The sequence below is a fragment of the Oculina patagonica genome, chromosome 1, assembly GCF_052425735.1.
Source record: "Oculina patagonica isolate OP01 chromosome 1, crgOcupat, whole genome shotgun sequence".
In the NCBI taxonomy this organism is placed as follows: Eukaryota; Metazoa; Cnidaria; class Anthozoa; order Scleractinia; family Oculinidae; genus Oculina; species Oculina patagonica.
This window is the reverse complement of record NC_135758.1, coordinates 32863215-33002387: the sequence shown is the minus strand read 5'-3', so window position 1 is coordinate 33002387 and position 139173 is coordinate 32863215. Positions and strand designations below refer to the sequence as shown.

The window sequence follows — 139173 nt, the reverse complement described above, 5'->3', positions numbered from 1 at the left end:
AATAATATAAATTCTCTTTTAAGGAATTTTGGTATCTTTTAGGGGTTTAAAATAGCTTAAGCCACGCCCAGATTGGTCTCCTTTTGGGGTTCTTTTCAAAATTTCTGACGAGCATCCCCGTCCCTTTAAAATGGGAGTCCCCCCCCAAGGGTGGAAACACCAAATTGAAGTTTCGCTTGATCCCTATAAAGGACTGATACTAAGTTATCATTAACCATGAGACCACTCTTTATAAATATAACTGAAAACAAGGTTGTGTGAAAGCCTGTACTATTGAAGCCCTTGCACTTCTCCACAAAACAATACCATATTTTCTCAAATAAATGCCTTATCTCAAATACCGGTAAACACCAGGTTTCCAAGCATATACTTGAGTTACAAAAAGCTATAGTTGTAAAGGAAATAAATATTTATGTACAAAACCGTTGATTAATAAACTTCGGGCTCAAATAAACGCCGCATTCACCAGGCCAAGTTTAAAATAAATGCTGGAGGCATTTAATCAAGAAAATATGGCATAATACAAATTTTATTAACACTCCCCAACGGGGCTTTTCAGTGATACCGGTAACTACCTAACGTAGCTAGCGTGGCTGACGATTTTGTTGGGGTTTACACTTGTGCAAGCAAGCTGTGAAGCCACAACAGTGAGCGGCAATAGCCATGGCGAGGGGCCTAGGGAGGAGAAAGCAGGTTTTTCGGTTAATCCTCCCTTGACCCCTTGTGGCTTTGCCACTTGCTTGCACAGCTGTTACTAGCCCCAACAAAACCACCAGCTACAGGGGCTACAGTCAATGATCAAATTAACTTACGGTTTGTCAGCTCTGGTTGCCCTCTTAAGTTCATCATCCTGGGTATGGATGGTCCATAAATATCAGCATCAAGAAGTCCAACACATAGTGACTAAGGACAACAAGATAAATTTAGCAGTGTAGGCAAATGAAAGAATACAGATGCATTAATACAAAGTAAGGAATATCTGCATAGTATGCTGTATGAAGGGCAAGAATTCTCTTCAAAAGTGAGCCTTCTTTCACTTTTAATATATTAAACCTTACCCCACTCTCCCTCTCACCCCAAAAAGGTTCTAATCAGTCTTGGCCCTCAGAATGACTGATTTAATTTCCAGATGCACAAGAATATACTGAACAATATCCAAATCTCAGCATCTTAAGTAAGTTAGTTTATTTAAATTTAATCTTATGGAAGTTACTACACACCTGGTTGCTTGCTAGCATTCCTAAAGCCAAGTTCACTGCAAAAATCAACAACAACAAAAACACAATGTGAGATGATTCCGTTATAACTAAGCCAACATGTTTAAAAACCCCAGCTGGCAGGAGGCAGACAAGATGGCTATTTACAAGCGTAACCAAGGAGCTAAACCCAGGACTACCAGGAACAACACCAGCAACTGGTCAAAACAGGATTTGAACTCACGACCTCTGGATTTCAAGTCCATCGCTGTAACCACTTGGCCATACTGCCTCAATTATTATCAAATGTCTGAAAATTCTGGTAAGTAGGGAGAATTAAGTTGCTGACCTTTAAACTTACTATACCTGAAGTTGTAGACTTCCCCACCCCTCCCTTGCCAGAAGCTACTACTATCACGTGCTTTACACCATCTATGGGCCGCTTTTTTGGGAGACCACGAGCCATTTGTTGCTTTTGATGTTGTTCCAGTGATTTTCTCTTGCCAGCAGTGCCCTACAGAGTCACAAACAAGATAGACACTGAGACAATCAGCTTGTAAAGGGGTTATCACTAAGCATTTTATCCCCACAACAACAATTTTTAGGTGGATTGTTAGTGAAATTTGTCCTTACCTTCGCCTCGCACTAACTACTGGTCTAAACCTTGGCCACCCAGGGAGGGGGGGGGGGGACTCCCATATATAAGCTATATAGGTATGTGCCGCTGTGAAGGGTATGGCCATCAGCGAATGTGGCTGCTGTCATACATGTTTTTATAAATTCCCTGGAAAATACAATTTCATTGTTTGGTCCACCAACAAAGCCACACACCTCCGACAAGCACAAAATAAGGAAACCAAAATATAAATATGCTCAACAGGTTCACAGTCATTGCTCTCAATGATCGATTTCCAACGTACGGTATTGACCAGGAAGTGCGCAAGATTGAATGAATCCACATCCTATCAAACGCACAAAACAATCAACAAAAGATACTCAACTCACCAGTGGATCTTCATGAGTTGAAGCTAGTGCTACTCTCGTGTGAATCGTTGCTTTACGATTCGACACCTTTAGAAACGAGGAGCATATTGACCGCACAAAATAACTGCGCGTCACGGCCGCCATTGCTTCTTGTGTGCAAAGAGTATGTCATGTAAGCTACTCTAATTGTATCTTCAACCTGAAGTACTGTCCCCAGCTTTCGCGCGGATAATGAAAAGCACACCGGAAATTATTATTCGTGCCGTCTAGCAGACTTTGTTCTTTGATTCCGTCCTAATTTTTTGGAATGATTTTTCCATTTCCCGGGCCCTAAAAAATATAAAAAAAATTTTTTAATTCTCTTTTTTTTATTACGCCCCCCCGGGGAGGGAATAAAAAAAAAATTATAATTATAAAAAAAAACGGGGGGTTTAGGGGAAACTTTCCAATTTTCTTCTTTCCCTTCTTCTCTTGATACATTTCATGTTCCTTTTTTCCATAAGACCATATGGTTCCTTGGGGTGCTGCTCAGTTAGGGACTGGTACATACCACCTCAGCTGGTATGTTCCACTTTGGTTTGCTACACTCTTGACCCTCTTGCATTGTAAGTCAATATCTATGAATGGTATTTTGAAAATTTTCTTCTTACTAATAAGGCATCCTGCGTTTATTTCCCCTGCCTCCGTTGATTTTTTGACTCAGTAGCGGAAGAAAATTGGACTTCTGCATCGGCTCATGCTACCTTGTTTTCTTTTGATGCTACTTATATAATTAAAAATTCTCGAGAGTCATACTTGCCAGCCTGCATGTAAAAAAAGAAAACAAACGAACAAAAAAATTGAATTGTCAACAAAAACTCACATAATTATTTACAAAATTAATTGGCAGAGTTCTGCAAGAAGTCCAGCCCACACAAGTTTCACGCGCTGGACAAACAATAGCGCCCACGGGAGCTCCATTCTTCTTTCCCTTCGGAGACCCCTTCTCGCGAGCCTTACTCTTTAATCCCTACAATCCTACAGAATCAGCTCTTGAAAAATACTTGTAATGGTACAAACTATAAAATTCTTTTGGCAGAAGTCGATTATGTGGTTCAACTACCCCGCTGTTCCAAACATGTAAACATTCTTTTGACTTGCATTGCCATGGAAACAAAGCCATTAATGGGAATTGTGTACTCAGCCTTGATTTAGCAATTTCCCCCAATAATTGACTATGGCAATGTAGGTGATGCATCATTGTCCGGATCAATATACTTTGATTCTATCTCTAGAAATGTCGTTTTCCACTCTAAATGATGATGATGATGGCGATACACAGGGAATCGACCTTCTTGTTTTGTCGCTTGAAGAATTTTCCCGCACATCGGACGAGTCGGCAATAGCGAGTGATGTTTTGGGTTCAAACGAGCCCCAATTATCTGGTTGGATTGTAGACCGCACTGCTCAAAACGAAAATAAGCCTTCGTGTCGTCGATCCGCTCCCGTTCTAAAAGACTCAAAAGATCTCAGATCGAGCACTCCACGAAGGGCTGTTTCTCGTCAGTTTGCGAGAAATCGTGAGGATTTGGTTGAATTCAAACACTTCATACAACCGGGCAGATACATCGAGGAGTACAGAAACGAAAAGACTAGCCGACAAGAGGCTGCCCTGAGAGAGCTGGCAAACAAACACGACAGACGCAGAGCGTCTGATACTTGTGTGGATTTGAGAAAAAACTGCGATCACACGGAAAATGGAACGTCCAAAAACGTCCCTAGTGTTGTAAGCATGAAAGAAGTACAAACAGCCGAAGACGACAATGCGGCTAAGCCGTTCATTGTTGTTTCTTCAAAAGGATTGAGCAGACCAGCTAATTTGCCAATGCCGGGACAATTTCACGGAAGGAAGCTTCAGTGGCGACCGACAGTTAACAACAGAAAAATAACTAACGCAAAAGTATCCCAGTGGTAAGTCTTTATTGACATGAAATCGACATCCCCGTGTAACTTACAACATCCGCACGATACAATGTTGATCTTTGTATACACGCACGTAATTAACACTAAACAGCACTTTCGCACCGCTGTTTAATAAGAAAAGAATATTGATTATAAAATCGAGTAATTGGCTGTACTAATGTATTTGCAGCAGCTGATTCGCAAAGTATACTCCCGGTTAGGGAATAAATAGGTTGGGTTTTTAATTATGTTTTAATAGCTTTTAATCGAACATTGTGGATCGAATAAAATGCAGAATGTCAATATAGATGCAGTAATGACGTTACCAAGGTTAAATGTATCGAAAGATGTTACGTTATAGTTCTCAGGAGTCAGGGGTACTCGTTTTTGAGAAAAGATACGTAAAATGGCTGGTAGATTATTTAGCGTTTTAGTTTTATAGTAAAATATTTCTCGGTTATCACTAATTGTACGGTAGTCTAATTACGGTAGACCAATTATGTCAATTATGAATTTAGTAACGCAATCGACTCTGCAGCTGTACCGAGTCATGGACGCGCATCGAGTTCTTTTTCCAACCTTTTTTTAACAAAGCAGCTAGATACAGCATTTGAGCACCCTGGTAAGCTGAAGACTTTAGCCCCTCGGCGATTTGTTAAACTTTACTCGCCGCCAGCAAGCTCTGAGAGAGAAAGGAGGAAAGAAAGAAGCAATAAAAAGAAACCTGATTTAAAATCGGCTGATCCATAGCCCGCGAGCGAAGACCAATTCTGCAAGAAACAGGCGATCGTAAGCTACAGTCCTGGACAAAACTAGTTGAAACAAACGAATATCACACAGTTTTCGCGAATGTCTTGACTTGCAAGCGGGTAAAAAATATTTTATCTCCCTCTCCCCCTGCTTAGTATTGTATTGGGGTTTGCAACCCGGAAGTTTCATGGGTTTGCAAGTCACCAGGCTTAGTTTTCACAACACGACAAATTTTGACAACATGGGGTGGTTAAAAAAAATTGAGCTGTTATACCAAAATTAGCGGAAATTTGGCCTACTGTTTCAACAGTTGTGTCCACGATTGTAGCTAGGAATGGAGAGAGGTCTGATACAGCAGAGATTGATTGATTGATTGATTGTTTGCTTGTTTGTTTGTTTAGGAGCCAAGCGCACATAGATGTAACTCTTGAGATTACGTCACAGGGCACTGGTGAGGTCAGTCACTTGGTCCACTCCTGCAAACAGGTCAGTATCTATCGTTATATGATGTGAATGCCAGAACTAGATTTATTAAATGTAAACCTGCACGAGTAATCATCTGTAGCTGGCGTTATACCGTGTTAAGTTGCATACAGTACTGTTGAGAGCACAAGATTACACATGAACCGCTCCCTACCCCCTCGTGTACACCAACATGGAACAGTCTCCACCTCGAGATACTAATCTAACTATCGAACTGGGTTCACAGGATGGTTGCTTTCAATCCTAACGATTGGTCGGAATCTGCTTTCCCAAGGAAAAAACGACGGAGAGGGTTAAGGAAGGGTTAAGAAAGCCCATTTGTTTGCCGATAAGAGAACTAAGGAGGACCTAATCTGCGTACGACGACGCTCCGCCTCCGGCCGGTACCCATGATAATCATGCATGATAATGAAGCTTATCAAAGTGGACGAATTAAAAGAAAAAATACTATGAAGAGGAAAACTGAAACAGCCTGCCGGTTAGAATGAAGTTAACCGGGTTTTTTTCCTGCCTTTTTGATTTCTTATGTAAACCATCCTAATTTTGTTTTAGAACGAAGATTATAACCCATTACAAGAGAGACGGTCATCTGGTAACTTAGTGATCAAGAGAGCGGAATTGAGAGGCTCAGCGACGTCAACAAGTCTGCGAACTGACAGCAAAAGCCCGCCTCAAACGATTAGTGCCCAGTGTTCCCCCATAGAAAAGTGCGACGCGTGGGTAAAAAATCGAGACAATGATCTGGGAACTATCTCCGGCAAAGGGAAAGAACAACTCGGCGCAAAAGCGCGGAGTATGCGGGGATTTCACTCACCAACCGCACATCCATCGCAGTTATCTTTGCGTGGTAGCTCGCTAACTTCGCATCAGAAAGACTCGTGCAGTGCTCGAACAGCTGAAAGTTCAACGAGTGCTTCAGGGATGGACTACTCTAAGTATACAGATATGTTTAAGAACGTGCTGGAATTTTACGGAACGAGACGATTGAGACCGAAATCTCATTCGGCAGTCGAACAGTTGTTGTCCATGAAGACGTGAAAAATATCTGTATAGTGAAAGAATTAGGGGGCGGGAACTCGAGGACCGGAGTGAAAGGGGTAGGAAGACTACCGGAAGTTGTAAAGGAAAACGAGGAAACGAGATTCCTAAGGTGGCCGGAACTAAAGATGTAGGACCGTTGGGCGCGGAGGTGGCGGGGATGAAACATAACGTTATATTTTGCAAGGGAAATTATAAAGTATAAGGTCTATTAGGGTACGGGAGCACATGCAAGTAAGAGAAAGTAGAAAGTTCATACCTATCTACAATATGGCATGTGATATGGGCAATCTACTTGAAGATCTAAAGCTGAGATAATTTATAACAAAAAAAGGTTATTTTTGTACTGCGCTAAAATCCTCCTTAGTGTTGCTAGTGTTTTTTCTAGCTATATGCCAACGTATAGAATATATTTCCTATTTGATTAAGAGAATGGCTCGTAGCGACTATAGAATACTGCTTTTAGCCAATCAGAGCAATCATTTTTTACAGCCTAAAACACAGGTTGGCGTTTGCTATGTGCTATTTATAGTGGGTGGAAACTAGCGGTGCTCTATTGCTAATCAGTAAATTTGAATTGGCTACGCCGTTGTTAGCTATTAGCCGATCGAAAGCCACAATTTAGGAATAAAAAAAGCGACGCTTCATTTATGTAAAAAAAGACATACAGAAAATGGTTTTTATGTAACAGATCAAGAACCTTTATTTTAAAATAGTTAGTCAACTAGCCAAGGGCGGGTCGATCATTCGCTCTTAAAGGAACCCCAACTGAGTTCTGTTGAAACTCCGCGAATCTTATTGGTTCTCAAATTGTTTTCTAGTTGTTAAATAAAAAAAATCGACCTCTTATAGTCTAAAGGTTTATATAATATAAGCAACTCTATATAGTTGTACATATTCGTATCAAAATTTCCAAATTTGTACAAAAATATATTAAGCTTAGTAATATAGAATTCAGATTTTAGGATTTTAGAGAAAAAAATTACAGAGTCACCCTTGTAAATATTATGAGAATATTAGTTTGTAAGTTTACTACGTAGAAGCGAAAGAAAACTTGATTACATGTTATATATAAGTTCATTGCGGGGTCCATTGCTGATCCAATAAAACCGTTTTTGAACGACGATATACCGTGTCTCCTGTTTTGTAAAACTAATCTACTTATAATTTGCCATTTCATGGTTTAGGAGATTGGATGTTTTCTTCTCTGCTCTACTTACAGTTTCGTTCGTCACTCTAGCCTGCGTTGCAGACAAACTAAACCCTGGTATACCGACATTTTGTGACACATCCGGCTGCGAAGCAGGTTACGTCACTCCAGCCTTCCCCCGCCCTGTCGTAGTCCAGTCCCTGAACTCTCTCTTTCGCGTGCCCTACATATAGGGGCTGAACCCAGGCGCTAGGGCGCGCGAGAGAGAGTTCAGGGACTAGACCAGCCCTGTCGCCGCTCGTATATAGCTTCTGCTCGCATCCTCTATTTTGGCACTCGTCCCCACGGATTTTAGAGCAAGAGGGAGGCTGCTCGGAGTTTATCAAACAGTACAGAAAAAGAGTAAAAAACTCTCCATCTGCACAGCACCTAGACATGAGCACCAGTAATAACAACTTTATTAACGTGTCAAATCTGTAGTAGCTGAGGGGAAAAGTCCCCTCTACTAATTGTGGACACCTAACCTGCCTAACTAAATACGTAATTAATATATATATAATATATGATCAAAAATGATCAAAATCAAATATATGAGCGAGAAATGATCAAATACGACAGGGTAACCATCAAAACTCGAGCCCAGGATTCAAAAATATTTCTACGGCCGATTCTCGCATTATTCAAAACTGAGAACAGTTAATATGAATGGCCCACTTCATCTATATTAAGTTCCGGCTTTACGGAGCGTTTTGAAACTTTGTCGTGCCATTTTCTCTCTACTGGACAAATAAAAACTATCTTTTTCTGTCGAGATATCGAGCTCCCAGTTTCTTCAATCAATGGCAGACGGAGAACCATAATAACGCCTCAAATAGTGTTGTGATAAATTAATTAAAATTTCACAAATTTCAAACCTTTTTTCCACCCCTTTACAAAGTAATCATCGTGAACAGGTAAAGCGTGCTTTTCTTCAGTTTAATATTCAAACACTAACATTCTTCAAGTTCACGATCCTTGTCGTTTTTCTTGAAAGAATGTTTAATTATCAAAATATGTATTGCTTGACATCCAAGAACAGTTACTTCAAAAGTTGAATAAAGTTCACTACGAATTAACACTAGAAGCGCGAGTTTAGTCATCGCGTGAATTCAAAATCACATACCGAACGCAACATTCAACATAAGGCAAAATGCCTCCTAAAAGACAAAAAGCTACAAAAGCCACAACAGCAAAAGAAAACAACACCAAAGACACAATTAAAACAGTCAAACAGAACATCAAGAAGAATACCAAGAAGCGAGAAAGTAAAAGCAAGCCAAAGAAACCACACCGTGATTCATACGCCAGGTTCATACGCAAGGTGTTAAAACAAGTTCACCCTGACATGATTCGCACCAAGAAAGGAGCGTCAGCTTATCTTTCTCTCTCCAAGAAAGCTATGAACGTCATGAACTCGTTCGTGAACGATCTGTTTGAGAGGATAGCGACGGAGGCCGCGAAGCTTGTCAAGTACGCCAAGCGTCGTACGCTCACGTCACAAGACATACAAACTAGCGTTCGTTTGGTTGTTTCTGGTGAGCTGGCTGTGCACGCCGTGAGTGAAGGGGTTAAAGCTGTGGCTAAGTACACAGAGGAAATGAAACACCGAAGTAGGAAATAAATATGAACAACAACACGAAGGGGACAATGCCTTTACTTATACTCATGCAGTCGCCGGTTAGAGCTATGTAAGAGAAAGCCGCATTAGAAAAAAACCCCCCAAAAAACAAAAATTTCCCTTTCTTGCCTAAAATATAATATTTCTATATGCTTCTACAGTATCGAATGAAGTTCGACCCGTTCTAATGCGAGATCTGTATTTAGTTCTTTGGTTGTAAGTCAGAAATTAAAGAGAACTATCAACGTGTGCTACCAAAATAAACCCATGTGTACAACAGTATGGATAATTTTGCAAATAAACAAAAATTAAAATTTTGCCCAAGAATGGAAAATAATACCGTAGGTTCACTTTGATTGTGTGTACAAAAAAGAATGCTACATTTTTATTATATTCTTACGATGGTTTATTGTACTGAATCCTGAAACGTCGCACTCATTATTTTCGTGTTCGTACCCACGGATTTTAAAGCAAAAGAGAGAATGCTCGCAGTCTACGCGGGTTATTTGCTATTTCAACGCCAAAAAATAATCTAGAAGCAAATTCTCCAAATTTGATTTTAAAGGAGTGTATGAAGCCCAGTAAAGAGAGCTTAACAAACGATCCAACAATAGACGTAAAACTCCCCAACTACACAACACAACACTTTAGCCTCCTCCGCAGGCAGCCGCTGAGGTGGGAAGACTAGGAACAAGAAGTGAACGAGAAAGACTAAGAACGAAAGGGCGAGTTAAAAAAATGAATCATCTGGTGCAACCAAATGTACCACGTGATGCATTTTTTTAATCCCTGTAGAGACGGTCAAAAATCCTGGTTTTCGCAGTCTACTAACAAGAGCAGTAATTATTGACTGGATATGCTTCTATAAGATTGATCTGTTTATGTCTGGAAATCACGAATTAGGCCGGGGTGGGGGTAGGGTGGGAGGGGGGGGGGGGGCAACTCGAGACAAGAAAGCGGAAGAAAACGGGGGGGGAAGGGGGAGAAGGGGGGCCGCGTTACGGGAAAAAAAAAGATTGAATCGAAGTCATTCGGGGTGACTCAGGTGTGTGGTTCCGTGGAGAAATAAAAGAGAAACAAGGTAATAAAACGTTTCAGGTAACTTCATTATCTCTTTTTATTCAGGAATTTTTTTACACTTCGTTTTGTTTTACACTTTTCTGACACAAGGTTCGCTTTGCGTTGAACGTATGCATAGCGTTAAATATACATTTTTATAAAATAAATAAGATACTACGCGCGCTCTCATTGGTCGATAGGTGTGTTTAGATGAGAGTATGTAAACACGGTTGTGACGTCACGGTTTCTGTGTTTCCCGGCACAATTTAAAAACATTATAAAACTGCCAAAAAGACTTGTAAAGTAATGTCAAGTATAAATATTAAAGAAATGGAAAACAATACCAAATTTTGATATTTCTCTTACTACGTTAGCTCGAGGAAAAAAAGCAAAAGAAAGAAGAACCACAGCGCTTTACCTGCTTCGATGAACGTGAGCGCTAGACGAGCTCGTGAAGGGAGCTCAAGCGAACGACAAAATATCCAACAAAATGCGCAGTAAACATTTTTCAAATACATTTTTGCATTTAAGTACTACAATAAAATTCCCTATAAGACATTCTTTAGTAGAGAAAAATTATAGGTCAAAGGAAACGAAGCTATATGCTACAAATTAATCTTAAATTCAAACTTTGCACGGCCGATCGGTTGCCGTCTTTTTGCCGTCAAATCTGCTTAAAATGCGATTAAAATGACGCTTAAAATGTATTTTCTCTGAGACTTTCTCAGAGTAAAAATTCTACTGTTACATTGGAAATAATAGTCGTGAACTTCTTTCTTTCAAATGGGCTTGGGGAAGAGGAAAGAATGGAGATATTTGTCAGAAAACCCAAAGCAGAATTTGATGTCAATTTGAGGTTTATTCTACGCTTGAAGCACATTATGTACAAAGACGGAGGAAACGACAGTAGAAGAAACCGGACTCGTTTAGATCGCTATCTTAACAATTTACCGTACAATAAATGCATACCATTGCTACCGACCTCGCTAGATCTGCTGCTTGTGCTATGAATCCTAATTATCTTGCAAAACTTCACAAGGCATGATGAGACTTTTCAACCGTGTTATCGGTCAAAATCATTCAGGCAAGTTCACTTCACTTTCAAGAGCGATCAAGCACAGTGACATTCAATTCCAGCTTAAATAAACTTCTCATCTCGAAGTTCTTTTCTTTACAGAGCCGTATTTTTAGCATTTCTTTCAGTTTTTGCCAAACTTTCCGTATTTTTCTGCAAGATTTACGTGGAATCGCTTTCGTCGACACGGCGCCACTTGCTACAAATTTTAGTGAACTCTTATAACACGAATTTTGATTGGTTCATGTGTTGTCAAGTGCGCGTTTTGAGAAAATCTTTTTCAATCAGAGGGAAAAATAAACCTTATCCCCTTCATTTGCCGAATTATTTTTGAAAAAAATATTTTATAAAAGCAATAGAGGACTTTTTTCCGTGTTTACATAGCCTCATCTAAACACTCGGGTGGTTGGGAGAATTCTCGAAAGTTATGCAAACCCGAGACGCAGTCGAGGGTTTGCATAACTGTCTCGAATTCTCCCAACCCCCCTCGTGTTTAGATGAGGCTATGTAAACACGGAAAAAGACCTCTATTGCTTAAATGCTGACATGTCAACTGATAGCAAGGACTGGTTTTTATTTCCTAGGTGAGTAAGAACTTTCTTACTTAAAATTTCTTCCTAGAAGAAAAGTAGTCATTTCTACATGCATATCAGCTTATTGAGAACGAAAATGGCCGGTTCCTTTATTTATCGCATTGCACGATCGTATTGCACAAAAGTGCGATAAAAACAGTTTTACTTAAAATTGACGAAATTCAATTTCTATACAGCTTAATAAATAACACTTTGAGAATTTAAAGTAGTCATCGCACGACACGAATCCAAGAATTGACCTGTTAAGGTTACAAAAGCGAGATAAAATTTAAAATTAACGAAATTCAAATCATGACGATACAGCTTAAATAACACTTTGAGAATATAAAGTAGCCAATAAGCGCGAAAACTTCATTACAATGTAAAATGTTGTTTCGTCTGTGACAATATTATTACTAGTTAAGATAATTGAAAAATAAAACAACATTAAATAATCTCTAAGAATTTTCCAATGTGTGATACAAACGCCTTTATACATCTGATGTAATTTCGATTCTGAAAGTAATGAAAACAAGGGCCAGGGGTATCTAACTTGTTCGCCGTTACACAGTTTACAATTAAATATTTAAATATGTAAAACGCAATGAACTGTTTTAAAAATTTGATTAATTTCTCTCGCGCCCTCGATGCAGCATGCCCCGGGACGCTGTAAGCCGTTGTGATACACACCGGAAGTGCCCATTGAGTTTGTTGAAGGTGTTTTCCGGATGTGGGGCCCAGTTAACAGCGGTCATAGGATGACGCACACAGAACTCTGATCCTGAGACTTGGGTCCAACTGCTCGCCTGCGGTTGGCTGTTTTAAAACAAAAACTATGCTTAAGTACAAGCAGCAGATGACGGAAGTACATCAAATGATTAGAAGAGGATATTAAACTAGGGTCTCTCTCTCTCTGGGGTCAGGGAAAGTACTCTCTATAGTGGACTAAACGGGAAGGCTCCGCCCAAAAAGGGGACCTTTGTCAGGCTGTAGGTAGAGCAGTTTTCAATTGAGTGTCGTAAAACCAAAACCAAAGTTATTACTCCGGCCAACCACAAAGGACACAGACAAACCAGTGAACCAAACAAAACTCCAAGAAAATACATGTAGCCGGCACGAAGCGCGGGAAAACGTGCGCGAGCGAGTCACGATTGGTTTTGGTTTTAGTTTTGATTGGCTAAGAAAGTGGCGCGAGATTTTTAAGCCAATCACTATACTAAGCGTAGCAATACAAAACCAAAGCAAACGCAATTAACTTTCGACACTCAAGTGAAAACCGCTCTATATAAAAAGGGTAAGGATAGAGAAAACTACCATTAATTCTGGTATTTAAAAGGACTTATCAAACTATCTTAAACCGATTTGCTTAACAGTGAAAAATTAAGAAAAGAGATGCATGGTCAACTAGCTGGACTAAAGCATGATGGAAATATTCCAAGTCATCCTACCTTCTATATAAACATCTCTGATGTATTGGCCTCCAGTCAGAGGAATGCTGTCATGTGAAAATAAAATCACAGTTATTAAATTGGGTAAAACAGTGATACAGCGCACAAGCTGCCTAAACTGTAAACTGTTGTTCCTAGTTTTCGATCTGACTCTGGCAAAGAAATTTCAAAACGAGATTTGGAGGTAACTGAAATTTAACTTTCGCGTACAGTAAGCACTGACTGGCTGGTCTTCTCGTACAATTTTTGCGAGTATCCGTTGTTGTTGTTGTCATCTTTCCACTCATTCTCCAGTGTATGTTAGTTCGTTTCAATATCTCACCCAGCTAAACAAATGTTACATTCCGATTGGTTTAGACACATGAACATTTGTAAGTCATTAGAAACCATTCTAAGGTTTAGGGGAGTTTGCTTGTGCTTTTATATATTTTTACGTCGGAAGGTAAGGTCAGGGACTTACTTTTCCCGGCATGGATTGAGTTTGACTTGATAAATACCAAACACCGGCCTGAAAGAAAAAGAGAGTATCAGCATCATACTCGTGTACAGGCTTTTAGCCAGGATTAAAAAAGTGGGAGTCCAAAATTTTTATAAGGCCATTCTTTGTCCCCATAGGAGGGCCTGTTTTGGGGAGCATGCAAGGTGTTTTTCTGCAGTTATGAGTGCAAAAGTATTCAAAGATTTCCAAATTTGCTACAAATACCTTCTGTGTACAGTTATTCATATTAATTTTCTCTGAAAAGTGGCCGTCCCTAGGACTGCTAGCTGGACTCCCACCTGGATAAAAGCCTGCTCATGTAGTGAGTAGGTTCATTTACAAGAACAGAACCTGATCTTTCGAGTTAAAACTCGGAAGAGGCTTGGGGGAGATTTATAAGGCATCCTAGGGAGTAGAAGTAAGGCTGAATGAAGAGTGTGGGGGAGGGGTAGGGGTTTTCTTTTTCCTCCCCCACCCCGTCCTGGTTCTCTCGTCTGCACTCTGTACGTTTGCGATTCCAAGGCCAAATACGCTCGCCCATTGCATTGCTGGCTACTTACGAGTGGTTGCTGGAGACACATTAATTGGAGAAATGTTCGTGTTTCGTTTTATGACTTAAAGTAATACTATCGTCTAGTATATACAGTCCGACCTCTATTAAGCGGCCACCCTCCATTAAGCGGCCACTTTACCAAAGTCTCGATTTATTTGTCACTAAACTGCTGTATTTGATACCTCTGTTCAACGGCCACCTGTATTAAGCGGCCGTGGCCACCTTTTTGCTGTCGCAAGTGTATTATTTATTGGTTTTTTACCTCCATTAAGCGGCCAGCAAATTATCTTTCCAAGCGAAATGGTGACAGATGATATCGTCCGTGAAATATCTTGAGCTAAATTTTTTCACGTACTAACTGTTGACGCAAAAAGGCTAAAAAAACATTCAACGATGTTTTGCATATTTTTCTGTACATTATCAACCCGAAAAAATACTGTACATTTCAACTACGTGCCCTCTGTGTCAGAGCTATGGGCTGGAAATGCTCTTGATGTTTTGTTACAATGAATTTTGGATTTTTCTCCACATATGTTCACTTTTTAAAAGCATTTTGCCATATAGAGTCAATAAAATCACGTTTACTGCTTTTCCTTTCCAATTTATATTGTACCTCTATTAAGCGGCCACTTTTTAAAGTCCCGAGGGTGGCCGCTTAATAGAGGTCGGACTGTATATTGTAACGGTCCCTGCAACTACATGATAAAACCTCCTCCTGCTTCTTGCATCATAATGAGTGTAATGGACTCCCGTCATTGTCAAGTGCCGTCCCACAAATCTAAACAATTGTTGTTGGTGCGTGATTTCATGACAGCAGTGCCCCAATGATAGGGGTCGGGGAACGCAGGGTGTGTTAGGCATGGCTGTTGTTCTTACCTATGATCTGACGTCTTGACAGAAACACAACTGCTGTACATAACTGGTTGGATACTTGATGGATCTCTACTGCGGTAAAGAACACGGTCCTAGAAAATAACACAAGAAAAAGTACTTTCAGTTTTGGAGGCCACTATTAAACGTCGTTCATGGCAACGACACGCTGACTCTACCAAAATTCTGCCAACACCAATGCCCACAGTGGCCATGGGTTCAAATCCTGGTCAAGCTCGCCTTTTTTCAGGCTTTATTTTCTCAGCTGCTTAAGTTGCATGCATAACTGCGACAGTCAAAACAGTGCAATTGTCTCACATTTTACATGACGGCCGTGTGAAATGTAAAATAACTCACCGTCCAAGAAGGTGTCCTGTTTTTAGATGAGGAGTCATAGTTGTCACTCTGTATGTCGTGCTTGTAACTTGGCAAGAATTTGATTGGAGGTTCAGTGAATCCGACAAAAACCTTTTCTGTTGGATAATAACAAGCGAATGTTTAGGAATTATAAAACTGCTATGTGTATCCATGAATCACAGTGAGACATGCCTTCTGCGGTGATTAATGATAATGATAATGATAATGCATTTATATAGCGCATTTTCCATACGTTCAAATGCGCTTTACACACCAGACCACAACACCGGGAGCTTCGTGCCCTACTCTTTGCGAATAGTGTGTGGGTTCTTTAACGTCCCCTGTTACAAGACTGAAGATACAGGAGACGGGACCTACGGTTTATTAGCCAATGAAGCGGTTTTCAACCGATTTCTACTGTATATAATCCCTCTCCCCCCTCCCCCCCCCCCCCCCTGAAGAAAATAAGCCCACCCAAAGGGGAAGTTGGGCAAATCTCAGCCCAGGGCTTACCTCGTGTTAATTAAGGTATTTGAAATTAACGCGACTTAAATTAACGCGAATTGGAGGGAATCTTACTCCTGAATAAAGGAAATTAACGCGAAAGAGGATGTAATTTTCCAAAATTTGTGGTGAAAATAAGAAAACTTTTTATTTCAACATTGATTTTTTGGCCGAAATCATTAGAAGTTGATCTATCACTTAATTATTGTTGCGGAAATTAACGCCGACTTGGCTCTTGGTTCAAAACTCGTGTTAATTTCATGGAGCATTAATTTCCTATAATAAGGTATTTTTGAAATTTTACGGTTTTACGAAATGGAAAGGAAAAGCGAACATAGCAATCAGTGCCAATCAAACAAACACTCACCTTGTTCCATTAGATCTAGAAGTTGATCTTTCTCCAACAAATCCTGCAAAAAAAAAATAATTATCAGCGATCCACTATTTTAGACTGCAAGGAGATTTCTACTTTTACTAGAATAGAGTAAAGAGAAAAAAAGACTGCGATGATCACAGGTGTGGTCATCCATCTTAGCCCTCATATAAACGTATTTCAAGTTCAACAAAGTGAAACCCAACACAGTCCAGGTCAGGGAGAAGTAGTGAATTAAGCAGCCATATATTATTAAACCTAACACATTCTCTCAGTTAGTAGTTTGTTATTAAGTGTGATGGCTAATGGCTGATGTTTCAATCTGCTGAAGAGCCAAGTCAGAAGTGGTTGTCAGATGAAAGCCACTCAACGGTGGTTCCCAGGGGGAGTATTCGGGATTTCAATTGATGGGGAAGATTGAATGGGGGCAAAAATAAAGACCCAAAAAAATCCCAAGGGCTTCCAACATAACCCCAAAAAATCACTAGATCAAAAATTGACCCCTTAAAAATCAACAGCAACTTTATTCACAGAACTATGCAGCCAAGGCATTACCTCATAACTTCAAATTGTTTTAATTTTAATACCCCAAAACATCCCTACTTAAATAAAAAAAACATGCCAAATTTTGCTTCCCAAAAAATCCTAGAATCGAAAATTTTAAACCCAAAAAATCTTTTGATCATCCCCGTCACTTGAAATCCTGAGTACCCCCTCCCCCGGGGTGGTGGTGCATCTAGGGCCTAGGGCAGCAGCCCAGGGTTCCCCCTCCTGCATGCCCCCACCTCACTGATGAATATAAAGTCTGATCTGAAAGTCAAAAAAAATTTAGGGGCCTTCCTCTTGAGCACCTCCTAATCTGTCACTATGTGCTGATTGTCAGTTTAAACTAAAGAGTGATTGACCTATTGTCGTCAAATTTTAAGATCAAAGAAATAAACCTAAATATTTGGTTTAAGTGCTGCCTACTAACTTTACACTCTGGATTTTCCTGATCTTTATATTTCTCAAGCATTCCATCCACTTTTGATCTGTCCAGGCTAACCCTGAAGTTGAAATCGCCAAGCCAAAACACTCGGTCAAAATTGGCTGTCAAATCTAACTCTGCAAAAAAATACACAACAAACGTTTTTGTAACTGCTTACTCTTATACATCCTTAGACTTGCTCCAAGTCGCTCGTTAGATTCGCAGGAGACCGCTGGATACGGAAACGGAGGGCGCGCGCGGACATGAGAAACAAAATGGCGAAGGATCGTGGCAGAATGAGCGACTTGTCTCACCTGCAGCGCGCAGATTCTGAAATATGGCGTCACCGGTGGATTTTTCCACCGGTGACGCCATCGAGATTATGTCAATCATATATAATTTGTATTGCGCGCGAGTTTACTGAGCGCTGTGCCCGCCAACTTAGCGCGCGCTGCTCGCGAGACAAGCATGCGTTTAACTTTTTTACCTCTTGAGCAGACTTGTTCCCTTCTCACCACAGGGAGCCCAAACAAACTGTTTGTGTATGGACTGTGCACATTTACATTTTTATAGAGAATGTATGGAATTTACCGAATGGTTTGTAGAATTGCGTATAATGGTGCAAAACATTAACAAATTTGTGCTGAATAAATGTTAAGTTTCCCACCTTTTGTGTGGTGTCGTTCTTTTGGCTCGAAATGGCGAATTTGTGTCAATTGAAGGATATTTTACTTTCGCTGTTTACTATACATCTAATTATATGGAAAGGGTGGAAACTCCAACAGCTCCAAAGTAGAACACTTCCAGCGCCGAGCCGATTTTCGTCCTGATAATACCATATCTAGGGCTGTAAAATATTTTTTTCGTTGAAAAGTGAACCCTGTCTTTTATTTGAAGCTAGCTAGCTTTAAAAATGAAACTCATACCGACTAGATGTAGGTACTTACTCGTTTCTTAAGTCAGTATGAATATTTCATAATTACTTCGCCGCATACAAGTTACAATGACGATATTTAAATGATAATGCATCGCTTTCGGCATCGCTGTCGTAATTGCCATTTGCGCGAGGGTCCTAAGGTTGTGTCGCACCATTGGCATCACTCCCTATACTATTGAGTATTGGTTTTGCCTTTGCCTCCCTATCCACGAAACAAAATCTTGAACGACCATTGTTCAATTGTATCCAATCACAAAGAGGCTGGGGAATAGCGTTTCCCTTCGGCACCACAAATTGGTGCTACGCATTCGGACGGCTTAAACATTTGGGATACCCGTTTTCGTTTGAGGGCTTGTTCCTGACCGTTTGGATAAATTTTCGATCAAATGATACGAGAAGATTCGTCAAGCCTTCCTCTTTTCTGGTGCGTAGTTTGAAAGCTGTGCGATGGGATTATCAGGACGAAAATCGGCTCGGCGCTGGAAGTGTTCTACTTTGGAGCTGTTGGAGTTTCCACCCTTTCCATATAATTAGATGTATAATAAACAGCGAAAGTAAAATACCCTTCAATCGACTCAAATTCGCCATTTCGAGCCAAAAGAACGACACCACACAAAAGGTAGGAAACTTAACATTTATTCAGCACAAATTTGTTAATATTTTGCACCATCATACGCAATTCTACAAACCATTCGGTAAATTCCATACATTCTCTATAAAAATGTAAATGTGCACAGTCCATACACAAACAGTTTGTTTGGGCCCCCTGTGTTCTCACATCAGCAGTTAAACCAGTTTTAGAACAAACAACACAAATGTCTTCTTTTGTGCCTGTCCCTTTTAAATCTTTCAGAAATGAGAGCCATATAGGGCCTTAAGTATGATTTCCCACAAAAAAGGGAAGAAAAACGCAATTTTAACACACGCCACAGCGCGCGTCAGCTGCACACGACACACGAAACTGACGTCAATACGATAAAAGAAACCAATTCAGTGCACACAAGCATGACGCAATTTTTCGCGGCAATAAACGTCAGCCAGAATCGATTTCCTGCAAGTGACACAAGTCGCTCGTAACGAGCCGTCCTTCGGCAAGTGTCATTTGTTTTCCTTCGCGCGCGCGTTCACAGAAATGAATCGCGCGCGATTTCAAAGGCAATTTTACTCAAGTGGTTTTTTGCGCTTGATTTCAAAGCGATTTTATTTAAGTAACTATAGATGCAAAGAAAAACGAGCGACTTGGGGCAAGTCTAATACATCCTAAGCATGGAAACTTTAGCCCTTATCAAGTCCAATTATGTCAAAACCTCTGAAAAACAGACAATTTAAGTTGTGCAATGATCTGATGCAAGGAAGGAGTCAAGGTGCGATTTGAATCAATCTCCTATGGCAATTTTTCCATTCATGTTCTTTTGCACTTCGTGTTCAACACACTAAGAAAAAGACAGACTGCTTGTAGTCTTTATTTACAAGAAAACCAATTTTTGTATGCATTTATGAGCAGGCTATTGTGAACCGAACAATGCAAGCTATTGTAGAAAGGTGTATTTAATATGCTTATGGTGGCTTTAATTTTTGATTTTCCGAACAAGGATTTTGATTTCCATGGAACTGGCTGGGAGTTGGCGAGTTGGCAAGTGGGTTGCAAGGAAAGCTAGCAGTTGTATTAGATACTTTAATTCATTCAGGGGTATTTGCCTGGCTTGCTGTTTAATTCAGGAGTGAAATGACGTGGCCATGATCTTTACCAAAGTACAAAGACATACAAACATTGGTTTTATTCCTTAAATCTAGCTTCATAGGCCTGCAATGGGTGCAAAGAATTACACAGTAATGTACAAACCATTGTTTCTGTTAGGCTGATTTTCAGGTGATAATGACAGAGACTTGCAGATTGTCTTGTAGTCATTCACACGGTCCATAGCTTTGCCCTCATCAGCTGCAATACAAGACAAAAAAATGTACGTTTGTGAAGTAAGCCAACTAGCAAATGATAATACAGGTACCCGTATTGGCATTTGCTCCTGGTTATTCAAATTAAAAAAACTTACAAGTAAAGTGGGAATCAATAAAGAGGAATGATGTTCCAAATATGCTGAATGAAACAGCCAAAGCTCCCTGTAGTGACAGAAAAACAGTGTTAGTTCCTTGTCGGCTTAGTATCACCTTATTGGCATTTTTCCTTTAATACGGTCAACTCTCCCCTTGCGGACACTCCGCTATTACGGACACTCGCTATTATGGCCACTCGCTATTACAGACAAAATCCAGATCCCCGGTGAAAGCTATAGAGGTTTGACTAGAAATGACTCCCACTATTACGGACTCTTGCTATTACGGAATTACGGACACTTTCGTGGTACCAACATAACAGTTTTTATTGTTTTGCTCTCGATAAAGCGGACACCATGAACTTCTCACATAACATAATTACATAAGATTGCAGTCTGTTGTTCGGCAGTCTGTTGTTCGTTATTTGTCAAAACACACTTCAAAGGACTTCTGGAATGTTTGTTTTCACTTCAGCTTGGCCTTTTCCCTCCAGCCCCAAGCGTGTCTGCTATAACAAGAGCTGACTGTAGTTTATTTTTACAATATGCAGCTCCAGCAAATATCCATATCCAGCCCATGACAGATTATTGGAAATTCTGAGGGGGTGAGGAATCTAAAAAGCCAAAATGGGATTTAGCTGGAATTCCCACAGGGTTGGGGAGATTCAAACCTAAAAACCTTCCATGGGAGGGTTTGGATATTTTCTGGAACTTACAACACAATTTTATTAGTAAACTTATTTAATTCCAATTCATGTTTTCCATGATTTGATTAACATTTCGTCCACTGGAATAATAACCAAAGGTAACACAGAACTGTCATAATGTTATTTCTTTTCTTTACAACAGCAAACAAAAAAAAAACATAGATAACCTTATATTAATAGAAAAATACATGAAGCCAGAAAGAGACATAAACTTCTGTTTCAATATATTTTACCTTAGTTTTGATCATATGTCCCACTCTGGTGGATACACTATCTTCACTCACAGCTGTATTCAAAGAAGACAGGAAACTGTTTCATACATTGTAACTACCAAAGGTCTCACAAGGAGGTAATATTGGCAAAAACTAACTAAAGACCATTCCATCCGATATGTCATCAATCAAGAGAACAAGATTTCCACTGAGAATAAAGTGGCTTAATACAAAAATGTTGCTAATGCCAACTGATAAGATAATGCATTGACATGAAATCTTTCATTTTTAGAGCATTTTAAACTCTGTTCTAATGTTATAATTAGGGTTTTACAGACTAAACACTAAAGCACTGTGTTCCAACTGTTACAGCTAGTAGCAACCCTTGGATTTGACTACAAGTACAAAATGGAGTACGAGTGCGACCTTGGGATTTCGAGGCAATTGGTATCCCTCAAACTATAACTCTTTTCTGTTGCTGACTAACACATAAATAAATGTTACGGATAAGATTGGTGTGTGATAGGAAATTATATGAGGCACTCAAATTTGGTTTGAAAACTCATACTCATACTCAATTTGGTACTCATAGTCCAATCTAAAATGTCACTAGTTCCTTCATTTTCAACAAGACAAATCTTGTATATGCCAGACCGCCAGGACATTGAGTACTAATGTTTGGCCAAAACTTACCAGAACAAAACCAAACAAGTTCTCTCCTGATAAACACTGCCAAGTGCAACAATCCAAATGAACAGGAGTACATCAGCACATGAGATGGGCCAAGAGTTTCTTGAAGACGAACCTCCCACTCTTTTCTGTTGAGAGGATTTTGAGATGTTTTAAGGCTAATTTACATGTTATGATTTTTGGTCCACTGACAGGCTCAATAAATCGGGAAATGGGAGGTGCAGTGGCCTTATGGTTAGTGCACCAGAATCCGGATCGCACGGTCTGGGTCCCAGGGGGGGTACTCCGACTTGTTAATGACGGGGATGATCAAAGGATTTTTTTGGGTTTGAAATTTTCGATTCCGGGATTTTTTTGGGTTGGAAAATTTGGCAAGTATTTTTTTGGGTATCTTAATTTAGATGGGAGATTTTTTGGGTATTAAAAACAAACTAATGTGCCTTGGCGCGTCCTTGGCGTATTTATGGTATGATGAATAAACAAAACGAGCGTTCTTTGTGTTATTTTATTGCACCTCCTGGCAATTTAGGGGTAATTTGACAAGGGATTTTTTGGGGGGTTATTTTTGGTTCAGGGATTTTTTTGGGTAATGTCGGAAGACTAAGGGATTTTTTTGGGTCCTGAATTTTGCCTCCATTCGATCATCCCCGTCCTTTACAAGCCGGAGTACCCCCCCTGGGGTCTGGGTTCAAGCCCTAGCTGGTGTAATTAGGCAATTAGCACTCTCATAGTGCCTCTCTCCACCCAGGTGTATAATTGGATAGTGGTGAAATAATGCTTGGGGGGGGGGGGTACCCTGCAATGGACTAGCATCCCATTTAGAGGAGAGTAGCCACTTGCTATCGAAACCATGATAAACTCCACCAGTATGGACCATAATAAATTGGGAAGCAATTTAGCATATATGTTAAGTACAAGCATTGCACATGTATTTTTACAGCCAAAACTATTTTTTAAAACATTTTTTAAAACATTTTTTAAAACAAATTGATAGGAAATAGATTTGCGTCTCAGTTAAAGTACTTCAGATATAATTTATTTTGCATCAATTCTTTTCAGGTTGCATTTTTTGTTCATAAAATTGGGCCCAAACACACAAGCAGCTGTGAACCAGCCACAGATTTTTCGAAATTAGCCAACTTTTCAGATAGGAGTCCTTAATGTTTTTGATCACCGATTCAAAATCACCATTCGTAGCAGTAAACAGGATGCATGTCATATTTTTGCATGCCAAAATACTCCAAGTGAATCCACTGTGATTTTAGAGCCTGGGAGGTCTGGTAAGAAAGTTAGTTAAAGGGCTCTTGATATTGCTGGTTTTCACTGTCACGCAATCAAAAAATAAATTCGAAACCATTCAACTACAGAAGCAATGAATTTCAAATATTATAGATGATAAATAGATAAACAATTTCTCCAAGCTTCAGGTCTGTGCGGTGTACCGTTCGCAAGTTATTTTCCGAACTTTTCCACGCAAATTTATAAAGCTTAGTATGGAGCCGCCATCACTGTGTCCTGCCGAGGGACACAGTAATGGCCGCCGTGATGTCAGAGAAACCATCTGGAACTCAATTCTGTTTACAACAGCGGCCATCCTTGGCTTAAGAGCTAGTACACTTTTACATAAACACCACTTATTACATCTGAAATGTTCAATCTGCACAAAATGGAAAGGAAAGGCCTTTTTCAAACAAAACAGCTTTGTCACGGCACTCAGCTTGATGTCACATACAACGGAGAACTCAAATATTCAAAATGCTCTGTTTTAAAAACGAATGACACTATCGATCTGGAAATTTGCAAAAATATATATTTTTAGTTTATCTTTCGCCTAATGACAACGAAAATTTAGCAGGCCTAGTGAATTTGATTTCAGAATTTTATGACGTAACATGAAAACCAAGAATTAATATACTTTTATATCCCAAATCCTTAATAAATGATCTTTACTAGGTAAATGTAAAGTCTGCATACGAATCAAGTGGCAGAAGCTTTTTCCAGTTTCAGTAAGCTGCATGAAGCAACTAGAAGTATTCCTACTCCCCCCTTAATGGGATGCTAGTCCACTGCAGGGTTCTCTCCCAGCATAAAATTTGCCAGTACTCATTTCTACACCTGGGTGAAGAGAGGCACTGTGAGAGTAAAGTGTCTTGCCCAAGAACATATCAAGTGACCCTGGCCAGGGCTTGAAACCACACCACTCAGTCCAGAGTCCAGCATACTGACTATGAGGCCACCATGCCTCCAACATAACTTGATCCACACTAACTTGACTTTGACTTTTTTTTTTGGAAAATTATAAATATTTTGTAGACAATACTTACTTTTGAGATGTAGCTTCTTGCAAACCAATAACATAAAGATCTTGTAAGAAGTCAGTTGAATCTGGTATTAAAAAGTCCTCCAAGTAAAATGGAACTTCCTGTTAAGAAAGGGAATAAGAATTAATAAAAAAATTCAATTTTCTATTCTCTGGCTCTCACAAAGTGGCCAGACTTATGGTGATATACTGTATACCTGCCAACTCTCACGCCTTAGGCGCGAGTCTCACGCCTGCGAGTTGAAAAATTCGATCTCACGCTTACAAACCAATTTCTCATGCCTAGTCGAAAAATTTGATTTATTACAATCATAACCGACACACTTAACAAAAATATGTAAACTCAAACCAATGTGAGAAATGAAAACTTCATGTAAAATGATTAAATGACGATACTTTCCCCCGAAATCTCAGAGTTTTGACAAGAAAAGCATTGGGAACAAGGTCGTGTTTAGCAAAACACAGCCACGCACTGGGATCGGGATATCATCGTATTGTTTTCGGAATACTTCAGACATCTTCGGAAAACTTCGGACATGGTCGTATCGTCTTCGGAAATCCTGGCACTCTTAGGATAAAAATCTCACGCCTTTGACCCACAAAAAGTTGGCAGGTATAATACTGTTCACAACAAAATGAATCAAATGAACCATAATAATGCATGACATCGTGGTTTTTAAAAAGCATTCAGGAGAAGGCAGTATGAAGAGTGGTTTGGCCAAAAGAGTGTCGGACTTGAAATCTGGAGATCCTGGGTTTAACTCCTGTTCTATGCACTACCTTAAGTTGTTTCATGGTAGACTTGACTTCAACTCCAACACCACACCTGTAAATAGCTGACAGGTTTGCCTCCTGCTAGTAGCGATTTTTTACCTTGTTATGTTTAATTTATAGCATTTGTTTCTAACTATGTTTTAGCCCCATCAGCTCTTGAGCTAAGTCAGTTACCAAGGGACCGTAATCAAATGTTCCTATTAAATAAGCATTAAGACACCTATCTGACTAGGTTTTCCTTCAGCCCAAAAAACATAAAAGAAATGTAAAAATCCATTCACATAAAGGACTGATTGCCAGGGGGTTGTCTGTTTGTTTTTTTTTAAGCAAGTTTACCTTTTCCTCATGCATATTCCAGGTGGCAACAAATACGCCAATTTGTCGATCCGGGAAGTAGCGCTCCATTTCCTCCTTCAAAAAGTTGCCACTTCTTGTCCGTGCTCTTCTTGCAGACACACGTGGAAGCAAGGTCGAGGCAACTGAGTAATTTGATACCTGTCCTGTTGATCTGAAAGACATGTCTGTATCTGAGGCATATCTTTCATCGTCAGTAGCTACCTTTGCCAGTGCCTTACTGAGTTGCCTTAAATCAGTTGTCGAGTTATGCTGGAGATCATCCTGGTTTCCTTCATTCTGATAGATATGTTCATTTGGGTGAATACTCTCATACAAACCAGACGCATTTCTTACAACACTTTGGTCATTAAGTTGTCCAGGCGGCACTGACTGCAGATCATCTTGGTTTATTTCACTCGGATGCACAGTGTCATACAAACCAGATTCATTAGCTCCAAGAGTTCTGTCATTTAGTTGACCAGGCAGGGTAGGTAAAGTAGAATTAGGGTCCCTTCGGATGGCCATGTTTTTATCTTTAGTATCTGTATCACTGTTGCTTATTGAATTTTCTTCGCTGTCGCTCACACTTGTCAAACTGTCATTTGAAGACGACAGTGTAACTTCATCTTCTGCAGGGGGTTCATCATACAATACAGTTGATTTCTCACAGTTAGATTTAATGGGTGTTGATTCTGTCTGTGTGGAGATGTCTTCATTTGATTCAATTTGCTCCTGTTCTACTCTCAAAGGATGGACAATATTCTTTTTCAAGATCCTTTTACCCAAATCGTCACTTTTTGCACTATTCTGGTAAGATTTAAAGCTGTTTATAAGTTCCTTATCGGAACCGATACCTTTAAGAGGTTCAATTCCCCTAAGATTACGATTTACACTTTTATTCTTATCGCGAGGACTCCCTAAAGATTCACTGGAACCGATACTGTCTAAACTGCCAGTGCTACCGCTACGCTTCAAAGGTAACGGATCCAGCATCACGTTTACAACGTGTTTACGACTTCTTCTTTCATCTTCTGAACCAGATGGAGACGTCCTTGGCGACTCGTAACGAGTTCTTTTGACTCCTTTCGAATTTAACGCCGCCACACGCGGGTTCCCTTCCAGTGTTCCTGCAGAATTCGAACGAGGAGAAGACGGAGGATGTGGAACAAATTTCACGTTTTGAGTTTCTCCTTCTCTTACTAACAACGGTGCATCTTTTTTACTCCCAACAGCTTTACTTGACGACGAATCAAGTCTATTTTCCGGTGATTGCGACTGCCTTTGCTGAAGAAGCTTCGGCCGATCAAAGGATTGCTGCATGGCTGTCGTGCGAGGATTGTGGTTGAAAAACGAGTAATTTCCACCTTCAGCCATACTGATTGAATTTCATAAGCATCGTGTAATTCTTTTCGACGAATTATTTCAAAAAAGAAGAAAAAGAACACGAAGATTGTGTAATAATTAAAATCTGTTTTCATCCGCCATATTGTTTATTCGCTATGGTGATCATGGGCTAGCGTCCAAATATTTTTGTGGGAGGAGTATGTAGGGATAGAAGTTCGACAGATGTTTCCTCAAATCTTTTCACTAGAATTTTGTCTGGGTTTTGAAGATCAAACAAGACAGAGGCCTTTAATCACATATAATAAACTAATGACAATATGACATGATATAAAGACCTTATGGTGCGAGAAAGACTGCGAGAAATGGAAACGGATCACACATACTCCCTTGGGCTCCCTAATCTTCCCTAACACCACTCCTCCAAAATAAAATGTTTCCTTACCTCGGCATCGGGTCGAGGCAAAAACCAAGATGGCGGACGGAAAGGCTGTGAAAAAGTTCCTCAGTAAACATCCTCATTTTGAACTTTTCAAAGATGACCAGAACAGAGAAAAGGTTTGCAAAGTATTTAAGAATTAGGCATTTAACATTTTTCTAAAATTCTAAAAGAATTGCGATAGCGTTTGCATATTTCCTCGCGCGGTCGTGGGCAATCGGCGCGGCATGCGTTTGTTTGTAGCCAGGGTTTTCATTTACAATCAATACGAAAATGAATGGTGCATTGTAATGTATTCAACTATCACTACGCAGCATGTTGAAAGAATATGTAGCGGCTAAACTGCAGAATACCCGGTCACTTTGAAGCTAACCCCTACTATAAGATGGACACGCGGATACGGGGATGGGAAGAAAAGAGACCCTGGGAACGATGTTGGACGTATGAATATTCCACATTCTATAATACATGAGCCATTGTGTTTGCGCGTATCCACTCAGAAATATACTTACCTTATCTAAAGGGTGGGTTGCACCCAACTAAGTATATTGATTGTGTCGCCACGTATCCAGCTATCCAGCTCTTAAAAATCAGGGATAAAGCTTTGAAATGGCCGGATATTCTGCAAGTGCTCCCAGGGGGGCTACTCAAAAACGTTTTGTACGGGGAGGCTCCGCCCCGAGATCCAACCCCTCACCCTTTTATATACCATTTTGACGGAAAAGGCACCCCTTTCGTATACCTTTTACTGAAAAAAGGTACCCCTTTCATGTACCTAAAAGACAAGGCATAGGTCTAATACAGGAAGTCTTGATGCCATTTTTATGTAGCGTTTAATAAATTTAAATGATACAGCCATAAGGTGCGTCTGTTCGAAATATTTAAATTGAAGGCCCTTTTTATACCTAAATGGCCGATATCCCTACCCTTTCATATACCTAATCTTGTGAAATCCCTACCCTTTTATATACCTGAAGCATGAGCCTCCCCGTATAGGCCATTATAGGGAGTACCCCCCCCCCCCAGGCACAGAGGGACCTTTTTGACCTTTTAAACACAGAAAGGACCTGATTACATGATCTGACTTGGGTCGGCTTGCCCATAAATAACCAGAAATGGGTGACATGGAGGCCCAGGGGGGTACTCCGGCTTGTAAATGACGGGGATGATCAAAGGATTTTTTTGGATATGGAATTTTCGATTCCGGGATGTTTTTGGGTTGGAAAATTTGGCAAGTATTTTTTGGGGTGACTTGATTTAAATAGGGGATTTTTTGGGTATTAAAAACAAACTCAAGTGCCTTAGCGCAGCGTTGGCATATTTATGGTATGATGCATAAACAAACACGAGCGTTCAATTTTTTATGATTTTCTTTGTGTTATATTATTGCCCCTCCTGTCAATTTAGGGGTAATTTTGACAAGGGATTTTTTGGGGGGTTATTTTTGGTCCAGGGATTTTTTGAGGTAATGTCAGAATACTTAGGGATTTTTTGGAGTACTTTTTCCTCCATTTGATCATCCCGTCATGTACAAGCCGGAGTACCCCCCCTGTGGCATGCTGGACTCTGGATTGAGTGGTCCAGGTTCAAGCCCTTATCGGAGCCACAGCACTGTGTTCTTGGGTAAAATACTTCACTCAAATGGTGCCTTTCTCCACCATGAAGTATAAATGGGTACGGCCAATTTTGATGCAGGGGATAACCCTTGATGAACTAGCATATCATCCAGGGAGGAGTAGAAGTGCTCTTAGTTGCTTTGTGCTGCAAAAACTGCGATAAACTGGGATAAGTTGGTATGAGATACTTCGCCTGATACAGACTTTTCATGGGAAATGGAGCAGCTTGAATGACTCAAGAAATCACGTTCAAGACTTTTAATATCCCATACTATTTAAAAATATCTGTCAATCAATGAGTGTTGAGAAGTAAAGCTGCAGATAGCATTAGATCTTTGCACCAGGACCATGCCAATTATAACTTGCTATTTTGCTACTTGTAGATTTTACAATAATTTTTCGAATTTGCTCAACACATATGTTAGCTCTTGCTCTCTCTTGCTTCATTGTAAGGTTTATATTTTAATAAAGGCTCAGTCATTCACTCAGTCCTCTTCACAAGTTTATACAAGTTCTTCACAAGGAGCAGTCACTGAATTTGGTCTTAATGCCTTTCTTACCTCTGTTTTGAAAAAAAAAATAAGAAAAACAGGTTGACCTTTCTAAGCTCCTTTTATAGCAGTTCTTCGCCTGGTCACGTTTGGGTGACCATATTTCTTCTTGCAACCAACCAGGTGGAACTGTTTTAGGAAGTACCAATACAGACCACTCTGAAAAGTTAAGTCCTTCATAATGGAGGGGTTGTCATGTAATCTCAACTTATTATTCAGCTAACACTGTAATTCCCTTCCATTCCACAACAGGTCAAATGTAAGTTAACTGGACATGAGTTACCAGCAAGGCTGTCTGAACTTGAAAACTACATAAAGGGAAAAAAGTATCAAAGATTGATTAAAGAAGTTCCAGATAAGTCACCTGGCTATAAAGAGTATAAGGAATTCTTAGTGCCAAGTGAAAATAACAGGTACTGAACAACAACAAAAATTAATGTAAATTTTTTTGAAAATTGAACTCTTTACCATTGCATCAATATCGTTATTTGGTAATGCAACAGTTTTGAGCTTAACTATTTAACTGTCAACTTATAGACCTTTTTGTCTGACAGGAATCAGCTGTATTGCCAATTGACCAAGAAATACATTAACAATGCTCCCCATCATATTCAGAGACATATCACTGGAAAGCGCTTCACCAAAGCTCTGGAGAAATGTAAGGCATAACATTCGCTTTTGGCAAAAATTTCTGATTTTCAAAATGCTCAAACAATGCTGAACAATTTTTGTTTGTGTTAGATCGCGAGGAACAAAAGCTCGCAGCTGAGCAAGAGGATGCAGATGAAGATATGTGGGTTCCTTCTGACCTCGAATCAGAATCGGAAGTTGAGAAAGAAGAAGATGGTGCGAAAAAAATGGACGACGAGAATGATTCTGGAGGAGATTACTCATCGGAAGGTGCTAGCATAGACTCTTTGTGAATCCTGTCTAATAGTATTTCTCCCTTATACTTGGTTTCGTCTTTGCGCTTGCGATTTCATCGTCTAAGTGCCAAAGGCGTCAAAAGGGGGATTCCATACCTAGCCTTTACTTGTTACATTTTGTAGACATCGCTTTTCTACTGTTTTTTGTGAGTTCTTTCTTTTAATCATAACGAGAATAACCGATAGAGGCTTCTGTTGGGGCAGTCAATCTTGATATATCCCTATCCGGGACCATTTTATGAGGCGAGGACAGGGATAGTGGTTTGATTTTGTCGAACAGCGCTTGGCACATGACAAGGAAGCTTGAGGACTGGAGGAAAGTAGGGTGCAATATAGAAATCCTTTTTTTCTTTCATGTTTGGTTTCCTGGTCTACTATTTTCTTTGAAATTACACAAACCACATTTTGGAACATGAAATTTTCTCAATGAAATCCCTAAAGTTTAGGGGCATATGCTGGTTTCAGTTCAGTTTTGAACAAATTCCTGGGTATAAGGAGGCCATGACGAAACAGATTGCAACAGGTGTAAGTTGATTATGATATGGCAAGATCCGTCACACAGTGTTGCAGTCAGCAATTTGTGGCATTTCTTTGTTCTAATGACTGTTTTTTGTGTGATTAGATGAGGAGGTTCTGAAAAAGAAAGAAGATGGCTTAAAAAGAAAATTAAAGGTAAAGCATCATACAACTAAGCTTGCGATCAGGATAAGGTTTCAATTAGACGAGTTAGAGCAGTTTTCAATTGAGCGTCGTAAAACCAAAACCAAAGTAATTACTCTGGCCAATCACAAAGGACACTGACAATCCAGTGAACCAATCAAAACTCGAAGCAAATGCATGTAGCTGACACAAAGCGCGGGAAAACGTGCGCGAGCGAGTCACGATTGGTTTTGGTTTTAGTTCTGATTGGCTGAGAAAGTGGCGCGAATTTTTTAAGCCAATCACCAAGCGTAGCAATGCAAAACCAAAGCAAACGCAATTTACTTTCGACACTTAAGTGAAAACCGCTCTAAGGTAGTGCAGGTTCAGCCGTACTTCGATAACGCTCAATACAATCCTCAGATCAGATCGTTCTCTATAGAGTCATTTGGCGCTCTCTATTTTACTGAAACTTACGAAACACGAGGACAGTTGTAAACCGAGCCAGTGTATTTCGGAGGACATACCCCTTTTCCTCTTCCTCCAAGTAGGGTCTGATTTCTTTTTTTTGATTATTTAAGCAAGCGAGAAAAACATGACATGTACTGCTTAAATTTCTTCTAGAAGACATGGAACACAAGTATTTTGAGTAACGCTTGTGTGACCCTTCCGCCGCAGGTTACTCAAGTTCTTATACTCAGTCTCCTTTCAACCAAAGATTACATGCAAAGAAATAAAGACTGTTAAGGCCGGAATCTAGTACGCTCAGGCTGGTTTTTTTTTCTGCCCAAATATTTTAGTTTATTTTATGAAAGAGATTTTAAGTGTTTTCTGCTACATTTGTTGCCAACAGGAAACAGAAAAGAGTAAACCGACGAAAAAAATAAAAGCAGGTGGTGGAACAAAATTGGTAAAAGAAAAACACATCAAACAGCCAAAGGTTAAACAACACAAGAAAACCAAACCAAAGAAATCCAAGACATAGCCTGATAACGTCTAGAGCTCGATCTTTGTTCAAAGTTTGCCTCCTTTTGAAGAAAGACCGAGTTGTGTATCAATGATGTCGCGCTTAATACATCCGGGAGATTAACAACGATGGCGTCAACTCGAAAAAACACGACAGCGTTCTGTGTCATGCAAGCACCTCGTAATTTAGGACTGGATTCAGTTTTGTTGAGACAATGTGAAAAATAAACAGAATTACGAAACGCTCCTTACCAGATGACTACCATTCCATGTAGTTTCTTTTTGTAAAATCAGACTGCTTGTACTGTAAAAAACTTCATATACTGTTAAATTCCAAAAAAAAACCCATCTCGAATGTTAGTTCCCCTCTTCTCAGCCTTCTGAATATTAGCACATGGGCTTCTTTTAATTCCTAGCTTTTTAAGGAACATATAGCGTTTCCGACTATAAGTCCCAATAGTAAAGCTTGTTTTTTTAACGTTATTGGAGACTGCTGACAGACCTGTAATGATTGTTTTAGGACTGTACGACTTTTTGGGTTTTTTTTCGTTTTATACAATACCTAAGAGAATTCTCGCGTGCTCACTGGTCAAGAGCTATGGTCGATAAGAGTAGACCTTGAAAATGACTTAGCCTGAAACGCAACGTAAGGCAAATTTCGGAAAACGTGAGAAATGATCGCCACTTACCCAAAACAAAAATCCGGCAAGCTGTGAAATGCTGGAACATTCAGGGTCGACATTTCCCACACATTCGACGGCTTCAAGTGGAAAAATCGCGGTTTGATGAGCTGTCACGCGCACGCAACTTCACGCAGATTTTCCGGTAAATTAAATTTTCAATGCTATTGTACAAAACAAATCGACCACATTTTTCCATGGTCTACACTCTTTTATTAAAAACTAGCAATGGTATATTGCAATTACTGAGTTTTGATTGGTTAACAGGCAATGGTATATGAGCTCATATACCACAACCTCGTTCCCAGGGTCTCTCTCTCCTGCCCCCTAGAGCCTCTCTCCTGCCCCCTAGAGAGAGAGACCCTGGGAACGAGGTTGCATATACCATTGACCACAATCATGTAGCCGATACGCGTCAACGAAAACAGCTTGGGAGCTAAAATATTGCAATTCTTTAGGCGTTTTTAATAAAACAATGAGGCGCTACGCGCCTCGTTGGCTATCTACCATCTCATATCCAACGCGCGCTCGTGGAATAATTGTTTAAAAGACCATAGAAATAACGCCATAACATCTTCAAAACTATTCAGTGAAAAATATGGTCGATTTTTTAAATGTCGAGTTTTACCATGTGGTATTCTTGCATATATGCCCCCTTCACCGTCCCTCCTGCCGGAGACGTTAAGCAAATACGAGCAAGGGCTTATTTTCGGAAATTTACGGTGAATTTATACGGTAAATGACATTTGAGAATGCAGTGCGTGGAAGCTAACTGAGAAAATAAACAAAGAAACTTCTCTTGAACATGCTGTTTTACTTTTGTTCAATGTACATGTATTTACAGCAACATGAACGAGTAGAACTAAATATGAACGATTTCCACGGACAGCGAAAGGAATCAACTGCCCCTAATGAAGCTGTGAATGTTAGCTGAACAAGATAAATGTAAGAAAATAGGGACCTTCAGAGTAGGAGTACGACTTTCGAATTTGAACGCAGTTACGTTCCCAGAGCCCCCACGCCTTCCTGTTGCTGACCAATATTGAAAAGGGGACTACTGATACGAGGTTGATGTGAAATGTGATACTCCAAAGCATAAGCACTAGGTTTGAAAAGTCGTACTTGTACTCAATCTCGTCGTCGACTCGTACTCCAATATGAAGGTCCCTACTATTTGTCAGAAACATCCCTCAAACTATTCTACTTTCCATGTCTGTTTTCTTGGGGAAGCATGCTGCTTTTACAGTATATCTGTGTTGATCGATCGTGATCCTGAGTTTTTCTTTGCTCAGTTTTGAACTACAAATAAACATACAAGCATATCTTATACAACTTGGAATATTTGGCTAGCTAAAATATACTACAAGGGAGTCCCGTAAAAAATCCCGTCAGTAAAAATTGTCTTGCAAATAAAAGTTTGGGTTGAAATTTTTTTTTTATAACGCTGGAAGTTACTCCGCTGTTAACGGCATGTAAATACATCACCGTACATCATATACGAATATGAAGAAAAAATGTAAGCATATATGAATCGAGTTAAAAAACAGTAACTATATACAAAAGAATAAAACAACTTGTCTGAAATCATTAAAAGTCAATAAGAAATACAAAACTTTCGTTAAAAAATAAAACGAATTGTTCTGTTCTCATTCGTCGTGCCCAACCAGACCCAGTCTTCGCACGAGCAGTCTCACTGCTTCCAAAGGATCCTGGACCATGTCCAAACGTCGCTGCCATTTGAGCGAGTTGGGTTTCTTTCCCTTATAAGGCGTGTGCTTGCAAGGTGTGGGTGGGACTAACTGACAGACGGATTTGTCCTTGTTGGATTTGATCTTGCTCCGCTTCGCTTCCAGTCTGTGGTTTCGTTCAGCAATGTTGTGGACGCTTTTGATGTCATCCACGATTTTTGTCATGTTGAGTATGTCCTGCGCGATGGACGAGTCCCGGCATAACATGACGAGAAGGCAGCAAGTTTTGGTGAAGACAAAACTTTTGTCTCTGAAATTCGCCAATAGCTCAACCAAGGTTTCGACGGAATCAGGTTCCTCGTAAACAGCACGATAAACGGATTGGTACTAGGAAGAAGAAAAGAATGAAACAAATCTCTCGTTTAGTACTTAACCAAGATGAATGTCGGTCGTTTCTTCTGCGCGCTTTAGTCGGTACCTAAGAGTTAGTCAAAGATAAGTCTATTTAATGGAACTGGCAGACACAAGAAACTGAATATCGCTTTTATCTGTTCGCCGCCAATGGACATTCTCGTAATTGGACTCCAACTCGTAATCCTTGCATAATGTTTTGAGACCTGGACTCCCGTGAGCCGTTGTTTGGATACGTTTTGTTTTGTTTTCGAGTTTTGAGCCAGTCACTCGTATCAGCGCACAGTCAAGTCATCTTTTGTTGCATGTTCAGTACAATCTACACTAGATCTGAAATACCTCGAAATCGATTACCTTCTAAAGAAAGGTCAGCCGACTGTGTGTGTGAATGAAACAAATAAACATGCCTTGGGAAGACACACTCCCCCACCCCTCCCCCTTTCTTGCCGTTTTTTTATACATTTAATAAGTCATCACTTCTGAGGGGAAAAGTTCAATGTTGTCTTACTAAAACAGACTAAAAATGATTAAAATTAAGCATACATTCCCACTCACCTTTGCAACGTTAAAGAGTATCCAGATGGAGTACTTGATGACCTCCAAGTGCGGTAAACTGCGGTTACACTTCTTAATAACTTTGAAGATGACAGGCAGCGCACCATCTTTCACCACTTGTTGACAGCACACCTCTGACAGACGAGTGACAACCTCTGATGGGGACAAAAATATAGCAATTATACATTGATGATGATCTATTGCGCCTTAGTGATATATATCATTGCATAGTTTCTTACTAATACTAACTTTCAAACCTTACAACTCTTATTTTAAGAAATGCGTCGAGATTAAGACACTAAGGTTCTAGCGATGTGGTCTTCTGTAGAAAACAGCCAATTTACTGTTACTACTCGAATCAAACTGATCATCTTCTGCTATCATATCTGCTCAGTAAACCCACATAACACCATATAAAAACGTTATCCGAGCTTAAAAGGGTACCCGACAATGCCGAAACGTATTGTGGGTAGTGGCAGATTTCCATTCCTTGATTAAAGTTCACGGCGTTTCATCGCGAAGGAAAGAGAAATAATGAGAATTATACTAGGGCCGCCAAGCGGCCTGAAGTAATAATTCGGATTATATAAACGGACGAAGTGAGAAATATATGAGAAAACAAATGGTAGGAATTTCCCAGTTAGTGCTTCAAACCACTTTTTAACGCTAAAAATATAAGGGGTACCCCCTTAAAAGCAAAACAAGGGCCTGGGTCTACCCATAAGGCCCTGGTGCCTAGGTCCCGCGGACCCATGATCCTTCGCTGGCTTTTTGACGCCGTGAAATAGACAGGCAAAGCAACACCCTATAAATACACCAGGGAAGGGTGAAGGGTGGGAACCTCATATATTTCTCACTTCGTCCGTTTATATAATCCGAATTATTACTTCAGGCCGCTTGGCGGCCCTAGTATAATTCTCATTATATTTCACAGACTCCGTTCGAAATATATGAGAAAACAAATGGTAGTTTTTAACGCCACTTGTATAAGCAATTAAATAATCATAACACAGCCAGTTTCCAAGTAAACTTAAATGAGAGGAAAAACCTTGATGTCAGTGTAGAACGGCTGTTACATCTACCTTGAGGAAAAAACCTCCATAGCAAGGTTTAAATTAAACATGGGATAACAGTAAAATGTGCTGAATGCAGTTTAAGCACAAGACCAATAGGTCATCTAATGCAAAAAGTAAGTGTGAGAAATTTACTGGCGGCTGCTATTGTAGAAGCAACACACACTAGCATAGCTTTAAAATATGACTGTCTATTCCTGCTGCACACATAAAAATTTTCTAGCCAGCCCACAATGCGTTATAACGGTTTGTGGGGCAGTCTAATTGAAATTAACAACTAAACGGTTGACAGAATGTATGTTCCTAAAAAGATAAAATAACTAAATATCGTTCAAGACATTATTTGGGAGAAAGCTTTTTGCCTTGGTCAAAGACGGGCAAAAAATGCTTCTGTAGGTTTGTCTGAATCGAGCCTGAAATATCAGATTTTCTAAGCATAATATAACATATAGCGAGTAAGAAAGACACCGCAAATAACTCCGTTAGGAGAGTTGAGGTCAGAGATAAATGTAAACTCAGGGAGAACAACTTCCTGGCTGGGAGAACTTAAAGTGTTAGGGGCTATAGTAGCTTTTTATAACAATGAATAGCGTGTGTACTACCGCCCGAAAACATACACCCATTTGCCGCGGTTTTGCTCAAGGCGATTTCGCCTAGGAACTCCGACAGACGCGGCGCGGGCGGATTTTTCTGGATTTACCGACGTCTGCCGCGGCAAGTGAGGCCGCGGTGTAGTAAGTTATAACGGCAGTTTAGATAGGCTACAGATACGCTTGTGTTATGTTCAACAACGTAACATTTGCCGGTGTGATACCGTAATCCCTTGCTTGGCAAAAAATAGACGGGTTCCAATAAACTTGATATACGTGACATACACCAAAATAAAAAATTATTATTATTTAAAACGACTTATTTGGATAATTGTGGACCCAGACTTCCCTCTTGCTTTCATAGCAGATCAGTCGTTTTCTCGAAGGAGAAGTTTGTTTAGTTAAAACTTCTGTTGTTGTTTTTTTTTTTATAATTAAAAATCCCAAGCTTTAAAATAAAAACTGAATGAAAATATGCTTGAAGTGGTATAAAATAATAGCAACTAATTGAATTACTCAAGTCGCTTAAAAACAAGGACTTACGCATTCCATTTAATTTGGCACTGCAAAACTGTCCACATTTCGTTATGAAGGAAAGTTTTTTACGCCAAAAATACATTTATAATGATCAATTTACATTACACCATGTAATGTAAACTTATGTAAACTTTGAGGTTATGGAAAACCCTTTAAGCGATTTTCTTATCTCATGATCTGCAATCATCTGCTTCTAAACGTGAAATAAATGCGACAGGATACTGTCTCAAGTCTCTGAGTTTAATGTCGATCTGACAAACAAACAAATAAACATATGGGTATTCGCCAGGTTCACTTGTAGGCTTTTATTAGGACCTAAACGCAAAAGGCGGGAAATATACAGGCATTTGCCAAATGGCTAGTAAAATCAGAACGATAAGATTTGATAGCCATGGGCTTCGCGATGCGATATTCCGCGAAGCAGACAGTGAGAACAGTGTAGAATCTTGCTGCTTTTTCCTGACGGAATGGTAAAATCACTAACATTGAAAACAATTATGAAACCCAGTAAGTGGGTAAGCACCGATGTTGGAATATGAATGATTTTCTAAGGTTACTTGTAAACCTTAAGACTGGTGGAGAGCCACTTCAGAGTGTTTTGACGACTTCCTTAGTTGCCGAAGTCAAAGGTTTATAAGGACTTGAATAGACTTTCACTTGAAGAAAGTTGAAAGAGGCTAAATCAATTCTGTAGGGCCAAACACAGGCCGAATGGGCGGGTCTTGAACCGGAACGTATTCCCGTACGAAAAAATAGTCAATTTTTAGAAAAACTCGTAACGAGAACTGAAATGAACGAGTCCTTAAATTAAAAAATGTACTTGACATAAAAACTCCTGGTAAAAGCGACGCTTTTAAGCAACTGATGTTTTCCGTCTGGAAAGGTTCGGTACAATGAACTTCATTTAATCGGGTCTATCATTAGACACATGGGTCCTAGGTTTTGGTACCAGGAAAAACGAGCTTCCGTGAAAAAAATCGTATCGTGAAAAGGGAAATCTTTCATAAAGATCCTTTTCGTGGTAACCTATGAAGTGCTGGAATAATACAAGAGCCTCCTGACCCGATACGTGGGTAAAGGTGGAGACATATAGGGATGGTATATTAAAAACCAAAGGCTCATTTCTGAGAACCCGCAATGATGTGGAGAATACACGGTACGGTTTGGGGGCGATTTTTAAGTCACAAGGCGCTAGGAGTAATTGTACTGTGCGAGTCTAATTGACTTCACCTTTTGACCGTCGTCAACGCTAATGCTGGCAACTAAGTTTGGAACGGTGCAAATACACATATCAAGTGGATTGCTAATTGGTCAAGCTGTCTCCTTGATGTTTGCTACAAAAGAAGGAACTATATAACTTTGTTTAGAAAAGTATTGACTGTAAAATGCGCCATATCTTTTCATCTCCCATTTTTGGTGACAGCTTGAGGGTAGCTCTGCAAGGGTTACGACCTGGTTCAGGCTGCAAGAAACACTCTGTTTGCAGAGAACAAAAAGAGCCATAGTTGAAATTTTGAACAAATTTACTGTGGTAAAATTAAGTTTCTATTTATCTGTCTGATGTCTCAAAACAGACAGAAAAGCATTTGCTCTGCCAGCAGGTAAAGCTTGCAGCATGGTTAATTATCACATAAGTTGGACCTCAATCATACACCAGGGGCACGACACATGGGGCCAGTGGCATTCTAGAAGTCAAGGCAAACAATGAACATTGGACCTTGTCCCTTTCTTGGACAGAATATCTCATTCAAAGGGAAACTTGATTTGACAATTGCTGATGAAGTTTTGGGAGCAGATAGTGCATCCACTTGAGGAGTTCCCAATCTTCCAGAATAAGAAGATATTGCTTATATATAATTAATTTGCATAAGTTATTATCCACAAATTTGGGGAAAGAGGATAATGGTTTCCAGGAGGTTGACTTGGAAGTGAGTCGAACAGACCATTATCATCACTGTAATACTGTACTTAAATTTGCAGCTTCGTCAGATATGTCTTATCAGACTCTGTTTGTTTCTAAATGGTCTCTACGAGTGCCATCATTATAAGACTGCATTGAGTTCCCAGCTTCTTTAGATGTCTATCAGACTCGGTTTGTTCCTTAATAAGCTCGACGGGTGCCTAAAATAGGCTCTACAGGTGCCTGAATAGGCAATATTGGTGCCTCAATGGGCTCTATTGGTGCCTGAATAGGCAATATTGGTGCCTGAATAGGCGATATTGGTTCCTGAATAGGCAATATTGGTGCCTGAATAGGCAATATTGGTTCCTGAATAGGCGATATTGGTTCCTGAATAGGCAATATTGGTGCCTGAATAGGCGATATTGGTCCTGAATAGGCTCTATTGTTGCCTGAATAGGCAATATTGGTTCCTGAATAGGCGATATTGGTTCCTGAATAGGCAATATTGGTGCCTGAATAGGCGATATTGGTTCCTGAATAGGCTCTATTGGTGCCTCAATGGGCTCTATTGGTGCCTCAATAGGCAATATTGGTGCCTAAATAGGCGATATTGGTTCCTGAATAGGCAATACTGGTGCCTGAATAGGCAATATTGGTGCCTGAATAGGCTCTATGGGTGCCTAAATAGGCTCCACAGGTGCCCGAACGGGCGCAGCAGAAGTCCAAATGACTTATCGGTCGCCCAAGGTTCGCTGAACTTCTATCCTGACGAGTTATTAGCCATAATCGACAGATCATCAGACTGAACTTGTTCACAGCGAATCTATTCGCTCGTAAAGACTCTCGAGCGAGAGAAGAATCTCCTGAAGAGTATCATCGTCTTCTACGTGAAAGGTCTTTGCGTCGTTTGGCAGGACCATTCATCACGTATTTCAGGCAGACGCAGAAACAGTTTCGGCGGGAAGATGGCGACCAGCAACGAGTCCTTCTATGCGACTTTGTGTTGCCAAATGGATATCTTCAGCGATGCAATATATCTGAAGAGCGACAAAATATCGCTAAAAAGAAACCTGCTGTGCCAAAAACACAGAGGAATAGCCTGAAAAGGTAAAAAATTAGCAAAAATACAAGATAAAGGGCAAATACTTACCGTAGGGTTTGAAGCACAAGGAAAAAAAGCCAGCGAAGGATCATGGGTCCGCGGGACCTAGGCACCAGGGCCTTATGGGTAGACCCAGGCCCTTGTTTTGCTTTTAAGGGGGTACCCCTTATATTTTTAGCGTTAAAAAGTGGTTTGAAGCACTAACTGGGAAATTCCTACCATTTGTTTTCTCATATATTTCGAACGGAGTCTGTGAAATATAATTATTGTATATCTGCATGCTTTCTCGTTGTTATAATAGCGTTGGAACACAATACCGTGAGCTTCGATCAAGCATGATCGTACATTGCCTCGTACACTTTTATTTTACTTTTATTAGTTGTTCAAAGGGTGGATAACACTATACACCGGATAAATCGCTATCCAATGGATAGCGTAGTATTAACACTTAGCCACTGGATAGTGATTTATCCGGGGGATAGCGTTATCCACCCTTTGAAAAACTGGGCCCTGTAGGACAACCCCCAAGTTTTGCAAAACAGCTATATTTGACACGCAGTCTTATCAAACGTACTCCTCCAGTTTCAGCTTACCCAGATTAACAAGCGCTCCCACTATCCTGCTGATGTTTTTACACTGCAACAGAAAGTCCAAAGCGGATCGGGTGCGGTTACAAAGCTTCATTGATTCAGTTGCTGCAGCATTAGCAGACTTGATGCGCTTACGCGCTCTTTTCACCTTGAGAGATGACACTTCACGTCTGACTCGGTAACCGCGCCAGAAGGCCTGGTGATACCAAAAGAAGACATCAGTAAATGTTAAGTAACACAAAACTGTCAAGGAGTAATGCTCAGATATTGTAGTAAACGTAGGAATCTATGGAACAAATACTCTCAAACTCTAGCGAATGACAGACAGCTCTTTCTTGCCAGAAACCAAATCCAATTGAACACAAGAGATTGCAAAAAAAAAGAGCTGGCAACGTTTTTCCTACATTTTCAACTGAGCTATTTCTAACCTGAATTCGTAGCGCTGATTCCTGTAGTTTTCTCACGTGCTTCCTTGTCAGGAATCCTCGCATCAGGGCCTGGATCCTAGCTGCGCCTTTGTGCTTTGTCTCCAGCCTTCTTCGCGTTGCTCTTTGTAGCAAAATAACAGCGGAGCGGAGCCTGGTAAACCGCTGACGTTCAAGAACACCCCGCCACCAGTACTGAGAAAAAAAGTTTTAAAACTTAGTGAGAGCATTGTGTTTCCTTTGATGTGGTATTTATGACAGAATGAGCAAGTTGAAAGGCTACTGTTTTTTGTAATATACAATGATTGTCTCAAATAACTGGCAGTGCAGTCTTTCTATTTACTCTGCGTAAGAGCGGCAAAGGAAATCACCGTCCAGGCAGGCTTTAGTAAATCTATAAATAAACTAAATAACTATAAATTAATCGCGCTCTGGGTTTGTCGTAAGAACACGAATGTGCACGCTTTTATGGCATATTAAAACAGATGAAACATCGCCTTACAACAATATCGTGATTTTGTGCCGAAGGAAAACATGTTGAGTCTACCTGGATAAAAAGCACAGCATCCATCCGGGCTTTCGCCACAGCCATCGCGCGTGCTCGGCGGTAACACCGCTGAATTCTGATGGCGCTCAAATGATGATACACAGCTGATGAAAACTTGTGCAACTTCACCAGACGCTCAGCCTTTTGACGCTGAAAACAGAAAATTAATCTTTGTTAGGCATCACAACCGTTGTAGCTTCTACTTTGCCTAAATTCTTCGTCCCAAGTGGCTTTACTTAAAATCCAGTAAGCGTTCAAAAATTTAACCCAAAAGCAAAAATGCCTTACGGAGTTAACAAGGACCTGGGTGGTAACAAAGCCACTTGTAGAAGTTGTTTTATGCGCCTATTCCATTATTTCTTACTCGTATCATGAAAAAGACGCAATTTGGAAGGATAAATGGAAATCTGAATCGTCGGTTCAAACCGCTGCCTGATTCAGAAACTTGTTAGCAACATAGGACAAGTAAACTTGACAAGTAAAAAACAATCCCTTACCTCAATTCTCTTTCTGGTGATGAATCCTCTGACTGCTGCCTGAATGGTGCGAGCAGCGCGCATGTTACGCGCTATTACCCGCCCGCGGTATCCACGGTAGGCGGCCTGTAGCTTAACAGTAGCTTCCTTGAGCTTGTGGTATTCCTCGCGAGTTTTCCTTCCCGCCATACTGCCACGGAACCATTTCTGGATCAGAATCGCCGCTCTGAATTGACGAACAGCACAGCGAGCCTTCCATCCGCAATAACAGGATTGAAGTTTTATAGCTGCGCGTTTGACCGCCAGAAATTCTTTCCTGGCCTTCCGAGAGGCTCTGTTTGCTTGCACTCTTCGTTGGAGGAGAATTGTTGCGTGTTTGAGTTCACGGTAATTCTTTTGACAGCGCCGTGCCCTGACCGTGGCTTGCAGTTTTATCACGAGTTGTCTCGCGCGGCAGTATCTCTGTCTCTGTATCATTCCTCGCACGTTGGACTGGATTTGTATGGCGGCCTTTAGTCTCTTCACTTCCTTTCTTGCTTTGCATCCTCGGTAAGAGCTCTGTGAGAAAGGAAAGTAGAGACTGCGTTTAGACTAGCGTTAGACTAGGTGTTCGAAAAGCGAGCAGTTTGGTGCAAGCATCATTTTGTTACTAACTATGGTTAGATCCAGAGCTAGAGTTTGAACAATCGTCGACGACGCGTGCATAAGAAACTAGACCTTGTACCCATGGGCGAAACTTAATCAGCGGAACATTTCAGCACACAAACTAACAAGTGTCCAGGCGATGAGAAGACTCAAGCTTTGTCGATCCCTAATCTATGGCTAAATATGATAGTCCTGTAATAATATTCATACAAATCAACTTAAACTGGGTGTGCTGGAGGAACGAAAGATCCTTTTTTTTTTTCAAAATTATTGATTGTAACGACAAGAAAGAACTCTGAAGAAAAGACGATACCTGGATTGTAGTTGCTGCCCATTGCGTCAGTTGAAATCTCTGGCGGACTGCTTTACTCAGCACGTACGCTCGATACCGACTTTGAATGACGACCGCAGCCGAGCGCTTTTGAAGGAATATCGTCCTTTCTAGTCGCATGCGCACTACAGACTGAGCCAGTACCACCTTCTGCCTTACACGAAGATAAGCCTGACGCTGGCAGTGACGTCTATAGTGCGACTGAATCAGGATTGTGGCATGTCTGAGACAGTGATACTCTTCGTAGATCTTCTTCATTGTCACTTGAGCTCTGTACCATTGCTGAATTGCAACAACTGCTTGCCGTTTTCTAATAAATCGCTTTCTAGCTTGATTCCTACGTACAACAGCTTGTAATCTGCACATGGCTTTTCTTGCGCCAAGGAACTTTCTTCGTGCAACTGTTCCACGATAGATCGCCTGCATCTTGATAACAGTTCTAAGCTTGCGAACGAATTTCTGTGCAGCAAACATGCGACATGCAGACTGCAACGTAATAATGGCACCGCGGGTCACGTGATACGCAAAGTAGGTTTCCTCCATGAGACGGAATCCACGGTAATACCGCTGGATCTTCAATGCTGCTGCCTGTCGTCTCTGATTCTCTTTCACCATCTCACAAACGCGCTGTCTTGCTTTAAAACCACGGAAATGGGACTGTATTACCACGGCACTTTTTCGCATTGTTTGGTAACATTCACGCTGTCGTTTACAGAGCTGATTGGCTCTGTACCTCTTCTGTAATACAGCGGTGCTTTCCTTCAACTTGTGGTAAGCCGCGACCGCTTTCCTCATGCGTGCAACAGCTTGGATCTTAATAGCAGCCTCCTTGGTTCTTTCGTACTTACTTCTGGCCGAGAACATTCTCCAGCAGGACTGCAAAACAACAGCGGCGTTCTTCAATCGCACGAATTCTGTTCTTTGCTCACGAGTTTTGATGCAGGCTCGGCGGTGTTGCTGGATGGTGATAGCCGCTGATCGGATTATGTTGTACTGTCGTCGGCAGAGCCATGTTCGTATCACACTCTGTACCACAATGCAAGCCTTGCGCTGTGCAATGTAACTCTGTCTTGCCTTAAGCATCTCTTGCTGAGCTCGGAATCTTCGTTGGATGGCCAAAACAGCGCCGCGAAGGTTCAGGTATAATTTTCGCGCAAGATAGCGCCTTGTTGCCGCCTGGATAACCACTGCAGACGATTTCTGGGCAAGGTATTTAGAGCGACATGTGTAACGACGAAAGGCGCATTGGATTATAAGAGTAGAGGACTTCAGCGCATTGTAGTTTCGGGCCACTGCTCGACCAAGAAGCCAGGCACGGCATCTAAGCTGTAATACCAATGCTGCTCTCTTGGTAGCTTCATACTTCTTCCACGCCAGGAACCCGCGAACACAAGCCTGAATCTTGACAGCGGCATTGTACATTCTGCGCAGTCTCGCTCGTACCAGGAATCCTCTAACAGCCATCTGTAGCGTAATGACGGCGCCTCTCATAAAGTGAAATACAAGCTGGTCGTGCTTACAGAGAACTGTCGCCCTAAACCGCCGTTGAATCATCAGAGTCGAATTCTTTAAATTGACGAATCTTCGGCGCTGTTGAAGCATGCGCGTTTGAGCTTGCAATTTTACGACAGCTTCCCTGAAAGCGAGGTACTCTTTTCTTGTTTTGTACATCTTGTAAGTCGCTCGAATCAGCCTAACCGCTCGTAGTCTTCTTGCCAGTTTTCTGTCGAGCCATCCACGTACACAAGCTTGGAGACGTATGGCAGCGCTTCTCACAACAAGAAAACGTTCCCGTTGACTCCTGCACTCGACCATAGCTCTGTACCTCTGTTGAAGGACTATAGCAGCGTCTTTCATTTCTAGGTATCTCTTACGACACAGGTAACCACGCCCTGCCGCTTGTAACACGATGCAAGCCCCGCGTTGCACGTGGTAGTGCACATATTGACGCATGCCAATCACGCGCGCACGGTACCGCCTCTGGAGCATAACAGTGGATTTCTTGAGCTCAGAGTAGTATTTTCGCGCCAAATAACCACGAGCTACCGCTTGAGTGCGAATGATGTTATTACGGGAAATGTTGTAAGATTTTCTAGCTACGTATCCGCGATAGACCGCCTGGATTTTAATGGCACTTCGCAGACGTTTGACCTGTTTTCTTGCTTGATAACCACGAAGAAAAGATTGGATTTTTATCGCAGCATGCCTCTGGTTTTCAAAAGTAAAGCGTTCTTTACGGCCAAGCAGAACTGCACGATAGTGAAGCTGTAGGACTATAGCTGCCTGCCTTAACATTTGGTACTTCGTACGGGAAGCATGGCCTCTATAGATGGTTTGGATCAGCTTCGCAGCCTCATTCTGACGTTTGAGGTCCTTTCTGACTTGCCAACCACGAATAGCAGACTGCAAAACAACAGCCGCCTTTAGAATCTTATACTCCTGTCTCGCACGATACCCTCTGTAATGTGCTTGAATGCGCTTGACGGAAGATATCATGTGCTGGTACTGTAAAACGTGTGCACGGGTCAGCAACACTGAGCGATAACGCTGCTGTATCTTCGTGGCTGAGCTCTTCAACTGACGGTATCTTTTCGTAGCAGCATACTGCCTGTACAAGGCTTGAATCCGGATAGCCGATCTGTGCTGGGCTAGAAGATGTCTGCGGACAATGTTACCCCTGACTAAGGCTTGAAGTCGAACAATGACATGACGGATGCGTTGATATTCCATTCTCTGGCGACGTCCTTGCAGCAGAGCGCGATAGCGAGTTTGGATCACCACTGAAGCGTGTTTTGAAGCCAAGAACTTCTTTCTACTAAGAAAACAGCGGGCTTGTGATTGAAGGGTAACGGTCGCCTGTTTCACTCGCATAAACTGCTTCCGATATCTGTAACCTCTGTAACACGACTGGATCTTCACAATAGATAATTTCGTCTGTCTAAACATCTGGCGAACGCTCTTTGCACAAAGCATTTCTCTAAATCTTCGCTGGATCGTCACAGCAGATGCCATAAGCTTCTGGTATCTTTTCTGTACAAGATACTTCCTGATAAGAGCCTGAATCTTTACAGCGGCATCTTTCTTCTTTAAAAATGTCTTCCTCTGCAAGTAGCCTCTGACATATGACTGAATCTTGACGCAAGCAGCCTTTTGAGTCTCGTACTTTGTCCTTTGCCGCCATCCAAGGAGAGCCGCTCTGAAGTAGACCTGTAGAACTCTTGTGGCATTTTTCACAACAGCAAACCTTCTTTGTGCTTGGTACATCCTCGTGTAAGATTGTATCTTGGTAGCCGCCCGTTTCAACAAAACAAATCTCGCACGGCTTTGCCACGCACGCACGTGGCTTTGGATTTTGACAGCCGCTCGAATCTGCCTCACAAGACGGCGATCGCGCTTGCCCCTGTAGTACGACTGAAGCGCAATCGTGCACTTCCTTAGATGAAGATATCGTTCTCTTTCTTTCCTCGCTAGTATCATTGCTCTATAGACTTTCTGAATTAACACAGTTGCGCTTTGAAGCCGCAAAAACCGCCTACGTTCTCTGACTCCTCTGATCAAAGCTTGAATCTTCACACAAGCTACTCGTTGCTCAACAAACCCTCTTCTTGCCACGTACCCCCTCCAAGCAGCCTGTATCACCTTCGCGGCTTGATTTCTCTTCTCGTTTCGTTTTCTCTGATTGGCCAAAACGATAGCCTGCAGTCGGACAACAGTTTGACGGAGGTTTGTATACCATTCCAGGACCTCTCGGCCCTTTTCGAAAGGCCAGGTAGTGAGTCTGGATGCACTGCGCGGCTTGGTGACGAGTGCGTACTTGTTGACGAACCAGGTGACCACGGTACACAGACTGAATGAGAACAGCGGATTGCCTCATGGCTTGAAATCTACGCCGTGCTATTGCGGCTCGGGCACGTGCCTGTTAAAAGGAGAAATAATGAAGTTAGTCAAACTTAAATTCACGCTGACGTAAATATGTTTGATCAAAATATTTCAGTAGTGTAGCAGCTCTCGTAAGCTTGCAATTCTACTTTTGTAGCAGTTGCTATTGTTCTTGGGGTTAGGGGCATTGTTCCTGTTGTTTTTTCTCTCCAAGGTTAGGGTAGCGAGTCTGTCACATACGACATTGCATTGCTACCTGACCCAATTATTTCGTTTTTCGATTATTAATCGTAAAAGTAAATCTTTGCTGGTACAGGTTGAATTATGATTAATGTGATTAATAGAAACGTTTACACGAAAAACATGAACAGAGCTTTTAGAGAAAATTCAAAATTAAGGATCAAAAGTAACTAATCAAATAGAAGGCAAGTTTCCTGAGAGGTCCGCATCTGATTGTAACGTTGTTGACAGTTCCAATTTTGTAGGTAATCTTTTGTTTACGTTCTAGAACGTTATTGGTCCGTTACAAAAAAATGTCCCTATCCTTTGTTTTCAATTAAAACTGTGATTGGTTAATTTTGTTCAGGGTGCCCCTGTTTGAGTAGTCGCACTGTAATTAAGGGCCAAATGGGTACTGCTAGTACATTAGACTTTCTCAAAGTCGTACGCTTCTCGTTTCCGGTTCGGGAGCTCTCGCGCTCTGTGAACTTGACTTAAAGGCAAGTCTACTAGTATATACACATGATTTTGCTACTTTTGATCGTGTTATTCCTTACCTGAACGAATACAACTATCCGCGCAACGTTCTGAAAGAAAAGAAAAAGAATAATTATCTTCACCACTTCTATTTTTTTCTATAAAAGAGAGTCGAGGTAGTAGGTTCAAATATGAAAACAAAGTAAATCAACAAATTAAGCGTCGAGTGATTCGGTGATTTAAACTTTTTTAACCTTACCAACCTTTTTCCGCTCCAGTTGCCTTTCAAGGTGATGTCGTCTCCAGGCCATCTGAATACAGCGCGCGGCCTTCGTTTCTTCACGAAGATCCAACAAGCGCGCGCAGAGATACGCCACATAAGTGATAACAACCTGAAAAAAAAAAACAGGCGCTGAGTGGGGGAAAATGATCGGACGTCTTGAACTATTAGAAAGAGCGTTAAGGTAAAGTTTAGTGCGCTCATTGGTGTCATCGCTTAGCTCGATTTCCTTAGCTTGAGTATGAAGCGCATTGAGTATTGCATCTTCCCTTGGATGGGAAGCTGCTTTACAGAAGGTTAGCCCCAAGCATCATGTCAGCTTGTCCTAGCAGTTCACCGGTATCCATTTATACTGTAGGGTGGATAGAGGCACCGTGAGAGTGTCTTGCCTCATAACAAAACAGTGACCCACCTGGCCAGAGCTCGAACCAGGATTACTTTTTCCAAAGTCTAACGCGCTAAGACTTCTGTGGTATCACGGGGATTTGAGTAATTTCAAATTTTTTTTTAGTATTAATGCAAATAATAGTCGAGGTTCGTTATAAATTACTAAAACTGTCGACGAGTGATGCTGGCCAGGGGTAGAAAGGGTCGAAATGAATAACCTCGCCAAATCCTCGCATTTTTCTCCAAAAATAGGCTAAAAACGATCATGATTTTTTTTTTCAAGAATTCGGTTGAGATATTTCCCTTGATGTTCCAGGATAATTTTCTAAGCAAGTAGTAGTATTAAAGCACAGTTCCAGTCGACGAAAAAACAATCAAAATCCCTGTGATACTTCCCCTTGGGAAAAAAAAAACAGAGTAACATTGTTCTAACTTACCTTCTCATCAGGAATTGTGTAAGACATGTCCGAGGCCTTTGTCATCAGAGGAACTCCACCCAGTTCTTGTACCTGAGGTAAACAAGAGTATAAAAAATAAGTACATCACGGTACAGCGACTTGACAGACCAAGACTTCGCTAAACTGTTTTTCACCTTCTCAGCCATTGTACGGAAATTTTCGCGCTCGTTGTTTTTCATTTCCTCCAGAATTGCGTTTTTACCAGACCCTGAAAGGAAGAAAAAAAACTTGTTATAATCACTACAAGTAAAAAATTTCAATGCAAGACTGGAAGGAAAGTACACTTTTTCTCGAAGAATTGTCCTGATTGGGCTAGTGGTTTTCGCCAACATGACGTAGTCTCATGACCGACAAGTACAGTGTAAGAATCCGAAACTCTGTTAAGTTCTTCTAAAAAACAATTGCTAAAAACGGCACTGACTACATCCGGACTGAAAAGGTAATGGCATGAACTCACCACAGTTTCACTATACACGACACGTAGAAATTCACAGAAGACTTTCACGCATTACCTGGGCTGAATGTTGCCGTCCACGAGTTCACTTCCATTCCTTCCTCTCCCTCGCTGTCACTTGCGTCGTGTACCCCCGGATTACAGGTCAGACTGGTTTGTTCTTTGATGAGTTCCCGGGGGAGTAGTGAAGGGTGATAATGGTGGAGTAGGAAGCACAGTGCACGGCCGTCCGAGAACGAAACAGTGAAGTTCTCGATCTAAATGATAAAAACAAAGAGATTCAAACAATAGTTGCAAAATGACTATTAAAACCCACTTTCTTTCACGCGTTTATCAATACGTTACGGCCCGGAATATAGCTCACTTCCTTTGCAAAAGTACATGAACCCCTTTGTTTTAACGAATAATTCACTATCTTACCTTTAAACCATACAGCCTGCAAACTATTTTACACCACTTGAAGAGCAAGCGCAGCCGGTCTGACTGGAAATACAGGTCTGACGAGTCCCGGCGTTTTCCCGCGAAATCCCCATCGTCGGTCCACTTGTCTGCGGCAGATAACTGAACGCGGAGAAGCCTGGTGTTCTCCAAGTGAGTTATTTCCTCCTTAAGCAGTTTTTCGCTTAGAAGCACATTGACCTGTGAAAAGTTTTGTTAAACAAGTGTTTCAGTCAATCAAACAATTAGTTATTCAGTTTTTAGTAATTATCACTAATGTTAACGGATGACAGTATGGCAAAGAATTTCACAGTTCGATCGGTAAAGTTAAGGTGATGTAATCCACAGGTCGAGGGTTTGAATCCCACTATTTTTTTTTTTTTTTTTTTTTTTTTTTTTTTTTTCCTGTGTGGTACCAATTTTCTTTCTTGGGCTTAGGCTCAGAAGAAAATTTCTGGGTTATTTCCAGCACTAAAAATTATTTTAAAGTTAATTCCAGTTTGTTTAATACCTCCAGTGCTGCGTGACTGGACATTGCTTTGCAGTTTTACCATTGTGTACTAGAAAAATATGGGTGCAATTTTTATCTACCCTGGCCTAGCATTATACTCAGAAATTGCTACATGTTACATCTTACCTGAAAATGAAAAATAATTTGCCATAACAGCGCCAGTGTTTTCTCCCTGTGTCCATCCACAACATGGCGCGCGTCAATAGCACCACCTGACAGATAAGAACAAACATCAGTCGGCAGGAAGGGCGGTATTGAGGGGCATGTACTAAAACCCAAAACAAAGAAACGAAACCAGTCGAAGCGAAATGGCCGTAATGAGCGAAACAAAACAAAACCACCGAAACAAGCAAAACCCTGTCCTTTTAAAATTGAAAGCTAACCGTAGACAGGCTTACCTCTGTGGACTGCAGACATACAGACTTGCACTCCGGTTAGCCTGAATTGATAACGCCGAAGTGCTGTTAGCTCACAATGGCAATGGGTTTTGCTTGTTTCGGTTGTTTCTCTCGTTTCGTTTTGGCGTTTCCGTTTCTCTTATTTCGTTTCGTTGTTTCGTGTTTTGGTGCATGCCATTTTGAGGCGAGATGGATGCGTGTGGCGAGCGTGTAGCACGAAGCACGCACGAAGGGAGAGACATAACAGTGGACTCTGCCAGGCACTTTTCCAAGCGAAGACTAACGCGTCTGTTTCCGAACTAGTGAATCGTGCACAGATAACAGTAATTCGCCGCGCCCAAGGAACAATCTTACCGTTAATTCCTCCAGCGAGAACGCCTCTTGATTTCAACGCGTTTATAAAAACATCAACGTTGTGGATTTTCTGCAAGAAAAAAAGGCAAAACAAAATTCAAATAATCTAATAAGCGAAGATCAGTTGCGTCTGCTAAGTTACACCGGACAACAGCTAATTTACCTGTAACCTGGAGATGGCTGGGACACGAAGACTTGCTGATAACTGCCAATCATGAGTCAAGAGCTCTGCTACACGCCTGTGATATTGAGAACAGATTAGTTAGTACACTATTCCTTTGGTATCAAAGCTTAGCCCCATCCAAATTTGAGGATTGATTTATTGTGACAGTTCTGTTGTCATTGAAGAATTTGCGCCTTGATATCAGGGTGAAAATAAGCAGTTAGCTCAAGGTCACATAAGGCTTTTCTCGTGCGTTTTTTTTCGGCTTTTTCTCAAAAACGTTTCTTGCTCTACCTTCGGCCGACGCGCGTAAAAAAAAACACTTCGTACTTAAGGTAAGGGCTGGGGTTAGAAAGGTAAAACTTAGCACTCACGTTAAGCGCAAACCATCTCTGAGATCTATGGCGATGTTCTTCACAGCATAATCGACCTCGTCAATTGCTCTCTGAAGGAAAATAAATGTTACGGTCTATTACTTATACCGGAACTATACTGAAAATACTCACTTTACAACATCAAAAATTTTCTTACCTGAGAATGCGTGACGGAGTACCCCAGAAAGTTCAAATGCTTTGTCACGTCTCCTTCTCCTTTAAGGTACTCGCGAGAGAACGTAAGTAGAAGACTGCGGCTTGACTGCGAAACAAAAAGAAAAAGCCACCGTTAGCATCTCTATAACCTATGCAAGTACACATAAACACAAGCTCGTACGGTGTCAGTCTCCTTTTTAAAAAGCGACATCTCTGCAGTTTTTTCTTCCGTGGAAAAACTGTGCTTGTGCGCGCGGAAACGAGGAATTGCCTCTCTTTCTTTTTTTGGAACTGTTTTGGTATTAAATGTTTGCACTTGAGTTTTCTCTGCATACTTTGGTTAAACCCACTGCAGTTCCGTAAATTCGCTGTGTTTGCGCACTGATTTCTCAAGGAAATGTTCCTTCAGTTCAATTTGTTTTTAACACTCTGAAAAGGAAATCTGTGGTTAACATTCGAAAACATTGCTTTGACCTTTGAATACAAACCTTGAAAGAAGCTCCTTTGATGAAGAGGCATGGATCATGATCGATAAGCCGAGTCAACTTAGCGCGATCCAGAAACAAAACCAAAAGAAGAAATTTCTTCAGAGTAAACTTTCCCAGCTGTTCTACGTACCCTGTGAGTAGAAATACGAAGGTAAAATAGCTTAATAATATGTAAACAGGGTTCGTACCTTTTTCACAAACAACTTTCCAGTACTTTTCAAGGACTCAGATTGAGTTTTCCAAGACACCAAAATTCACATTTACCCTTTCACTCCCAAGATCTCAATATTATTTCTCCTTACACTGTCTATACATTTCTTATCATGTTGGTTCTGAGAGTTCAGTTGTTACTTGAGTTAAACAGATTTCCAGAAGTTCCAGGATGGGTAGTCTTTTTCCAGGAATTTCCAGTACTTGAAAGTGGCACAATAAAATTCCAGGACTTATTCACTTTCCAGGACCTGTACGAACCCTGTGTAAAGTGCTTGTTGTATATTTGTGGTGTATATTTGCAGAGGAAAAAAATCATTCTGCTACATCATTTGCTTTAATTTTGTGATCCTCGCAAGCGACATAGCCTAATGGTAAGCGCCTAATGCTCTGGAACAGGGGATCTGGTTTCAAGCACTGGTTGGGGTCACTGTTCTTGGGCAAGGCACTTAACTCTCATTGTGCCTCTCTTCACACAGGTACATAAATGGGTATTGACAAATTTATCTTGGGATGCTAGTCCATCGCAGGGTCATCACCCCATCAAAGCAGCAAACATATACTTCTAGAACAGTGTGTCATGCTTGGGATTTGGGAAACTGGGATAAGATGTGTTAGTGCGGGACCTTTCAGGCACATGTGTTTGCTTGCGAGTCTCTTGTTACCTGGAATGAAGATACCAGAGCACATGGCATGCGGCAAGAGACCTTTTTGAAGTGGTAACACTTTCAAATCCGCAGGAATGGTAGAGTTCTTATATTACTGGGTTGCTTTATTTCAATTTCTGCATCAGCACGTTTTAAAAGCAAGCTAGGACTTGTGTTGTATCGAGCCATGTTCAAGTTGGTGAAGCCATTGAGGCATCACACCAACTGGAAAGCAGTGAAGCTTGTCAAGTCACTGGCAAGTGAGAGGCTAGGGGTAGGGTTACTACAAAACAACCCATAAATTTTATTTTGATTAAAAACAAAAATTTCCAAAAGATAAAATTAGTTTACCTTCCCGATACAGTCCTGGTACCTGTGGATGAGCAAAGGTGCTAGCAATGTCAGGGTTACCAAGTAACCGGTGAGTGAGGAAGCGCGTCAAACCTGCTACGTCATTGTTCGAGTGAGTAGGTAGAATTTCACCATATATGGTCTGAAAAAAAGTGAGCGAGAGTAAGACCTCTTTGACTGAAGATAGTACCCTTTGTGAAATTTGATCAAGAGAAACATGTCAAATTTTTAAGTGCATTTATTTTAGGATAATCAGTTTAGTTTTCCATGACTGCTTACCTCAAGTCCAATTCTCAGCCACAATGTGTTATAAGAGAGGATCATGTCAACAACTTGCCGCTTGATTCCTACAACATCAATTTTCTATTTTAATTTCATACAAATACAGATCCAGGTTTTATATTCCTTCAACGAAAACATGATGGAGCAGGGCCTTGCCTCTCCCCTAGTTTTTATAATAACCCTATCTTTAGTTAGGTATAGTCATCTGATCATCTGCAGACTACAAAACAAATGCCTTCGCAGGACAATAGTCACATGCACTGACTCAGTGCCTCATATTTCAATTTTGGTACGTTTATCAATATTTTCAATTTGTCTATGGCAAGTCATGGGAAGAAGCATATATGGGTTTTAATAAGATCAAACTTCAAAACATTCTGACAGACTGGAGTGACTGAGAGAACACAAGGCCTCTTGTCATTCATTCATTCATTCCATCCTCCACAAGATAGGAGATCTGACCACTAACATGGATTGAACGACAGGCTGGTGTTGCTAAAGACTTGCATTCCTTTTATTGTTCTTAAGTTTATATAATAATAATAATAATAATAATAATAATAATAATAATAATAATAATAATAATAATACATTTAATAATATTATAATTATAATAAAAAGTATACATCACTAGCTACTAACCTAAATCTGCATGTAACTTTTTGTCAGGTCTAATGGCAAGCCGTCCATTTTCCACCTCAGCTTCTATCTTGCGAATAATGTGCCCTAGTGCCTCTGACTGATACAGTAGACAAGCACATCTTCGTAAGCGGGCCATCTTGCGTCTAGCAGTATAGGTCCTGAAGGAGAGGACCTCTCTTGTGGGGGCCAAGGGTTGAGACTTCTTTACGTCTTTAGTTCCTCCAAGGACTACATTTCCTATTGCATTAAATTGTGGAAACCATTTCATAAACATTTATGCATTATTCTTTTCCAGAGTACCCAGGAATCAAAAAGTAGTTACTGCATGTAATATAATGTCACAGATTACCTTTACTGTAATCAGCTTGTGTAGAAGAATCTGATACATCCGGTGGGGTAAGGACAAAGTTCAGCCATTTAGTGAAACCTAATAAGCAGATTAAAAACAATTTCTTACATGTAAATTCTTAAAATCTTTGAATGAATCCATATCAAAGCTTCCTCTTGGCAATTAGGTACGAGTTATAAAACTGTAAAAGAATGATTCAGAATGATTCATTATCAACTTTGGACTTTATAAATAAAATCATTTATTAATATAAAATAGAACACCCTCTTTAAATACATATATATTCAGACTTCTGACAGCTTCTTCGCCTTCTCCTATGTGTATTTTATAGTTTCTTTATACTGTTTAGGGAAAGATTTCCACTGCTTTATATATTAATTTGTTACATTTCTGATCCGTTGCCACTGTATTGTGTATATTTTGTAAGAAGTATCTTTGTAAATAGTGTTGTAATATTTGTATGTAGTATGATATTGAAAGTATTTTTCTTTTGTTTTATTTCCTAAATAAATAAAAAAAACTGTAAAAGAATAGTATTTGTAGTGCTTATGCTCATGATGTGCAGCAACAGCTGACAGAGTTTAAATTTGCTTTTTGCTTTTGAATGGTTCCCTTCCTATATATAGCAAAGTAATAGTGCTAAAAAAAAGCTTGAATTCTAGCTTGCGCTTTGGAAAAAGCCAGCTTTCAAATTTTGCTTGCCCAGGCAGTTGCATGCATTATGCTTGTCTTTCTTTACAGCACATTTTTTTAGATTAATTGGCAGATGACTTGCTGGGGCCCTTACCCATCTGGTAAGTGTGCATGAAATTATTTACTTGCCCAGCAGAAAACTCTACTCATCTGGGATGACTGACTTTTTTTTTTGAGCCTTATGTTTGATGAACAATAATTGTGTGAATACAGTGGTACATTAAGACACTATTCCCTAGTTTATAACTGAGAGTATCTGTTTAAACTGCCTCTGAATTATACCTTCTTCTTGTTTTTCAATCCATCTCTCATCGTAGTACATGTTCTTTGCTGCAAACGGCATTGGATGCCGTGGAAGGTTGCTCTTGGGAGTCTTAACCAGCTGTAGTTTTCTTTGCGGTATTCCTTTAGCTGCAACTTTTAGTTTCATCTTTGGCTTAGGCTTCTTTTTCAATGCTCCTGTCATTAAAAGGCATCTTGGTCATTTATCCCCATTTCACAGCATAAAGTGAATGAGCATAATAAATACAACACCTTCTACATGGTTGCTTCAGTAATACATTTTTGACTATTATCTTATGGCAGATCCAGACTTGCAGGCAAAGAGGGGAATATAGTATAAAGGCGTTGACTCTGATAAAAAATAAAATCAACGTTCTGACTGAAAAGGGGTTTGGCTCCTTGGGCCTCACTCATTTGCCGAAAAGGTATGGACCCTGGCCCCTTCCCTGCATGGATACAGCCCCGGCCCAATAGGTAACCTCTAGTAATTCACCATGTGTGAATTTAGAGGTGGGGAGGGAGCTGCAGCCCTCCCTTTTCCTTGGTGTGACCAACCTACTAGACCACTGTACCATGCCTTCCACGAGAAAGGCACCTGTGTAGTTTTGGCTGTGTATTTTTATTTTTATTCTGCAAGGTAAAAAGCGTGTGGCCGTCTCATGCCCTTTCATTTACCAAACGTGCCCTCAAAAACTACACAAGCACCTGCTACGCAGGCTATTTTATTGATCAATATTTGTATTGGTGTTTTCAACATCTCCTTATCACAGTTACCTGAAACTGGAGAAAGCTTCTTCTTCGATACAACTACTTTCTTTGTTTTTGCAGCAACAGGCTTGCTTGCAGATTTTGCAACCTTTAGAGTTGAGGAGTTTAGATTGGTCTTGCAACTTGATTGGCTTCTTGCTTTTGGGACAAGATAAGTGTCTCGTCGCAAACTCTCCTCTGACGGATTTTCCATGGGTATGTTCTCAGAAGAAAACTTGTTAGTGTTGATGTTCTCAAACACTTTGATACCATTTGTTTTGGCTTCACAAGTATTTGGAACTTGACTTGGTTGAAGGATAGCTTTGGGAATTTTCTAAAATTAAAAGTAAAAAAGCTTTAGCTGTCAGACAAATGTTTACTGGTTCTTTAGTGATTTCGGGTACAAAATTAAACCTTATGCAACTTTATATCCCACCTTGTTTATAGTGTTATAAACCCTTTTATTTTCCTGTCATCTCGAGAAAAGGTGCATGTCTTGCATGTATGTATGTCAATGTCTTCAACCCGGGGTCTTCAACTTCATATACCCAGGATGTACCTTGTTTATCAGAGGTTTTTCAAAACAGCGTTTAGGCACAAATTTCTGTTTCTTTTACCCTAGACACCTTTCAACTCACCTTGTTTATCAAAGGTTTCTTAAAACAGCGTTTGGGCGCCGATTTCACTTTCTTTGGCCCTAAAGCCGTTCCAAACACCACTACTTGAAGTCGAACAGAATTGTCCCACTTGAATCGAATAATCTCGCGACAGCTTCCACTCTCTTTTGGCTCCCATTTGATGGACAAGAACATTTCATCATTTGGTGGTATCAACACAAAATTCTCGTCGGAATCCTCGCTATTACTATTGCCATTGCCACTGAGATCTAACGTAAAACCTTGATCCGTTGGGCACTTTTCTATCTCCAAAGTTTGGCTCAGCGGATGTGGGTTGATTACAACGAACGCCTCTGTTTTGCTGCTTCCAACATTCACAGATCCAAATGATATCTTTGGAATCGTGGCGAAGTGAGTTAGTTTAAGAGTCGGTGCATCAGGCTCTGGAGAAAAAAGCATTTTAGGAGAATTCTTGCACGGACTGTACCATTGAGCACGTTTCGAATGAACCTTGTTGAGCAGTGGACAGTTTTCTTTGCTCGGCGTTGAACTCGGCTCCAACATTTTTTAAAAATAAAAAAGCTTCTTCGGTTGATGTCGGACTCTTAATAGAAAGAAGTTCTTGCTTGAGTCTGAGGTCTTATGTTCGGTGGACCGTAATTTCTTGCAAGAAAATGTTGGCTACATTTCCTCGCGTTGAGCCACCGAAATCAGATGTTTGACAACTGAAATGCAACTGGAATCGATCGAACTTCGATTGAAAATACCGGGCGTGCAAAATTGACCAATCACAGCTCGTCTTTTATTAGCAATAAGCCAATCAGAGACTTGAGGAAGTAACGGCTCCAATTACTTGTCCCCATGTCCCACGCGTCTTCCTCCTCGCCTCCAGCAAAAAAAAACTACAACATCGAACAGACATCGTAATCAAACCAGCCGACAAGGGATCGGGAACTGTGGTTATGAACAGACAAGACTACCTAAAAGAATGTCACAGACAGCTAAACGACGCAAAGTTCTACAAAAAGGTCACCAAGGATCCGACCCCAGATGTAAATAAAAGAGTCCAGAAATATCTTGACGGACTACTTAAAGATAAAGCTATAGATAAGAACACTTATAAATATCTTTCTCCCGTCAATCCCAGACCTGGCCGCTTCTATATATTACCTAAACTACATAAACAAGGGCATCCTGGAAGACCTATCGTTTCAGCAAACGGACATCCTACTGAAAAAATCTCTGAATTCGTCAGTTATCATCTCAATCCTCTGGTGCAGACACTACCATCGTATATCAAAAATACTACACATCTTCTTAACAAACTCAAACAAATCACTGATCTCCCTCCGAACGCTCTCCTTGTTACCTTAGATGTCTCCTCGCTTTACACAAACATCCCTACTAATGAAGGTATCAATGCCTGTAGAAAAGCCTTAGATGCAAGATCTCAAAAGGATATACGCACTGAAGCTATCTGTGACCTGATACGCATTATTCTGAATATGAACAACTTCGAGTTTAACAACGAACATTTCATGCAGCTACACGGTACAGCGATGGGAACAAGAATGGCCCCAGCATTTGCCAACTTATTCATGGGCGATTTTGAAACAAAGGCACTTGATTCGTACCCGGACAAACCTTTTATTTGGTGGAGGTATATTGACGATATTTTTATGATCTGGACATTAGGAGAAGACAAGCTTGATGATTTCATAAAATATCTTAACAATATCCACCACACTATAAAGTTCACCAGTGAACGCTCGACCACCTCCATTCCGTTTCTCGACGTCGACATTCACCTCAACAATGGAAAAATAGAAACCGACCTATACTCTAAACCTACAGATAAGCATCAGTACTTACTGAACACCTCAAGTCATCCATATCATACAAAACGGTCAATCCCTTACAGTCTTGCTCTACGTCTACGCCGAATCTGTTCCACTGAAAACTTTTTTGAACATCGCGTTAAAGAACTTCAGCAATATCTAGTTAAAAGAGGCTACAAACAACGCTTTATTTCAGAGCAAATCGACAGAGCACGCCTGGTATCACGGGCAGAGTCTTTGCAAGAACACACTCGCGAAACACGATCTGATAGAGTTCCTTTAGTAATCACATACAATCCAGCACTTCGTAACATTCAGAAAATACTTCACAACAAACAACCTCTTCTTAACTCCTCTTCCAACTGTAAAGAAATCTTCAAAGAAACACCCGTGGTATCTTACCGGCGCTCTCCCAACCTTCGAGATTTACTCGTCCGAGCGAAACTTAAGGCCCTAACCAATGCAGTCAGCCGCCACCCGGCACCTTCCGCTGTAACTCAAATCATCGATGCCTCACTTGCCCCCACATCGAAGATGGCAAAACAACATATACCTTCAGCAGTACTAACGAAGTCAGACAGATTAAACATCACATAACGTGCAACTCAACTAACCTTGTATATATGATACAATGTAAAAGATGTAATAAACAATATGTAGGAGAAACAAAACGAACTCTTCGGGAACGTTTCACTGAACACAGGCAGGCCAGCAATAATCCAAGGCACAAGAAAGCAGCCACTGCAGTCCCTACTCATTTCAACATGCCAGGGCACTGCACATCAGACATGTCTCTAGTTCCTCTTGAAATGCTACCCACTAAAAGTACTTCTCGTCGCAAAGCAAGAGAAGCATATCTCATAGACCGAGGCAAAACTCTTGAACCTAATGGCCTCAATAGACGCTCTGAACAGTGATATGTTATATCTTTAGATCGTTATATGAAAGTTAGCTTTAGTTTATTATTATTTTTTATTTTTATTTTTATTTTTTATATTTTTTTCATCTTTTATATATTATTAGTGCGTGTATTTTCTTTATACGTATATATTACACCCTCGACGCTGTATTTTATGCTTTTTCCTTATATGGCTATCGTGTTACGTATTATCCACTTATATACTTTTATTTAAATTTTAGGAGCCGTTAAGTTTTATCTCACTCCAGCTCTGGCCCTGTAGAAGACTAGTTGACTAGTCGAAATATCGGCCAAATAAATTGTCCAACACAAGTGTCGTCGTACTAGCCGTGCATTTAAAATTACTGTTTTATACACCTCGAGTGAGTTCTAGTACATGCATCTCCAAGTTACGTGAGATCCGACAACAATTGTGCCATAGTCTTCCTAACGTTGTGTGGCTCTCTGCATTTAATCGTCCCACATATCTTCTCATAGTTTAGACGCAATAAAAATAACATTGGTAATCTCTCGGTTTATAGAATATGGAATTTTCAGAGAGTATTGATGCAAATCAAGCAAATTAGTTCAAGCGCCCCTGAAAAGTCTAAAAATTTAGTTCAAGCGACCCTGATGTTGTCACTAAGTTTTTTAAAAAATCCCAACCACGTATGCCTCTAAAGGCTAATTTTTTCTAGACGCAAAATTTCCCTCTGGTATCGTTTTAAATGACAGAGATAAGGTAAGGCTTATTTTCGAGAGCTTATTACTCGATTGAATAACAGTTCTAGTTTGGTATAAGCCTAGGAAATATACCTTATTATAAGAAATTACGCGAATTTGAAAAATTCGCGTTAATTTTTGACGTTAATTTAGTGTCCGCAACATTAATTTCCATTATTTTGGCCCCAATTTCTCGATATTGTTTCCGTCTCGGATAATACGCCTAGTTTTGAAATAAGCTTGTTCCTGTTGTCTCAACAAGTGCTTTTCTTTGTGTACGTCGCGTAATTTCCTTCATTTTGCATTAATTTCCTATAATATGGTACCAGTAAATTATCTAGTGGTTTTTTTAAAGCAATCTAAAGTTGTCGATTATCATATCTTTTTAGAGGAATCCGGGTGTGTAATAAATTTATTGTCGCTTGAAAAACAAAACTGAAATGCACGTAAAGGTCCAACTAAGCCAAAGAACAAACATGCTCATCTTTATTCCCCACGGGCATTCACAGGCATTTGTTACTGAAAAATGGCAACTCAGAGAGTGCGATTTTGCGCCCAAAATTGTTTTGCCAAGTTACTTCCTTGTGTTAGCCGAAATACCGGACGTTGTAAGACAAGTTTTTTGGCTGTCCCAGTAATGTTTGAACAAGTGACAAATATATCATGGGAATCCCAAAATAGCATGGACTAAGAAAACAACCTTCACTGATTTATAAACTTCCCGTGTTAGTTCACGGAGAAAACTTCCGCAGATTTCTCCAATATTGAAGTTACCCCATTTATTGTTGAAAGTTTCAGATTTGAATGCGCTTACCTTCTAGAGGGTACACTATTTGATGCCCCTTTCTCTCTCTTGGGTCGATACTATTCATATAAACCTTTTTCAAAAGTTTTTGTTAGATTGCGCCAATTGAACTAAGCGTCATCAATCGACTGAGCCGCTTCGTTCGACACGTATTCACCATGTGGCAAAAGTTACAAATGTAAATTTATACTGCCGTGACGTTAGATTCGCTAAGATACCGCCACATTTGTCACATTTGAAAAATACACAGCAAATTAACCATTTTTTTTAGTCTGACCCAGAGATAATGACTTTACGACGAGAAAATGTCAATGAATCTGGGTCTTCCGTTTGCCGATTTCGATGAAATTGAGTAGTTTAGCGTCAAGTGCGGTCAAGTAAATTTTTATCCATTTTTCTTATGGATGTATTCAGTCAGTAGTTCGTGGAAAAGTAAACAGAATCAATAATCTCTTTTATGATCATGATCATGGCATAGAATTCCCGTGTCATTTCTGAGGAAAAAAGGAAACTTGCAACGTGGCACCGAAGAACAAAATGGACTTCAATATACACAAGGTAAGGCTATGACGTTTTATACCATGCCATAAAAAATACAGCCAATCAGAATAAAGGAAAGCCGTTGTATATTCGACGGTATTCAACCCAACCTTCCCATAGTGCGCTGCGACTGTATTCTCGACGAAATGTAGTAAGCGTATTTTCTATGGCATGGTATAAAATAGTTACACAACACTTTCTCGTGGTATACTATGGAATATCCCACTTGTCACTTGTATTTTCTTGGCATACACACTCGCCTAAAGGCTCGTGTGTATACCGAGAACATACAAGTGACTCGTGGGATATTCCATAGTATACCACTCGAAAGCGTTGCATAACAAGTATGTATCACACAAGTTGCGGACGCCGTAAGGTATTTTTTAACACTGTTTGGTAAATAGGTGGAAATATAAAATTTGTTGGTCGATGTCGATCGGCTATCAAAAATACGCCATATTAGGCTTTCTGTGTATACTAATACTTTCAAAAAAAATTGTGAATTCACAGTATTAATTTGGCCGTTCTGACTCCTGGTGGGGCCGGTTTTTCACGTAATTTTGCCAATTTTCGCAATATATAACTCTTATATACTAACAAGTCAAAGTTTCGTTAATTTCGCATCTTTCGTTAATCCCATCCTGACTTCCCTAAATACACATTTTTGGTCAAACTTTTCTAAAAAGTGTGAAATTTGTAATTATCGTTGCGTTCAATCCTCAGCATAACTCGATTACACCGACTTAAAACATCAGTCAGTGCTTCCCTTTTGTCGGCTACTCGAACACTCCTATGTGGCAAAAAGCTACACATGTTAATCTTCACTGGTGTGGCCAAAGCTTCAAAAGAATACTAGTTTTGCTATTCAAAAGGTAGCAAATTTACCAAAGTTTTTGTTGAGAAAGTGACCAACCAAGAGATAAAGATTCAGCGCGCTGGACGAAAATGTGCCGGGACATGACTCGGTTAATATTCAATGGCATTGAATATCCCATCCAGTAATCTAGGATAAAAGAAGAAAATGTGAAAGATATATAACTCGGCACTGAAGAGAAAAATTGACTTTTAATTCTAAGGTTAAGCCAGTTAGATTACGAATATACTGTATATCAAGATTGCGCGAATACAATGCAGGTGTAATCCACGGGTAACATGCAGACTCCCTGACCGCGCGCAGCACCAACAAGAGATTCAAAGGCCTGTTTTCAAGCAAGGAAAGAATTGTCGAAACATAAACAGTTGCAACGGAATACTCTTCGATGTAACACAACTTTTAGGGATGAATGACCTTTTTATGGAGTGTCAGGACGATTTACTTATATTATATTTTGGTGGCTTGAATTGCTATCACGTAGAAGTTCATCTGGTTGTAATATACAATGCGCAACTGAATTTACAGATCGAGGATAAGAAAAGTCGAAAACCCTTTTTTATAAGAGCGTCTAGTTCTGGGGCTGAAACTGAGTGTTTTTATTTTTTTTTACAATTTAAAGCTGAAAATATTCTTAAGATTGTTGGCCGTAATGTAGTGTGTATATCAAGCTGCTTTTGACATGCTTGCGTGGCCTGCTTCCGTGATCTGGAATCGAGGACAATTCAATTCGCACCAAACAACTCTTGGTAAATTTGGCTTTAAAAAAAGCATTCGGAAAAGCATCGAACACACGGAGGTTCACAATGGGCAAAATGAAGACGGTCTTAACTCATCTCTCTCTCTCATCCAGGGTGAACAGGGTATGCATGTTTTTCGCATGTTCTTAAAATTTAGCCAATCTCAACCTCAACTCAACTTAACCTCCTTATAAACAAGTTATAAGAGAGCATATTTTAATAGTAGAAGAGTATATTTATTCAATACAACGAATGTTTTACTGAAATCATCTACAACGTGTAAAACTGTAATTTCCAATGATCCAAAAGTAATTTCTCTTCACTCAAAATGTCAATAAATTCAGGAACGGATTGCGCTGATACAAGTTGTATTAGAAAAAGACAGGTGACAGAAATGATGGAAATTGTCAAATATCACGGAAGTGTTTTATATATACAGGAACTGTCAGAATATTATACAAAATTGACTACCTACAACAGTGAACAATGATGAGTATAAAGTAACGCTATGCAAATTACTTGAAAAAAACTGAGAGGGGTCGATCAGTCCGCACCTTTTTGGACCAAAATCAGGCTTAGTAGATAAGGATTTATTTCTAACTTCAAGATTTCAATAAGCAGTAAGACCGTCGCCCATAGAAGCTGGCTGTAAAATTCCAAAACTTTGATTCGGACAGTTAACGTCTGTTAAAATTGCGCTTGTAAGTTCCGTCGACATACAGTGTGTTTACTTCCTTCTCAGTTCTGGTTCTAACTTGTTCGATTTAACGCATATAAGTCCGTGATCACTGTTCCCTACTAGTAACTCATTTTACTCGGAGGCTTGAAGCGATCGGGTGAAGAAAACGTCCTAAGGTCTAGAAAGCTCGTACACGCAACTGACTATAGCGAAGATGAAGATGCCAGTATTTTTACCGCTTTGCATCGTGATTCTATGTGCCATGGCATCTGTATCAGGTATTCACATGGCTTCACTTTGACTCTGTTTCCTACAGAGTTGTCTGCAGCGATTTCCCGGATAAAACAACCAAACATTTATTTTGTTGCAACTCGCCCGAAAAGGGATACAGCAATCTCTGACAAGTTAATTTATCGATTGTTTAATTAATTCTACTGACAAATATTTCATTTTTTTTCCTAGGGAAAAGTTGCCCTTGGTATATGGATAGTTTCGACGGCTATTCCAGTGCTACTTGGCAAGAAGCTCGTCCATGACTTGGCACCAGGCCCAACAGTACTGTCGAAGGCATGGAGGAGACCTGGTAAAGATCACCAGTGCGCGAGAAAACGAGTTCGTCCTGGCACTCGCGAGGAAGAAAGCGCCATCGAGGCAGCAAATTTGGATCGGCCTGATGTGGACCGCAAACGCATTCTACTGGAGTGATTACTCGGTTCCAGTCTACAAGAACTGGGCTCCGAATGAACCGAATGGAAAAGCCCGAGAGCCATGCAGCAACATGTGGACTAAGCACACGTCCTCTCTTCCCATCAGGGCAAATGGTTACTGGAATGACCTCCCCTGTGGTAGTGACTACAATTGTGGTGTTGTTTGCAAAGCAGTTCCATAGCTGAGCGGACTGAAACCAGCGATCAACGCCCACAAAAGCCGTGTTTGATGATGGGATATAAAAATACCATTTAGATAAATGAACTGTAAGGGAGAAGAAAAATACCGGCTTGACAATAAAATGTTTTAAACTTGAATTTTTGTGTTTTTCGTTGTGTCAGTCGCTGTCATGAACTTAAAAACAGCACCAATTTGCCATTTAATTCAGTCGGGTCCGCAACTTTCATTGCAGAAACCTTTAATAATTTTTTGAAGACGAGCCCTTTTCCCCTGAAAACGTGATATCAAGCCACTCGATATACAGATTTGACAATTTGGAAGAGACACTATACTTGCAAATGAAATGAGAATAAGGAAGATACGAAGCAAATACAAACCGATATAAACACGGGTTAGGCCTGGGGCAAAGCAGTAGAAGGTACTTTACTGGACGGGCAAGTGAAAAGATCATTAATAAAAGAATCTAAACAAAAAACGTCCTACTTTTTTTATGAAAATTACAAGGTCTTTCTTTTTGCCTCCTCTCCCTTTTACAGGAGCAAGAAAGTGCCCGCCTTTTCTACTCTGACTGCCCCGAGAGGGGTGGGGCCCCTCCCCCTCCCCCAACCAAGTCGGGCATATCTGGGTCCATGCCTTCCCTGCCGGACGCTCGGCTCACTGACTTTTCCGTCCGCCCCCATGATACCACACTTAAGAGTCAGTTCACAGGTTGATAAAATTCTTATAGTTTGAAACAGAAGCTTATCAACGACGGAGACTGTTTACTTTTTTTGTAGGCCATCTTTGCCTCTGTTTAATCCAATATAGACCAGCAAAGTTGACTGAATACAGCAATGTGGCAATCAAGATAAGGAATGTTGAATTATTGTTGCCCCACCGAACGGATACACTTTGATAAACATGGCTCGGAAAGTTCAGCTGTGAACAGAAACGGGATTTAGCGAACCAGCTGACTGTTTTAGTTCAGTGAAACGCCAAAGAACCCAAAAGAATACTGTACACGTCGCCATTTAAACCATCTCAAAGGATTCTTTAAAGGGGCAGTGTCCCAGCTGATATGTCGTGTTTTCGAAAGTATGGCCCGAGTTGGCCATGAACTTGCTTTATTATCGTTAAATTGGAAGACAAGAACGCCAAAATTGGTGGAAGCAAAGAAATATCAATTAAAAAGAAAAAATATATGACTAAAGATTCCAATCTTCACCAGAAATTGAACTTTCACTTTCTTGACATCCTGTTACAAAATCTAATTTAAAGAGCTGTAATCCACTTCCATCCTTGTAATCCTGTACTTTACATCAACCAGCTTATCATGAAAAAGTACAATGAAAAACTAGACAAGTTGTTACTCTCCTATCCACCAATGTGGTTAAGATTTCAGTTGTAAGGAGACGAAAATACTTTTCAGTGCTTGGCCAGATATTCGGCGAAAATTCCTGGATCAGTTAAAGCTGGAGTGCATTATTTCAGATTCTTTTTTCTTAGACTGTTTTTTTTCTCTAAAGCTTAGTCGGTATTACCGGATTCCATGTGGATTTTTTGGTACAGTTTTGGTAGAATGTGTGAACATTAAACGCAACGTGGGAGAGTCTCTGTGTCCTCTTGCTCCGCATTGGAGCTACAATAGCAACCACATTTAATTGTTGGGAAATAAACAGCATTGAAGAGGTGGAAGGGTGGACGGAAGAGAGAATGTGCCGGGTGACACAGCTAATTTTGACTCAGATTGTAGCACTACCCTGCTCTTTAGCTTGTTGACTCATGAAAACCGTGATTTCTAATTCAAGCAATTTCAACCTCGGTCTCCTGATCTTTCTGTCAACAAGGTTGATCTTGATCAAACAGCTTCTGACAATGTGTCCTGCTAGTGGTGCATGCACGAGCAGTACAGTATTAGAAAGTGCTTTTAAAGTGAAAGCTTCTTCCTTTATAGAGTACTTTGCATTGTTGCGGGCCCAAGAGAGGCCCGCAACCCTAATCTTGACAGTGACCAGCGGATTGTGTTTTACGCGTGCGCGCCACGTTATTAAAAAGCGAAGAGAAAACGGAAGTTGAAAATTTTGTTCTTCCACTAAGAACGATCGGAATGCGAAAAATGTGTCAATCACGACAGTTTGTCGTAACACCGGAAGAGAAAATCTGTTCTCCAAGGACGATTGTCACATATTGCAGACTTGTTTTACGGGTGTTGCTTTTGCGAATATTTGCTCTGATTGTATCACATATAAACCACGGCAAAGTGAATGATTCCAACAACGGTTATTCTCGAGAAATTCGTTATAACACTGATAACATAGCGAGTTTATCGACCGAGGAAAATCACATCTCAATTCACACCGCGTGCTCGTCTACACTTCAGAAAAAAAATTGTCAATCAAAAAACAACTCCGACTGGTTCGCGGCCGGTTCGAAGCAATTAAGCGTGATGCGTTACTCGGAATAATTGTCTTTTGTCCAGTGATTTATCATTGATCGCGCCACGTTAATAAAAGGCGAGCACAACATAGCGAGTTTACCGACTGAGAAAAATCACATCCCAATTCACACCGCGTGCTCGATTACACTTCCCAAAACGATGAAAACATGCATTCCTTACTTGATGCGTTACTCGGAATAATTGTCTTTTGTCCATTTTATCATTTGTTTATCGACACTGCCATCTAAAATTGCGCACTCTCGTACCAGTACCTTTTCTAAGTGCGTCAAGGCCCGCACTTTCTAACCTGTGGTTATCACTAGTATTAGGCTGGTAAATAAAAACCCTGTTTGAACGACCGCAATTATGAAACGAATATCCAAAGGTGTTTCCTGGCTGCAATTTTATTGCAGAGTGCCCACAATTAAAATATACACGAAATTAAGTTACATTCGATAATAGTACATATTTTTAGATACTGAGAATAACCCAATAGCAAAAAAATTAATATGTGCACATATATAGTAAGACATGTAAATGCTATATAAAAAATAATTTTTATGGAGTGTAATTGAACGGCTAAATTTTAAACAAAAAAGTGAAATCCGTCGTTTTTACAGTTTTAACTGCAAAAGGAAGAAATTTCACTCACAGTAATGTTGTGTGGAGGATCCCTTAATTCAAGTAGCATTAGCTGAGGCAAACTTAAATTAATTGCCACCAAAGATAAAATAAAACTAGATACTATACTCTTATAAGTTATAGTGTATTGATGCCTCAGAAGACCAAATACATGTAGCAATAAACAGATCATGTTGTAAATAACTTATGAAAATTTTTCCAGAAATTCCCATAGCAATAAAAATTGATGATGTTGTAAATAACTAAGTTAAAATTTTCCAGAAATTCCCATAGCAATAAAAAATGATGTTGTAAATAACTTAGGTAAAATTTTCCAGTAATTCCCTTGGTTGGCATGCAAACGCCAAAGCTGTTAAGAGGTTAAACAACGCTTTTCAGATGATAAATTACTATCTAGTGAAAAGATCAATTTTTCCTCGAGTGTCGAAAATAATTCACATATGCTTTGGTTTTGCGCTGCTACGCTTACTGATTAGTCTAAATAACTTGCGCTACTTTCTCAGCCAATCAGAAGTGTGACCAAAACCAATAAAGACTCGCTCAGACAGATTTTCCCACTACATGTAATTACTATTTGCTTTGAGTTTTTATTGGTTCACTGGATTGTCTGTGTCCTTTGTGATTGGCCAGAGTGATTACTTTGGTTTTGGTTTTATGACACTCAATCGAAAACAGCTCTATTAAAGATTTGACAAAACATACTATGCTACCCACTGTAGGTAATTTATTCAGCGGATTGTGCTATCCATCCTTTGAACAAAGTGGTGTCTGGCATACCGTAAAATTCCGGTTATAAGCCCTGGGCTTATACAACTTCTCAAGGGGTTTTGAGTGGGCTTATAAGCGGAGGGGCTTATATCCGGGAGGGCTTATACGCGGAATAGAAAAAACGTTTTGGAACGAGCTACGGGAGTGTTGATCGAAATACGATTTAAAGTTTAAAACGCATAATAAAGCAACATTTAGCCCTGTTTAGTACTGTCAACTGGCAGAGGGGGGCTTTTATCCGGTGGGGCTTATAAACGGATGTATTTTTTTGTTTCCAGGTAGATGGGCCTATAACCGGGGGGCTTATAAGCGGAGGGGCTTATAACCCGAATTTTACGGTATTTAATGTGGCTCTTCACACCATGACCATCTGTTAGGCTCAGCAGCCTTCTCCACATCAGGGCAAAACCCATTCACACATTCCTCCTTCAACTTGAGGATCACTTCAGCCAGCTGCATGTAATCCTCTTTGACATTGTAAACTTGAGCTGACACTCGGCACCACAAAGAAGCCTGCACGCTGACAAAACTGGCAACAACTTTGTACTTGTTGTAGACGTCTGTTATCATCTGTTCAGTTCCCTCGTGTGTCACTCCATAAGCTGCAGACAGTTCACTTGGTAAGCGGATAACTGCCATGCATGGGGCACGCATGGAATCAGGGATGGGTAGCACCTCTGTGTCCCAAGCTGCGGCTAACATTGTCGAGGCCCACGATGCAAGTTGGCTGTTGTACTTTGTTATGGCACTCTTTAAGTCAAGAAAAACAGAGCAATGACACATTGGCTAACAAATGCTTGATTCTGACTTCACTAGGAAATCTTTAAAAGCCAAGTAGCCCTTATGGAGGGGGGTACAAATTGTGTATTTTTGCGATACAATGAGCGGATTCGTGGATTTTAAAAATACATTGACTTGCAGATTAGCTAAGAATTTTGGCCTTGTTTCTGGGCTCCTCATGTCAGAATGATCAGAAAGTGGACACAAAATGAAGTTTGGATCACTTCCGTTGGCCCTCGTTGGTATGTTGGCGAAATTGTCACAAAAACAAGCCATGCAAACAAAACCTCTTTGAAAAATTGGCATAAAAAACATCTACTGTCTATTGCAGTGAAAGTACACCACACAAAGTTTGTGGAAAGTTATGCAGATTTGGATTTCAATGAAAAAAGTGGCAGATTGACAGATTTGGCCAAAAAATAGCAACGGATCAGCGGATTTGCCCATCCCTATTCACCCCCTCCTTATGGCGCCCCTCTGTGGCTGGCAAAATTTAAACTTTGATGTCTGTAGCAAAGAAACTTTGGTTTCTGTAGCATAAAGCAACCAAGGGTATTGCCATCCTCGTGGATGAGATGTTTGCCCATCACAAGTAACACCTGGCATTCAGTCAGTTAACCCCCTAACAGTTTGCAGGGTGCAAAGAAATTCAATTCTCCTTCGGGCAAGCTGTACTAGATGTATTAGCCCAAAAGTCATTTTCTTTAGCCCAAAAAATCTTTATAGGCATGATTAATTTCCTCAAAAATTTTCCCTGAAAACTTTCACTTGACAGTCGAGCAAGTGAAGGATAAAATCCACTAGCCCGACTGGCTAATCTGTGCACTTTTTTGCACACTGCCCTGACACTAACTATTTATTTAGAATGAACATGTGAAGCATAAGAAAACAAAAACAATAAATAAATAAATAAAACTCTTATCATAATAATGCTTATCATAACTCACCATGCCACCAATTTCTTGGTAGAACTTAAGAGCAGTCACAGCAGAAGTGTATGATGTGTGGTCAATGGTGCCTTGTTGAAAGAATCTATCCTGAAGACTTTTGTCATGACACCATGATACAACCTGTGGGACCATGATGTCATGGAATTTAGGGTTCACCCAGAGAATAGCACATCCACGTGGAGCAAAGAGCCATTTATGAAGATTTCCTATCGATAAGCAAAAATGATTTAACATTGGACAAAATAGAGATAGCTTTAACTTTGACAATTGAAATGATGGGTTTCTTACTGAAATGAACAATACAATACAATATAGATTATTTTCAAAGGTCACTTATCTGAATGAGCCGTGATTCTTTATCGCTTTATCTCGTACCTAGAATCACTTCTCTTTTGGTCCCTCCCAAGAATGCGGACTCGAGCCAATTCTGATATTTGAGCACATTAACATAGCACTATTTTTTTTTCATTTTTAGCCAATCAGATTTGTATGGGTAATCAAATGGTGACGAGTGAAATTAGGAAATAATTTCACGTGCATTTTGTCAAAATTCTAATAATTTCCCTTGCCTTAAAGGCTCGGGAAATTATTAGAATTTTGACAAAACGCACGTGAAATTATTTCCTAATTTCACGAGTATAACATTTGATTTCATATTAATATCATAGGTGACAAATTACGCTTGGAATCTTACGTTTTGACTGGTATACTGCATCGCGAACTCCGAGCGTGAAAAGTTGAAAGCATACATTTTGCTTAAGTTCGCAAGTTTTTTAGTCTTTGAAGAAAACCTTTGTTCGATTCCTTTCTGCTGTTGACAAAAAGTTAAAATATAGCTGGCTAAGATGAAATTCAAGCGAAAATATACAAAGTTTAAGCTTTAAAACATCTTTTATCCCGGACACCATCTTGCCCCTAACTACGTTGCCATGGCAATTTTATAATTTCATGTGAAATTATAAATTAACGTTAAAATTTTGCGCCAAAATTAAGGAGTAATTTGTCACCTATGATATTAACTAGAGCAGAAATCTGTTAATTGCTGATGTGGAAACTGGAACTGCCCAGAGTGATTTTGGTGCTGACCAAAAAAATTATGTCCAGAAATGCCCGCAGTTGCAATGATTCAAATTCAGTTTCATCAAGGGCCCTCCTTGACCCTCACTTAAACTTCTCTTGCAATTTTTGCAAAAGTTTGCAATGTTTGTAATTTTCATAATTTTCCCTGATTTCGTAAATTTTGCAGTTCCGTCGGGGGGCCCATTCTTGACCTTCAGTTACACTTTTCTTGCGATTTTTTGCCACATCTCGTGATTTTTGCAATATCTGTTGGTTGTTTGCAAAATTTTGTAAATTTCATAAAATTTGTAACTGCAAGCATTTCTGAACATATCTCAGATTTCTGGCTGGGACCTTCTCCTACTGAATAAACAAAACCCATAATAGTAATGCATATGATTAACATAACAACTCTATTGTAAATGACATACCAACAAAAAAGTCTGCCCCAAGCCTTTCAAGATCCAAGGGAATTTGCCCAGGTGCGTGGGCACCGTCAATCAAAACCATAACATTATGCTTGTGACAGACTTCAGTAAGCCTCTTAAATGGAAGCTTCAATGCACTTATACTGGTAATTGCATCTAGGATTGCCAGCTTAACAGTTGGGTTTTCCCGTAAAACTTTCTCATAGTGTTCGACAATCTCAGTAGCATGATATTTGACAGATCCAGTCATGTCTGATGTTGGAAACGTGATATTAAGCACCAGCAACTTGGCTTTCTTTTCTTGGCAGATGTCTTGTGCTGCCATCTGAACAGCACCATAAGTCTGATTTGTTATAAGAATGCCGTCACCCTCATGAATATCAAGACACCGGAGAACTGTGCTGATCCCAGTTGTTGCATTAGGAACAAACACCATGTCTTTAACATTTGCTCCAACAAACTTGGCCACAGTCTCTAGAGATGAGTTCCACAGATTCTGCACTTTGTATCTATACCAAACATCGGGACACCTTTCCATCTCTTCCTGAGTATTAAAAGAAAAGTAACAATTCACAGTATTTGTCTAGAATGCAAAAAGTATCACTGAAAGTGGTTCTTATTTTTTCTCTCTCTTGTTTGATATACAGTAAAAACCTACAAGTAAGAACCTAACATTGAGCAACCTGTTAGGCTAAAATTTGCAAATTACACCCCATTTTGATAAGAACCTATTTAGAAACAAATTTGGAAACAGGTTCTTATTAATTTTACTAAAATTGATTAAAAATGTTTACTTTTGGGAAATAAGTTTGGACAGAGCATTACAGTAACTGTACATGTATATAATGTCATATAATTCTAAATGATTACATATTAAGCACTTTTGTGGTATGCAAATTTTATACAAGGAATAGGCCGAATACCACTAAAAGTTCTCTTAGCATCAATGTAAATTTTCTTCAGAAATAAGATCCTATTAAGAACCTGAAATTATAGCCTAAATTTGTGTTAACTACCATTTATAGAAACCTGTTTAGGTTAACCTGGAAAAAGTTAGGTTCTTACTTGAGGATTTTTACTGTATAACATGAAAAGCACTCAAATCGTAATACCTGAGATCTCAATCGAGCCTCGAAAACTTTCTTAGGAACAGTACCATATGATCCATGGTTGATCACTGTAATGCCGTCATCAAGACTAAACTTGCTCTTCTTTATATTCTTGCCGTACATAGCTTGCCTGTAGTCTGGGCCAAATATGAAGGTGAACACTGCACTTATTGACTTGATCACTGCTGCCCACCACACAAACACAACAAATGTTCCAAGCTGACAAAGCCTAGTGAAAGACATGGTTGTCATTAAAAAAAAATTTTATGAATACTTCCTCATCTATATGTTTTGCATTGTTGGTAATGACCAAATATTGATTTCATCAATATTCAAAAAAATGCAAAAAGATAATTAAAATAAAATAAGTACTAAACAAACTATGGTTTCAACAAAAAGGTTAAGAAGGTCCCCAAATCATCTCTTTAACATACATGAATGCCCTCATCAGAAAATATGCTCTCATCAGCAAATGACAGGATATTATATATTTGCTTGTCCATAAAAGGAATTTCAGCAACTCTTTGTACTTCTGCATATTTTCCCACATCATTTCTCAAATAAACGGCACGCAATGCATGCAGAAGCGATGACGTTTAACAAGTGCCTCTTAAATATTTTTCAAAAAAAGTTAACGTAAATAAATGTAGCTGACAACTTGTGAAGCGTGAATGTAGGCAATTTGACTGACCAGCCAGAATCTCAGGAATTTTAATTTAATCTTACAGGAATCTTACGTTTAATTTTAGATATCCTGTTGTTGTTGCTACTGTTTAACAAAATTCAGTTTGCGTTTATACATCTAAGAGTCACATTTCATAAACGACATTCGATACTAGTAGTACTAAGGTCAAAAGCCGTCTTGTTTACACTGATTTGAATGTAGAGCTGTCTGCTTCAATGATTTCGAATTCTGTTCACTTTTATTCAACATGATATTGGACGAAAATGTTTGATCGTTTAGCCAGGGCTTTAAAAACAACTGGTGACTCACTGCTTTACATTATGCTTGTGAAAACTTCTTTGGACAAAACTACCTTCAGTATGCATGGTTTGGTTGTATAAAATGTCATAATATTTGGAATATTACCATATGAGCACAATATTAAGTATACACACTGTATTACAAATGTTCGTCTGTTCATCTTACGGTATTCCCCCTACTTTCTTGCACAAAACAGGACACAAATAAGTTAATTTATATCAGCTGTTTTGCATAATTAATAAGTGCAAGATGTGTCTCACTAATCCCATTAGTACTCCAAGGAACAACTCAAACCAGACTTGTGCACATGATTACATTACAAGCTTAGCATACCTTCTAATACGGCTTCCTTCCAGGGAATCAACGTCCATGTCCATCAGAACAAGTCAAGTTCAAACAAAACTCCTCTCGAACTGGAGTTTTCTGATGCAAGTCAATGAATTTCTGATGCAAGTCAAGAGCTAGAACGGATTGACTAGCTTTCACGCAAAATGTGTGAATTTGCATATAAAAATGAACATTAAATTAATCTAACACTGTTTTAAACTACTATTCCTTATTTCTTTCCATCTAAAGGAAGAAAAGATTCCTAAAATCTACCAAAATAACAAATTTCTCCAGACAAGAGAAGAACACGGCTATGTGTCGATTTCAGGAAGTAGCCAATCACAAGAAGCGTTAGAACACGCATTTGACCCATAATGCATTTAGAGCGACGCTTTCAAAGTGCGTCATCTCCCTCGAGCCGTTCGTTCGTTTCGGTTGTATTTTTGTGTTCTTTCCAGGTATAAAATCGTTCGAATCCTTCTTATTTTTTGCCCATCTATGAGTCAGTTTACTATGATTCGAAAGCACACAGAGGCCTTTACAAGGCTGCGTGGTTTTCGTCTCCGTGGAAAGCTATTTATCCAACTAAGTGCGTTTCGCTCTTTCCTGTCAAGGCGTCAATTTCCATTATGGCCGAAGTCGGTGACGAAAATGAATTGTTGGACTACGAAGAGGAGGAGACAGAAACTCCAGCTGAAGCTCAGGCAACCAAAGATCTCGCAAAGAAAGATGTGAAGGGAACGTACGTCAGTATCCACAGTTCTGGCTTCAGAGATTTTCTTTTGAAGCCGGAGCTTTTACGAGCCATCGTTGACTGTGGATTCGAACATCCTTCGGAAGGTAAGCGTGATCCTCTTGCTTATTTCGATCGCTTATTTCGTGTTTTGAAAGGCAAAACACTTTCTACGCTAAGTTGTTTATCTCTTCTATGGTTCAGATGTTTATATTTTTTTCTCTGATTTGTCAAGCAGTAAAAAAATTCGGTCGACTTCAAAGATGCTGTTAGCGTTTATAAATTATTCAAAAGGAAAATATTTCATATTGCAACAAGTTTCTTTGTTTTCAAACCTAATTACCTAAATTGGATTTAAGACTGAAGAATACCACTCATTTCTTTAATCTCAAAATGAAACAAAACAAGAAATTAAAAACTTTTTTGAAATCAATTTTTTTTTCTGCTAGTATCTTATGTAGCTTACTGATTATTACATCCAGACTATCTTTCTCTTTTCTCAACCAAGCTTTACTTTTCCAGTGAAAACTGTCTCAGTCCTAGACTTTGTAGAGGCTGAAATATTGTTGTTAGTTTGTTTTGAGCTTTGAATAACTTCTCACCAAATTTTTTTTATTTTACACAGTTCAGCACGAGTGCATCCCTCAGGCGATCCTTGGCATGGACATCATCTGCCAGGCCAAAAGTGGAATGGGCAAGACAGCCGTGTTTGTCCTGGCCACCCTTCAGCAGCTGGAGCAAATTGACGGCCAAGTCAGTGTGTTGGTCATGTGCCACACGCGAGAGTTGGCCTTCCAGATCTCTAAAGAGTATGAAAGGTTTTCTAAATACATGAATAACATCAAAGTTTCAGTGTTTTTTGGCGGCATCAGTATCAAGAAGGATCAGCAGACCCTGAAGACCAACTGCCCACATATCGTAGTAGGTACACCAGGCAGAATATTGGCGCTGGCACGTGAGAAGACGCTAAATCTCAAGCATATCAAGCACTTCATCCTTGACGAGTGTGACAAGATGTTAGAACAACTTGGTTAGTAACATGATGATCTACTTTTGTTGTACAATAAGTTTTCTATTTCCAGTGTTCCAGATAAGAGATGACCCAACAAAGTTAGCTACATGATCCAACAAATATGATAGAAAACTTCTGATGATTTTCCAAGTCCCATTTCTAGTGACCCAATGGAATTCCTTATCGACGCCTTCTATTTAAAACTTTTAAGTCTGTAATTAAACCTGATTACTAGAAAACTTCAGTGAAAATTTTCTGTTTTCAACTTGGCCACTACTGGAGTTAAAGAAGTTCGTGATCCTGGGGTGTGGGGAGGAGCTTTTAAGTAAAGTTAAACCATCCCTGGAAGCCATTGACAAAGGGAAGGGATGTACAGTAGAACCACGGTAACTCGAACCGAACTCGCCCCCGCTACCGAACAAATACCATTTCCCTTGGATTTGACCTCATTTTTCAGTCATTTTTACTCGTTCTCACGGATACTCGCCCCGCTCTCGAACTAAATCTTTCCCTTTTTTGGGTCATTACCCCTCTCGATTCGTTCTTGCCTCCCACTTATGCCCATTGATTAGTGCAGAAGATCACATTTGACAGTCATTTTCTCTCGTTCATTATGGTCGGTTAGTTTCTGGGATAGGCTTCTGTTACTGAGGTGCTGATCATAACTATCAATTATTACTTGGCAAATTAAATATTCATGACCCGATTCGCTACTGAACTGTTTTTCGTTTCCTTCAGAGTTCGAGTACCAGGGTTCTACTGTAATTTACTTTTAGAAATATCTGCTTATAGAATGCTAACTGGATCAGACTTTTTGGATCAAGAATCTAATTTTGACTTTAGGTGAAGGTTCTTTCTATAATCACTTTTTACTTCATCCTTGTCATCTAGTCTTAACATTTTGTTCTTGTTGCTTCCAGATATGCGAAGAGATGTCCAAGAAGTATTCCGCATGACACCACACGAGAAGCAAGTCATGATGTTCAGTGCCACACTAGCCAAAGAGATCCGACCCGTCTGCAAGAAATTTATGCAAGATGTAATTATACCTCCTAAGTTCCATTGTGAAGTCTGTTGTTGAGCATTGATTATCCTCGCAAGGGAGGTGGTGGTGAAGCGTTCAGCTTCCTAGCCCAACTGGCAATGCTTGGCACTTCCTTGCAGAAGGATTCAATTTGATCGATTTTGTTTTGGTTGCCTGAACTAATATGGTGAAAAGGGATTAATAGTGTTGCAGCATTTGAAAACAAAGCTTTGATTGGGGCAGATTGATTACATAGGTGTTGTTGGTTAGGTAGCTATATGAGGCTGAAGGATGGATAAGTGTGTTTGCCTGGGATTCAATTGGTCAGTTAAAGTTGGTCAGTTGTAGTATTTTGTGATCAAGGTGTTTTACTAGCTGTTTATGGGTTTTCATTGTTTTGCCTGGTTAAGTTAAGGTCAATTTTTGGAAAGTTAGCCATCTGGTGTAATAGTCACTGTGGTGTGAAATTGTGGTGGTCCTTTGTTGTTGATTTCTTTCCTCCTGCTTGGAAGTGCCATGGTTGCCGTGTTCGTCACCCCACTTTGGAGCAATGAAGAGCTGTTCGTGGTCAGATCTTCAGAAGTCTTGATCATGCTGGTTAGCAAGCTAGCTCAAGCAGGAGCAGCAGGCCATGACAACAAGTCAACTGCCTCGCCTGATGTCAGTTGGTTTCCACTCCAAGCTCCTAGCCCTGCAAGCTGTATCTGTGTGGACCATGTGACATGTTTGTTCCATGTCTTGATCCTTTCAGTTCCAAGGTTTTTGGCCAGCAGAATCTGAATTTTTTTGCCTGCAGCATCAATCTGCTGGAAATTGAATGTAACTCCCCCTGATCCATCTGGAATTGTAACTGCTTTGTTAATTTCGACCAGATTTTGGCATCAGTTTAGTTCAACTTGGAGCTGAAAGGATTTTTGTTTATGTTTCTTTTGTTTAGCGTGCTAGGTGTGTGCATATCCAAGTGTGCTACTTAGATATTTAAGGGGTTGGGATGTTTAGCTTCGTTTACTGTCAGCTCAGTTTTTATACTCTGATTCTCTTAAATTTCAGTTCAATTTAGTGTAGTTTTGTTGTGTTTCTTGTTCATGTCCAGAATGATTGTTGCTGTTTTTTTTTTTTACTTTCCCTCTTGTGTGGTAAGGAATGTTGTTCTCTTCTCTTCTCCAAAAACAGCCCATGGAAGTGTATGTTGATGATGAGACAAAGTTGACATTGCACGGTCTGCAGCAATACTACGTCAAACTCAAAGACCAGGAGAAGAATAGGAAACTATTTGACCTTTTAGATGTGTTAGAGTTCAACCAGGTATTTGACTTGGGATCATTTGAGTGACGGGTGCTAAAAAAAAAAAGAGCCAAAAAAAAGGCCAAAGAAAAAAAAAAAATACGCCAAAAAAAAAGCGCCGCCCGGGCACCCTTAGAGCACAGCCCTGGACTGTTGGGTACACAGGGTTTATATGGGTCATGAAAAACCTGGAAAGTCGTGGAATTTTAGAATTTCATGGAAAATGGTATTGATTGTACAAAATATATTAGGTACTGGCAGGTTGTTTTGTTTTTTTGTGAGGATAATTTTAAAAACGTACCCAAATTTAAAATAATTTTTGAAAATTTCCAAGAACAATGGTCAAATTTAGTTCTAGAAAACTTTGAAAAGTCATGGGAAAGGTCATGGAAAGTCATGGAATTTCAAAAGAGTATGAACCATTGTACAGTCAAACCTTATTATTCTGCCTAGTTAAGAGTAAGTAATTGAGAGTTAGATCATTGAAATCTGGAGGCAAACTGAGTGCAGTCTTAAGACTACAGAGAAAGTCCAGACAATCTTCAAGTCTGAAAAATTATGAATGCCTTTCAATGCACTAACACTGGTACATCATGGACTATTTTTGTATGTTAAGCATTTTCCCGTAAAATATTATGGGAGATACGGCGACTTAATGGCTGGTGTGCTTATCTTCAGCACAAGAGTTTGTAGTCAAGTTGGCTAGTGTGCTTGTGTGGAGTTCTTGCATAGGACACTTGACTCTTTCAATGCCCAAATCCAAGTGTATGAATGGATAAACATATCCGCAAATTGTTTGGCAACAAGACAAAATTGTACAAAATGATATTCCATTAGGGGATGTTCTCCTTTTTACGCCATTCCTTCCAGGGTTTTACTAAATGAACTAACCTACTTTCACAGGTAATCATCTTCGTGAAGTCAGTACAGCGCTGCGTTGCTCTTTCCCAGTTGCTGGTAGAACAGAACTTTCCAGCAATTTCCATCCATAGAGGAATGGAACAGGAGGAAAGGTGGGGCTCTATTAGCAAGCAGTTGCTTCTTTGAACTACTCGTTCTCTTCTGCAGCCATTGTTTGGGTAGTTGCACAGTGCTTCTCCCCATTGCTGGCTGCCTTTACCTGAATTATATTCTTTTCTTTTTGTTGTGATGGCAACATATGGGTGCAAAGATATTGAATTTTCCAGCTACAGCGGTAGCCAGGATGTAATAGCTCAAAAGTCATTTTTACTAGCCCCAAAAAATTCCCATAGTCAGTCCTCTTGCCCGACCGCAAAATCCACTAGCCCCAGGCTAGCGGACTCTAACTACTTTGCTTGCTGCAACATGACATCAAAAAACTATCAGAAAAAATGGTCTTACAATCTAGATTCATTTAGAATTAGCATTTATGTATGCAATGTCCAGAGCCTCGTCAAGCCCCTCCCCCCCCCCCCAAAAAAAAAAAAAATCATAAGGCTTCTTTGCCATTGCTTAATTGCAAAACCAGCTTCAAGAATGATTTCTTCTCTTTTTATTTAAAAGTTTTTGTTCTTGTCAACAGATTGTCACGCTACAAACAGTTCAAAGATTTTTCGAAAAGGATGCTGGTAGCCACCAACTTATTTGGTCGTGGAATGGACATCGAAAGAGTCAACATTGTTTTCAATTATGACATGCCAGAGGATTCCGACACTTACCTTCACAGGGTTTGTAGTTAATTTATCTTTGTGCAAAGAGATTAGTCATCATGCCATGGGTGAATGTTATTTTATTATTATCATTATTATTGCTTGAATAGTTCTTTTAATTTTTGTTGTTTCTTCACTACATTAGGTTGCCAGAGCTGGACGTTTTGGCACAAAAGGTCTTGCCATCACCTTCGTTTCAGATGAAAAAGATGCCAAAATATTAAATGAAGTCCAAGATCGATTTGAAGTAAATGTAGGAGAACTCCCTGAGGAGATTGACCTTTCAACATACAGTAAGTTTTCAACTACCCCGCCCCCCCCGCCTCCTTCTCATTTTTTCCTCCTCTTTCTTCCTTTCCCCCTTCTTTTTCCCCCGGTTCCCCCCCCCATAAAACAAAAACCCCGGCGGCCGTTTAACGAGAGTCGACTGTATACCTATGCCTCTAAAGAAAGTCCTGCCCGGTCGTCCATAACAAGTAGATTTTACTGTTGAGCCTGTAACTTTTTATGCTCACTTGCCTGATGTGCTCAGGCAAATCATCTGCCAACTAAGTCATAAAAAACCAAGCATGCAATTGTGCTGAATAAGCAACATTTTTAGTGGGACTTCTTGTACATGTAGTTGTACAGCGTGAAGTAGCAATTAAATGAAAGACAAATCTAAACATGTTTTCATGGTAGGATCATTCAATGATCTGATCTGCATGACGTCAGAAATTGAGGGAAGTAGTAACACTGGTAATTGCTTTGTACAACTTAAAATGCTCCCTTGTCTGGTGGTTAGATCATAGCCCAGAATTACACGGTTATATATTTGAAGGAGGCAAGCGTGGCCGAGTGGTTTAGGGCGCTGGTGTTGTAATCCGGAGGTCACCGGTTCGAGGCCTGCCGTTGCCACTAGCTGGATTTGTTTCTCAGTTGTCCTGAGTTCAAATCCTCGACCACGCTTTGTATATAGCCAACTGGTCTGCCTCCTGCCAGTTGGGATTTTTAACCTTGTTATGTTCATTTATAAATTATTTGTTTCCTCTGTTTCAGTGACATGCCTTTAAACTAGCTATCTCGTTGAGATATGAAGCTAAGTGCATGACCACTATAAATACATTATTTTTTTATATATTTTTTTTATAGATTATTTGAATGGTTATTGATTGTTAATCTTTTCCTCCAACAGTTGAACAAGGTCGCTGATTGATGCAGATCACCTTCAATTACTGTTTCATGTAAACTTCATGTAAAAGCAAAGACCATCAAGAGGAACAATATTTCTCTGCTCTATAATTATTCCAGTCATTTTTACGTATTATAAGAAGAAATTTCAAGACGCCATTCTCGCTGGAGCGAAGACATTTTACCTACCTGTTTATATAAGCATACCAGTTGTTTTTGAGTTCTTAATTTTGTTTTCAATGTGTGTATTTTTTACTGATCATGTGAAATAAAGTTGCACCAAAGTGTTTATTTATTTTCTTGTTTTAAGAATCTATGGAATTGGAGATTGTTAGTATGTACATATACTCTATGCTTTCCTTTGCTCTCTTTTTACAATCGCTTTTCCTTGCCAAGCTTTGCGTCCAGTTGATGAGGGTGTGGGGTGGTAAAACATCTTTGTGTTTATTTTTTATTTTTTTGCTGTAAGCAACTTTTATAATTTGACAAAAGTAGCCTGCCATCTAGCAGAACAACATCCATTGTATTGCATTTTGCCAAAAATAAGTAGAAAATATAATACAAATTCTGGTTCTTGCAACTTGCTACGGATGCCCATTGATTGGAGCAACAAACAGATCACGTATTTGACAGCCATTTTCCACTCTTATCATGAGAATTTATGATTGGGTTAGAGTTTCTGACGAGATAAGTTAAATTTGCAGTGTACTATATACTGAAGTGCTGAGAAATCAGTAAACTATCAATTACTAACTTGGCAAATTAAATATTCAATCGACCCCGATAACTCGAAACCCACACGGGGAGACTCCCCATATGAATGTGGCGAGCTCGTCGGAAATTTTCAAAAGAAGTCCCAAAAGAGACCAATCTGAGCGTGCCTCAAGCTTTTTTTACCCCTAGAAGATACCACAATACTATAATAGAATAGCCCAATTTCGACATATTAAAATTCAGTCTAACACAATAGACCTCAGGACGAGGCTCCGGACTAAACTATAGACTTTGTGGGGTTTATTCCCCGGAGCCTCATAGTGATGTCTATTGTTTTAGGCTGAATTTTAAAATATCGAAATTGGGCTATTTATATTCGGTATACCCAATATAAATTATAATTATATTATTATTACCCCTCCCTCCCACACACCTTCCTTAGATTTGTAAAAAAAAAGAGTATAACGACCCCATAAGCTCTCTGAGCTTTGACTTCAATCATCTTTCGAGAGGTTGTTGTGGATATGGGGCTGGGTGGTTGTTTCACCGAAATGTGAATGAACTGTTTTCCCCACTTTCTGAATTTTCAATCCGCCAATCCGCCCCTGTCTGGCAAAATCTCGTGTAGTGAACCTTGTACCAAGCTAGTTCCAGGCTGCCCTCGTCATTTGTCTTTCGTAACATTTGAACACGTGAAGAGAAGGTTCAGGGTCAGGCACATTTGTTGTTTTTCATGGTGACGATTTTGAAATCCATGGTTTCTCGTCGCTTTGCCACTGCGATTCAACTATCGGCAGAAATCATGCAACAGAGGGGTTACGAAGTAAGAAAAACATTTACTTTGCAGTTTGCGTTTTTCTTTAAACGGCTTGCAAAGCAAGGGACACAAATTGCTCATACCGATTTTCGTGCAAATGGCGCAGTCCTTGTTTGAAACTTCATTACTGTAAAACCATCCTTAAAGTTATAAATTGCGCTTTTACTGATATCTTTTGGTGTATTTGTTGTAGGACGCAGTGAAGAAACTCAACTCACTTCAAACAAACGCTCAAGTCTTGGAGCAGATTCGTCGCAGTCGAGGCCGACTTGTTCACAACAACCTGCCTGAAATGATGGGCTTCACAGAACGAGCTGGTGTTAAAGTAAAGCTGTTTTGTTTGTTTTTAAATTGACCACTTCAAATGAGTGTAATTCATTTAATTTCGTGTTCTTTATATCTTAGAAACATTGACCTACTGTGCTTAGTACAGCTTGAAATTGGTTTTGTTCACCTTTCATGTTCATTTCACGTGACGTTATTTTACTTTCGTGACAAATTTATTTTTGGCGCGTAAATTTATGGTCATTTTGTTTACAAATATTTCACTGCAGGGCTTAGTTGCCGGCAATCATGATCAATATTTTTCAGGAACCGATGGGGTTCAGTTGTTTGAAAGCGATGTACCAAAAACAACCGCTCACATAAAACACGATGATCATCATGTATTGCATTTTGTACAACTTGCCTTGTACTTGACGAGACGGGTCCAAACTTGAAATGAGCATACTCTTGGTTGGCCACAGAACTGTTTTACGGAGGTTATATTATGAACGTCCCACCAACGGGATCATGTCATGTGACATTTTTATTGTGCAACTTTGACCAATTTAGAAAATATGACTCTAGCACTGCTTTTGATAAAACATGGAGTTGTCACAATTGTTTTGCAAAAAGTGGTGCTCCTTGCCAATTATCTGACAACAGTTTGCATGACCTGCCAATACAAACACTCATATCATGTGGAAATATGCCAGTCCTCAATCCAGAACAAGGCTCTGGGCTGTGCGACATACATTTTTATGGCTTCTTATTCTGCGGCAAAATAAGGGCTTCAACTTCTCAAAACTACATGAGGAAAAGTTTAGGCTCCAGGGCAGGAAGGGCCCCGACCACATCCCCTTCCCCACTTTGGGACACTGACAACTAAACAACAAATTTTGTTTCTGTAGATGGAGGACCTGGATAATCTATCTATTATCCATATCAGTGGCACAAAGGGAAAGGTACAACTTTAATTTTGTATTTTTTTTATTTGACCAGGTCTGGGAAATTAAACTAATGATGTTTTCGATTTTTGTTAAGGGCTCAACTTGTGCATTCTGTGAAAGTATGCTTCGTCATAAAGGCTTCAAGACAGGATTCTATAGGTACACTAAAAATTGATCATAGCAGTCATTTAATAACTTTGTAGAGTGGAAATGTTAAAAAAATGAAGTTGCGGAGCTTGCAGAATGCAGGAAAACTGCAGTAATTTTTATTGCTTAAAAAGTGTCCACTGTCCATTTGTGTACCTGAGTTTTAAGACAATGCAGTGGAATTTAGTTGGTGCATCAGGGGCAGATCTAGGGGGAGGGTTCAGGGCGTGCAAACCCCCCCCCCCTGCCCTTAGATGACCTGCAGCTTTCTAATACAACTGCAGTTTTTTTAATGAAGATGAATTTTTCAACAATGACACGAGCATGGGACAAAGAAAAATTCTGAGGCCCCGACGGGAATCAAACCCATGGCCTCCCAGATACCGGTTGGGCACTCCGACCAACTGTGCTATGAGAGACTTGTGGTGAGCTGGGCCATTTTCTTTATGTGACATGCATCTTGCATACTGCTAGGATCAGCAATGTCGAAATCATCAAGAGTGTAGTAAATAATAAAGTTGGTAAATTCTATGCTCGGTGATAAATAATGAATTTTTTGTTTTTGTTGCGCACCCCCTCCTAATAAAAATCCTGTATCTGCCCCTGTGCATGGGTCTTGGAAGCCAACAGTCACCCATGTCTGCCTTGCAGATGTGATGTCTGCTTTGATAGAGTTGACTGACATATATATGTTTTTATTTTTTTAATTGGTGTCGTAAATGGTACTGTTCTTATGCTTTTAGCTCACCACATTTAATGGAGGTCAGAGAGAGGATCAGAATCAATGGGAAACCATTATCCAAAGAAAAGTTTTCAAAATATTTTTTTGACTGCTGGGATAACCTCTTAAATAATGGTGATGTGAGTAATCAAGTGAGTGTTTTTGTGTAATATTTACAGTAAAAACTCCTGAGTAAGAACCTGTGTTTTCCTAAGTTAGCCTAAACAAGCTCTTACATTAATGGTAATCAGCAAAAAGTTTGGCTATTCAGGTTCTTTATAGATTCTTATCGTCTGAAGAAACATTTACATTGTTTCTAATAGAATTTTTAGTGGTATTCAGCCTTTCCCTTATATGAAATTTGCATACTATCTACCATCTTTATTATTTACTCATTTATATATTTATGTGAAAAAACTATTAGAGGATCCAGAATGTCTGCTTATCTCGTTTCCCTAAAAAGTAAATATTTCAAATCGCTTTTAGAAAATTAGAACCTATTTCCAAATTCTAGCTAAAGAGGTTTTTATTTACCGGTACTTATGATGCTCATGATGATTATTAAAATTATTATTAATTTTTACGGTATTACTATCATGTCTGTTGTCATTAAACTGGGGTTGATGCTTACTGGAAACATCAATAAACAAATACAGTTATCCTAAATAAGCCTCAATATAACTTGATAAAATGTTAGCTTGCTGATTTTGTAGGAAGAAGGGAAGAGTAGCATGCCAGCGTACTTCAGATTCTTGACCTTGATGTCTTTTCATGTCTTTCTTCAAGAGAAGGTAAGCTGAAGGTATAAATTGACTGAGGGAGGGAGGGTGGGTGTGAGGGAGGCAGGGAATGGGGCTGGGCAGGGTTGTCAAAATAAGCCGGCAACTGATGCATTTCACCAGCTATTCCAAATACTGTGCCGGCTACTCGGAATATTAGTAGGTCAGTTCTGAGTGTGTGTTATCAAGTTCTTAGTGTTTTGTAGCCCTCTATGTTTTGGATGGAACCTGCTACTCAAAAACCCACTGACAGCCCTGCTGGGAGAGAGTGGAAAGGAGGGAGGGAAGGAGGGGGGGGGAGGGGGGGGGGGAGGGGGGGAAGAGGGAGAATCTTGAAAGTGTGCAACCCAGGCTGCAGTTTGTTTGTGTTAAACTCATTCTTATCTTATCGTGAATTTTTATATTCTGTTTCTCTTGAATTTTAATTAAGAAAAGTTATTTTAAAATTCTTGGCTTGCCTTTAAGGTTGATGTTGTTATTCTTGAAGTTGGTATTGGAGGTGCTTATGATTCCACAAATATTATCAGGTACAATCCTCAGTTTCTGTTTTCATTAATTTTGTCTTTGGTGAAGTACAAAAGGACCTTTATACATGTTCTAGTTGGAAGACTTGAATCATTAGCAGTTCTTACTGGTGATTAGTTCCAATATTCTCACTAACTTAATAAATTAAGGAGGCTCACAATAGTTTTACGGTCGCCTGAGGCCTGGGTCCAAACCTCGCGAATCACGCGCGTCACTCGCGGGATTTTTCAGCCATGAAAAAGAAAAACAAACATGGCGGTGTGTAAATTTTTTGTCGAAGTCTATTTTTGTCCAGTTTTCAGAGAAAATCACGTTTTCACGACATTTTTAGCCGCGAAGAGTCTTTATTGTTACTATTAGCTGAAAAAAAAAAATGTTTGCCGATCAGCATACATGGTGCCGAGGAGAAAATTTTATGTATGCGCTGCGATCGATCGTGTAGACCCCGGAGTGGACTTCCAACCAAACCTACGAAATTCCCGAGAGCTAAAGCATGCAATACACGTTTACTTCTCTATCTTTCCTTAAGCGGCTTTGTCTGACGGCACTTCGATTTACAGGCCAACTTAATGACTGATAAATATGAAAGCCAGCAAGCGACTTTTCTAAGCAAATCGAGGGCATTGACCAGCGGACAACGTTTACGCATGCGAAAGACGGGATCTTGTAAAGGCCAGATTTTTAAACGCGCGTGGATCACGCGTGGCTTTTCTTGAAACGCGAAGTAATTTAACTGAAAAACAAGTCCGGTGACCCCACTTTTTTATTTCAAAATTAGGTAGTATGGCCTGAGAGAAAACTACAGGTGAAATTTAAAAAAATTCTCTGGACCGGATTTTTAGCCAGTCAAAAATTACGGTTTTGAGTAATTATTACATAAAATCTGCTCCAGAGAATTTTTTTTAACTCTTTATAATTGCTCCCCTTTTTATGTAGAATTGGATAAGATTCAGAAAAATAGGGGTCACCGAGTTAATTTTTGCGCCATTACGGTTAGAAGCTCCATGATGGCTCCTATTTACACCCATATCCTGTTGCTATGGTAACAGGTGATGACGGCATATGATTATATTTCGGTTCACTGACGATCGAGCTAGTAGCTATTCCCAAGAAATTGTAAAAATAAATGTTATTTTGTTTTATTGAATCTCTCAAATGTAAAAGTGCTGGAAAACCTTAAAACTATTGTGAGCCCCCTTAATATATTTCTTTGTTTTTATGTAATATATTTGATATACGAGAAAGATTATTAATTTTGTGTAGATGGTTGATTTCTCGAACCTCCAAGGGAAAGATTGGTTGGACATATCAGGAGTTTGGGGAATGGGTGGTAAAATTGAATTGTTTATTTTCGAGTTATTGGGAGATTTGACAAATCAAGGGTTTTGTACTGTAAAATTGAAATGCTATTTATGAAATCTGTTTCTCAAGGAAACCTGTGGTTTGTGGAGTGACATCCCTCGGTATGGACCACGTCAGCACGCTGGGTGGGACTTTGGAGAATATTGCCTGGCAGAAGGCAGGGATATTCAAGGTAGTGATTTATGACAAGCCAATATGATGGTGTAGAAAATAACTGATACTAACAGTTGATTCAACCTCCTAGTTTAGAAGGTTACTGAGGACTGTCCAGGGCCGGGTTGTTCAAAGCACGATTAAGCTAATCCAGGATTAGTGTGAATTTTGATTTCAGTTTTTCAATGTTCAGTGAGGTTTTTCTGTTTATATTTTTTTGTCTTCCAGTTTTGAAGTCAACTTATCTCAAACTCCACAAAACATAAGCAATAAAAACACTTTTATACAAGAGAAATTGAACCCTCAATCAACTTTTAATCTTGGGTTAGTGTTAATCGGCTTTCGAACAACCGGGCCCAGATTACAAGCCCAGCATATAGGGTAACCATGACAACCCTGTGATTGGCAACCACCAGACACCATCACAACGAGAACTGTGGAACAACAATTCTTACCACAAACATTATATGGAGAAAATATGTTTGTAATTTTTGGAACTGATGACTAAATATTGTGATGTTTTTCTTTTTTTAGTCAGGGGTGCCAGCCTTTTCTGTCCCACAGCCAGAAAATGCCATGACTGTTGTGGCTAACAGAGCAAAAGAATTAGAGGTAATTTAATAAATGAACAGTCCGTGAAGAAGTTATGTTGTTGGTCATGTCTTTTACAAGAGAATGTTACTCTGTATTTTTTACAGGCTCCTCTTTGTGTTGTTCCATCGCTTGAGCAGTATCCAGGAAAATTACCAGGTAATTTCACAACATCATTATACTAGTTCACTTTTTGCAGTAGTTTCAGCCCTAGCTTTATCAGACTCAACCTTTACCATAATTCCTTATTGTAGTTTCTTCCGGGGGGAGAAGGGGTACTTGGGATTTCAAGCGACAGGGATGATCGAAGGATTTTTTGGGGGGTTAAAATTTTCAATTCTGGGACTTTTTGGGTAGGAAAATTTGGCAAGTATTTTGTTGGGTGGCTTGATTAAAGAAGGGATTTGGGGTGTTATTAAAAACAATCTAAAGATTTGTGCTAGTGCCTTGGCTGCCTAGCGGTAATGATTTTTTTTGTGTTATATTATTCCCCCTGTCTGGAAATTTAAAGGTCAGAAATTTGGCATGGGATGTTTTGGGGGTTAATTTTTTGTCCAGGGATTTTTTTGGGCTTTGTTGGAAGCCCTTGGGATTTTTTGGGGTCTTGATTTTTGCCCCCATTTGATCATCCCTGTCACTTAAAATCCCAAGTACCTCCTCTGGGAGTTTCTTAAAGCCTCACATGGAAAAATACTGCTTATTGAAAAAGTGATAAGAATCTTTGGTCAGACTAACAGCTCAGTTTAACTCTGACTGTATATTCTGCCTGCATGTTCTTTATTTTTGTACATGTGTCTTTCACAGATCTTGGCCTGGAAGGACAGCATCAGTTCTTGAATGCATCACTGGCCCTTCAGCTTTGTCAAACTTGGTTACAACGAACACAGAAGATAGACAAAACTCTTGAAGGTTAAATTCTGTTTCTTTTTCACATGATTGTGCACTGTTATTATAAGGCTTGAATCTGCGAGGAGTTAAATGAGGGATCAATACATGAGGTCTTCCTAAGTCTTCCTAAGTGTTATACCATTTATTATAAATAACTAACAATGGTATATTGCAATTCCTGCATTTTGATTGATTAACAGGCAATGGTATATGAAATCATATACCATCATATACGAAATTCATATACAAAAACAGCTGGGGAGCTCAAATAATGCAATTCTTAGGGCGTTTTCAATAAAACAATTATTCCACTCGCTCTTGTTGAATATTAGATCGCCTCATTGGCTATCTACCATCTCATATCCAACATGCGCTTTTGAAATAATCAGCCTTGACAAGACTGAAAATCACTTGGAATGGCATCCAAATATTACCATCCCACCCCTTCCCCCTCCCCGTCCTTGTTGGTAGGCAATGTAACATCCCCCCAGTAATTCACCCTGAATTCTTTTATTTTTTGCCCATAACTTGTTGTAATCCCCCCTCCCTTCCCCCTACTTAGCTTCCCAAAATAATAACCCCCACACAATCTTGTTAACCCCCCCCCCTCCCGCCCATGCACTAATAACTATTAAGAGACTTAAAAACTGTGATTTTCTGTCTGAAAAATGGAAAAGTTTTTCCATGAAATTGAATTTGGCTTTTGCTATTTTATTCTTCAGGTGAAGAAAAGCAAACAAGCGCAACTGAGTCAACTAGTAATGGCCAGTTTGCTGATGAACCTGCAGCTAAAAAAGCCAAAGTTGAGGTTCCTCTTGCTAAAACGTTTGAAGTTTCTGAAGCTTTACGAAGTGGTAAGGATACTTTTTCCAAGTAACCTAGTTCCATTCGAATCTCAGAAAGTAAAAAGTCTTACAAATGTGCGAGGCAGCCAGTTGTGAGAGTCATGCCACCGGAGTGCTATGATACCTGCCAACCACCAGCGTACAAAAATCTGGAGACATCTAGAAATCTTTGCATTGTAAGAATGTTATTTTCAACAATGTCGGAATACTCTCCAAAAATCAGACTGGGATATTTTATGAAAAACTTGGAGACTCCTGGGAAAACCGGGAGAGTTGGCAGGTATGTAATATTTAGGCTAACCAGAATGAATCATACACCTCGCTGCCTCGCACTTTGTGACGATCCAGTTTTATGGGCATAGCAGTATTATATTCCATGTCAAATCATTATCATATAATTTATTAAAATTTGATTTTTTTAATTTTCTGTTTCCCACTTTTTGAAATTTACAAGGTCTGAAGAATACCAAATGGTGTGGACGAAATCAGGTCATTGTCAGACCTCGAGTCTCATTCTATCTGGATGGTGCACACACCCCAAAGAGTATGGAGGTACATGAATGTTATGAGAAGCTCCTGACTGGAGTTGAGACATTTTTCTTTTAAATATATTGAACAGATGTTTTCAGTAGTAGTTACAGCTTAAAATATTATAGTATTTTATTGTATTTTGAATGTATTCACTCCTAGTTTCCCAAGGCAGATAACCTTTGGTTTTTAAAATTTTTATTCCTAAAAGAGAATTACAATTAAACTGTGAAGAATTGTAATTTGTCTAATGCATTTGCTTCATCTTTGTTTTCAGGCTTGTGTAAAGTGGTTTAAAAAGAGAGCAGATGAGGAAAAGCAAAATGAAAGGTAATGCTTTTGAAGAATATTTTTTTTGTGGTGATGTACACCATACCTTACTTTCTACCACATACCACCTCACAGGTCTCACCTTACCTAATCCCACCCCACCCCACCTACACGTCTTACCTTAATGCACCTAATCTCACCCCAACCCGCCTCCCATGTCTCGCCTAATCCCACCCCACCCCACCTCCCATGTCTCACCTAATCCCACCCCCACCCCACCTCACCTCATCTCACCTTACAGGTCTCACCTCACCCTATCTCACAGGTCTCACCTCACCCCACCCGACCTCATCTCACCTCACCCCACCCCACCTTACTTCACAGGTTTCACCTCCACACCACCTCAAAGGTCTTACCTCAAATCACCTCACCTCACAATATCATTTGTAAAGTTTTTGACTGCTGTCAATTGTTTTATCACAAACAGTGGCAGTGTTACTCGTGTGTTGCTATTCAACCTGACTGGTGATCGGGATCCTAACAGTCTTCTCAAACCAATTATGGTATGTACTAAGTTTTTATTGGCTAGGGTGTGAAGCAAGTACAAAATACTTTCTCATCCCAGCTAATAAAAGTATCATCTGAAGTGCAGCAGTTCATTATAATCAGTGCCTCAAATCAGTGAATGTTTTACGGAGCGAGGTGATTAGCCCCGTGCCCAACCCCAGTGGAGGACCAGTAGTTTTTTGGTGGGTTGTCCACCCCTTTGTCACATGTTCTTAGTTATTTAAAGGTGTGATAGGCACACCCTTTTGCCATTGATGCTCAAATGCTTAAAGCACTAATCTATAGGCACACTCCTTCACCAGGATAGATTGATAATGACGGTAAAGCAAGAAAAGTGGTTAGTTTCTGAAAAAACTACTGACATACTGTATTGTTGCTCATTAAAGCAGTTTTGATACTGTGGTCAATTTGCAAAGTTAAAATGTTACTTGCAAGCAACCACTATGTTCAAGAGACAACTGCAATAGATTCTTTTAAATAGTGTTCTTAAAGATACTTTTTCAGTTCTGAAACTGAAGCAAGTTTATAAGCTAGGTTGTTTCAGGGACCGGTCATTATTTAGAGGGTTGGGAGGGCTGGTGCAAATGTGGGGAGGGTCAATCATTTTTATACAGGGAAAAAGCAGGGCCACATAAATTTATGCTCGCATACTAGGGAGGTTTAAGGGAGTGAGTGAGTAAGAAGGGGAGGGTCAGCGAAAAATGTGTTTCATAAAAGGGAAGCGTCGTGAGAATTTGAGCATAACCTTGCTCTATTTACAACAGCCCTCCCCCCTTAAAATAATGACTGGTCTCTTATTTTTTGATACAGCTACAGTTGTTGTATTTATAATAAGTAAATTTTCTCATGAAATTGAATGGCTCATGTTCTCAAAATTCTGTTCCAGGAATGCAACATTGATCACGCAATTTTCTGCCCCAACACTGTAAATTTGAACTTGAAAAACAGTGATACTGATTCAGGTAGATATGTAAACCTTTTTGTTGCTTTTTGTATTCCTTTCCCGTTTTGGTCAAGAACTGGTAGATGTCAGTTAACAATAAATGATTCAATGAGTGCACTTTGGATATGAGATAACAGATAGCCAAAGAGGCACATGCATAGTACACAGTCTGCTATATAATCATGTCAGGGTAAAACCTGAAGTGTTAATCACAACATAACTTCATTTAAGTTGGGTGATTTCCGTGATTTTTTAACACTGTGATTTGATTAAAAAGTTAAACCTGAAAAGGTGACTTTGTTTTTTTGTTTTTTTTTTTGTACTTGTCTTTAAAACTGGGTGATAGATATTAATAATTGACTAATATTATTTTAGCCCAGATTAATTTACAGCCATGTCATCATTCATATCTTAGATTTAACCAACTTTACTGTAACTCGTGATAGCCAGCTGCGATGGTGTGTGGAAAATCAGCGCGTTTGGATGGCTCTGAGAGGAGCAGGCTTCCAAGCACATGCTAACCCATCACAGGACTCAACAGAGGATGATCATGTGATAAAAAATGGACATGACGATGGTCCTTATTCTACGATATTTCCTTGCGTATCTCAAGCTATTCGGTGGCTAGTTGGTGGCAGGGATCCTTGTATACCGGCATTTTCTCCAGGTGGTCTGCCATTACCAGACTTCATTTCGCAGGCGTCAAGGCTTCAAGTTCTAATAGGAGGCAGTTTGCATCTTGTTGGCACTGCAATGAAAGTCCTGGGACCTGAAATTGTTGGAGATGTGTAGGAGATGTGTAGGAAAGAATACACTTCATGTAGGTTACTCATAGTATGCCTGGGAAGGAGGAGCTATCGCCTCCGTATTATTGGAAAGCGGTTTGTCATCAATCATCCAATCAAACTGCATAATCACAGAGTTTGCAGCGTCCTTGCCACTGTGTTATGCAGACGTGAAAATTAGCAAGCCCCACAATGTGCAACACTTATGAACTTCACAAGTAATTTGAGGTTATTCAACTATTTTGAACTGACAAAGCTATCATACTGAATACTGATCCATAGCATACGGCCATTTTGCTTCTTTTGGTAAACATTTTGCTTCAGTGTGTATATATAGATATAATTATACTCATAACTTATTCTGTGATCTTGTACCTCAGAAGATCAAGGATCATTCTGGTGGTACTAGATTTGGAAAAGGTTAAGAATCCGATCCAAACAACGCGTCGGTCAACGCGTCGGCCAACGTGTCGGCCGACCCACCACCAACACACTACCGACGCGTCGGCCGACACATTACCGACGCGTCGGCCGACTCATTACCGACGCGTCGGCCGACACATCACCGACAAAGAGAAAGACAAAGACTATGAACGCCGACCAAAACAATGCCGACGCAAAGGCTACGAACGCCGACAAACACACTACAGATACGAAGGCTACGAACACTATTCTTTGTTATGTTGCTTGTTTGTTAGACTATTATTTTTTTACTTACTTTTCAGTCTTTGAAAGGAGTGGGAAACACAGAAAGACGACAACGTAATACCGACGCCATCTTTAAAACTTAAACTCGTAACTAGGCTCTGCAAAAGTTGAAAATGGAGTTTCGGGATCTTCTTGTTTTATTAGGAAGTTTCCAGAGTGTTTTTAACTTTTTAGTGAATAATCGACTCTTAGCGAGTCAACGTCAGTGTTCTCGATGTAATTCTGATATGGAATTAACTGAGACCACGCGCGTAAATGATGGCTACATGTGGCGGTGTGTAAATAGCCGCTGTCGAACCTGGCTGTCTATAAGGTCAGGCTCATACTTCGAAGGTTCCAATATCCCCTTGAGTACGTGGCTTCATCTGATGTTCCTGTGGTCTACGAAGTTGTCTGGAAGTCAAATCTCGAGGCTGACTGGGCTTTCAAAGCCTACCGTGATCCGTGCGCTGAGTGAGCTGAGAACAATCTGTTCTAACAAGATTCTGAATGCTGGAATTAAGATCGGAGGCGTGGGAAAGACCGTGGAGATAGACGAGTCAAAGTTTGGGGCCAAGAGAAAGTACCAGAGAGGGAGAGTATCGGAAGGTCCGTGGGTGTTTGGAGCCGTGGAGCGTGGATCTAAAAAGGCGCTACTGTTCCGTGTTCCAGATCGTACAAGAGCAACACTTGTTCACCGTCTAATTACAACGCACATTCTTCCCGGAACTGTCATCTACTCTGATCAATTTTCCCCGTACATCCCACTGAACCAGCTCGGATACATTCACCTGTCGGTGAATCACTCAGAGAACTTCGTCGATCCAGACAGTGGTGCACACACCAACACAATCAAAGGCTTGTGGGCTTTGGTGAAAAAGAAGTTGAAGTCCATGTCTGGTACCCTTTACGAACACTTACCAAGTTACTTAGATGAGTTCGTCTGGTTCAGAAACTTCGCAGGAGACAGAGCATTTGAACAGCTGCTGGAAGACATTGCTGAGCAGTTTCCGCTACAATAAAAGAATATTTATTCAAAACCAACGGCTCCTTTAGGAGCCACCACAAATACAAAAGAAAATGACCAATAAAGAGTTAATACAATCCCTATCAATCCCGAAACTAAATAATACCCAAGTATTAAGTCGACTTACCTGTCTAGTGCCCAGTCAGGCTGCATGTTAAAGTAGCGTGGGGACTAGGTCGATGTCAAAACAAAATGGCGTCGACAAAAAAAAAACGCGATCATTTCCAGACTTATTGCAGCTAAAACTAATCAAATGACTTCGAAATTTTAAATAATGAGAAAGACAACACCAAACTTAATCATTGTAAGCTTTTATTTCAAGAGAAAAAGTCGCCGACGCACCGCCAACGCACCGCCGACGCACCACCGACGCACAATTTATCCTCGGTTTTCATGTACTGAAAAATACTTGCCGACGCGTCGGCCGACTGTCGGCCGTGTGTCGGTCGACTGTCGACCGACAGTCGACCGACAGTCGGCCGACGCGTCGGCCGACACGTTGACCGACGTGTTGACCGACGCGTTGTTTGGATCGGATTCTTAACCTTCGCCCTAGATTTTGACAATTGAGATTTTAGTGAATTTTTTGAAAGCTACCAGTATGTATAGTACAATAACTTTATGTTAGAAAGGTGGCACGAACAGTTCAGTGACAAAGAATCAACAGATTGAAATGCAAGTTTTACTATCAGACAATCTATAAAATACAAGCTACCGATATGTAATATTTTTCAATAAAATATACATTATAATCCTTCATTCAGTGAGTGTTTTCTGCAACTGAAGCTGTAATTCAAGGCCAAGTAATAGAGGCATCTTTTTTTTTGACTTGCTACTTGACCTGAGGTCCCTTTTAGGGCGGAGCATCCCCGTATAGACCACTATAGAGATTCTCCAACAGGGGGAAGGGGAGGTTTATTGACCACTTTGTATTAATGATTCAGAAAAAGGTCTGTCTCAAAGGTTATACATTGTGATGCTTTTGTTCATACATAACTTATTTACACAAAAAACACAGTTTTGCATAGTTTTCAGAGAGGAGGGGAAAAGGAAAAGGTGCTTGTTCTCTACTATCAATAAAAAAGCATACAGTGGCCTTCGTGCTCGCCCTCGCGTTTTGCGCGACCCACAAAATAAACTGCCTGTTTTGCAGGCTATACTGACCAAAAAATAAAATCCATGCAACAAAATGAAGATTCAGGAACTGACTTATCAGTTATGTTCACCCATCTACTTACCCACATCAGCAAAAGTTGCAAGGCCGGCATTAAATGCCTGGTGAAACAACAGAAACACCACATACTATAAATGAAAAAATTTATTCAAACCTGCTGCTATGTTACGCTATGCTATGCTAGTGATTTAATTGCCTCAAATTTCAGTGAGCTTATAATAAACTTGCCAGCAAGTAAAAGCTATTAACAATCTAACTAAGCTACACTCAAAAAGCCTTGCAGTAGTTGTAACTACATTAAAATTACAGTATTATGCTATTATACCTATAATCTTAGAGTGATTTCATTTAACCCGTGAAACAATATCTAGCAGTTTGTGCGTAATAGTCGAACGGAAACAAAAGAAAACAATGAAATTTGTGTCTAATAGTATCTAAAAGTGTAATAACTATTTCACGGGTTAACTGAAATCACTCTATCAATACCAACTTCTGATGGAAGCCCAATAATGTCTGCAACCTAAATTCTGTTATTGGACACCTGCACTTGAGTTTTTTTGCTGCTTCACTTCTTTCTGTGAAAGTGATAGAATATGTCTCGTACTTTCTGACTAAATAATGTTCACAATCTTTCTTAACTTTTGTTATTGATATGATTAATTGGTACCTGGGCCTTGTGTTGTACAAATCAAGTAGTAATTATGCTCGATTTTCCACTCAGTCCAATTACTAAAATTTACTAATAAAGCTATTTTTTAGGACCAGCCATGAACCTGATTTGCATGAATTTTAAGTATTAAGTAATTTCTATTTATACAACACAACTTATCTGAAATTTCTGACATAATCTTTGGATAGTCAAATATAAAATATTGAACAACAACTCTTGTTTACCTGCTTCACAGAAACGCTGAAATAAAACACTTTGCACAAGGTGTTTGCATTAAATTACACAACATTTGCAAAATAAGATCATATAAACCACCATTTTCTTATCAATTTTTTTTCTCTTGAATTTTTCCAAGTGTGACATTTTTGAAAAAAAATTCCATTATAAAATTTAAATTGTGGAATTAGAAATGTTGGTCTATGTTAAGCGTGGCTGGAATTATCAGTAACACAGATATGCCATGACCTTGGAAAAAACATTTTGTGACTTCTCCTAGCAGGACTTTTGATCTGTGTAGAAAGTCATAAGTTCAACACCTGTTAGGAAAAAATTGAAAAATATTCCCAGTAGCTGGTGTCACTGAATAATCAATATCTTGTTTTTCATTATTGTGTTGTTCCACAATATATCCATGCCTCCCCCAAGGAAGGTTTTTTGGTTGGAACTCTCCTCCAGGCTCACACCTCTGGAAATTCCAGTTTTATAGCTTCATACTTCAAAACATTTTGTTTTTTAGATCCCCACCACCACAGAATTTCCAATTGCCTTCCATGTACATTCTAAATCTCTTGTACATTCTTGGAACAGACAGCAAAAATGCTAATACCTATTTTATCTTTTTTGAAAACTGAACAAATTTCTAAAGTCTTTTTAATCGTGCCTTTTGCTCAGTGTGATATCAGCATATTTCATTTACTGGAGTTGATGTTTTGTTGACTGGAAAGAGACATTAATGCATGAGCTGCAGCATCATCATTCCAAGGCTGTTTGTCAGGAGCAACTGCAATGCAGAAAACAACACAATTACAAATCGTTAGTCTCTGTACAGGTCCTTCAATTTTATGTAATGTTTAATAAATAAGCAGCAGTGTTTTATCAAGTTTAAAACACGAGGTGCAGCCGAGTGTTTTAGACTTGATAAAACACGAACTGGGAATTTATTTAACGGCTTAAAAATCTTCTGATGTAGATAAACTCATTCTTGCACTAATGATTTAGATTTGGGGATATTTTGGCCTAGAAAATTGGACATAAAGTTTAGCCGTGTCTTTATCAGGTATAAAGACACTCATTAAACATTAATTTCTTTTGTAATTTCTTTATGAATTATTAATGAGTTTTTTAAGTGTTTTTTTGTCAACTGTTAGTCCGTTTAGCCCACCCAGTCAATCTCTTTGTTTACAAGTTGGGAAGATATTCAGACAGTTAAACAGTGAGTCACCAGTCAGTCTGTCTCAGTCAGTAAGCCAGTGAGTCAGTCAAACATTTATATGGTCCGTTGATTCCCAGTCCATCTGTCTGCTAGACAGTCAGAGTCAGTTTGTTAGTCAGACAGACAGTGAGTGAGTCAGTAAGCCAGTGAATTAGTCAAACATTTAGATGATTGGTTGACCCTCAATCCATCTGTCTGCCAGACAGTCAAAAGAGTCAGTCAGGCAGTCAATCACAAACAATTAGTACATTGGTCAGTTTTTCGTCCTTTAGTTTTTAAGTCAATAAAAACCTCACAACAACAATGAAGGGGTGGTGTTATTTCTGTTTCATTTTCTAAGTAACTTTTAAAGATCTCTACCTCTAACTATTATGCGCTTTTAGGACAACCTTCATATAATACAGTGGCCTTGTAAAATAATGTGTAAGAAGACCCTATACATTGACATAAACCACGAGCAATCTACTGACAGACATGTCCTTACGAGTCAAGAAATTGGCTTGCAGCCAAGGATAAGAAAGAGGTATTTTTCTATTCTGTAGACTTGAGCTTCCTTAGATTAATGTACCTGGATAAAATCTGATGGATGGAATGATGCCAGGGTATGAAACAAAGTTTCCATGCTGTGCCATATTAACCAATGTTTCAAGGGTAGCCAACAGGTCAAAGTCACGTGACTCCAGCAGTGTATGCAGGAATATTTGAGAGACTTCAGGGAAGATCCTGGTGAGAATCCATAAACATCTGGCAATCCTGCTGGAGTCGGCTGGGGGCCTTACCGTGACATGACTTGACGGTCCAGGGAGGTCTGGGGAATTCATTGGTGACAAAAACGCACTTGAGTTCACGGTTTCATCTAAAAAAAATCCGAGAAAAAAATAGACGTTGGTGTGTTTTCAACTAAAAAGATATCGTTGTTAGTGTAAAATTTATTTCGCTATTGCCATCAGTTAATTCCATCTACCAAGCGTCTCTAAAACACCTGTAAATACAAAGCTCTGCTTAACTTTCGTTTGTCAAAGATCGTCCACTGAATGAAATTATGAAAATCGAATTCGATGTGAGCTTTGCCTGTTTTCGTGGTAGTAAACCATAAAGTAAGCTTTTAGATAAAAATACAAACATTTTGCCTTATTGTTATTTGTGTAACTTAATAAATTTAATATAACAATAGAGTTGATGTTCGCGGGCGTAAATATGTTTTTGGCCCGACTCAGGCTCATTTTAGCCCGAGCCGTAGGCAAGGGCTAAAATGAGCTCTGAGAAGGGCCAAAAACATATTTACGCCCAAGAACATTAACTCTATTACTATTATAATCATTTCAGAGGGCATTTAGTTAAGGAATCAAAAACAGTAAGCGATATCTTGAACACTGCCGTTGCGAGTCGGCGTTTATTTCTGATTGTAAAGTTTACAAAACTCGGCAGAAAACCGCAAAGTACTCAAAACAATCTTTGCTTAAAAAGGAAATAACAAAATTCTATCGGCAGCGAAGAAATAGTCGTCATTTAGAAGTGTTAAAATTAATTGTGCTGTTAACTGAACTGGCAGTTTGGAATATGCTTCAAATTCAACTGAGCGAGTTTCACTCGACGAAGACAAACTTACATTCACTTCGCCGCCTGGATTCTTCTTTGAGTTTCTGTAATTCCTCTTCATCTAGCTAAGAAGACTGAGAATTTGCTTTCCCGTTCAGTCCTTCAACCATTTTGTTGTTTTAAAGCTCGAAAACAGTTTGCAATTGCAGATGGAAGCGTCTTGACTCAAATTAAACGAAGAGCCAGCAAGAAAACGGTGCGAACAGTTGAATGGTTTTCAGTTCTGATTGGCTGGCTCCGTTATTTTCTTGTTTCTGATTGGTCCACCGCAGCGGGCTAAAATATATTTTAGCCCGCTGAATTCTTCATTTTAGCCCGCAAAATACGCCACAATGCCCGATGAAATGATTATAATAAACCTTAATGTTTTAGCATCCTCGTCTACTCAATATTTACGTGAACTATAAATAGCTGTTCACGATCATGGAATGGTTTCCTAAACAAAACTCGAATAGAGGCTGATCGCCGTATATCATGACGTAATAAATTTAAAAAATCCTGGAATTTCGTCATTTCGCCGATCTTAAGAAAATCTCTTTCAAAACACTTTATCCCGGTGAGAATCATTGAAGACTTTGCTACACCGGTCGGCCTCACGTTTTTTGAACTACTGTGCGCTGTATGTATGATCTATACATCAATTTTGTCCTCAGCGACCTGAAAAAGCTCTATATTTTTTCTGTAACTCAGCTGAATTGCTTGTACAAACCAGAATACTAGCTCGGTCTCCTTGAATCCTGGTAAAATCACTACAAACATTAAATATTTTGATTTGAAATTGAGTTGCTGGTTATTTTTTCATAATTCAGCAATAACCTTAAATTTTCCTTTACATGCCTTGTAGGATTAATTCCAAATCTGGTTCACATGTAATCGAGAAGTTTCTTACCAAGTTAAACCGGTTCTCTAAAGAAACATTTTCTGAAGAAAACAACTTTAGCTTACCTGTTGAAGCAAAACTAATGCCGTGTCGCTCCGTTTGCGTAGCTCGAATCCGCACCTCGCAGCTTGAAGCATCTTCATTATTCTCCGCCAGCAACCGATCGTCCATCTGTCTTCTTATAGCAACTTGGGCAGCCATTATTTTTCTTCTCTGACTTATCAAAATACACTTTTGGCACTCGCAATCTTTCCACTTACAAAACCTCTTGTGCCCTTTCAAAGTGGTCCGAACGCCATGATGCTTGCATCGAGCGCAGAGCGGTGTCTTCTTTGGTGACAGAACCGTTGATCCCTTTTCCACGGACATGATTTAGATCCTACTTCAAGATTGTCTTGAAATCTGATTTATGGAAGAATTAACGGTCTGATTTTAGCCCTTTGAAAAGTTATTTTAACTTTGACTGTGTAGTGAATGAACTTGCCACAATGTTACGGTCAGTCATCAGGCCAAAACTACCAAGTGCCAAAAAGGGCGCGAAATTGCGCGACACTTTTCCCGCCAAATGCTTCATACGGTAGTCCAAAGAATTTCAAATAAAGTTTTTTAAAATAAGTCAACTATAAGGCACATGCAAAGCCATGTATTTTTTTAATAATAAAATTCCAGTTCTTTTAGCTTGCCTGATTTGAGACTCTTATTCAGTGTAAGACAGAAGACGAGAAAGGAACAAAGTTTGGTTGCACAAAACCGTGCGCTGTTTAATAAAAGTTTTGCTTTTATTTGACTCAGGGTATTACGTTTTCTTCAGGTATTAAAATGAACTAAGTATAAATGCCAAAATTGGGCAAAAATATCTGTTTCATTCATGGTTTTGAAATATTATTAGTCATTATTGGTTTTCTACCCGCCATCTCATCAATCCATGAAACCAGTTTTTTTTCTGGTAATAACAATACTCAAATTTTGCGGGAAAAGTTGAAATCTTTATTAAAAATTGTTGAATTATAACCATTAGAAGACAGAACATGTAGCAAAATGATAGTTGTTTTTAACCTGTAGATCATTCCACCCTTTGGTCTGAGGTGTAAGCCTGTACAGGCAGGAGCTACCAATCATGTTTCAGTGCTTCAGTGCTTGCTCTTAGTGATAGATCTACTTTACTTGTAGGCACTACTAAAGCTATTGATCGACTGATGAGAAAAAAAGTCGATTTTCCAACCCTTCCCCCTTCCCACATCAGGAACATCCTCTACTGAAGGGAAATTGGGGAACACAAAATGGCGGCATCGAACTCGATCCCACCAAAACTTTAAAAAAGGCATTTTCGCCTGTTTTGAAGGCGTTGTACCATTTCAGAGGCCCTGCCAGGGTAAATTCCGACAAGCGACACGGCCCAAAAAGTAGCGACAGCACATAAAATAAAATTGCGACAAACGACAACGCCTACGGAAAAACTTAAATTCCGACACGGACAGGGAATTTTCCTTCAATTTAGTTACCGACATGCCCTTATGCGCCTACTGGCGTGAGGAGAATTGATGATGATGATAGTGACCGACAGCGACATGAAGAGCAATAAAACAGCGACACGGAACATTTTCAAATTCAGACAAGCGACCCGAGAACCCCCCTGGCAGGACCTCATTTCAGGTAATCCTCGGACCAGTGGACTTTGCCCTCGGTCTTTCAAAATCGCGCGCGTTTTGGACGCGTTTTATCCCCGGGGGGTCTCCCCTATAAAAATGACAGGGGTGCTTGTCGCATCTTTTTGTTTACCGCTAAGGTGCTAAAACCTAAAATAACCGCCGCTAGAGTTCTCTCGGTAAGGAGCGTTTAAGGTTGTTTAAGGAGCGTTTAAGGTTGTGAATCTGAAAAATGACAGGAATGGGAACGCATTTGTCACCTTGAGACTCTCGCCCCTGCCCCTTTTCTCCCAGGCTCCCGCCCTCCTGTCCCCCTCCACTGTTTAACCACATGAAGACACCTTTCCAATTCTACTTTATTGACCTTTATTACGTATATGGCATATGGCGTTTTGACAATCCCTTAAATATTTTCTACATTTGTTTTGATAGATGTTTTACAAGCTAATCAGCGTGTTTAACTTCCATTGCTTGTTCTATTTGTGTCAGCATATTGTCCCACTGAACAAACTGTTTGGATAGGAGATTTATCTGTAAGAAATAATTAAGGAATATATAGCTAAGGCTTCTTGATTACAAGAAGAACAGTTTAAAATAAATAAACAAATAATCGAAACTGTGGCTCTCAAAAACCCGTTCAAATTTGAGTTTAGATTAAGGACATCTCAATGTCATGAACAGTGGGTTTTTCCCTAAGTTCATTCTTTTTCTCTCTGCGCAATGCCGTAGCAAGGGGAGGGGCCAGTTTTTTTTCCCAAAAAGTAAAAACAGACCTGCATTAAATGTTGAAATTAAAATTTTATCTCCCGAGAGGTATGAAACAATAACATTTGTACTTCTTTTCATTTTTAACCTACGTAGGGTGATGCACAACAATATTAAACAGCCAAAAACTAAAACAAACCAGAAATCGTGACAACAATGTGAAAAAATGTCTCAAAATGTCTCAAAAATGTCGAAATGTCTCAAAAATGTCTCAAATTCGCGATATGCATAAATCACAAATAGCGCTTTGAGAACGCTGGAAATAGCATTTCCAAGCCTCTAGATTTCAAAATTTTCTGGGGGAGCATGCCCCCCCTAGCGGCTAGCGCCTCCGGCACTCGCGTGCCCCCCCCCCCCACTTATTTCACCCTTGCTATGGCACTGCTGCGATCTGTATGTATACATGGGGCGTAAACTATAACTCCATCACACATCACAAGGGTGTAAAGAGAAGCTGTTGCCAGGATGTACTAGCCTGAAAGTCAGTTTTTCTAACCCCCAAAACATTCTCCTAAGCACAATGCTTATGATGCTTCAGTTACCCATTGGGCAAGTGAAGGATTAAGTCCACAGGCACGACCACAAGATAACGACCGTTAATGTCGGCTACCAGACATCAACTTCTTTGCACCCTACACTAAATGATTTTAGTCACATGTCAAAGGATACAATATTGTTGTAGGCTGTTAGAAGGTTATGTAACCTCTCATCAGCATTGGTAAATTCCTCCTGTAATAGAAACAAATCATGACACCAGTGTAAAAACTTTCAATGCATTAAAAGTCCATAAGACCTATGGGATACTGCAAAATATACAACAGCTATCAAGCTTCCTAATTGGCTGTATTCTAAAAGGCATGGGATAAATATTCTTAGTATAAACTCATTCGTGTTCTATTGGAAATCTACAAATCTGATTGGTTCTCGCACTGTTTTCTACTTGCTGATAGAACACAATTGCGTGCGAGTTGCTCTTTTAAGGGGCACTTTTTCTTGAATTTTGGCTAAAAAGTATCTGAAATTGTAGGTTTTGGACTGCAGTTCTTTAGAGTTTCTACTAAAACAATTAGAGTACTCGCCCTTATTTTCTAGAGTGAATAGTCAACAAGCTAAGGTTGTGCCTTGTTGACTATTTGCTCCTAGAAAACTCGAGCTCGTAGTCTAATATTATTGTTAATTAGACATAATTACCTTTTGCTGGATATGAAGTTCTACCAGTGGTTGTATTTTGGCAGACCAGGTTGGTAAATCTGTTTATAAGTAAGCAAGACAATTAAAACAAGAAATCTAAGATTGTGCAAGGTAAATGAAATGGGGCTAAATGTAATTTAGGCAAGGTCAACTTGAGACAATGCTAGCCAGCAGTCTCCTTCAGTAATACGGAGCAGTCTGTAAAAAAAATGTAAATGTAAATGTAATTTATTTACTCATGTGACATGGAAGAGCTCAGGAGCTCGTTAAGACTTGTACGTGTATCCAAGATTGAACTGGAATTTGGAGTGTTGGTTTTTGTGGAGGGAGGAAAACCGAAGAACCCGGAGAAAAACCCTCGGAGCAAGGACAAGAACCAACAACAAACTCAACCCATATATGGCACCGGGCCGGAATCGAACCAGGCCACATTGGTGGGAGGCAAGCGCTCTCACTACTGTGCCACCCCTGCTCCCCACTGAGGGCTGAGGGCTTTCCCAGACCGCTTGATGTTAACCAAACCCCTAACTGCTTGTATGCTTACCATTAGGCTACTGCATCTCCAACATTTGAACTACCAGAGTGTCCATTTATTTCAGAGAGTAGCTATGTATTTCAGCATCAGTGGTGCGGACTATATTTTACTTGCATATTTACATAGAAATTTTGAACAGTAAATTAGTTAAATATGGTCATTTGAAATATTTGTTGCAAAACCATCACAAACCTTTGAGAGGCTCTGTGGTTAGGTCCTTTTTCAAATCTTCAACTTGTCGAAGCTGTTCTGCACATGTCCTTAGCTGGTTTTCACCTAAGGATGTTGGGCTAGATTTCAATATGTGTAAAATTCATTATACCTGTTATGGAATGTCTGTTCATGTGTAAGTAGTCCCCTGGCTTTTTAGGCTGGTTTCAGCAGAAATAAGTGGCTAGTGTATTACTACTTCCCAAAAGAGGATAGCCTGTGCCAGGCGTTTGGTTAGTTAAGAAGCAACGCAAAGAACGAGTGTGAAAAAACAGCGAGGGGATTGAGTTAAAAGAGCAATGGAATGCCTGTGAAATTCTTAACAAAAGCTTGTTCTGGTATACCAGAGTCTAGTATACCCTCTGATCGGTCAATTTTACATCTTTTTCACGGGCATTATTAAGCTGTGAGGAGCAAAAATCTGTCATAAAGTCACATGGAGTTCAGAATAAAGATTTTTTGCAAGTTGATTCCTTTTGTTAAGAACAGAAATATTTCTTTCTCTCAGCCTGGCTTCCCTGGCGGGAGTGTTTTCCTCTGCTAGTTCACAGTGGTCATGGGGTCGATTCCCGTTCAAGCCTGAATTTTTTTCAGGCTTGCTTTTCTCAACTGCTTAAGTTGAGTACATTACTGCGATGATCTTTCATTTGCTTAAAATGTATATCCGCAGTACAAATATATGAATTTCATATATTCATTTCATATCCTAGTGCAGTTGTGTGTGGCAAAATTGGATGAAAACAATAATAAACATCTTTGATAAGAATTGAATCGACCTATCTTGCAACAGTTCTAATCAAACAGCCAGGCCTTTAAAATTGTTCACGGAATCCTAGAGAACTGCAGACGTGGCTTGTGGGTGGAATGAGCTTTTGTTAAAAATGCTCACAGGTGTTCTCTCGCCTTCTTTCCCACACCCCTCCCCTTAATTTTCACTCGCCATTTTTAACATTGCTCCCCAATTAACAGAATGCCTGGAACAGGCTATATAGAGGTTGGCACTCTACTGCACTTTAAGTTGAAAGATTTGCTGTTTGACTTGTAAACAAACAGGAATGCAAATATAAAAGCATTTACAAAAATATATGAACTAAGAAACATACTATGATTAAAATGATTATTGTACTCTAACCTGCAATAATTATGTCAGCTTTAGCATCATCTGTAAGTGAAGCATTTTCTAAAAACTCTGGTGACAAAAATTTCTCCAGCTCTTTCACTAAAGAAGAGAAAAAGAGTTGGTTGTCAATGAGCAATTTGTTGGAGCTGGAGCTGAGGCACCCCCAGGGGATTTAAAGAACAAGGGAACATGGCCATAAAATAATTGGGAACAGGGAAACAATAGGGAAAATAAAGCTGGGAACATGGGAACAAGAGGTGTGTTTCTGATATTTTAGGGAACAGGGATCATAAAAATCAACAAAATACTTTTAGGGGAACACGGGGAATTTTATTGCTAACAACAATAATTGTTGTAGACCCCCCCCCCCCCACTTCGTGAGCCCCTTGGAGCTTACACTGGATTCCGGTAGCATGAAGCAGTTAGGAGTATTGCTATTTCCCCTGAGTGGGATACTAGTCCAACACCAGGTTACCTCCCCCCAAATTTTGTCAGGTTACCATGACAGTTTGCCAGTACCCATTTATACTCCTTGGTGTACAAAAACGAAAAAAATGACCCTAGCCACGGTTGCCTACAGTAGCTAATTACCAAATGTGTGAAGGGAGCTGGTCACTTGTAGTAAGAAAAATGGCCACTTACACCGCCACTCAGAAAGGTTAATTACATTTTGTCAGAAACAATTTTATATTTGGTTCAAAATTTTTCAAACCAGTTTGATTTTGATTTTTCATTGTCTCATATTCATTAACATAGTCTAAAACAAAGGAAGATAAAAATCAAGCTGGTTTAAAAAAATTTAAACCAAGGATAAAATTAAACCACAACATATATAAATACCTCTTTTCCATACTGCTGCTATTCTGCCATATTTGGAACCAATTTTATCAAGATTTTTCTGAACATTGTTCAAGGTTGCCAAACACTGCAACAAAAGTATGATGAACAGTGTATGTATCAAAACTATATATTGACATAAAAGATAAAAAAGAATTACCCTAATAATAAAAGAGTCTCCAAGTATTTTCACTAGTGACAAGTTCGAGGGTTCAAACCCCAGTCTTGAGTTTTCTTCTGCCTAGGATATCCCTGTGGTTGCCAGTTGGAAAAACCAGTGTTACAAGAAAATGCCAGTCATAAACTCGCCTCCCACCCCTTCTTTTAAAGTGCCTATGAAATGAAAAATGTGTTTGTTTAGTTATAAAATTTACCTCTTGAAATACATGATTCCAAAGTTTGAAACGCATAGGGGTAAAACTAACGATTTCACAAGCGCTAAAAGTTGTGCCATTTTCCCCTCATAAATGGTCATTTGAATCGCGCGGTCAAAATACCACGTGATACTATTCGCTGACGTCACTTGGGTGCCTCAATGGCGAAAGTAAAGAAAGCAAAAAGAAAACAGCGAGAGCGATTTTGCGTTGCTGGTGCCCCTAACCAGCAAAGTTGTAAAAATCCTTTGTTCACGCCAGGTATCGTGCCAGTTTTTCACTGGCACGATTTCAAAGATACCTCCTCAAAGTACACGCCGCTCTGTTCGGATACTGGAGTTTGAAAGGGGCGATACTAAGAAGAAAAATGAAGGAAGGCCTTATGCGTGCCGATTTAAAATATCCTTTCTCGAAGTACAAGTCGCTCTGTTTGGCATACTTTGGAGTTCGAAAAAGCCAATAGTAAATAAATGAAAGGAGACCTTATGCGTGATTTCAAAGATCCCTCCTTGAAGCACATGTCGCTCTGTTTGGCACACTTTGGAGTTCGAAATAGCCGATAGTAAATAAATGAAAGGAGACCTTATGGGTGATTTCAAAGATCCCACCTGGAAGCACAAGTCACTCTGTTAGCACACTTTGGTTTGGTTAGGCACACTTTGGAGTTCGAAATAGCCGATAGTAAATAAGAAAGACGGATGATGATAATGGAATGAATGAACAGCAAATCCAAGGGTAATACATGTAGGTTTTAGCTTGAAGTCATGGGAATTTGAAAAAACAGCGTTCGAATTGGTGTGGGTCTCACAGATATTTATGTAAATTTGGCCAAAAAGGAAACCTTACGTTGTGTCACGTTCGTTGTGACAAGATTTAGAACGCAAATATTAAACTTTGAAGCTCATTCATTTACTTAGTTCTCTTCTCAAAAACTCAGTTGCCTGTGAAAAGAAGAATCTAAATCGGATACTTTTGTGCAGCGATACTTTTACTACATGTATGAGTGGTTGGCGTTATTCAAAAGGTTTCACGTTACCTTTATAGCATATGCATATGTATTTTTTTTCCCCTTCTCAAAAGCTGGGATAACAATTCAAACCAGAGACACGCTCAAATGTTTATAATTATTGCCGCGTGATTTGTGTGCCTTATATTTATTTGCAAGCTTCACGGTGATTCACGGTTTATGGAAGGCTTCACGGCTACTGACAATGATTTCACGTCGAATTAACGTCACTTCGTTGGCGGACAAAAATGTGTTTGTAACACAAACTTAATGTACAGATTTGCGAAAACCTCAAGATTTTTAAAAAAGCCAGTGAACATAAATTGCATAAACTATGTGGTTGAAACATACACTTGTAATGGGATTGGTTTGGATCCGCAGGATCAGACTTTGATTAGAAAGGACAGCAGAGTGTATTGTTTTTAAACTCGAAGTCCACCGTCTTTCTAGGACGGATTTTTGTCAATACTTGTACGGGTACGAGCCATACTTGTAGACAAGTAAGCGGAATCAAGATCTGCGGCGTAAAAATATCTTACTATTGAATGTTGTGGTTTCTTCATCCTCGGGGTAACGTTGCTATATTTCTGAAGTTTCGGTCATTTCTGAAAGGCTCAACATCTTTTCATCCCTTCGGTACAAGAAAATCAGTAAACTCTGACTGTGTGATTGACCGCACAAACAAACGTGAGGCACCCAAGTGACGTCACGGGCTCGCATTTCAGGAATAAACTGGACCCATTCCTCTGACCATTTTTGAAGGGAAAATGGCACAACTTTGAGCGCTTGTAAAATCGTTAGTTTTACCACTACACGTTTCAAACTTTGGAATCTTGTATTTCTTATGGTAATTTTTATAACTAAACAAAAACATTTTTCACTTCATAGGCACTTTAAAGTAAATTAAACTCTCCTGGTTATAGGCCCATCTTTTTGTTTATGTAAACATAGTTAGTAACATAGTCTACTAACTATGATGTAAAACATCTTCTGGTTATGAGTAATCCTCACCCCGGATAGGATATAAGCCTTTCCCATCCAAATTTCCCATATTAACTCGCCACTGTCCTCAAAGAACATTGTACTTTAAAAATAAAATAGGAAATGGATAACTTAATTTTGCAAGTAAAGTACAGATCAAAACATTATTTGCAGTTATTTACTATGAGTTAATGCACTATTTTGGCATGATCTTACGACCAGTACAAATCAATATAATTACCGATGAACCCTTTAAATTTAGGACATCTTCTTCACTGGTAAGTGCTCGTCTTTCGAGCTCTGATATTCGTTTCTCAAGAACATCCAGCGACGCTCCCTTCTCTTTGGCAGCCATTTTGTTTGTATGAGTTGTTGGCGCCCGCAGTGGAATAGCGGTTATTGAGCACTTCATGTAAATTTTACCAATTGAACGTGTTACGTAACCCAGAGGAAAATGGCGGCGAAGTCACAGAGAGTTCATCATACCATTCACTGGTTTCGTAAAGGCCTCCGCTTACACGATAACCAGTCTCTTAAGGAAGCATGTGAGACGAGTTTGACCCTCAGACCCGTTTTCTTTATTGACCCAGATTACGTTAAACATGGAAACATGGGATTCAATCGTTGGCGATTTTTAATCGAATCACTCAACGATCTGGACAACAGTTTGAAGAGCTTGGGGTCTAGGTGAGAGAACAGGGAGTTCTTGCTGAATATTTAGCTTACTTTGGCCATTTTATTTGCATGTGCTGGAATACTTCCTTGGGCAAGGCAGAACGAGTCACAAAAACATTTGCATGGAATGAAAATCAGTTCTCACATGTTCTTATTGAAAAGATGGCCGGCCAAAAGTACAGTGCAACCCCCTCTCGCCTCTACAGGCCACTACAAGCTGACCATATACACATTAACAGATTGGTTATATTATATTGAATGTGAAAAGTCCCTTAATTCATATAAAATTATTTTAGACTAAAATCAGGTGTAGGTCCAGGAAAAATGGCGACCTTTTTCCAATAATAGATCATAGAACCTCAACGGCATGAGTCAATATAAAGTCTATGGGGGTCTGGGGGCATGCTCGCCCGGAAAAAGTTTAATATTTTGATTCCCTAAAGAATAGCATTTCTAGGTATTTTGAGAAAGATGTTGACCTGTTCCGTTTTCCTGGAATCTTACGCTGCATTTCTAATATTTATATCAAAACCTTGGAAATTTTCTTTCACTTTCAAATATATATTTATTATAAAATGTATCGTCTTATTAAGACTTTCAAGTCTGCAAGATTTTTGCTGAATTCCTTTGTTCTGAGGGATTTTTCAAACAGCTGATTTGATTGGCTAGATTTTAAATTCTTTTTATTAAAATTTTAGTTAATCAAATCATGTGTCCCCAGAGCCATTTGTTCCTTGTGCCCCAGGCTTCACCAGCTTAGAATGACAGGTGGCTCTAAAAACGAGTATGCCGCATACATACCTTTATCACTTTTGGTTGTTTAAAAGCAATGTATCTTTTTCTTATCATAGGTTATTCGTTATTCAAGGGAAACCTGAACTAGAATTACCAAGACTGTTCAAAGCATGGAAGATTACAAAACTGACGTTTGAATTTGATCATGAACCAGAAGGAAAACAGCGAGATTCAAAGATTTGTGAACTTGCTTCAAAAGCTGGAATTGAAGTAGAAACAAGAGTCTGTCATTCACTTTATGATTTAGATGAGTAAGTGATGAGCTAAGAAATTTGAACATCTGACTTTGTTTGCTTTAGCCTGCTTATAGGTAAGAGGGCAGGGAGGGGAAAATTTGAAGTAATCCAGGAAAAGATGAAGTAATCCAGGAGGGTTAAAAGTCTACAGAAAGCCGAAAAGTGAGCACAGGAGCTGTAAATATATTATAGACATAACATGGTCAATGTATTGACTGGGAATAGTTTCTTGATTAAGAATGAATTTTGGATTAGCTGCTGGTACATGTCATGAAATTCATTCTCTCTACCCTTCTCTTGAGGTTACCACATAAAATGAAAACTGCACTATTTCAATTCCTTGGTTTACTTTTAATTTTAAAATTCTTAGGATCATCAAAAAAAGTGGTGGAAAAGCTCCCTTAACATACAAGAAGTTTTGCTCTGTGTTGTCATCAATGGGGCCACCTTTAAAGCTATTTCCTGTTGTGGACAAGAAAATGTTTGATGGTTGCTCTACTCCACTGACTGACGATAATGAGTACCAGTTACCAACACTAGAGGAACTTGGAATTGAAACGCCTGAAGAATCTAGTGGTGTCATTTTTTCTGGTGGTGAAACAGAAGCTTTAAGACGGCTAGATAAACACATGCAGAGAGAGGTAGGTATATGAGTCAGCCCAGGAGGGTCTGTCATATGGAAGAGACAACTCCCATATATGAGCTATATAGGTATGTGCTGCTGTGAAGGGTAAAAGGATACATGTCATTATGGTATCAATTGCTGGAAACTGATTAGTGGTATGAAGAATTAAGTTCAGAATAGGAACAGAAACTCTGAAGGGAAAGAGGTGTAACCAAACATAAATAAAATTATCGCGGCAATGTTGTTGCAGAGGGTTTTCCATTAAAAACACTAATAGTGATACAGTTCTAAAAAAAGCAAGTCTGGGATAGGGTTAGGGATTTTCGGTATCTAGTCTAGTATAGGGTTGAAAAATCAGCTGAACAAATGACCTGGGAACCCCGCTGGTAGAGCTTCACCGTAATGGTTTTGTGAACAAGTTGATAAATAACTTTTGTTTTTCATTATGGATTTAATTCCAGATTTGTTCCTTGCGAAGCGAGGCCGAAGGCCGAGCGTAGCGGGGTGTATAATTTTGTCCCTCAAAGGGCTCAGGCGGGATGAAATCTCGTGTGGAGTTTACGTGTGGGTTCGAATCCTGAGCCTTTCATTTTTATTGTTTTTCTTTTCGGATTAAAATGACACTGATTTCCACATAATACTCCCTCAACGCCTTTTCAGGCTATAAACCTTTCATGGCCATCAGGGGCGCGCGGGCGGAGGGTTCGAATCCTCCTGCCGTTCGTTCTTCTTTTTTTTTAATGCCCTGAAATAAATGTCCAAAATGTGAATATCTAATAATTTGTCGATCATTTTGAAAATAGCCTGCGCTTCCCAACGCTTTAGACCTCTTTACGAACCAGAAAGAGCCGCCATTTTCAAAGAGGAGTAGACCCTGGGAACGAGGGTGTCGCGGCCATGTCCGTTACTAGGCAACAATAACAAATCACCGGTTAAAACCGGTTATCACTCCTTCCCTCCCCAACCCAGAGGTTCGCGAGGCCCTGCGAGTCAAGTATTACTAGTTTAATTTGTATGTCATTCATTCCAGTTTTCAACCTTAAACTGATTTTCTTATTTTCTTGTAGGACTGGGTATGTAAGTTTGAAAAGCCAAACACAGCACCCAACTCCATTGAACCTAGTACCACTGTTCTTAGTCCATATGTCATGTTTGGCTGCCTCTCAGCAAGACTGTTTTATCATAGATTGTCTGATGTGTACTCACGAGTAAGTTGACATTAGGCCTAAATGTACATACAGTTTCACTAGAGAGTGAAAGGAAAAGTCATTGTACATTCAATAATTGATTGATCTTTGTATCAAGAATTTGGGGGAACTAATGTACATTTATCTTAGTAAACATGGGTACATTAATAAATATTTATAATGAAGAACAGACCAGATTTTATACTATTTTCTGATAATCAACAACAATGTCTACTCTGTAAAAATTAAGAACCTGATTAAGAACCTACTTAGCCTAAACTGTCAATAAGTACCCCATAATACAAGAACCTATTTTGCCAAACTCTGAAAAAAGTAGGTTCTTACACGCGGGTTTTTACTGTAATAGCCTTCTGTCAGTATGGATTTTTTAACAAATTTCTGTTTCATTTACAATATTTGTTTGTTTATTTACAGTGTCCCTAATTAGCACAGCAATGCTAAATTCATTGAAATTTCAATAAAGTTATTTATTTGTTTATTCAGAGAAATACTAATAATTAAATATAAGCTGAAGCTTTGAAATACTTGCAGTAGTTATAGAGGAGAAATGAAATTAAAGTACTAAAACTTTTGGAGATGGTTGCCCAAATGCTTCTTCAACTCAGAAAATAGTTACAATTACTTTATCTGTCCTGTTATACTAAGATCATGACAATTAACAAGTTCTGACAACCTGTCTATTTTCAGGCCAAGAAATATTCCAAACCTCCAGTTTCCCTACACGGACAGCTGTTATGGCGTGAATTCTACTTCACTGCAGCATATGACACTCCTAACTTCAACAAAATGGAGGGTAACCCTGTCTGCTTGCAAGTGCCATGGGACACCAATCCAGAGTTTCTCAAAGCTTGGTCTGAGGTATGTAAACCACATGACTGTTCCTGCTATGGTTTTTACAAAAACAAATTTTATTTCAACATTGCATTTTTTGGGCTAAAATCATAAGAGAAGTTGATGTTTCAGATGTCGAGCTGCCCTTCTGAAAGCAGGCATGAACTGAATATATGGAAAACAATATACTTGTTAGACTACATACTAGGATTTCACATCAGTTGCAAGAGATTGAAATACAAGCTAATACATTTGCAGAAAAGAGAAAGTCAACTATGCCTGAACAGGATCCACAATTTGGGGTAACATTAATGAAAATTAAGGTCGCAGAAATTAATGCAGCCAAAAATTAGCAGTTAGCCCTTCACCCCATTCTCAGGAGCATAGGCCATCAACAGTCTCTCTCCATAGCCTCCTGTCCTGTGCATCCCTCTTTAGCTGGTACCAAATCTTGCCCATGGACTTTTTTTTGACAAAATAATAATTATAAACACAACTTAAATTAATTCGAATTCACTTTTATTTCCTTTAAGAAGGGTAGTCATCATGCGAGGGGATTTCCAAGAAGAAGGATGCTATGGTAGTCAATCAAAAAGAGAAATATTAACTTAAAAATTAATAAGTCTTTTGTTTCTTTAACATAGGCAAACACTGGGTATCCTTTCATTGATGCCATCATGACTCAGCTGAGAAAGGAAGGATGGATACATCATTTGGCACGACATGCTGTAGCATGTTTCTTAACCAGAGGAGACTTGTGGGTCAGCTGGGAGGAAGGTTTGAAGGTGAAGATCATTAAACTATATACTCAACAACAACAACAACAACAACAAATACCTTGTCAAATCAAGCTCTGTAATAGGAGTTTGATTAAGGTCTTTCAAGATGCATCAAGAACAAACAAGACTAGTTTCTCTTTTCTGTAAGAGACCATAAAGTTTCAAAAGCAATGTGGTAGCAAGACTGCTCTCTTTAACTTCAGTAACTAGTTTAACACAATTTTATTACAGTTATATCTCTAAGTAAATTTAGATTTTTTTGCTTGCTCTAAGTACTTAAGTGAACACTTCAACATCTTCGCAAAATCTGCCCATTCTGTCTAGTACTGTGTAGCGAAGCTGATCAAATACAATCAAGCTATCTGCCTGACTTTGTTCAGTATGACATTAATTAAAAGTAGGTTTTGCAAACATTTTCTAAAACTCCTATAACAGCCTGGCTAGTAATATGATTGTGTCATTTCAGGTTTTTGAGAAGTATCTTCTTGACCACGACTGGAGTTTAAATGCTGGGAACTGGCTGTGGTTATCTGCAAGTGCCTTTTTTCATGCTTACTTCAGGGTTTACAGTCCTGTGGCATTTGGCAAGAAAACTGATCCCAATGGAGAATACATCAAGTGAGATAAATTTGAAAACTGATCATGGCACTTTCTAGACTACGAGCAGTCCCTATTTTTTCACAGAGTCCGTCGAGCTTGAAGGAAAAATTTTTTTTTGAAGAGTCCGTCAAGCTTGAAGCGAAAAAATAAGTGATTTTTTTCACTTCACACTTGACTGACTCTGCAAAAAATAGCGACTGCTCATAGTCTAGGCACTTTCGTAGCTGTTACACAAGGAACATGTAAAGAGGCTATTGCTGCCTTCTGCTGACTGGGCGTATTGGTTCAGTCTGTTCAATTTTAAGGAATCAGATAGTCATAGTAAAAAGGCCACACTGTTCAGTTGTGATTGGTAGATTTCGATCCTTTTTGTTTGTCATATGATTGTTGGTAGCAAAAAATGCAATCGTTAGTTAGGTTTTGAACTACCGAGTTTTTGAAAGGTTAAGTATACTACTAATATTATAGACATTAAATATCAAAATGTGCCATAAAAAGTTACTTACAGCAGACATTTCAGGTATACTAACCTTTATCAGTGTTATAAAATCCATTATAATACGCAGTGTTTGTAACTACGTAAGTTTGAGAGCGTGTGCGCACAAAAAAGCACACACACACAATTTAAATAAAGCTAAAATCGATGTTAAGTCTGTTTGGCTGCACTGTTCCCAGGCGAAAAATCAGCCTCATTTCAAGTTTTTTGCGCTGGATGTTGTTTCCACTACACAAATGCATTCCCCGCACCTGGACATCTGTGATACTGTGGCCCTTAGAGTTAAAATTTTGTGCCACAGGGAAACCAGAAATGGTGTTGTGTATGCTTCGCAATGCTCACCAAAATAACTTCTGAGGCTTCGCCCAGTTTCACTGATATAGAGATGGGAGCATCTATGGCCAGATATGCAGTACACAAAGATTTTCTGTCATTTTTGTAAAATGATCACTGATGGCAAAGATACATTTAGGGCCTCGTATCTTGGTGATAGCATTGAAGTGCTTGCAAGTCTGGCAACCAGAGCATTGACATATGCAGTATTAAAACTACCCATTGTTTAACATTATGGCTGGGGTTATGGGCATTACACTGCTTATTTTACAAGAAATTTATTTTTTTGACAGGAAATATGTACCAGTTTTGAAGAAATACCCACCAAAATACATCTATGAGCCGTGGACTGCCCCACTCAGTGTGCAAAGAACAGCAGGATGTGTTATTGGTAAAGACTATCCTCGCCCGATTGTGGATCACAAGGTGGCTGTGAATACCAATCTTGCTCGGATGAAGAAGGCCAGAGCCAACCATTATGGTGGCGGTGCAGATGAAGGTGACTACAGTAGAACCCCGGTAACTCGGCTCGGATAACTCAAACAAACTTCCATTTCCTTTGGATTTGAACTCACGTTTCAGTCATTTTTACTCGGTTAACTCGAACTCGGATTACTCAAAAACCCCGCTAATTCGAACTAAATTTTGTTTCCCTTTATCAAATTTGGGTCAAATTTACCCCGATAACTCGAATTTCGGTTCTTGCAACTCGCCACGGTTGCCTATTGAATAGAGCAACAAATGAAAACAGATCACGTATTTGACAGCCTTTTTCCATTCTTATCCTAAGAATTTATGATCGTGTAAGAGTTTCTGATGAGATAAGTTTAACTTACACTGTGCTGTATACTAAAGTGCTGAAAAATCAGTAAACTATCAATTATTAACTTGGCGAATTAAATATTCAATCTACCCTGATAACTCGAAACCCTGCTAACTCGAACTGTTTTTCGTTTCCCTTCACAGTTCGAGTTACCGGGGTTCTACTGTAATTTGAATTATCACTTCAGGCCCTGTTCCTGCACTTAGTGCATGCCTTTTATTGGTGACTTAATCATCTTTTATTCTCATGCACCTACTCATAAGCTTTCACCTATCCTCCTCGTGCCTCATGGCACATAGGGCCTTACCAATTCATAAGCACGCATCCTTAACGCCAAGTCTTAATGAAGTATTCTTATCCAAATGAATGTTCTTAATGGGTTTTATCTTAGATGACCATAAACGTGACTTAAAGACCATAATCAACCCTGAAGTAAACAAGAATTGACAACAAACTCAACTATTTTTTTAAGGGAATAGCTCAGTTCTTTATTTGCTATATTTTGCCTTGTTATACAGTCTTCATTTTTTTTTTTACTTCCTTTAAGAAATGTCCCTTATTGGATACTGTTTCCTGTAACAAACCTTTCGTTATTCACTTTTCAGACCCTCGCAAAGAAAGCAAAAGCTCACCAGTCAAAAGGAAGAGTGACAAACAGTCCCAGCCAAGCAAGAAGTCAAGGAAAATAACTGATTTCACAAAAAAATGATGATGGGAGACTCTTGCTTGATGAGCCACACCATCAGATGGCATCAACCTTTTCTACTTGTCAGTGTCAATTATTTTGAGTGTTGTTCCCTGGCATTGAATTCAGAATTTAATCTCTTTTCTGCTTTAGTACAGAGCAAAACATAACTGGGTCAGGAAAAGAAAAGTGATTAAGCAAAGGTCTTTGGCAGTATAGATATCAGATATTTGAATTATGTACATGTGCTTTTTGTTTTTGATTATTTGAAGCGAAGGAATAGTTCCAACGCTGTGGGATGCCATTTGTGATATTAAAACCAAAAAGTTTCGGAACTCAGTAGGTTTTAATATTTCGGCTTTTACTGTTTATGTAAGTAACGGATGAAGACTGCAAAAACAACGATCCGAATGAACTGCCGAGTGAACAGCCTGACATGTGCATAAGCACGTGAAAGGTCTGAACAAACAGACTGAGCAGACGAAGGTCGAAAGTGCAGAAAACCATCCATAATACTGACTGACTAGAGGGTTTACTGACGTCTAGATGGTAAAGAAAAGAGTCCTAATAGTTTAATGTTACTTTGTGTAAGTAACCGACGCAATGAGTGGCTATGGTGGTTTACTAAGTAGTGATCTGTTGTCCCTATTTAATTTTATCGCTTAGGTAAATTACCATTGTTAGTTAAATTGAAGAATTTATAATAGTGAGCTCACTAATAAGTTTTCCCGGGATCGGAGTAGATTGCCATGAAAGCTCAGAAAGTCTGCCATTCTCGTCAGGGGCACAGTGACAGACCCCTTAGAGAGATAATTATTTCGCGAAGAGTAAGCTAGAAAAAAAAAAAAGGGGTAAGCGCGCGCGGGAAGACGTTACATTGATCTTTTATCCGTATTGTAACGTATCGATAACTAAAAGCCAAATCAGGGTAAATCTCTCTAAACCACGTTTCAAACTGTGGTACCACAGCTGGCCCTACGTGGCTGAACTAACTGTTTTCAATCTATACCGATGAAACGTTAACAAAATGTTAAAATAAGGCAAAATGTTATGACCTAAGTTTTAAAAATTCGTTGAATGTGTTTTCAATAAATGATGAGATTATATTACTAATGAGTGCCGTAAACTAAATAAGCTTTCGCAGCTATGTTTTGAACATTGTTGTTAGGATTAAAATTGTTTTTGATTATTTGAAGCGAAGGAATAGTTCCAACGCTGTGGGATGCCATTTGTGATATTAAAACCAAAAAGTTTCGTAACTCAGTAGGTTTTAATATTTCGGCTTTTACTGTTTATGTAAGTAACGGATGAAGACTGCAAAAACAACGATCCGAATGAACCGCTGAGTGAACAGCCTGACATGTGCATAAGCACCTGAAAGGCCTGAACAAACAGACTGAGCAGACGAAGGTTGAAAGTGCAGAAAACCATCCATAAGACTGACTGACTAGAGGGTTTACTGACTAGCTATAGATGGTAGAGAAAAAAGTCCTAATAGTTATGTTTGTGTAAGTAACCGACGCAATGAGTGGCTATGGTGGTTTACTTAGTAGTGATCTGTTGTTCTTATTTAATTTTATCGTTTAGGTAAATTACCATTGTTAGTTAAATTGAAGAATTTATAATAGTGAGCTCACTAATAAGTTTTCCTGGATCGGAGTAGATTGTCATGAAAGCTCAGAAAGTCTGCCATTCTCGTCAGGGGCACAGTGACAGACCCCTTAGAGAGATAATTATTTCGCGAAGAGTAAGCTAGAAAAAAAGGGATAAGCGCGCGCGGGAAGACGTTACATTGATCTTTTATCCGTATTGTAACGTATCGATAACTAAAAGCCAAATCAGGGTAAATCTCTCTAAACCACGTTTCAAACTGTGGTACCACAGCTGGCCCTACGTGGCTGAGCTAACTGTTTTCAATCTATACCGATGAAACGTTAACAAAATGTTAAAATAAGGCAAAATGTTATGACCTAAGTTTTAAAAATTCGTTGAATGTGTTTTCAATAAATGATGAGATTATATTACTAATGAGTGCCGTAAACTAAATAAGCTTTCGCAGCTATGTTTTGAACATTGTTGTTAGGATTAAAGGAAAACCAAAAATTGTTTTTGATTATTTGAAGCGAAGGAATAGTTCCAACGCTGTGGGATGCCATTTGTGATATTAAAACCAAAAAGTTTCGTAACTCAGTAGGTTTTAATATTTCGGCTTTTACTGTTTATGTAAGTAACGGATGAAGACTGCAAAAACAACGATCCGAATGAACCGCTGAGTGAACAGCCTGACATGTGCATAAGCACCTGAAAGGCCTGAACAAACAGACTGAGCAGACGAAGGTTGAAAGTGCAGAAAACCATCCATAAGACTGACTGACTAGAGGGTTTACTGACTAGCTATAGATGGTAAAGAAAAAAGTCCTAATAGTTATGTTTGTGTAAGTAACCGACGCAATGAGTGGCTATGGTGGTTTACTTAGTAGTGATCTGTTGTTCTTATTTAATTTTATCGCTTAAGTAAATTACCATTGTTAGTTAAATTGAAGAATTTATAATAGTGAGCTCACTAATAAGTTTTCCTGGATCGGAGTAGATTGTCATGAAAGCTCAAAAAGTCTGCCATTCTCGTCAGGGGCACAGTGACAGACCCCTTAGAGAGATAATTATTTCGCTAAGAGTAAGCTAGAAAAAAAAAAGGGGATAAGCGCGTGCGGGAAGACGTTACATTGATCTTTAATCCGTATTGTAACGTATCGATAAACTAAAAGCCAAATCAGGGTAAATCTCTCTAAACCACGCTTCAAATAATCAAAAACAATTTACCACTTTAATCCAAACAACAATGGTTAAAGACAGCTGCGAAAGCTTATTTTAATAGTTTGCGGCACTTTTAAGTGATATAATCTCATCATCAATTCGAAACACATTCAACGAACTTTAAAACTTATGTCATTCATTTTTGCCTTATTTTAACATTTTGTAAACGTTTCATCGGTATAGATTGATAACAGTCAGCTCAGCCACGTAGGGCCAGCTGTGGTACCACAGTTTGAAACGTGGTTTAGAGAGATTTACCCTGATTTGGCTTTTAGTTTAACGGTACGTTACAATACGGATAGAAAGATCGATGTAACGTCTTCCCGCGCGCGCTTATCCTGTTTTCTAGCGTAATCTTCGCGAAATAATAATCTCTCTAACGGGTCTGTCACTGTGCCCCTGACGAGAATGACAGACTTTCTGAGCTTTCATGACAATCTACTCCGATCCAAGAAAAACTTTTAGTGAGCTCACTATTATGAATTCCTTGATTAAAATAAAAATGGTAGTTTGCCTAAGCGATAAAATTAAATAAGGACAGCAGATCACTACTAAGTAAACCACCATAGCCAGTCATTGCGTCTGTTTCTTACACAAACATAACTATTAGGATTTTTTTTACCATCAAGTCAGTAAACTCTCTAGTCAATCAGTCTTATGGATGGTTTTCTGCACTTTCGACCTTCGTCTGCTCAGTCTGTTTGTTCAGACCATTCGTGCGCTTATGCACATGTTGGGCTGTTCACTCGGCGGTTCATTCTGATCGTTGTTGCAGTTTTTCATCCGTAACTTACATAAACACTAAAAGCCGAAATATTAAAACCTGCTGAGTTCCGAAACTTTTTGGTTTTAATATCATTAATGGCATCCCACAGCGTTGGGACTATTCCTTCGCTTGAAATAATCAAACGACAATTTAATCTCTTTTCTGCTTTAGTACAGAGCAAAACATAACTGGGTCAGGAAAAGAAAAGTGATTAAGCAAAGGTCTTTGGCAGTATAGATATCAGATATTTGAATTATGTACATGTGCTTTCTAGGATTTGTTTACTTATTTATTTATTGTTATGGATACTGATATATTTTGTAATTACTGTAAATAAATAATTGAACTTTGAATTTATTTATTAAAGTGTTATCTGATACTAGTAATTGTTTTCCCATCTCCTTTGTCTAGTTATATGCAAAAGAGTGGCTTTTTATGTGAAAGTGGCTAATAAAACCTTGGTGGCTATAAAATGAACAAATTAAATCCTTGACAACAAAGCTCTTTGCTATGATAAAGTTGAATTATAAGGACAAAATAAAGTTAGAACATTTTCTTATCTAAAATGAAAGCTTAAGATTTGCCACTGCATTGTCCTGCATTCAAAAATTTTACAGTTAAACACCATGTATTTTACATTTTCAAACCCTGTAATACCCATCTATCACCCCATTACACCACGTATCATCTGTACAAAACATGTATCACCCTGTCACAAAAAGTCCATTATAACTTTGGCACTTTATTTGTTTCCAAACATTAATCTATGCAGGCAAAATCTTGAAAACTAAGTGACTTAATTTTATAACAGACACAAGGTATCAATTCACAAAAATTTATTGCGACAGTTGTGAAATACGCAAACTCTACTCTGAAACTCAAAGGGTATCCACAGTGCCATTTCATCCATCATACAAGTTAAGGTAGGTGACATGCGGCCTCCCCTCCCCTCCTTCATTCCATTTTAACCTAAAAGGGGAGCCTTCCAAACTTCTTGGATACTTCTTCCCTATATACACTACCTGCGAAGAAATTGTACACATGAATGCGGGACAACTGCAACACATTTGAATGGGACAAAACTTGAAAAGAACTTGACCTCCCATGCTGCTGACATTTCCTGGATGAAGGCTTCCACAGGAAAAATCAGCAAGAATAGCAGCAAAAACGTTGAAACAAGTTACTTGCTACCTATTAAACTAAAGCTGTAGTCACAAATATAGGAGCTGGTTATCTGTAACTAGATGAGAAATATGATTGTTCCAGTTCAAATAAATTCAGAGCAAAGTCTTGTTTGAGGTTTAAAAGTTGTTGATCTGTTTGATTGGTCAACTCCTGGAGAGCGTTGCTTCGTTCAGAGATGTTGGTGTTCACTGATGGAAAATCATTCAAGATGAGAAACTCCTTCATGTCTGACACAAGCTTCATTAGAGATTCTCCTGCCCTAACCTGGAAAGCAATAGAAAATATTATCTTATTAGACATTAAAGTATGTGGTATAGCTTTTCATAACCCACCAATAAATTTCCACCCACCCAAACATTAATTTTTAAAATGCGTGGCCTCTCCTTTATGCTGTTGTGGGTCATGTTTACTGCAGTTGCCAGTCATGACAGCCAATTACAACTACTGATAAGAGTTTCATGCCAGTCTGCAGAGTATGGTAAGTGCATATGCGAGCCTTTTTTCTAAATATTCATTGTACACACCAGTTTGCAGCATTGCAAAGGGTAGCAAAGGGGGTGTCGTGATCCCGTTTCACGTACAAATTTTAACCAAATTCAAGCCTCATGTATACTTGAAACAGCAGAATTCACGAAACACGTCTTTTCTAGCTATTTTCACGCGTCATGGTATAATTTTTGCCCTATTTTCACACGTTACGGACTAATTTTTGCCCTTTTCACGTGTCACACATAAACCCTTTGCTACCCTCATTGCAGGCGACATCATCATCAAGACATTAACCATGCACACACGAGTTCCTGAATTAAGATAAGAACTTTAATTATTATAGTAATCTCCCCATAGGGCTTTTCAGAAACTATTTACAATAAAAAATAAATCTACTTAACACTAATATTTACAAATAAAATTGAAAACTAAATAAAATAATGATTAAAAGTTTAAAAGAAGATGATTCCTAAGCTTTGATTTAAAAGAGTACAGAGAGTTAGCGTTTTTGATTTCAATATCAAGGCTGTTCCATAGGTTTACCGCTCTGTATGTAAATGTTCTTTGGCCTGCTGCGGTCCTGAACAGTGGAATTTGCAAGCTCTGGTGTTGGCGGGTTTTTCGTCCATGAACATCAGACCTTTTACAAAACTTGTTGCTTAAATTTACTGGGTGCTAAATTATTTAGACATTTGTACATTAATACTAAATCTCTAAAGGCTAGTTGTTCTTTTAAAGGCACCCAGTTTAGCTGACGGAGAAGTGGAGTCACGTGGTCGTACTTCCTTGAGTTGGTAACAATTTTGTAACCAAAGTTTTGGACATGCTGGAGTTTTTTTATGTTCGAGGATGACGTGTTTGCCCAAACAGTCGAGCAATATAGCATTTTGCTAAAAACTAAAGACTTAATGAGCATTTCCAAGGTCTTAGCATCGAAGCTTGATCTTACTCTGTTTATCTGACAAAGCTTAGAAAAACATGAAGATACAACTCTGGAGATATGGTTGTTGTAAGTAAGGTTGGGGTCTGGGGACACACCCAAATCCATGGCAGATGCTGCAGGATGAAGGCGCTTGCCGAAAAAAGAGACTGATGGAGTAGATCAAGTCTGCCCATCAACTGCCTGGTACCAATGAGTAAAAATTTGGTTTTATCCGGATTTATTAATAAATCGTTCTCACAGCACCACGTTGCAACTTCATGTAGATCTTGCTGAAGTTTCTGCATTGCTTCTTCAATGTCAGGCATAGGAAAGGATAGGTATAGTTTTGAATCGTCGACGTACGATTCGAGGCCACAGGAAAGGGATAGACCAGGTAGGTCGTTAAGGTATATACAGAAAAGAAGTGGCAAAAGGATTGCACCCTGAGGTACACCATGTGTTAACAGTAGTGGCTCTGACAGTGTAGATTGGATGCGTACTGACTGGGAGCGACTTGATACATAGCTCTTGAACCATTCCACTGTTGCAGGCGATGCGCCAATGTTTGTTAATTTCTGTAGTAAACGTATATGGTTAATACTGTCAAAGGCCTTTGAGAGGTCGAGCAATACTAGCGCAGTGAGCTGCTTCTTGTCCATGCTTTCTAATATTGAATCCGTAATAAATACATTAAGTGTCTCAATAGAATGATATTTCTTGTTTCCACTCTGATGGGAGGTTAGCTGGTTGTTACTCACTAAATAGTTGGTAAACTGTTCAAAAACTATTTTCTCGCATACCGTATTTTCTCGATTAAACGCCGGGCCCCGAATAAACGCTGGGTCTCCAAGGTAGAGTGGTACCTAAGCCTTTTAGGCATTTATTTGAGGTGTAACATGCTTTAGGTATGATGGCAAGATACATTCATGTCATAAATAATGATTAAAAACCCTTGTTTAATAAACATTTTGCTCGAATAAACTGCACCATTCAAATAAACGCCGGATCCACGGAGCCAAGTTTTAAATAAACGCCGGGGGCGTCTAATTGAGAAAATACGGTACTTTAGAAACAACGCTTAAAAGAGACAGGGGGCGGTTGTTAGACGCCACTTCATGATCACCTTCTTTAAGTAATGGTATTACTTCCGCTGATTTCCATGCTGTTGGAAAGGTGTTGGTGGATAGAGAGCAGTTAATGATCTCCGTCAAAGGACCCAAAATCACCGGAAGACAGTCTCTGATAACACGCATGCTCACCTTGTCTGGTCCAGGAAACTTATTTAATGGTAACGATAGAACTATACGGCACACGTGTTCAAGTGAGACACACTTAAGATTAAAGAGCTCTTGTGGGTGTGGTCTTATATTAACCGGCGAGGATCTCGGAAGAGCGATGTTGTTTTCACGTGCAAGCTCTGAAGAAGCTATAGCAGCAGTTTTCCCAACAGAGGAAAAGAAGATATTAAAGTCGTCTGCTATAGATTTTAAGTCTTTCGAATAGGTCGGTCTTTCCTTGACTCTGGATGGTATGACCCGATTTATAATCTTCCAGAGGGAGCTTGGGTTATCTTTGTGAAGATAGACCTCTTCAGCGGTATGTGCACCCCTCGTGGTGCACGCGGGATCTCATTGACTTCTGCTATACTCTACAGACTGGGTTCTATGTTGTGCTCAACCTCACACTTGACAAACTTACAATATTAGCAGCCCTGACGTTTACTTCATACTGATCCTGGGCAGACTGTGTTAGCCGAGATACTTGAGTTTCATTTTCAACCTTTGAACAACAAACATTTGGTTTAATAATAACACCTGTAAGTTGACTACCATTAAGAAAACATAAAAACACACGCATGACAGCTAGTGTAAAATGTACCTTGGAAGATTTAACAATTTCTGTGAAGTTATCAAGTATTGACTTTACATCATCCTTCAGGCGTTTAGTGTAAGACTTCAGGAGAGTCTCTTTACTTTGGGGTAAAATTCTGCTTGGTTGTGCCATGGCCTGCGAAACCCCAAGCCTAAAACAATAAAGAAAGTGCTCATCAAGATTTTAATTCGACATCACGAGACCAGAATTATGTTTATAAGCTTACTACAATACATACAGTATTTCAAAGGATTAAAATTGAATTTACAGCAAATTTTTATCATTTATCCATAGAATTACTCGTTTTAAATATATATATTTACCTAAAGTATACGATGACTTCGCGTTCTATGGATAAATAGGGCAGAAAGTTTTAGTTTACTTGAAAAAGTTGTCAGCAGTTGGCAGCCATTTTGTTTTTGTCACGCCGCGCGCGGTATTGTGGGTATTGAGTGAAATTCCCAAGAGCCACTGCAACCTTCCTCTTCGTCCGCCATCGAAAAAGATGGTAAGTCCCAAGGTTTTATAGTAATACAAGCTATGTTATATCTGGGCCATCTTAAGTTTTTTCTCTTCTTGAGAGCTAATAAACCAACGTCCAATATGTGACCTACCCTTTTGACAACTTATTTTTACTTCAGTCGAGTGAATACAGCTTCAATTTAGACTTTGTTGTCGATATATATGTCTCGCGACTTTTCATCGTTTTCGTCCACATTTGTTCAGTTGTAGAAAGAGCATTTTACTTATAAATAGCTTTATCTTGATTAAATTGGCTTGTTACCTCAAATCAAAATAAGGCTAAATTGTATGACATTTTTCTGCATTTCTTTGTTCATATGTTTTTGGATATTTATGTTGGTTTGTTTTCCTCCACATTAAAGTATCGAAGAGGATATAATTTTGCACGTGAGTTTTTGTATTGGCGATAGTATTCAGTGTCAGTTTTTCAGATGCGAAATATTTCAGCTTTCAGGTGTTTAAGTGTGTTTTGATTCCGATCTATATTATCCAGGAAATCGGAAAATGGTCTCTGATCAATTTGTTTATGAATGGTTTTTAAACCTAATACTTGGATTTATGCACCTATCAATGTATCCGCGGGGGGGGGGGGGGGCCGGGGGGTGACGTTGCAGTCTTCCCGGGGTGGGTTCGTCCTGGCCCACCGGGGCAGTCAAGTCCCATCCTTACGATTTGTCATCAACCGTGGTTCGGTCGCGCTCCGCTACTCCATGTCTTGAAGTAACTTTCGCTATTGACTATGGCGTTAAAAGTGGCAGATATGCGATGAAAACTCGAATGTCCTTGCATGAGCATTGATTCCAACCACGAGAGGGCGGTTCGCGTCGGGGATCCAGGCGCTCCCGGTCAAAGTCAATGTCCCAACCCCCGGGACGCACTCGTCAGCCCGACAGAGGGGCGTCTGTTGTCTCCCGTGCCTTTGCCCGCCTCCCCCCCCCGGGAACATTGATAGGTGCATTACTGAGATTGTTATACATGTACACGTAAGCCTTTTTCATTTGTGATATGTATAACATCCAGTTTTATTGTAAACAGTTCAACATTTGTTGTGACCAAAATATTGCTTTCTCAAAATATAAATACAAAATAAAGGAAAGGTCTATATAAAATAATCAAGTTCTTGCAACACTAGCCCATCCAGTGGATAAGTGTTAACAAAACCTACTTTAATATCTATCTGATTATAATTAATCTCTTGGTTAGCATTTACTATCATTTGAACAACCTGGGCCTGGTTTGATTATATCTTGTACACTTTGCTGCAGCTAAGTGGCGGTCCCAATATGGGATGACAATATTACACCAATAATTAACTTTTGGAATGTCTTTTTGAGGAGTCTGAGTTTAATCAGAGTTCCTTTTTACCTACTCTGAAATTTATTTACTTTCGATTTTGTTCATGCAAGTGAACCTATCTTGTTATTTTCGTGAAAGCCACTAACACACTTTTGTTTGATTGGCAGCCTAAAGTAAAGAGGGTCAAGAAGGTGGCACCTGCCCCTTACACCGCATCAAAACCTGCCCCTAAAAAGGTTGTAAACCCTCTCATTGAGAAAAGGCCAAGGAATTTTGGCATTGGTAAGATGGTTATTAAAAAAAATAATAATCAACAATTCACCGAAGTGGAGGTAAATATCCACCACATTCATCAGCACTGAGGTGAATAATTGTTTTACTCTATACCACACAAGTTGAATAACTGGCAGACCAAAACATCACTTTGGGTAATCAAAACGACGCACAAAGGCAGTTTATTTCTCTTTAGCTGCTCGGAGGTGAATAGTACTTTGCTAATCACCTCAGAGTTAACCAACCAGTGTGCGAGAAAAGCACTATTCACTTGTGTGGATTATACTTAATAGTATTTATTTTAACTGTGTTAGGGTGAGTTTACATTTGATCATTCTGAAAGCTGTTGCAAGCTATTTGCAAATTTTGCAAAACATTTTTAACCAATCACACAACTGAGTAAAGATTTTAAGTCACAGAAGAGTGTTTTTTTGTTGACATTTAGGTGGGGATATCCAGCCCAAACGGGACTTGAGCAGATTTGTCAGATGGCCAAAATACATCAGGCTTCAAAGGCAAAAGAGTGTTCTTTACCAGCGTTTAAAGGTTCCTCCCTCAATTAACCAGTTTACACAGACACTGGACAAACAAACTGGTATGTAGTAAATTCTTCTTTTTTTTGCTATGATTACAGTCAACTCTCTCTAAGACGGACACTGTCGGGACTGGCCGAACTGTCCGCCTCATAGAGAGTCGAGGTAACGTGACACCAGAAATTTTGAGACGATGAAGCTTAACGGCTATGCACAATGAATAAACGTCTGTTTTTAGTCCCTTACGTAAGCAAAACCTATAAAGTGGAACAAAAATAATATCAAACGCTAATACTGTAAATAGAAAACTAAATTTTTGGTGCCCATATACAAGTTTAAGAAAAGAAGTAATGCGTTTTAGCGGTATTTTGGTATTCTAAAGGCACTGACCTACTATGCAATATGTCGATAACAAGTTTTGAAGTATTATTCACTTAAAAATAACTTTTTGTGCGTGTCCGTTGGCTGTTTCATAGTGTCCGTTGTCCGTCGTAGAGAGGTGTCCGTCTTACATAGAGTTTTCTTACAGTAAAATGACGCTTAGTGCAGACAACTTTCTGCAACCCTATCAGAGGTTAGCGTGCAGTACCATTACCAATTCACCATGAAAGGATGTTTTCTCTGAACTGGCATTGGCATACAGGCACCTTCGGACCTGGGGGGGCGGACACCTTATTGCCCGAAAAAAAAATAGACTTTCTCAAAGTCCGCAAGCTATGGAAAAGGTGATTGCAATTAAATCAAACTGAGGGGTCATGCAAAATTTGCGCGAAAAATTGACCATGATTATAGCAATTTGCGAGAGAAAACGAAAACAGATGAATGAGAAATTTGGACTTTTGAACTACAAAATTCAGTATATTTTCAATACTTTTTTCTATAGATGTAATTCGTTTCGAACGTAATGTTGAGATTTGTCGGCTTTTTTTCTATTCTTCCTCTAGGCTTGTTGCCCGAATTCTAAGCATTTTGCCCGAAAAATTTTGGCACTGGGGGGGCTGCAGCCCCCCTCGCCCCCCCCCCCCCCCCCACCTCGTACGCCTATGTGAACTGGTAGTTGCATGCAAAATGTTGTCTGTTTGCTCATGCTATCTTAGGTTTGTGGTGCTAGGATTTCAAAATAAAATGTAGTCTGTTAGAATAATGTCTTTTAAAGATGCTTACATTATTTACTTACAGTTGGCTTGGTTTAGGTCAATTATTTTTGTTTGGTAACTGATCAGTAAGATACTGAGTAATGTGTTATGACACTGTCCATACAATGTAAACTGCCTGTAGATGCATAACCCAAACAAGCGGGGCAAACATTCTTAAGGGACAAAAGAACCGAGACAAGGATATGACAGCTTCACTTTTCAAGTCACACTGTGCTCAAGTGTAGCTGATGTATTTTTCAAAGAGAATTAACTGACTTTTTACCACTTTAGCTACCCAGCTTTTTAAGCTAATGCACAAGTATCGTCCAGAGACTAAAGCTGAGAAGAAAGCTCGTCTCACAGCCAAGGCTGAAAAGAAAGCAGAGGGCAAGGAAGAACCAGCAGGCAAGAAGCCAGTTGTGATCAAATATGGTCTTAATCATGTGACTAGTCTTGTGGAAAACAAGAAAGCACAACTTGTGGTCATCGGTCATGATGTTGACCCTATTGAGGTAAGTTGTAGTGGAGTGAGGAATTCTGGAGTGAATTCTGGAGCAAAGTGAAGAGAAATCTTTAGAGATGATTTCACCAATTCTTTTTTTTTCAGCTTGTTGTGTGGCTGCCAGCTTTGTGCAGGAAAATGGGTGTGCCTTACTGTATTGTGAAGGGCAAAGCCAGGTCAGTACTGTCTCTATATTATCAATATTAAATGCACTTTCAAGTCTATTGCATAGATTATTACTCGAACCAAAACTTGTTTCTGATTATTCAGGGTCTCAAAGGGGGGGTCACTGGAGCCCTGAAATTTCTGCTTTGGAGCCCGGAGCCCGATCATTTTACTGACTGGAGCCCTGATCCTTTTTTGCCTGTGGAGCCTGAAGCCCAAAGAAATTTTCTGCGGATCCCAGAACCCAGCGTTTTGAAATTTGATCATTCGCGATCCTAGATTGCATTTTTCTTGTTTTATGACTGCATTTTGTTTGTTTGATGTAGCCGTTCGCTCACGTTTTAACATCACACTCCAACAATGGCAGGCCTTGTCTGCCCCCAGTTTATATAAACAGACGGTTGCATCAAGCAGATCAGCTTCTTTTCACCCGCTTGATGCACTCATTTCGGATTTAAACGAAACAACAGCAAGGCAGAATTCATCTTAGCTTTGACCAAAGATCAACGCCACGTGAAAGATGTCAAGATGATACCTCGAGTTTCGGTCACATAGAGCATAGAAATCTGATCCGCTCCATGGCCTAGTGATATTCAAGTTCCCTTTTAATAGTTGGAGACATGAGAACCGGCTTCTTGGGTTTAAAAAACTCATGAAAACTGGTCAGAATTGCAGACGTTTTAATTTGCGGACTCGATTTTGTGTTGCAAAATAATTTTTAGTGCATGCATTGTGGAGCCCGGAGCCCGAAAGCAGAGGATATGGAGCCCTGGAGTCCTGCATTTTTTAGCCTGGAGCCCTAAACCCCTTTGAGACCCTGATTAATAGAGGTTCGGCTGTAGGAGGAATTTAATGACATAAGCACATTGACATAAAGAAAAACTTAATTTTTCTTTATGTAGTTATGTTGATGTTATGTCGCTAGTATAAACCATGCTTTAGACATAACTGCAAGCTACAACCTTACAGGGCTCGAGACTAACGGTAGCCAACTAGCCAAAGGCTAGTAAAAATGCAGTTTTGGCCTTTCACTAGCCAAAATGGCTAGTGAAAAAATCAGGCATTGGCAAGAAACCGCATGTATTAAAATCGTCTCTCAGAGAATATAACTAAGTAAACTCTTGACATTATAGAATGTGAAGCTTTAAACAATCTAGTTGACAAAAACGCGTGTACATGTACATTTTTTATAGTGAAGAACAAAGCCAAATTTTGTAAGAAAAAAAACAAAGATTTATGGAACATTTTATGGCTCAAGGTTTAAACATTATCGCACATTGTTTTCACCCTCCCCCCCCCCCCCTAAAAGAATAACTATGCTTAAAAATTGTGGCTAGTAGAAAATAAGTTTTGGCTAGTGTAATCAAAGCTGTCACTAGCCACTTGGCTAGTTAGCCACTTGGCTAGTTAGCAAAAAAGTTAGTCTCGAGCCCTGAATCGTAGTTAAAAGTAGTTGACACATTGACTTCACCTTGCAGTATTTATTGCAAATTTACCGCTAGATTTTAATTTTCTTCACACTCTGCCAAAATACCCCCTCTCCCCCATCCAATGTTGTATAAGGAGGGGCAAAAGGTGAAATTAGACCAAGTTACAATAGAATGGGGCTTAAAATGACAATGTGTCAACACATTTGTCGCTTATTGTAGTATAGAAGAAGACTCCAGAAATCTTGTCCAGTTTAGTCAGAGAGTGATATAAATGTTAACACTTGCTGTATGGTAATGCCTACAGATTGGGTAAGGTAGTACACAAGAAGACGGCCACAGTACTGTGCTTCACTGCTGTGCGACCAGAAGACAAGAACAACTTTGCTAACCTCTGCGAAGCTGTCAAGACTAACTTCAATGAGAGGTTTGATGAGATCAGAAAGCACTGGGGAGGTGGCATCATGGGAAACAAGTCCCAGGCAGCTGCACATAAACTTGAGAAGGCCAAGATCAAGGAGATGAAAGTCTGATGTGTAAAAACACTTTCCAAATGTAATAAAAAAAAATGCTGCTTTAGAACCAGTTGTATTGTTCGTTTGCCACGCTATTTTCTTTAAAGAGAAGGAGGTTCCCACCAGTTTGAAGCCTGAGTTTCAACCGTGTTCTCTCATCTCTTACTCCCAAGAAAGACATCAGAGGTCTTTCCCAGGAGAAAGTGACCAGAGAAGACTGCTGAAGTTCAGGGTAACCTCCATTGGGTGGATGGGTGGGGGGCATATAGTGGAAGAAGGGTGGTAAGGTAATTGTAAGTTCAAGCTCCCAAATACAAAAATAGGAGTCAAAGATGGGTTACAAATTTGATCTTTCTTTAAACTTTTAAACGATTTTGTTTTTACTTTTGTCTTCAAGTAACCACGACAGACTGCTGGGATCATAATCCTGTGTTGTTTTTTGTGCAAGTTTCTGATTATTCAAATTGGAATGTTAGGACATAAAAAATACTGTATTAGTCAGAGAAGTCAAATAAGAAACATTGATGTTTAGTACAATGCGTTTATTGTTCAGTGTAATACAGCATTGTTACAATTGACTGCAGTCAAGGAAAAGTTGAGGTAGAAACAGTGTCTCCGACCTCCCTCTCCTAAGACTCAGTTCTTGACTGCTAAACCCAGGTGATGGCCACCTTACAAAGACCAGTCCCAGACCGGTATGAACCGCTGATCACACGGTTCATGCTCAGCCAGATGTCGGTCTCGACCTTTGCATAAGAATAGGAAAAGGGTGATTTTCCGATCGGCCCACCATCCAGAACAAAGAGATATCTGCTGTCGTACACAGCTTGGTAACCGCGGTAGTTGGTGACCTCCACTCGCTCGTGACTGATATAATAGGTCACGTGATCACTAAGGGCTTTCCATTTTTCTTCAACCGTCAGGTGGCCGTTTGTTGTGTAGTCCTGGTAACCAGTAAGTACGTTGGAATATATTAACAGGTGTCTCTCTTTTCCATGCACCTCAGCGGTGTTTGGGGTTGTTCCTGAATCTCCACCTAGAAGAAATTGAAAACGAGAAAAAATGATACAAAGTTAAAAAATAAGTTGGACAGGTAAATAGCCGACGAGTGAAAAAAAAAACATAATTTTGAAACACGTTCATAAAAAAGAATCCGTAAGACAATTAGGAAAGCCATCGTGTCAAAAAACAAAAAATTTGGAGAAAAAGAAGGGAAAATGAGGCGTTGACAGAGATACTAGTATTTGGTGTTGATTGCTCGGTTACGCATGATTAAGTAATTATATGTTCGCATGCAACCAAAACCATCCTCTTTTCTTACCGAATCCATTAACTGTGGGCGAGTCACCGATGTCAAACGAGAATCCTGTAACTTGACGAGCAAACCACAAGTCGATCCTGGCGGTTCGTTTGGGGCCGCATCTTGGATCAAACCTTATGCGAAGCTTACCTGTGAATGACAATCAGATACACTCATCAAATTTTTTTGTACAACAGTTTTGTGTCGGTAAAAACATATTTGTGTTCAATACACAGTGATACTTCTATGTGTTTTGCACTTCTATGTGTTTTGCATGAAAGTCAAGTTTCTGGGAAAAAACGGCCCGTTTAAAAAATAGGTGCTTTTCTCAGGCCCCTTGCTTTTATAACCTCGAGTCAACGATCTCCTATCCAGTGTATTTTATTTACCCCACACTTTCCTCATCAATAAACAACCTGAAAGATCGAGTGATCAAAGATACCTTGGGAAGCGCAAGTTCCAGGTTTTCCGCCAGTCAAATTATCAACCCAAGCAATGTTGCTGTCGCTCCCAGACCATTTCTTGTTCAGTAAATTCACTTGGAATGAAGGACTCGGAGGCTCTCTGGGACTACGGCAGCTTAAACAGTTCTCGGCTATATATAAAACAAGAAAAGTTAGTGAAATGCAATCAAACAGTAAAACGGCGAAAAGTATAAACTTGTATAGCGAGGATATTAGAACTAATGCAACTTAAAAAAAATAAAAGTTAAAACGCTATTTTCATGCCAACAGGCTGAAAACTTTTCAGTGCGCAATTTTTTTTTTAAAAAAAGTAATACCTGCAATGACATGCCATATAGTTAAGGCGAATAAAATGGCAAGTATAAAACAAAATCTCATCTTGATGGAAGTTGGACCAAGTTGGCGTACACAAAAGCACTCGCAAAAAGATATCTTTTCAAGTACGCAAAACATTACGTGGCACTTTGCTTTATACCTTACGTTACACTTGAGTGATAACTGCATATTGTAATTCAAATTATAAAGTCAAAATTTATAAACATCGTCTAGACGATATTAAAACTTCCTATTTCACGAGTAGCTTTAATATTCCAAAATAAAATTATTAGAACATAATTTGGCCGATATTTTCTATTAAAAAATACAGATTTTCTATCCTTGAAAATCCTCTGTAAAGCATATTTTATATCATTTTAGAAACTGTCCTCGCTGACTACTAGTGAGCAAGGACAGTTTCAATGATCGAACTCGAACAAGTGGTGTTTTAACGTGTTAGAAATTTGTTTACATAACGTCGTGCTCAAGGTCAGTAGGTCACTTCCTTGTACTTGGGTATTATACTAATGTGGCGTCCAGACGTTTTTACGTAGGAAATCAGAAAACTTTTATCAGAATTCTCAAACGCAAAAATCCTTTAAATGATATATAAAGACCATGGGCTTTATATTTGGTATTAAGCTCATTTAAAAGAGAAATATTTCTCCCGATTATGAAGGCCCAACTGGTTGGTGTGTTTTTATCTTGTCTTTTAAAATATTTCAGAGCCGGCGGACATGTTCATGTGATGATTGTAGAAAGCTGCGCCTCTCGTGGTCGATAATTATGTCTCGACCATTTTCAGTGAGACTGCGAAACTCATTCCGATAATATAAACCCTCCAAAAATAAGCCCACCATGGCCAAAAAACCTACTGAACAAAACAAGCCCAGGGCTATTTTCGGAATAATCTCATATCCAACGGGCGCTCATGGAATATTTGTTAAATATTTTATTCACGGTTTTTCAACCTATAAACCAATTTTTCTGCCCGCTCTCTCTCCTTATGCGCTCTTTGACACTCGCAAGTAGTAGAAGCTGGCTTTCGCGACTTTCGAATTCTCGCAGAACCATCTACCCTTCAGGCTATGGTTTTTAGTTTGTCTGGCATCAAGGCGTTTGGAAACACGAAGAATTTGTACGCGAATGCTTTTTACACGTAATGACGCACGCAACATAATTTTTGGGTTTGCGGTAAGTTGCTTGAATTTCGACCTAAATACCGTAAATTTCTTACAGAAACTAAAGAAATACATTAAGTGTATCGAAGCGAAGTTCTCCAGACTACTTCAAGAAGATGAAACAGCCGAGAATTTAGCCAAATTTAACTTTATTCAACCAAGCTTGTTCAAAAACAAGATTACGCCATCGAGCGCGAGCGCGAGCTAGCGCGCGCTGTGAATTTAATCCAAATATAGTAAGTTTAGTTTGTTGAAGGTTTGTCGCTGACTGTGTTTTGATGTTATTTTTTCAAGACGTTTCGGCTATTGCTTAAGCCTTCATCAGTTAAAAAATCAAAGCTTTCACACGCGATTTAAAAAAGTAGCAGCACGTTAACGTGTAAAAGTTTGAAACAAAAGAAAACGTGGCGCGAAACTCATGCGCGTGACAAGGACTTGTAAACCTCTGGGATGACAGCATGGTCGTTCCCAGAGTGCGTATCCTTTATGGACAACCAGGCTTCCAAAAAGAGTCGCTTGTGGTAATTTCGCTCATGTCCAACTACATTGACGGCATTGAAATCCATGTGGTGATTATTTTCATGTACATGACAGGAGATCTTTGAGTCATGGTCGAATATGGCCACTGCTCGTTTGTGTTCCGCAATCCGGGTCTTTAATGGTCGCTCCGTTTGACCGTAGTATACAAAGTTACAGTTGGTGCAATTGATTTTGTAAACTACGCCAGATCTTGGGCGGTCAACATCATTTTGAGCCTTTGGGCGCGGAAACAAACTGTTTACAGTTTTTAGCGGTTTGTAGGCGACTTTGATCTCTTGTTGTCTCAAAATGCGGCCAATCTTTTCGGAAATGCCTTGAACATAGGGGAGTACCACGAAGCCATTAGTTGGTAAATCTGCTGGTGGTTTTGACAGTGATCTCTCACACTTGTTAATAAAAGATGGTGGATAGTTGTTCTCGCGCAACACCGACTTCACTCGTTTTGTTTAGCTGACTGTGTTTTGATGTTATTTTTTCAATCAATCGCACCAACTGTAACTTTGTATACTACGGTCACACACCCAAACATCCACACAGGGAGACCACAACAGTAAAAAAAATTAAATAAATAAATAAAAGAATATTATTCACGTGGTTTCGTTCGTTTTCTGTGTTGTTTTTCTTTATGCGTAGTCGATAGACACGACAGCACTGTTGTCGTATGCTGAGCTGTCTTGTGCGCGAGCGGATTTCAGATATGCAAATTTTCTCTTTTCTTAATAATAATTGATTTTTGTTATTTTGATTTTCCTAAGCGAAGGAATAGTTCCAACGCTGTGGCATGCCATTTATGATATTAAAACCAAAAAGTTTCGGAACTCTATAGGTTTTAATATTTCGGCTTTTACTGTTCATGTAAGTAACGGATATGAAGACTGCAGAAACAACGATTCGAATGAACTGCCGAGTGAACAGCCAAACATGTGCATAAGCACCTGAAAGGTCTGAACAAACTGACCGAGCAGACGAAGGTCGAAAGTGCAGAAAACCATCCATAAGACTGACTGACTAGAGAGTTTACAGACTAGATGGTAAAGAAAAGTCCTAATGTTATAGTTATGTTTGTGTAAGTAACAGACTCAATGACTGGCTATGGTGGTTTACTTAGTAGTGATCTGTTGTCTTTATTTAAATTTATCGCTTAGATAAATTACTATTTTAGTTTAATTAAGGAATTTATAATAGTGAGCTCACTAGTAAGTTTTCTTTGATCGGAGTAGATTGTCATGAAAGCTCAGAAAGTCTGCCATTCTCGTCAGGGGCACAGTGACAGACCCTTTAGAGAGATAATTAATTTGCGAACAGTAAAGCTAGAAAACAGGATAAGCGCGCGCGGGAATACGTTACATTGATCTCTTTTCCGTATTATGTAACGTACCGTTAACTAAAAGCCAAATCAGGGTAAATCTCTCTAAAACCACGTTTCAAACTGTGGTACCACAGCTGGCCCTACGTGGCTGAGCTAACTGTTTACAATCTATACCGATGATACGTTTACAAAAAGTTTAAAACTGGCAAAAGTCTAATGACCTAAGTTAGGAAAGTTCGTTGGATGTGTTTAACAATTGATGATGAGATTACTTTACTAAAAATTGCCGTAAACTATATAAGCTTTCGCAGTTATGTTTTAAACATTGTTATTAGGATTTAATTTCGGTAAATTAAATCTCTTAAAAACAAAAATAATTTACTCACCATCGGAAAAAGCTGAGCGCTTGGCACGGAACAAACTCGCTTGGTCGTTTTCATTTGTTAGCTCGCGACGGTTTGTTGTACACGCGTACTTTAAATTTGAACGCTCGCATCATGCGTGCGCGCGCAATCTGGGCACCAAAAAGAGTGGGTATTGGCACAGCGCGCGGCTAAAAATAAGTGAGGGAAAAGTTTTGACGTCTCAGGACAATACCTTGACATTAAAATCCAAGAACTGCACGAAATTCGGCTATGTTACTTGACGACTGGCTATTGGGTTTTACTTGGTAGTAACAGGTTGTCTTTACAAAAAAAAAAAAAAAAAACTGTTTCTTGTTATATTATCTTCGGTTTAAAACTGAATTATTTTATACCTAACAAAATGGCAAAATCCACTGAAAGTTTACGGGCCATGAGCTCTCCTTCCCGGATACATCCAACCGTCTTTACAAAGAAATTGAGTGCCATAGACAAACCATTTCTTTGTGGGTACTAACAAGGTCGTTTTATAGACGTTTTCGCCTATCTCGAAACGAAAAGAGGTCTAGCACAACTGACCCACGGAGGACTGGATCTTGAGTTGGACATGGTCCGCCATATGGTGGGATCGAGATCCGGCATATGGTTAAAGCAAATTGTTATTTTGATTTTCCTAAGCGAAGGAATAGTTCCAACGCTGTGGCATGCCATTTATGATATTAAAACCAAAAAGTTTCGGAACTCTATAGGTTTTAATATTTCGGCTTTTACTGTTCATGTAAGTAACGGATATGAAGACTGCAGAAACAACGATTCGAATGAACTGCCGAGTGAACAGCCAAACATGTGCATAAGCACCTGAAAGGTCTGAACAAACTGACCGAGCAGACGAAGGTCGAAAGTGCAGAAAACCATCCATAAGACTGACTGACTAGAGAGTTAACAGACTAGATGGTAAAGAAAAGTCCTAATATTATAGTTATGTTTGTGTAAGTAACAGACTCAATGACTGGCTATGGTGGTTTACTTAGTAGTGATCTGTTGTCTTTATTTAAATTTATCGCTTAGATAAATTACTATTTTAGTTTAATTAAGGAATTTATAATAGTGAGCTCACTAGTAAGTTTTCTTTGATCGGAGTAGATTGTCATGAAAGCTCAGAAAGTCTGCCATTCTCGTCAGGGGCACAGTGACAGACCCTTTAGAGAGATAATTAATTTGCGAACAGTAAAGCTAGAAAACAGGATAAGCGCGCGCGGGAATACGTTACATTGATCTCTTTTCCGTATTATGTAACGTACCGTTAACTAAAAGCCAAATCAGGGTAAATCTCTCTAAAACCACGTTTCAAACTGTGGTACCACAGCTGGCCCTACGTGGCTGAGCTAACTGTTTACAATCTGTACCGATGATACGTTTACAAAAAGTTTAAAACTAGATAATAACAACAAGAAACAGTTTTTTTTTTTTTTTTTTTTTTTTTGTAAAGACAACCTGTTACTACCAAGTAA

The 139173-nt window shown here is 39.5% G+C and overlaps 16 protein-coding genes and 2 pseudogenes across 20 annotated transcripts in view; 10 read left to right on the top strand and 8 right to left on the bottom strand.

The window, feature by feature from the left end:
• The window catches only part of LOC144665188 (iron-sulfur cluster transfer protein NUBPL-like), an 11814-nt gene extending 9482 nt beyond the window's left edge, over nt 1-2332 (bottom strand). Inside the window, exons 1-4 of the mRNA XM_078526371.1 lie at nt 2202-2332; nt 1563-1710; nt 1221-1255; nt 813-903 (exon numbers count right to left, since the gene is read on the bottom strand). Coding sequence (XP_078382497.1) covers nt 813-903; nt 1221-1255; nt 1563-1710; nt 2202-2324 — 397 coding nt within the window. The 5' untranslated portion in view covers nt 2325-2332. The remainder of the gene's footprint in view (nt 1-812; nt 904-1220; nt 1256-1562; nt 1711-2201) is intronic.
• A 1044-nt stretch (nt 2333-3376) lies between these two features.
• Nucleotides 3377-7518, top strand: LOC144665179 (uncharacterized). Of its 2 annotated transcripts, XR_013572899.1 has the most exons (4): nt 3377-4130; nt 5273-5357; nt 5907-6504; nt 6544-7518. XR_013572899.1 is itself a non-coding variant. In XM_078526353.1 (3 exons), exons 1-3 carry the CDS (start codon nt 3412-3414, stop codon nt 6390-6392), a joined length of 1290 nt encoding a protein of 429 aa, XP_078382479.1. In that variant the 5' UTR covers nt 3377-3411; the 3' UTR covers nt 6393-7518. The 2 variants fall into 2 exon arrangements, 1 of the variants encoding a protein (XP_078382479.1); XM_078526353.1 differs by having other exon boundaries at nt 5907-7518.
• A 1213-nt stretch (nt 7519-8731) lies between these two features.
• LOC144646598 (histone H2B pseudogene) lies at nt 8732-9202 on the top strand (annotated as a pseudogene).
• A 2675-nt stretch (nt 9203-11877) lies between these two features.
• Nucleotides 11878-26968, bottom strand: LOC144665157 (uncharacterized). Its single transcript, XM_078526333.1, has 13 exons — nt 25483-26968; nt 24377-24474; nt 22056-22180; nt 21384-21436; nt 20444-20510; nt 20236-20331; nt 17462-17592; nt 16483-16525; nt 15612-15727; nt 15261-15349; nt 13814-13861; nt 13354-13400; nt 11878-12721 (listed from the first exon to the last, which is right to left on the bottom strand). Exons 1-13 carry the CDS (start codon nt 26854-26856, stop codon nt 12657-12659), a joined length of 2352 nt encoding a protein of 783 aa, XP_078382459.1. The 5' UTR covers nt 26857-26968; the 3' UTR covers nt 11878-12656.
• Nucleotides 26969-27281: 313 nt separating this feature from the next.
• LOC144665168 (surfeit locus protein 2-like) lies at nt 27282-32443 on the top strand. The gene is made up of 6 exons (XM_078526343.1): nt 27282-27381; nt 29682-29842; nt 29984-30087; nt 30171-30329; nt 30978-31027; nt 31848-32443. The coding sequence occupies exons 1-6, from the start codon at nt 27298-27300 to the stop codon at nt 31977-31979; spliced, it is 690 nt and encodes a 229-aa protein (XP_078382469.1). The 5' UTR covers nt 27282-27297; the 3' UTR covers nt 31980-32443.
• A 991-nt stretch (nt 32444-33434) lies between these two features.
• On the bottom strand, nt 33435-58119 carry LOC144665147 (uncharacterized). Its single transcript, XM_078526322.1, is given in 27 exon segments — nt 33435-34715; nt 35295-35449; nt 41093-41285; nt 41518-41709; nt 42062-42211; nt 42559-43095; nt 43496-47248; nt 47250-47429; nt 48169-48198; nt 48352-48480; nt 49193-49264; nt 49348-49421; nt 49726-49924; nt 50088-50306; nt 50743-50828; nt 51369-51438; nt 51532-51607; nt 51906-51976; nt 52063-52167; nt 52550-52680; nt 53758-53899; nt 54037-54104; nt 54682-54918; nt 55031-55108; nt 56006-56182; nt 56780-57086; nt 57391-58119. Coding segments are annotated over 27 exon segments (8403 nt in total). The 5' UTR covers nt 57934-58119; the 3' UTR covers nt 33435-34286.
• On the top strand, nt 58012-59804 carry LOC144646592 (uncharacterized). The gene is made up of 2 exons (XM_078506239.1): nt 58012-58025; nt 58262-59804. Exons 1-2 carry the CDS (start codon nt 58012-58014, stop codon nt 59802-59804), a joined length of 1557 nt encoding a protein of 518 aa, XP_078362365.1.
• Nucleotides 59805-64585: 4781 nt separating this feature from the next.
• Nucleotides 64586-65488, top strand: LOC144650056 (perlucin-like protein; annotated as a pseudogene). The gene is made up of 2 exons (XR_013570005.1): nt 64586-64741; nt 64926-65488. The product of XR_013570005.1 is annotated as a perlucin-like protein (transcript).
• Nucleotides 65489-68305: 2817 nt separating this feature from the next.
• On the bottom strand, nt 68306-75232 carry LOC144665126 (uncharacterized). Its single transcript, XM_078526302.1, has 5 exons — nt 74822-75232; nt 73507-73732; nt 72398-72938; nt 70905-71113; nt 68306-69927 (listed from the first exon to the last, which is right to left on the bottom strand). Exons 1-5 carry the CDS (start codon nt 74863-74865, stop codon nt 69520-69522), a joined length of 1428 nt encoding a protein of 475 aa, XP_078382428.1. The 5' UTR covers nt 74866-75232; the 3' UTR covers nt 68306-69519.
• LOC144665136 (spliceosome RNA helicase Ddx39b) lies at nt 75199-81995 on the top strand. Its single transcript, XM_078526311.1, has 9 exons — nt 75199-75273; nt 75430-75655; nt 76174-76578; nt 77481-77599; nt 78758-78889; nt 79772-79881; nt 80412-80556; nt 80684-80831; nt 81713-81995. Exons 2-9 carry the CDS (start codon nt 75445-75447, stop codon nt 81727-81729), a joined length of 1287 nt encoding a protein of 428 aa, XP_078382437.1. The 5' UTR covers nt 75199-75273; nt 75430-75444; the 3' UTR covers nt 81730-81995.
• A 1103-nt stretch (nt 81996-83098) lies between these two features.
• Nucleotides 83099-93991, top strand: LOC144665099 (folylpolyglutamate synthase, mitochondrial-like). 2 transcript variants are annotated; one of them, XM_078526282.1, is made up of 17 exons: nt 83099-83245; nt 83433-83564; nt 84412-84465; nt 84545-84609; nt 85341-85458; nt 86032-86109; nt 86563-86624; nt 88054-88156; nt 88672-88749; nt 88836-88887; nt 89533-89637; nt 90339-90470; nt 90916-91013; nt 91267-91319; nt 91747-91822; nt 92713-92788; nt 93185-93991. In XM_078526282.1, exons 1-17 carry the CDS (start codon nt 83156-83158, stop codon nt 93559-93561), a joined length of 1749 nt encoding a protein of 582 aa, XP_078382408.1. In that variant the 5' UTR covers nt 83099-83155; the 3' UTR covers nt 93562-93991. The 2 variants fall into 2 exon arrangements, with proteins under 2 accessions (XP_078382408.1, XP_078382404.1); XM_078526278.1 differs by having other exon boundaries at nt 85341-85470.
• Nucleotides 93992-94489: 498 nt separating this feature from the next.
• LOC144646583 (uncharacterized) lies at nt 94490-95263 on the top strand. Its single transcript, XM_078506226.1, has one exon. The coding sequence runs from the start codon at nt 94490-94492 to the stop codon at nt 95261-95263; it is 774 nt and encodes a 257-aa protein (XP_078362352.1).
• Nucleotides 95264-96118: 855 nt separating this feature from the next.
• On the bottom strand, nt 96119-101518 carry LOC144665115 (uncharacterized). The gene is made up of 4 exons (XM_078526292.1): nt 101089-101518; nt 99113-99400; nt 96918-98112; nt 96119-96774 (listed from the first exon to the last, which is right to left on the bottom strand). The coding sequence occupies exons 1-3, from the start codon at nt 101390-101392 to the stop codon at nt 98021-98023; spliced, it is 684 nt and encodes a 227-aa protein (XP_078382418.1). The 5' UTR covers nt 101393-101518; the 3' UTR covers nt 96119-96774; nt 96918-98020.
• A 1493-nt stretch (nt 101519-103011) lies between these two features.
• On the bottom strand, nt 103012-110061 carry LOC144665074 (dynactin subunit 3-like). The gene is made up of 7 exons (XM_078526252.1): nt 109930-110061; nt 107331-107415; nt 106503-106589; nt 105353-105436; nt 104626-104684; nt 104104-104163; nt 103012-103200 (listed from the first exon to the last, which is right to left on the bottom strand). Exons 1-7 carry the CDS (start codon nt 110041-110043, stop codon nt 103114-103116), a joined length of 576 nt encoding a protein of 191 aa, XP_078382378.1. The 5' UTR covers nt 110044-110061; the 3' UTR covers nt 103012-103113.
• A 42-nt stretch (nt 110062-110103) lies between these two features.
• Nucleotides 110104-118109, top strand: LOC144665041 (cryptochrome-1-like). Its single transcript, XM_078526225.1, has 9 exons — nt 110104-110375; nt 111215-111409; nt 111765-112035; nt 113087-113227; nt 113915-114085; nt 114703-114843; nt 115304-115455; nt 116560-116765; nt 117695-118109. Exons 1-9 carry the CDS (start codon nt 110143-110145, stop codon nt 117796-117798), a joined length of 1614 nt encoding a protein of 537 aa, XP_078382351.1. The 5' UTR covers nt 110104-110142; the 3' UTR covers nt 117799-118109.
• A 3967-nt stretch (nt 118110-122076) lies between these two features.
• On the bottom strand, nt 122077-126244 carry LOC144665085 (mediator of RNA polymerase II transcription subunit 22-like). 2 transcript variants are annotated; one of them, XM_078526268.1, is made up of 4 exons: nt 126146-126244; nt 125829-125973; nt 125649-125729; nt 122077-122803 (listed from the first exon to the last, which is right to left on the bottom strand). In XM_078526268.1, the coding sequence occupies exons 2-4, from the start codon at nt 125952-125954 to the stop codon at nt 122585-122587; spliced, it is 426 nt and encodes a 141-aa protein (XP_078382394.1). In that variant the 5' UTR covers nt 125955-125973; nt 126146-126244; the 3' UTR covers nt 122077-122584. The 2 variants fall into 2 exon arrangements, with proteins under 2 accessions (XP_078382394.1, XP_078382389.1); XM_078526263.1 differs by having other exon boundaries at nt 125829-125957; nt 126146-126243.
• Nucleotides 126245-126275: 31 nt separating this feature from the next.
• On the top strand, nt 126276-132258 carry LOC144665063 (large ribosomal subunit protein eL8-like). The gene is made up of 6 exons (XM_078526243.1): nt 126276-126330; nt 127808-127922; nt 128359-128508; nt 129874-130094; nt 130190-130260; nt 131984-132258. The coding sequence occupies exons 1-6, from the start codon at nt 126328-126330 to the stop codon at nt 132207-132209; spliced, it is 786 nt and encodes a 261-aa protein (XP_078382369.1). The 5' UTR covers nt 126276-126327; the 3' UTR covers nt 132210-132258.
• A 460-nt stretch (nt 132259-132718) lies between these two features.
• On the bottom strand, nt 132719-134409 carry LOC144665053 (uncharacterized). Its single transcript, XM_078526233.1, has 4 exons — nt 134273-134409; nt 133934-134086; nt 133513-133641; nt 132719-133227 (listed from the first exon to the last, which is right to left on the bottom strand). Exons 1-4 carry the CDS (start codon nt 134406-134408, stop codon nt 132842-132844), a joined length of 804 nt encoding a protein of 267 aa, XP_078382359.1. The 5' UTR covers nt 134409; the 3' UTR covers nt 132719-132841.
• Between the last annotated feature and the right edge of the window lie 4764 nt (nt 134410-139173).

Excerpts from the sequence above, each read along its gene's own strand:
- LOC144665179 (XM_078526353.1), top strand. The coding sequence starts at position 3,412 with ATGCATCATTGTCCGGATCAATATACTTTGATTCTATCTCTAGAAATG. Across the intron at positions 4,131-5,272 it reads AACGCAAAAGTATCCCAGTG|GAGCCAAGCGCACATAGATG; the intron begins GTAAGTCTTTAT and ends TTGTTTGTTTAG. Across the intron at positions 5,358-5,906 it reads TGGTCCACTCCTGCAAACAG|AACGAAGATTATAACCCATT; the intron begins GTCAGTATCTAT and ends ATTTTGTTTTAG.
- LOC144665157 (XM_078526333.1), bottom strand. The coding sequence starts at position 26,856 with ATGGCTGAAGGTGGAAATTACTCGTTTTTCAACCACAATCCTCGCACG. Across the intron at positions 22,181-24,376 it reads CAAGAAGCTACATCTCAAAA|AAAAGAGTGGGAGGTTCGTC; the intron begins GTAAGTATTGTC and ends TCCTCTCAACAG. Across the intron at positions 21,437-22,055 it reads ACTTGTTTGGTTTTGTTCTG|CTGTGAGTGAAGATAGTGTA; the intron begins GTAAGTTTTGGC and ends CTTTGAATACAG.
- LOC144665168 (XM_078526343.1), top strand. The coding sequence starts at position 27,298 with ATGGCGGACGGAAAGGCTGTGAAAAAGTTCCTCAGTAAACATCCTCAT. Across the intron at positions 29,843-29,983 it reads GTGCCAAGTGAAAATAACAG|GAATCAGCTGTATTGCCAAT; the intron begins GTACTGAACAAC and ends TTTGTCTGACAG. Across the intron at positions 31,028-31,847 it reads GCTTAAAAAGAAAATTAAAG|GAAACAGAAAAGAGTAAACC; the intron begins GTAAAGCATCAT and ends TGTTGCCAACAG.
- LOC144665126 (XM_078526302.1), bottom strand. The coding sequence starts at position 74,865 with ATGGACATGGACGTTGATTCCCTGGAAGGAAGCCGTATTAGAAG. Across the intron at positions 71,114-72,397 it reads TGGGGCAGACTTTTTTGTTG|GAAATCTTCATAAATGGCTC; the intron begins GTATGTCATTTA and ends GCTTATCGATAG. Across the intron at positions 69,928-70,904 it reads ACCAAGAAATTGGTGGCATG|AGTGCCATAACAAAGTACAA; the intron begins GTGAGTTATGAT and ends CTTGACTTAAAG.
- LOC144665136 (XM_078526311.1), top strand. The coding sequence starts at position 75,445 with ATGGCCGAAGTCGGTGACGAAAATGAATTGTTGGACTACGAAGAGGAG. Across the intron at positions 78,890-79,771 it reads ATGTGTTAGAGTTCAACCAG|GTAATCATCTTCGTGAAGTC; the intron begins GTATTTGACTTG and ends CTACTTTCACAG. Across the intron at positions 80,557-80,683 it reads CCGACACTTACCTTCACAGG|GTTGCCAGAGCTGGACGTTT; the intron begins GTTTGTAGTTAA and ends TCACTACATTAG.
- LOC144665099 (XM_078526278.1), top strand. The coding sequence starts at position 83,156 with ATGGTGACGATTTTGAAATCCATGGTTTCTCGTCGCTTTGCCACTGCG. Across the intron at positions 84,610-85,340 it reads TTCAAGACAGGATTCTATAG|CTCACCACATTTAATGGAGG; the intron begins GTACACTAAAAA and ends TTATGCTTTTAG. Across the intron at positions 85,471-86,031 it reads ATGGTGATGTGAGTAATCAA|GAAGAAGGGAAGAGTAGCAT; the intron begins GTGAGTGTTTTT and ends CTGATTTTGTAG.
- LOC144646583 (XM_078506226.1), top strand. The coding sequence starts at position 94,490 with ATGGAATTAACTGAGACCACGCGCGTAAATGATGGCTACATGTGGCGG.
- LOC144665115 (XM_078526292.1), bottom strand. The coding sequence starts at position 101,392 with ATGTCCGTGGAAAAGGGATCAACGGTTCTGTCACCAAAGAAGACACCG. Across the intron at positions 99,401-101,088 it reads CATTAGTTTTGCTTCAACAG|ATGAAACCGTGAACTCAAGT; the intron begins GTAAGCTAAAGT and ends GATTTTTTTTAG. Across the intron at positions 98,113-99,112 it reads ATCCATCAGATTTTATCCAG|TTGCTCCTGACAAACAGCCT; the intron begins GTACATTAATCT and ends TCTGCATTGCAG.
- LOC144665074 (XM_078526252.1), bottom strand. The coding sequence starts at position 110,043 with ATGGCTGCCAAAGAGAAGGGAGCGTCGCTGGATGTTCTTGAGAAACGA. Across the intron at positions 107,416-109,929 it reads TAAATTTAAAGGGTTCATCG|TGTTTGGCAACCTTGAACAA; the intron begins GTAATTATATTG and ends CTTTTGTTGCAG. Across the intron at positions 103,201-104,103 it reads TAACAGCCTACAACAATATT|ATAAATCTCCTATCCAAACA; the intron begins GTATCCTTTGAC and ends TATTTCTTACAG.
- LOC144665041 (XM_078526225.1), top strand. The coding sequence starts at position 110,143 with ATGGCGGCGAAGTCACAGAGAGTTCATCATACCATTCACTGGTTTCGT. Across the intron at positions 113,228-113,914 it reads TGTCTGATGTGTACTCACGA|GCCAAGAAATATTCCAAACC; the intron begins GTAAGTTGACAT and ends GTCTATTTTCAG. Across the intron at positions 114,844-115,303 it reads GCTGGGAGGAAGGTTTGAAG|GTTTTTGAGAAGTATCTTCT; the intron begins GTGAAGATCATT and ends GTGTCATTTCAG.
- LOC144665085 (XM_078526268.1), bottom strand. The coding sequence starts at position 125,954 with ATGGCACAACCAAGCAGAATTTTACCCCAAAGTAAAGAGACTCTCCTG. Across the intron at positions 125,730-125,828 it reads AAATTGTTAAATCTTCCAAG|GTTGAAAATGAAACTCAAGT; the intron begins GTACATTTTACA and ends TGTTGTTCAAAG. Across the intron at positions 122,804-125,648 it reads ACGTCAGGGCTGCTAATATT|GTTAGGGCAGGAGAATCTCT; the intron begins GTAAGTTTGTCA and ends ATTGCTTTCCAG.
- LOC144665063 (XM_078526243.1), top strand. Across the intron at positions 128,509-129,873 it reads GACACTGGACAAACAAACTG|CTACCCAGCTTTTTAAGCTA; the intron begins GTATGTAGTAAA and ends TTACCACTTTAG. Across the intron at positions 130,261-131,983 it reads ATTGTGAAGGGCAAAGCCAG|ATTGGGTAAGGTAGTACACA; the intron begins GTCAGTACTGTC and ends TAATGCCTACAG.
- LOC144665053 (XM_078526233.1), bottom strand. The coding sequence starts at position 134,408 with ATGTTTTGCGTACTTGAAAAGATATCTTTTTGCGAGTGCTTTTGTGTA. Across the intron at positions 134,087-134,272 it reads TATATGGCATGTCATTGCAG|CCGAGAACTGTTTAAGCTGC; the intron begins GTATTACTTTTT and ends TTTTATATATAG. Across the intron at positions 133,228-133,512 it reads GCCCACAGTTAATGGATTCG|GTGGAGATTCAGGAACAACC; the intron begins GTAAGAAAAGAG and ends AATTTCTTCTAG.